The sequence below is a fragment of the Drosophila albomicans genome, chromosome 2R (genome assembly GCF_009650485.2).
Source record: "Drosophila albomicans strain 15112-1751.03 chromosome 2R, ASM965048v2, whole genome shotgun sequence".
Taxonomy (NCBI): Eukaryota; Metazoa; Arthropoda; class Insecta; order Diptera; family Drosophilidae; genus Drosophila; species Drosophila albomicans.
Window position 1 is genome coordinate 15,443,993 of NC_047631.2, and position 113,954 is coordinate 15,557,946.

The 113,954-nt window shown below is 40.0% G+C and overlaps 20 protein-coding genes and 1 long non-coding RNA gene across 27 annotated transcripts; 18 read left to right on the forward strand and 3 right to left on the reverse strand.

Moving 5' to 3' along the window:
• Positions 1–7,531: 7,531 nt before the first annotated feature.
• On the forward strand, positions 7,532–11,315 carry LOC117573446 (uncharacterized). Its single transcript, XM_034256667.2, has 2 exons — positions 7,532–8,242; positions 10,058–11,315. The coding sequence occupies exons 1-2, from the start codon at positions 7,756–7,758 to the stop codon at positions 10,486–10,488; spliced, it is 918 nt and encodes a 305-aa protein (XP_034112558.1). The 5' UTR covers positions 7,532–7,755; the 3' UTR covers positions 10,489–11,315.
• Positions 11,316–12,377: 1,062 nt separating this feature from the next.
• Positions 12,378–13,276, reverse strand: LOC117575182 (uncharacterized). Its single transcript, XM_034259291.2, has 2 exons — positions 13,165–13,276; positions 12,378–13,070 (listed from the first exon to the last, which is right to left on the reverse strand). Exons 1-2 carry the CDS (start codon positions 13,168–13,170, stop codon positions 12,459–12,461), a joined length of 618 nt encoding a protein of 205 aa, XP_034115182.2. The 5' UTR covers positions 13,171–13,276; the 3' UTR covers positions 12,378–12,458.
• A 2,085-nt stretch (positions 13,277–15,361) lies between these two features.
• On the forward strand, positions 15,362–17,201 carry LOC117573447 (uncharacterized). The gene is made up of 2 exons (XM_052006772.1): positions 15,362–16,547; positions 16,713–17,201. Exons 1-2 carry the CDS (start codon positions 15,761–15,763, stop codon positions 17,051–17,053), a joined length of 1,128 nt encoding a protein of 375 aa, XP_051862732.1. The 5' UTR covers positions 15,362–15,760; the 3' UTR covers positions 17,054–17,201.
• A 1,788-nt stretch (positions 17,202–18,989) lies between these two features.
• Positions 18,990–19,706, forward strand: LOC117573448 (uncharacterized). The gene is made up of 2 exons (XM_034256669.2): positions 18,990–19,248; positions 19,303–19,706. Exons 1-2 carry the CDS (start codon positions 18,990–18,992, stop codon positions 19,695–19,697), a joined length of 654 nt encoding a protein of 217 aa, XP_034112560.1. The 3' UTR covers positions 19,698–19,706.
• A 4,770-nt stretch (positions 19,707–24,476) lies between these two features.
• On the forward strand, positions 24,477–25,797 carry LOC117575263 (uncharacterized). The gene is made up of 3 exons (XM_034259399.2): positions 24,477–24,827; positions 24,958–25,163; positions 25,233–25,797. Exons 1-3 carry the CDS (start codon positions 24,586–24,588, stop codon positions 25,583–25,585), a joined length of 801 nt encoding a protein of 266 aa, XP_034115290.1. The 5' UTR covers positions 24,477–24,585; the 3' UTR covers positions 25,586–25,797.
• Positions 25,798–27,121: 1,324 nt separating this feature from the next.
• On the forward strand, positions 27,122–28,900 carry LOC117575776 (uncharacterized). The gene is made up of 3 exons (XM_034260143.2): positions 27,122–27,540; positions 27,976–28,128; positions 28,197–28,900. The coding sequence occupies exons 1-3, from the start codon at positions 27,222–27,224 to the stop codon at positions 28,367–28,369; spliced, it is 645 nt and encodes a 214-aa protein (XP_034116034.1). The 5' UTR covers positions 27,122–27,221; the 3' UTR covers positions 28,370–28,900.
• A 732-nt stretch (positions 28,901–29,632) lies between these two features.
• LOC117573449 (uncharacterized) lies at positions 29,633–30,594 on the forward strand. The gene is made up of 2 exons (XM_034256670.2): positions 29,633–30,019; positions 30,077–30,594. Exons 1-2 carry the CDS (start codon positions 29,701–29,703, stop codon positions 30,592–30,594), a joined length of 837 nt encoding a protein of 278 aa, XP_034112561.1. The 5' UTR covers positions 29,633–29,700.
• Positions 30,595–30,823: 229 nt separating this feature from the next.
• Positions 30,824–31,809, forward strand: LOC117574945 (uncharacterized). Its single transcript, XR_004572828.2, has 3 exons — positions 30,824–30,899; positions 30,951–31,307; positions 31,724–31,809. It is a non-coding gene; the product is annotated as an uncharacterized LOC117574945 (long non-coding RNA).
• Positions 31,810–31,995: 186 nt separating this feature from the next.
• Positions 31,996–32,577, forward strand: LOC117574944 (uncharacterized). Its single transcript, XM_052006849.1, has one exon. It carries the CDS (start codon positions 31,996–31,998, stop codon positions 32,575–32,577), a length of 582 nt encoding a protein of 193 aa, XP_051862809.1.
• A 9,652-nt stretch (positions 32,578–42,229) lies between these two features.
• Positions 42,230–52,941, forward strand: LOC117576062 (uncharacterized). Of its 2 annotated transcripts, XM_034260596.2 has the most exons (9): positions 42,230–43,984; positions 44,586–44,813; positions 44,966–45,222; positions 47,207–47,391; positions 47,573–47,905; positions 48,242–48,407; positions 49,443–49,553; positions 49,635–49,813; positions 52,301–52,941. In XM_034260596.2, the coding sequence occupies exons 1-9, from the start codon at positions 43,369–43,371 to the stop codon at positions 52,437–52,439; spliced, it is 2,214 nt and encodes a 737-aa protein (XP_034116487.2). In that variant the 5' UTR covers positions 42,230–43,368; the 3' UTR covers positions 52,440–52,941. The 2 variants fall into 2 exon arrangements, with proteins under 2 accessions (XP_034116487.2, XP_034116488.2); XM_034260597.2 differs by lacking the exon at positions 47,573–47,905 and having other exon boundaries at positions 42,239–43,984; positions 52,301–52,938.
• Positions 52,942–55,029: 2,088 nt separating this feature from the next.
• Positions 55,030–56,330, forward strand: LOC117573450 (uncharacterized). The gene is made up of 2 exons (XM_034256672.2): positions 55,030–55,547; positions 55,611–56,330. Exons 1-2 carry the CDS (start codon positions 55,109–55,111, stop codon positions 56,069–56,071), a joined length of 900 nt encoding a protein of 299 aa, XP_034112563.1. The 5' UTR covers positions 55,030–55,108; the 3' UTR covers positions 56,072–56,330.
• A 1,690-nt stretch (positions 56,331–58,020) lies between these two features.
• Positions 58,021–60,055, forward strand: LOC117575207 (uncharacterized). 3 transcript variants are annotated; one of them, XR_007955259.1, is made up of 5 exons: positions 58,021–58,779; positions 58,844–59,111; positions 59,183–59,331; positions 59,411–59,569; positions 59,742–59,857. XR_007955259.1 is itself a non-coding variant. In XM_034259331.2 (4 exons), the coding sequence occupies exons 1-4, from the start codon at positions 58,573–58,575 to the stop codon at positions 59,883–59,885; spliced, it is 801 nt and encodes a 266-aa protein (XP_034115222.1). In that variant the 5' UTR covers positions 58,021–58,572; the 3' UTR covers positions 59,886–60,055. The 3 variants fall into 3 exon arrangements, 2 of the variants coding, with proteins under 2 accessions (XP_034115222.1, XP_051862552.1); XM_034259331.2 differs by lacking the exon at positions 59,411–59,569 and having other exon boundaries at positions 59,183–59,364; positions 59,742–60,055; XM_052006592.1 differs by lacking the exon at positions 59,411–59,569 and having other exon boundaries at positions 58,844–59,084; positions 59,183–59,364; positions 59,742–60,055.
• Positions 60,056–63,149: 3,094 nt separating this feature from the next.
• LOC117575242 (uncharacterized) lies at positions 63,150–64,665 on the forward strand. Its single transcript, XM_034259375.2, has 2 exons — positions 63,150–63,834; positions 63,903–64,665. The coding sequence occupies exons 1-2, from the start codon at positions 63,432–63,434 to the stop codon at positions 64,334–64,336; spliced, it is 837 nt and encodes a 278-aa protein (XP_034115266.1). The 5' UTR covers positions 63,150–63,431; the 3' UTR covers positions 64,337–64,665.
• Positions 64,666–65,534: 869 nt separating this feature from the next.
• On the forward strand, positions 65,535–66,270 carry LOC117573366 (protein D2). Its single transcript, XM_034256495.2, has 2 exons — positions 65,535–65,711; positions 65,776–66,270. The coding sequence occupies exons 1-2, from the start codon at positions 65,562–65,564 to the stop codon at positions 66,262–66,264; spliced, it is 639 nt and encodes a 212-aa protein (XP_034112386.1). The 5' UTR covers positions 65,535–65,561; the 3' UTR covers positions 66,265–66,270.
• A 216-nt stretch (positions 66,271–66,486) lies between these two features.
• LOC117573368 (protein D2) lies at positions 66,487–67,265 on the forward strand. The gene is made up of 2 exons (XM_034256497.2): positions 66,487–66,625; positions 66,682–67,265. Exons 1-2 carry the CDS (start codon positions 66,545–66,547, stop codon positions 67,159–67,161), a joined length of 561 nt encoding a protein of 186 aa, XP_034112388.1. The 5' UTR covers positions 66,487–66,544; the 3' UTR covers positions 67,162–67,265.
• Positions 67,266–67,351: 86 nt separating this feature from the next.
• LOC117573367 (protein D2) lies at positions 67,352–68,177 on the forward strand. Its single transcript, XM_034256496.2, has 2 exons — positions 67,352–67,589; positions 67,649–68,177. The coding sequence occupies exons 1-2, from the start codon at positions 67,461–67,463 to the stop codon at positions 68,129–68,131; spliced, it is 612 nt and encodes a 203-aa protein (XP_034112387.1). The 5' UTR covers positions 67,352–67,460; the 3' UTR covers positions 68,132–68,177.
• Positions 68,146–68,807, reverse strand: LOC117573370 (probable small nuclear ribonucleoprotein Sm D2). Its single transcript, XM_034256498.2, has 2 exons — positions 68,650–68,807; positions 68,146–68,574 (listed from the first exon to the last, which is right to left on the reverse strand). Coding segments are annotated over exons 1-2 (360 nt in total). The 5' UTR covers positions 68,652–68,807; the 3' UTR covers positions 68,146–68,216.
• Positions 68,808–69,270: 463 nt separating this feature from the next.
• Positions 69,271–70,776, forward strand: LOC117573451 (tRNA:m(4)X modification enzyme TRM13 homolog). Its single transcript, XM_034256673.2, has one exon. The coding sequence runs from the start codon at positions 69,370–69,372 to the stop codon at positions 70,705–70,707; it is 1,338 nt and encodes a 445-aa protein (XP_034112564.1). The 5' UTR covers positions 69,271–69,369; the 3' UTR covers positions 70,708–70,776.
• A 483-nt stretch (positions 70,777–71,259) lies between these two features.
• On the forward strand, positions 71,260–74,471 carry LOC117573365 (vesicle-fusing ATPase 2-like). Of its 4 annotated transcripts, none has more exons than XM_052006419.1 (3): positions 73,252–73,458; positions 73,592–74,126; positions 74,256–74,393. In XM_052006419.1, exons 1-2 carry the CDS (start codon positions 73,349–73,351, stop codon positions 74,094–74,096), a joined length of 615 nt encoding a protein of 204 aa, XP_051862379.1. In that variant the 5' UTR covers positions 73,252–73,348; the 3' UTR covers positions 74,097–74,126; positions 74,256–74,393. The 4 variants fall into 4 exon arrangements, 3 of the variants coding, with proteins under 3 accessions (XP_051862378.1, XP_034112385.1, XP_051862379.1); XR_007955205.1 differs by having other exon boundaries at positions 73,253–73,458; positions 73,592–74,161; positions 74,256–74,351; XM_052006418.1 differs by lacking the exons at positions 73,252–73,458; positions 73,592–74,126; positions 74,256–74,393 and adding exons at positions 71,260–72,031; positions 72,291–72,475.
• A 151-nt stretch (positions 74,472–74,622) lies between these two features.
• Positions 74,623–78,075, forward strand: LOC117573364 (vesicle-fusing ATPase 2). The gene is made up of 2 exons (XM_034256492.2): positions 74,623–74,866; positions 75,000–78,075. Exons 1-2 carry the CDS (start codon positions 74,757–74,759, stop codon positions 77,140–77,142), a joined length of 2,253 nt encoding a protein of 750 aa, XP_034112383.1. The 5' UTR covers positions 74,623–74,756; the 3' UTR covers positions 77,143–78,075.
• A 19,924-nt stretch (positions 78,076–97,999) lies between these two features.
• Positions 98,000–99,823, reverse strand: LOC117575785 (peptide tarsal-less AA). The gene has a single exon (XM_034260159.2). It carries the CDS (start codon positions 98,833–98,835, stop codon positions 98,734–98,736), a length of 102 nt encoding a protein of 33 aa, XP_034116050.1. The 5' UTR covers positions 98,836–99,823; the 3' UTR covers positions 98,000–98,733.
• Between the last annotated feature and the right edge of the window lie 14,131 nt (positions 99,824–113,954).

The following is a 113,954-nucleotide window of genomic DNA, read 5'->3' on the forward strand; positions in this document are numbered from 1 at the left end:
ACCACTGCACTTGAAGTAATTTTTGCAGCTAGAATTGCTGATGGAAAATTGTCGCTTGCGATGGAAAAGTTAATGAAAGTGCAGCTGTGTCGCTTAACGGCATGTCATGACTATTTATTTTGTACATATTGTGTCCTGGAGTGTTGATTTTTACCTTTTTTTTTATATATTCTTTATTTATTTACAATCTATCTATCTAAAGATAATAAGTAAATTCTATGACGAAGAGAATGACAGAAAACTTTTAATTTTTTTACATGTAGAGGTTATTTACAAAAAATTGTATTTACTACCACTCTTTGGGTGGTCTAAAGGGGAGATCAAGGGGGTGGTGCCTTTTCAGCCGTCGGCGATGTTGGCTATTGTCAAGCAGGTTAATGGCCAGCAGGTTACAGTGTTGATCCAATCACTCCTGATACTTCAAAGCGTACCTTTTAACTTCTTCAGTTACACTCGGAATCTCAAGGTCCTTGTGGATAACCTGGTTTCTTACTTAGTAAGGTGCTTTGGCTAGTCTACGTTTTAGAATAAAATATTTCCCTTTCTTCTTCTATGAAGCATTATTTATTTACTTATGAGCTAAAGACTTATGTGTACGTCTTTAACAATTAAATAAATATAGCCAGTAAAACAATTAACAGACTTCACCAGAATGCGCATGCAAATATATACTGACGAATAAATTAAGACATGAAGTTCAAAAAATAAAAACAGTTTAATTTTCCGTTGAAATTACATAAACGAAATATTTTGCTAGCATACTTTTAGGCTGCTTATGAAATGCCGCAGCAGACAGCAATTGTCAGCGAACTCTGCTAAGCCAGCCAACGTTGAAATTTATCTTTTCAAGCTTTGAATTGTTTAATTGCATTTTTAGTTCAGCAACTAGCTTTATGATTGAATTTTTATTATTTTACATAAATTGATGCCTCATTAAGAGGGAAACTACTAAAAATTATTTGTGCGGTTAATGGGAAAGTGAAGAATTTCTATAAAGAGTTTTTTGAAAGGTCCATTCATTACTCATTCTACATTTTGGATAGGCAAACTAAACAGATGTGTGAAGCAGATGGGAAATTCAGCCGCATAATCCGCAAGCGATAATTTATGTTAATTTAGTTGAGCTCACACGCAATCGCTATGCAACTTTCGCATTGGAAGTCGCTGTTGCTCATCCACTGTTTTTCATCTAATCATAGATGCAGCAGTAGAAGCCAGTAACAGCAGCCACAGCAGCAGCAAAGTTGGCCAATTTGCTGTAATTGCCATTTGCGTTAACACAAAAGCAAACAAAACGCTTAGCAGCTTGTCGGACGATCAATGGCAATTGCAGCGCCAAGGAACAAAAGAGTTAAGCAACGAACTTACCAAGATCGGCACGAAACTTTTACCCAACTCAGTTGCCATTGATTTTATTTCGTTTCTGTGCCGACCAGAATACGTTTGTTCATTCGTTCGCTTGATCGTACATTATGTGGGCTTCCAGTCTGGGAACATTGGCATTCAGCATTCGACCGAGACAATTGCATAAAAGGAAAAGCCACGTTCGTCTGTTATTTATTTTTTGGGTTTTCGCTAACAAATTTTTCACTTTCACTTTGTGTTGACATCAGAGGAGCCCCCGCAAAAAAAAAAACGAAAACAAAGACTCTGCAACTTTGCTACTTTTGGCTACTCAATGCGGGTGTCGGGTATCGGGTGTCGAGCTTCGAGCTGCCGAGAGCTATTGCACAGGTTGGGGATCACAATGGTTTCAGGTGACCGCCGAGCTCTACAGTGCGGCTTTTGCTTAGCAGCTTGTCTGCAATGTTCAATCAAATTAAGCGCCGTTGGCCAATTACGTTTCACTTTGACCCTGGCGTTTGATGAACTGCACTCTGCGGCGTGGAAAGCCCGACCGTGACTGACTCACAGCCTGTGACTAACTTACTCCAGTGATGAATTTATTATATGGTTAGGCCACGCTGTCAACAAAAATTTCTCGCTTTGTTTGTTTTCACAAACAATTTTCTTTCAATTCAATTTAATGTAAATATTATGCTTAGATTTACATGTTGCCAGTGTAAGTACAACAAATCTGTCTGTGTATGTATTATTATTTTTTTTTAGAAGAAAATTCTGGCTCCACATTTAAATTTCACTTCCCAAGTTTTGCACCCTCGGTGCAGGGCTTAGCTTTTGGGTTTCACCGGAATAAATTGTGGCGCCCTGCTGTGGGCGTTTTTTTTTTTTTCGTTTTTTGATAGCTATTTCTGTCCTTGGCCAGAAGCAGATCCACCAACGTTATGCCACATTTGAACAATTTTTAAATCAGGCTCGCGCATTATTCAATTTAAGTGACTGATTGCGTTATACGTAAGCAGAGACTATTGAAGCGCGTTTAAATTTCGCCAAAAGTATTTGCGGAGAAATTCAACTGCCTGTGAGTAGACGCGCTGCTAAGACATGCAAAGTTCAATGTTAAATGTCAATCAATATGACCAAATGTGAAAGACCTGCCGTGTGGACCTGCTCATCAATCAGCGATGAGATGCCAGGCAGCCTATCCGCCGGGTATGGCAAGAGAAAATAGTTTTAAGGCAGCCCAAAACACATTGCTGCATTGCATGAAATTTTCACTGCAAACTGAATTTGATGTCTTTGACATAGACTGTGCTGCTCAACCTTTCTCTGTCTATTGCTCTGCAACGAAGGTTGGCAAATAATGTTTCATTTTATTGTGAGTATAATGCGCAAAGCTTATAGTTTCATATCCTCAGAATGTAGAACGGCAGCAGCAGCAGCAGCAACAGATGATGACAAAAGACATGGCCGCATTTTCACAATTGTTATGAACGAGTGTTTGCCCAGCCAAACAACCAAATCTCACTTGAGGAATTGTCGCAAATAAGTAACAATTTAAATATGATTTTGGGTTTTGGCCGCCTGTGTCTGGGGCATTAGAAGGGCTTATGAGTAGACTTGCTGTGGCGACCGACTGTTCGGTCACCTTGACAAATGATGCAGCTTTAACCCATTGTCGGCCCTAAATCTAACCCGTGATGCCTCTGGTTTTTGTTTTTTTTTTTTTGGTTATTTGTGTGCATGCCTTGAGTTCAATGGACGAACGGGCGAACAGCCACCCGTGGATGATAAATTGAAACACTGGCGAACGTGACAGTGGCCAAAAAAGTGAAAGCATCTGCAGAAAGAGTGAAACCGGCCGCCAAGGAAGAGCAGCCAGGCAACCAGGCAACGAGGCGGCTTCAACCTTTTGGCAATGCAGCCGTCATTGCCTTGGCCTCGACATTGCCTCGGCTTGTGGATAAGGCTTCAGCAGTACAGCCACAATAATTTTTTGACTTTTTGGAGAGTTCATTGCACAGTTTGTTGCATGTCAATATGCTGCCAAGGCTTGAGAGTTAAACATCCAAGCCAACAATTACAAGTGCCAAAGGCTTGCAATAGATTTTTGGTTTTCTTTCGTTTTGTTTTCATTTTCGTTTTCGTCTTTGGAGAAGAGTCTTTATCTTTGCGGTTAGCAAGTGGTTAATACTCGATGGAATCGTATTGTGGTAATGACTTTTCTAGTTGCTGAGTTACTACTTGTCTGTAGTAAACATTTGCCAAAGTCGATTGTCTGGTCTGCGTTTCCCAGCTTCACTAGTCCGGGTCAAGTGCCCAGGGGCACAATCTGCGCATGGATTTTAATTGTTACTTTCAGCATTTTAATTTAATCGCCTTAATTAGTGGGGCCAAGCGGAGCGTTGTGGCCCAAAGGTTGCTCGACCATTACGCACTTTCGTGCCGTAAATGCGACACTTGAGAATCTAATTACGATTCACGCACAAGTCAACGCATGCCTCATCTCTCTTGTATTTTGTCTCTCGCCACATGCCACAGATCACAGATCAGTGACCAACTATAAGATTTTCACCAAAAGAAAGCAAAAGCGACGCACTATAATTAATTGACGCAATAAGACAAATAAATTTACTTTGACACTTGGCGCCATTTAACTCTCACTATTCACGTTTTTCCAGCTGCAACTTTTTGAGTTTGTTTACGCGGATTTTTCTTTTTATTCTTTTGTCAAATCTGCAAATTGGCCAAATGCTTAAGCGAATCGTGAGCAGATTAAATGAAAAATGGCCGCATACCTCATCCACATCATCAGCATCAGCATCATCCCCATGTGTTGACACAATTTGTGACTGCCACATCCGGTGGAGCTGAAAGTTGGCAGCTTATCGTGCCTCAGCTTGCAGCTCATCTCTGCTGGTTTGCATATAAAAGCTAATTAGTGTGAGATTTGTGCGACTGTCTAGCGGCAAGCTTTGATTAGCTTAATGTGGCATCAAACCAGATGACAGGCAGTCAGGTAGACCAAATTTCCGATGATGCACTTATCACTAGTATATAGAGTTGTATCTAGGTGGAAAGTTAACCACGATCCCAATTGACTGATATATTTCAATGCCAACAATGTTATTAAGACCCTGAGAGCATCTAAATTAAACAGAAACAAAAGCAGCAACAGCAAAAAAATAAACACAAAGTTTCACTTTCTTTTGTTTCGTGAAAATTGCAATTTTTATTGCACTTGGGCTGCTTAACTGAACGCCCGCATGAAATAGAAAGTTATAAAATGTTTATACGTCTAACATAGAAGTATGTTTGTGTGTGTGTAGACACCAATACACCCATAAAAACGCTGTGTACAGGTTCTAAAAACTGAAAGTTAAGCGAGGGTTAAGCAGCCAAAGGTTTTTGCACTTGGCGGCCAACTGAAGTATTTAAAAAGAATTTAGAACAGTTTATTTACTTTCTCTGCTGGAAAATGAAAAACTTCACACACATAAAAGCCGCACTGCGGCTGCTAAAGTTGTTGTTGTTTTTAATGTTGTTATTGTCAATGTTGTTGCTGTTGTTGTTGATGTTGACGCCGTGGCTGTTGGTGTCTCAGTGTTTGCTGTTTATTAAATCGCAATGCTGGTTTATTTTTAACGTTACCACAATGAAATTGTTTGTATGGCTGTTACTGTTGCTGCGCTGCTTTATTTTGTTTTGGTCTCTACCACAAAATGGCACAGAAAAACTTTGAAAAATCTCTTGGCTCTCCGAAAGAAAAGTGCAAGGCGTGTCACCACCAGCTGCCAGATGGTTGCTGCCGTATGGAGGAATGTGGATAGCGGGTGGCGGCAATGGGGAACAGACAATGTTGACTCTCTGTAGAGCTGGCTGGAACCGCTGCTTGGCCTTGCCCATGGAAATAACAACGTCTACGCGACGCTGTTTGTGGCAGACACAATTGCAGTTGGTTCACAACGCGCAGCATTTTATCAGGCGATAGATATTGCCTTCGACATTCCCATGTACAAAATGCATTTATGAGCGTGTTAGGCAACGTCTTTGGTCCACGGATGCGGATATACAAGTAGTTAAACTCGACAGCTGCTGCACCCGCATAACAACGAGACATATCAATAGGGTCCCAGGGTCCTATTGTAAGCAATGCGAGCAAGAAGAAATGCGTGATGGACACTTTGACGGCTACAGCTGGTTGTATTATTATCTCCATGTGCAGCAAACAACAAATAAACAATGAGCTGCATAAATTGAACGGAAGGGCGAGCTTTTTTTCATCGTATACTCGTATTTTCATTAAACGTCAGACATGCAATAGTTTTGATCTGCTCTTTTGAGAATAATACATTTTTGATGCTTACGCCATGCTGTGAGAATTTCATATTTCAACCAAACAATAGAGTTTGAATAAAATTGTGATAGCGGCGAAGATAAAAAAAAACAGGCTAGACAACCAAATAAAACTATTTACAATTGTTAGATTCTTATTTCTGACAACAATTGTTAAATATTGAAATTTCTATTATGTCTTATTTATAGCCAAAAGTATATTTTAAAGTGTCAGGTCAACCCCTTAAGACAGAGATAATCAAAAGTAATGTGTTCGCCATTCACTTATATTGCCATAAAGATAATAAAAATGGATTGCAGCTCACAAATCGATGCAAATCGTAGGCTTTTAAGTCGTATGGCCTTATATTGATGCATTTGCGGCTATTTAGTGAAAGTGTAGAGAAAAATGAGGCGAACAATTTGAAAATCAGTAGCCCAGAAGGCGACAGAAAAATGATTTAGACAAGTGCCGACATTACATGGCTGTAGAGGCAAGGGCAATGCTGGATAACAAGTAGCCGACACGAAAGCCATTAGTCAGCGATCTGTGTAGCCGCAATGGGGTTTTAAGTTTGCAACTTTATTAGTTGAAAATGAGTTGGGCCACACACAAAAAAGTTGGCCTGAGCAAATCCCTTTTTTATGTAGCCGAAGACTCGGCACGACACCTGCCCCATAAAACAGCCATTGGCAACTGAGTGAGCGAAAGCACTAGGAAAGAATCCAGAAAATTTATTTATTTCCGCTGGTATTTTTTTGGGGGAAAAGTTTTTACAGCCATAGAGTAAAGCCACAGTTATGCGGCCTTTGCGGCAGCTTTCCTGCTTTCGCCTGCCTGCCTGAATGTCTGACTGTTCATTTGTGGCGTATGCACAGGCACGTTCTACCAGATACATGGTTAGATACGAATTCTGGTTCATGCATAAAACACAGCAGCAGAAGTTAAGGCAGCATCTACAGGCTTGGCAAAACCATTGAGGCAACCCAACGTGGGACGCCAGCAATTTACGTTTTGTGGCAGCAACACCAGCAACTGCAGCAGCAGCAAGTCATTGGCCTGGCCACTTGGTCTGGCTCTAATAGATGCATATCATAGTTTCTGCCTACTTGAAAAGCCCTTGATTGCAATGGCCATCAGACAGTCGATACTCTCTAATAGAAGTGAGTTTTCTTCTTTAGTATTGTCTGAAGTGTTGGCTGACGATGTTTTCTTGCTGTTGATGGTGATGGTTATATATGTTGATGTTGCCACCCCCATAAGTAAATTTGCATATTAAAATTGAGTTGCAAATTGGATGCTTAAGAGACCGATAAATACTTTCTTTATAGTTGAGTTGGGCTGCGGTAGAAATGCGAGGCGAAAATTGTTAAATACCAAAATTGAAACTAAAGTGTCGACAACGAGCAACTTCCAACGTGCATCGGTAATGGCAATGGCAATGGCAACTAAAACGGCAGCCAGTTTGGGAAAAATGGTCAAAAGCCTAACACCTACCCGAGCAACAAAGTCAGCAAATATATTTGGTCATAAACAACGAAAGCTGTGTGCAAAAAACAAACCAAAACAAAAACTAAAAACTTAAAACATGTTGCAGCCTATGTCTAATGCTGCTTGTCTCATTTCAGGCGGCTCAATGATCATTAAAGCAGTAACAGCAGCAAGCAAAACAGCAGCAGCAGCAACAGCAACAACATTAACAGACCTTGTGGAAATTGAGGCAACAACACGAAGCCGAAGCCGAACTCAACATCGGGTTACGACTCGCGGGCTCTGAGCACGAAGAAAATCAAATTGTGATTAAGTTGACGGGCCGAAAGAAAGGTCTATAAAAGAATAAAGCGCGCCAAGGCTAGACATCAGTTTGATTTAAACTTGCAGGCAGTGCAAGACGTGTGCCGCCATCATCAAGCCAACCAGATCACCAGAGCTCATCGCCAGTATCAAGGATTAGTCCGGACACCTGACGTGTGTGTGTATATGTGTGACGACGCGTGTGTGTTTATGATATTGTGAGTGTGTGTGTGCAAATCTAAGTGCGTTCAATACACCAAAAAAGGAAAAAATCGAAAAACAAAATGACATTGAAACAAAAGCATGTGCGAGCTCAAGCTGTGAGCCTGCTGTTCATCTTAACAACACTCTGTCTAGCCGGCAATGGCGATGCGGCCACCGAGCAGCTAAACAATGTGATGCCTGGCGGCAATCAAAATGCCGGCGCAAGGACCTTGCTGCGTGTCTACGACGAATGCAATCGGGCCGAGAGTGGTTTTACGCCATGTCTGAAAAAGAAGGCCATCTCGTTTATAGACCGCATTGCGCCCATCGATGCGATTAACGTGGCTGATGGCATTAAGCTGATGCGCCTAGAGTCTGCGCCACGCCCACCTGCCTATAGCGAGAACGAACTGGAATCGACGCTGGCACGCTCCTCGGGCACCGATCGCGATACAAAACTAACAAACATGCTAATTGAGCGCTTAAGCTATTTCTTCAACGGCCACTCGCTGCAAGTTAGCTTCCCGAAATTGACTTCCGACGAGATTGGACGCGGCCTAGAGGAAGGTAAGCAAGCATGCCACAAACACAAACACTTGTTGCAGGCAAAAGCGTTATAATTGCAGTTACGTTAGGTTGCAAGCAAGCACCGCTAAATGCATGCATTGCGCGTGACAGTGACATAATTTTGCCCCACTTGCCACGGGCTGTTTGTTGCCTGCTGTCTCAGATGCTGCTGGTGTTGCTGCTTGGTGTCTGTTACCTCGTAATTGGGGCACCATCCGCTAGTTATTAGAGCCAAGATATGTATGTACGTATTGCATAGTTCTGCCTCTTAATTGTGTAGCTGGCAATGACATTGGCAAGCTAGCAGCTTGAAGCCTGGCCCATTTCCTTGGCAATTGCTTGCTCTTGCAGTTTGGCATATCATCTTTGCATTGTGTGTGTGTATGTGTGCTTATAAGTGAGGGAAATTCTTTGCTTTGGGAAAATGTGCAATTGTTTTTGTGGCACACACACAAAACACACGAAACTTGTTCTCCAAGCTTACGATGACCTAAAAAATCTGAACAACAACAACTACGAAAAAAGAACAAAACCAAAACATGAAAAACACAACACGATGATGAAAAATTGTCATGCCAGAACTTCATGTTGGCCAGCATAAAAATGTTAAATTTATGCACCCAACTCAAGACGAATTTCAAATGCCCTTTGAGAAAACAGATCAGCAGGCGAAGTAGAAGTGTATTGAAAAGTGTATCTTTGACAATTTTGTATTTATTTAAATGTTTCAGCAATGTTGTAAAATGCTCGAGCCAAGAATTGCCTACTAAAATAATATTGTTTTTGCGTGAGTAAATATACATGAAGAGAACGCCGCATTCAGTGGCAAAAGGTACTTGTGAAAATGCCTTCATCCCCCCTTTTGTTAACTTAACTGCACGACAACATGACACGGAGTGAGGCTTTAAGATGTCGAGGCATGACCGTGTCGAACGCAATGAAAGTGTGGGCCACGTTTCTCTTGGCTCTCTTTGGCTGGTGGGCCATGTTAATGACTTCTTGGCTGTCAATGACTTGCTTGCATCAATTACAATTTTGACACGAGCACTTAAAGCACTTTTTTTGTAAATTGGCGACAAGCAACAACATTTTCTCGCAATGAAAAGTGAACTTACTTTCACAGCGCATGGTTTGTCTTTTACTTTCAAATCATTGATCAAGATTTTCAATTGATACTCGGACTCGTACTCGTGGTCGCGTATTTTTGTTTCGTTTGTTGGCCAACACTTTCCCAATTGCCTGACCATATTTAGCTAATTGCAATTGCCTGCTCCAAAGCTGGTTATGAATGTCTTATTGCATTTATTTCGGCTGCGACGACAGCAGCCTTGGCCTTGGCCTTACCACCTGCTCAATGAATTTCACCACCAAAATACTAACAAGACAAAATACTATAAAAAGAAAGGTATCCCTGATGGCAGCAAAATGAAAGCCACACACGCTGAAGCCAAATAAAATTCTCACACAGCCTTTGTAACTTGGCAAATAGTCTGGCAAACTTTCACCAGCCAACTTGCAGCTGGAAAATTGTCTAAAGAAAACATCTCCATTGATAGCACGTACTAGACTAAAGACACGCATTCTTCATAATCATAAAGGGACGATGATGAAAGCGTGTGAAAATGAGAAAAAAAATTAAATAAAAGTATGAGTATAGTTATGACTAAGGCTATAATTGTTATAGTTGCTCTTCACTCAATTCTCTGCAGGTTTATGACACAAATTGAAAGTACTTGCGCGCTTTCTGACATGGATTTACAAAGTGTTTTTTTTTTTTCATCCTCATTTTCACTCTGCATTTGACTTTTATTGCAGGTCGCGGCAAGATGAAGAAAATGGGCATGATGATGGCCATGATGGTGGCAACAAAACTTATGGGCATGCTGCCCATTGCCATGGGAGCACTCTACATATTGGCGGGCAAGGCGTTAATTATCTCCAAGATTGCATTGCTCTTGGCCGGCATAATTGGACTGAAGAAACTCATGGCCGGCAAGTCATCGGGCGGCAGTTCCGGTTGGTCATCTGGCGGCGGCGGCGGTGGAGGCGGCGGTTGGTCCTCGGGCGGAGGAGGCGGCGGCGGCGGCGGTGGCTGGGACAGACGTTCGTTGACCGAAGCACAGGAGATGGCCTATCGTGCGCACAGCAGGCAGCAAGCAGCACAGCAGCAGCAACAACAGCAGCAGCAACAACAGTATCAGCAGACATTGGCGGCGGGACTGCAGCAGACGCAGACAAAGTCATAAGTCAAAGCGCACCCATAAGATACAAAAATTCAAAGTTCATAGCCACGTAGTTGCATTTATCTTGTAGATAAATCACAAATCACAAGCAGACATGAGACAAAGAGACACAGAGACAGACACAAGGAGAAAGATAAGCAAATTGTAATTAGATTTTTCAAGATAATTATCGACGCACTTTTTGCGCTCGCTTTGAGTGACTCTTGATGCGTTTCCGAACGGTTAATTCTGACTCTGAGCAACAGTTGCACCTATGGATACATCGCTGGAAATGTATCTGTAACGTGCGTTCACACTGTGCGTTATTAATGATTAGGCACATATGCATTATATAATCGATTACACGAGTATGTGACGCAATCTGTTCCATTCTACCGTCTACCGTTTTACTGTTAACCAACTATCCAGCTATCGACTTTAACTCTGACTGAACTCTATACGCGCTCTTTGCTTTGCTCTCTATCTGTCTACTATAATTTACAACATTCATACACACTCACACAGCACACAGTTCCTGTTACTTTTCAATTATTCATCATTCTTTGTCTAGCAAAGACGCCATCCACGCTCTGCACTCATTTCCAGCTCGCCTTTTTTCATTTTTCATTTCTCTTCGTTTTCTCGCGCACGCACTTCATGCATTTTGATTAAATTTATAGTGAGCTAAGTTCGTCGTCTAACTGTAGTTTAGATTATAATAATTTATTAACATTATTTATTTGATAGTTATAAGCGAGATTCGCATGTAAGCAGCAAAGTTTTCAAGAAACAAAAAGTTACAAAAAAATTTACAAATAAAACATTTACGAATCCAAATGTGCACCTCAATTTATTAAACATTTCAAAGGTCATCTTAAAGCTACATATCCAACATTTACGGACTCACGTGCGATTCCGCACGGTACTAAAAATGGCAAACACACATACATACCCACATGTCTGTTTCCTGTATACATATACCAACGTCTATTTCCTTGCCAACGAATGCGCCAAATGCCTTGAGGCCCATATGTTGTCTCTGTCCTCCCACTTCCACATTCAGTTCCAGTTCCAACTCTCATATCTGCCCCATAAACTTCATGGCGTGCCTGCCCTTGGCAATCGTTGGTACTCGTATTTATGTATAAACACACACACAAATAACATATATGTACTATATGGCGTGTCTGTCTGTCTAACTTGATTGTGTGAGATTGAGATTCCCTTGATGCTTTCATATAAATATCACAGATTACTTCACTGACAAGAGTTTATTGTTCCTGTTAGCTTGTTGCAGTCCATAAGCTGGAAGGAACAAGTGATTGGCTTGTTAACTAAATCCAAATGTTACTCCACTTTATGCTGTAAACTAGCTTATTCTTAGCACAAGTCAAGTTTGACTCTTATAGCGTATAATTGCCAATTATTTGCATGTGTTGTGTATTCGATACAAATTGATTTATCAACATTTTGGAAATAACTGCAAAGCAAGTTTACCAATCAGGTTACTTAAGCCGAAGAACAAAGCCAGTATTCTTGGTCTGTTTCTTCTTTTGCGGGTTTATTGCAAAACAATGAAATGATCGTAAAATTGTTTTAAATTAAATTATTCAACAACCTAAAATGGTTGACTCATAAATACTCTATTATCTCAAGTTTGTTGTGGTTTTCACTATTATCCTAAAGTTGTGAAATACCACAACACTTAACATATGATTTTATGATTTGTCATTTTGATATATTGCCCCGGAATATGTTTAATTCTCTAACATTTACTGCTGATCAACGATGACAGCTTTTATTTTTTACAGTTTTAATTAACCCTTTTTAGTCATTTATTTTAAACTGGTTATATAATTTGTTGGAGGTTTAATTGGGTTTTCTTTCCTCAGAAATAAAACACGAAAACAAATTATATTTTTTTAAAGTTTATTTTAACCTTGAAATAGGAAGAACGGGTTTTATTTTACAATAACATAGAGTGGATTCACAGTTTATTTCTTCCACCAGCCAGACTTGCCGGTCGACCAGCCACCATGGCCATATCCGCCACCATAACCACCATAGCCGCCAACATTGCCGCCATAGTTGCCACCATAGTTGCCACTGTAGCCACCATAGTTGCCGCCATAACCGCCACCATATCCTCCGCTGGTCGAAGTGGTTGTGATGACCTTGTAGACATCGACACGACCGCCATGGCCGCCTCCATAGCTACCGCCATGACCACCGCCATAGCCACCGCCATAGCCGCCGCCGTATCCACCACTGTATCCACCTCCATATCCGGAGTTGTATCCACCCCCATATCCGCCTCCATATCCGCTATTGTATCCGCCTCCATATCCGCCGCCATAACCACCTCCGTGTCCAGCGTCGATTACTTTAATGACTTGAACTCCACCAGATCCACCGCCATATCCGCCTCCATAGCCGCCACCATAGCCGCCACCATAGCCGCCACCATAGCCGCCACCATTGGACCAGCCACCGCCGTAGTTGCTGCCACCTCCATAGCCACCACCGCCGCCGCCCTTGAGAAGTCCCAAGAGTCCTGCATTTGCGGTTGCCACAGTTGCGGCCAAAGCCAAGAGACACACGAACAACTGAGCGAGAAAAACAGATTTAAAGTGTTGTGTTCAGTTGGCCTGAAGGACATTAATCCTTTGGCAAAAAGGCATCGTCGGGTCTCAAACTCACTTTCATCTCGTACCGAACGCTGTCAAAGCAGACGTTTAACTAATTCAAATTACCCAAAACGCTTTCAATTTAAGAGCTGATGATACCCCAGCTGTCTTAGCGAATGAATCTGATTAAAAACAAAAGCAACAGCCACATCCCAGGAATAACTAATTTCAAGTCAAGCACATTGACAAAGTGACGCATAAGTTGCTGTTGCTTCTGCTGCAGCGATGTCTCGACGCTGGCAAAAAACAACTCGACATGCTGACTGGAACGGTCTGAATGTTGGTCAGTTTTAGCGTTGCCCCGAAATTGAATTTATTACTTGCATTAGCGTCGCCTTAGGAAGTGTGGGTATTAAACTAGTTCTAGCTGAATTCGTTAATATTGAATTAATTTCAAACATTTCAAATTCAGTTCGAAAGAAGTCAATCTAGTTGGGATCATTCAATAGTGCTCTGGATCCAGTCAGCACAATTGATGATGACCGCTTGTGAGCATCAACAACTCAAATAGACACGTTATTTGTTATTATATTCTCGATTTGATTGTTGCTGCTTAAGTTTGGGGATTTTTTATGTTCTCGAATCAAATTCATATGTATAAACACTTTAATTTATAGGCAACACATAAAGATAGTTGTTCGTTCGGTCAGTGAATTGGCAGAAACTACAAATTTGATTTGAAAAGTAGTCAGACAAAGGGGGTGTGACCACGTTTAAACACTTCAAACAAAGCGATTGCGCGAATGGTAATAAAAATATTTAAATAAACACATAAAATCCCCAAATGGAGATTCACCTTTGTGTTTGTGCTTTGATGCTCCTCATATTTGTGATCGTTGCGGTTTCTATTGCGGTTGCTGTTGACGTTCATCTGCAACAGGCGCTAATTGCAAACTTGGCAATGAAAGATATGCGAATATTAATTAATGTTACTGTTAATGTCGCGTTTTATCTAATACTGGAATACCTTGTATACTATTATAATAGCATATTTTAAATACTTTACTCCAAATTATGCACACTTACCATAAACATACTTCCCTTAACAACATAGTTAGTAAGCAATAACTGTTAAGTGGTTTTTCATTCACACCTCCTGAGCAGTAATTCACAAGTGCAACAACACCCCAACACTTGCAGTTTCATAAACGGCTAAGCAACCTGGCTTAAGCCAATACTTTCCAACTTTTATAAATTTTCTTGCACTTACTACTTGTCCTCGATTGTCTTCGTAAAAAACTTTGCAGATGCTGTTAATTCTGTGGCACGAACTCAATTTTCTTTCCCGTAAGCTGCAAACTCGTTCAGCTTAAAAGTAGGCAACAAAAAGTATATGAAAGTGTCATTTGTATTTCTCAAAGCGCTTTGAAGTATGCAGCGTTTTTTCTTGCCGTCAGCAAGGCGCCTGAAAGCGTATGGCAACACTTCCAACGTTGCCGTTTTTAGGCTTAGAGCGAAAAGCAGGCCCAAAAGAAACTTTGAAAATATTGCATGTGGACTTAAATTTATTGCTAGAATAACTCATAAAGTCAGCGAGCACGCGCAGCTTAAATTTATGCTGTGTTGCACTTGATATGCACAAGCAGATGAATACAACTTAAAAGTGCACTTGGCGAATAACTTGTGTTGTACTGCAAAACTGTTGTTGCAGTGGAAAATTTAGCAGCAACATCTGTGTGGCAAGCTCAGAGCACCAATTATCACGCACGTCGCCCAAAGTACTTCAATAATTTAAACAAGCTCCCAGTCTAATGATCATTGCCATTGGACACACTTTCCACACCAAATTGCCGACCTCAAACTCTGGCAAAGACTTGCTCACTTATATAGAATGATAATGTCAAGAGCAAGTTGCATTTTACTTTGTGGTGAGTCGACAATAGCAACGTCAACGAGCCTGCAACACGCATTGTGGCATAAAAAGTGAAACTGTCAGTAGTGGAAGTGCAAGTGTTGAACGCAGTCACCTGCAAAGAGCCTTTAGAGTTGCTCTACGGAACTATTTTGTGTCCGAATACAATCATTTACAAACATAATTACTAATTAAAGCAACTACGCTTCAATGGTTATCATCAATTTTGAACTATAACTTATAGATGTGCCTAATCGTGAAGTTTTCCCCTCAATGCAATTCGGAAAACCGCATTCTGGTCAAGTGAATATTGCTTAGAAGTCAATTGATAATTTCGAGAGAAATTAACACATAATAGATGGGTGGCAAGTGGCAAGTGGTTTTTCAATCAAGATACGCATGGCCGCATACCACATTTGTGTAATTGCCAATGTGAGACGTCCTAAAGAAGGTGGCATACGTCGCAGTAAAAGTTAACAACAACAACATTTCTAATCAGCACTCGACTATTTATTCGACTAGCTAGTGGCCACTTTCGGCGAAAGGCCGTAAAATCACTCAAGTGGATCGCCCATAAAAATGTCTAGAGCTGCGAAGAATTTGGTTCACCAAAATCTGTAAGGTTTGGCTCAGTTCAATTCTAAACGGCGAGTGGATTACGTGTGCGTATGCGTGTTTGTTTTTTGATTTGGATTTGGGATTCGGTGTGTGTATTTATCAGTGTGTCAAGTGTAAATTGAAAAGGACTTCCGTGAAGATGTGGTATCAACAAATGTTTGTATTCGCCATTTATATACTGATTGCACAGACCAAGGCCGGCAGCGACAGTCGCTTTAATGGAGGCACTTCCGGCCTGCTGGCAACACAGCAGCAACATGAACAACAGCAGCTGCAGGAGTTGAACAATGAACAGCAGCAGCAGCATCAGCAACTCCAAGTGAATCTCAATGCCTGGCAGCCATTGTCGGGCCACAACAATTGGCTTATCCTGCAGGCAACAGCAGCAACATCAATGCAACGACAACAGGAGCAGCAACATCGACTTCCTGTCAATTACTACGCCTACAACCATCGCTATAATCCAAGGTCGACCTCCACAAATGATGTTGCCACTGTTGCCAACGGAAATTACAAACAGGTGCGAGCAAATCTAAACGATAGTCCCAGCTACGTGCTAGCCATAAGCCAGACGATGCGTCGCGGTCTCGGGGTTGAGGAGGTGGCAAATTCGATTGAAAACAGACGACAATTGCCTCCAACAGTTATGAAGGATGTCCAGGAAGTGGATATGCGTGGCACCCCGGAAGTGCGCGATGGCAACAACTTTAAGGCTTTAACGAATGGTGTTGATGTTGTTGCTGATGGCAGCGAAAAGCCTGCGGCATCTGTACTTGATATTGACAACTATTTGGCGCCCTTTGAGCAAGCTGTGCTCAAGGTGCGAAACTTTTGCGATACTTTGCGAAGCCTCATCAGCGTCGATAGCGATGTGGAAAGTGAAAACACGGAGGACGAGGAGGACGAGGAGAATAAGGAAGAGCAAGGTGCGTGTGGCTGTCGTGATTCTTAAGAATATTGAATAAGTTCTTTTTCATTACCAATTTTTGCGAGAATACACCGCTTATTTGAATTTCTTCTTTTATGCGCTTCAACGCTCAAAGGTCTGGACATTTAATTAACCACAAGACTGCCAATGCTTTTCCTTGCAGATGCTTCTATAACTTCCAGCAAATTGGATGGCAGAGCGAGAGCATCAATTTCAGCAACATCAAAGGAAGTTCAGGGACGCAACAGTCGTCTGGCCGCTACCTATCAAGGTCGCAAACTTAAAAAGCTTAAAAAGAAAATACAGAAATTGCTGCTACCTCTGCTGTTTGCCTACAAACTGAAGTTTCTGACACTGATACCAGTACTGATTGGTGGTCTAACCCTCCTGGTTGGTACCACCGGCTTGGCTGGATTCTTCTTTGCCCTGTTTACGGCAGTGATGAGTCTGAAGACATCAACAGGTGGTCATGGCAGCAAAGCGATTGTATTAAAGAAAATTTGAAATCCAAACAGATGCCGACGTTTACTTTGAGATTTAGGAGGTAACATGGCTTTGATTGGCCCACTTTGGGTAATAAACGAGTGAATGGCGATTGTATTGATAAGAAGTCGAGCCACCCAGTGAAATTAAGTAATATCGACAAACAGACGACGACCAAAATTAAATTACTTGTCGAAGTTCAGCTACTCTTTAATTTATTTATTTATTAGTTTATAAGGTCTTTATTTAGTTACAAAACAATTGTTAAGTGCAATTAATACCCATAAGTGTATTTTGTAATATAAAGTAGATCTCTAAAGAAGTTCAAAGATTCGATGGGAAGTTCTCCTTTAGAATTACATATTAATTCAGCTTGCATTTATTTTTGAAACATTATATAAAAAAAAGTTTATACGATATACTCTCTACTCTGTAATAAACTACATGCTATAATGTTTAACAAAATAATTATACCAGATGTGTTGGTTAGAGTAATTGCAGCCACAACAACAACGACGACAACCGGATGCCAGAAACCACTTTGGCACCCAAGTGACGTTAAGGGCTTTTAAGTTACCAACGTCTGGTCATGATATCTAACGACAGCTATGTTGGCGTCGACTTTGGTGTTGACGATGCCGATGTCGATGACGTTGGCGTTGGCGTTGACTGCGATTAGAGGTTGAAGCCACGCGCGTTGATTTTAATATGCGTGGACACCCCTTGAAAACAGTTACATACTCGTACTATGATTACAAACTCAGAGATTTCGACAGGTGATTGAAATTATACGAGTATTGGATAAGTTTGTTGTAAGTTTTGCCCCGGATGCATTTTGTTTTCAGTCTTAAAATAGCCATTAACAAAAGCACTTTAAGCATTGTTAATTTTGTTGTTTTGAACAATGAGTTCGGTGGGTGTGTTTAATTCGATTAAACGTAAAATTAATATATGCCCACATAAATTAGTGCAATTTAAATGATTCCAACACAAAATTGGAATTTTTCTCATTTTAATAAATATGCTTAACAATTTGGTAATTGGGCGTAGGTGGTAATTGAATGCATATAATTTTGAAACTAATTGAACATCAGAAAAAAATAGATCCAAATAAATTTTCAATTATATTTTCACTAAAGCACTCAGCAACATTTTTGGCAACTAATTAAATTAAGTCGTGCGTCAACAAAATTTCGTTGTGGTTGAATATTGTGATTTCAAATTAAAAGAACAATAGAAATTATGCGAATACAAAGTTCATAATTTTGATGACCATATGAGGGGTGCATGGAAGCAGGTTTGTTTCAGTTTGTCATAAAGCAAAAGTTGCATTACAATATGAGAAATGGTTGAGCATTGCAATTGAAACATGTTTTTGGCATAATAAATGAAGCTCTCTTTGACCCTTGGAACGCCACACAAGGAAAATGAAAATTTCAACTGTGATGTCTGCGGTTGGCATTTCTCTACTAAAATGTATTCAGTTGAAATGACAAGTGAACCGCAACGCGCCATGCAAAGTGCTTACCGACGATAATGAAGAGTTTTTACTTGATGATGTCTAAGCCAAAACAGCCACCAACAGCAACAGCAACAACTGCAGTAATAACAATAGTAACAACAACAACAGTAACAGACAGACAGCAACTGTAAACCGTTTATTAAAGTAGGGAAACTTAATGTGTGTTCACGCTCAAGTAAAACCGAATCGAAAAGCAGAACCAAAGAAAGCAAAAAAAGCGAAAGAGTAGATAGAAATAAACTAAATAGAAAAATTATATGAACACATCATAATAGAACAAAATGCAGTAGTAGCAGCAATCGAGGTAAATGAAACGCATTCGAGTGCATCGATTTACTATGTTCGAGACTTAATCAGATTATTAGCTAGTTAGTTGGCGTGGGCCTGTTTACCGCTCTTCTCAGTTGATTTAGAAGTGCGCTACCGTGTAGAACAATGCTGTTGTCTCGTCTCGTCTTATGTGTGTCCTGTTGCATAGGCCTTGGTCAGGCCTATAGCCTGCCACCTGCAGTGCAACTGGGCGGTGTCGTTGTCGCTGCTGTTGAGCAACATGCGGCACAAGAGTTGGCTGTGGCAAGGCAGCGCCAAGAACGTGAGTGGCTGGAGCAGACAGCGCAGCAACTAAGCAAATTGCTGCAGAATAAATTGAGCGCTGAGCAAGTGGCCAGTTTCTTGGATACGTGGACAGCCGAAGGTTTGCAGACAACTTTCTAGCCAACAGTCTGTATCATCTTAATTCTCGCTACAGGTCGCGGAAAACATTCCAAGAAGTCGAAGAAGTTGCTGAAGTTGCTTTATCCATTGTTGGGTGCAGCTGTGTTGGCCAAGCTCATTTTGTTGCCCTTGATCTTGAAATGGCTAACGGCGCTGTCGGCTTCATCATTTGTTATGGGTAAAATAGCGTTAGCTACGTCGGGTTTGTTGGCATTCAAATCGATGCTATCGAATACGCATGCTCATGATCGCGTCGAGATCGTGCATTCATCGGCGCCAACACTCAAGAGTTATCATGGTGATCTATCGTCAAGTGGCAGTAGTTGGATACCAATGCGGCATCCTTACATACCGCTTGCCATCACAAAGGATGCGGCTTATCGGGTGCCACCATTGAGCACTAAGGAAGTGAATAAGCCATTCCTTTAGAGCCGAGTTGGCAATACAAATGTGTAGAGTGCTAGTGTTAATGTTAGACAATAAGCTAATAAAGCCGCCACATAACTTCAGCTTGAGCTGCGTCGTCAAAAGTTAATTAGCACATGCGAACGTAGTCAAATGATGTTACGTGGACCCAAAAGCCAAAACCGACAATGCGTCAGTGAGACAATGCCTCAATGCGTGCACAGAGCCGTTATGCATAAAACGGTTTATTGCGCATGCGCGACAACAGACGTCAGACATCAGACAACCGACAACCGACGACCGACTGACAGCGGCCAAGACGAACTTCCGCAAGTGCGTGTTGCAATAAAAGGGGGGCCAACAAAAAATGTACGGCTTATGTAAAGGCAAAGTCAATAAACAGGTCGTCACAAATCAATCAGCATGCAGCAGATGCAGTGCTCGGCAATCAGCTGCCAGCCATCAACAGCTTGGGTGGCCTCAGTGCACGAGGCAACACCCATTGAAGATTACGCCACACAAATTATGATTAACTCTAAGGGCCATTCTCAGTAATTTCTTGTTGTCTTCTAATTATTATTGCATATTGCAGCATTAAACAAAGAACTGGCAACTATCCAAGTTGTTCCCTTGTGACTTAAGCAAGGGCTTCCACTAAAGTGAAGCGACGAACATGAAGCCGGAGCTGTGGACGAAACTTGGCACGCAAGTGAAAGTTGTAGGGCGCACAGTTTATGGTAAAACACAACTACAATTGCAGGCAGGCAGGTTAACAAAAGCACAACAACAGAGAAACAAACAACAACTGCAGAGTGACAACGATGTCGCATGCTAGACGCGTATCTAACAAATCGATCAACAACAAGGCGTCGCTCTGTGTCTCTGAGTTTTCAAGTCTCGTGTCTCTTCTTTCTAGGTAAAATGTTGAAAGTGAAGCTGCAAGCGGGTGTTGTCATCATGTTGCCTCGCATCGCATCTCCCCATCTCTCCGTTGACAACATTCTCAGCCGTCGTCGCGATGACTGCGCAATGTTTGCGGCTCTCACGAGATTACTTAACCAGACCATTTAGCATAGGCACAACGATAGCAACGACAATAGCACAAAACTACAGCTAGAGCTACAACAACTTGTGGTGTTTGTTGTTTGAACATTTGTGTCATCAATTTCACTTTCTTTCAGGCCTGGGCAAACGGCTCAAACAACACGATAGTATTGTTAATGCTAACCCAAACCTAAACCCTATTCGCTTGGAAAGTGAGTGCACTCCCACAGGCGTACTTAATCGATTCGGTTGGGCCTCAAAAGCCAAGGAAAATGTGCTCAGCTAGATCTTATGGCTCATAAGTCAATAGCTCAGCCAAACATTTGGCCACAATGTCAATGGTATATCGCAACCAAGTGCCAAACGCGCTGGGCAAAGTGAATTGAATTTGCTTTGGGGTTGCCTTCATGTGCCCCGCAACTTATTGGCTTATGAATATTTTAACAACATATACGTAAACCCAAAAAAAAAAACCTAAAAACCCTAAAATTGCCTGCTGCACTTTCTCAGGTAACTTCTCGTCTCGTGTCGTTTCGTCTCATCTCATAACGACGAAGACTACGCACAATATTGACAATTCATATTTGCGCAAATGAAAAGAAAATCAATTTCACCTGTTGGTATTTATGCGTTTAACCCAAAAACGTTCAAAATACATTTTTTTGTTGCCATTCGTTGCCTTTTCATCATACATATTTATTTATGTTTTTACTATTTTCCCCATCTATTTTTAACTCTTGCTCACACTCAGAAGATATTAAGCGAATTCACTTACGAGCAGAACTCAACTAACTATGGTAGGTAAATACTTGCTGCAAATTCCGCATCATGTGACCTGATTACAATGCGGTATATACTTATATAATCTCGCATGCATGTACTATGAGAGATCTCAATACACAATTGACATGCGAAACTTTAAGTTAATGTAGCCAAATTCTTGCAAAAACGCAAATGGGTCAATAGAACGCACGCTGCGTAGTCAGACTCAGACTCGAGTTGGACTTCAAATTAAGCCTGGCTAATTTGAGAAGTAAACGTGCTTGGCAACGACAGCAAACACTGTGAGTGACCGTCAACAAAAATACCCTAAGTTATACCAATATATAATATATCTCTTAATGAAAATTCAAAACAAATTATTTATATATTTTTGAATACGCTTCGTATATTACAATTATAGGTTACAAACATATCAGACATTTAGGCTGATGTTATATAAATTATTAAATATAATAAACAAAAATATTTTTAAACATGTATTATAAAGTGTTAGAGTAGAGTATAAATATTTCGATAAACAGCCATCGACAGCAATGGCCACACCTTGAGTCTACTCAGAGCGTCTGACGACGTCGAAAGTATGCGGCCCAATTGGTTTATGGCCACTTGTTGCGGTTAATTGTGTGACGCCAGCCAGCAAATTTCACAAACACACACTCGCCAACTGAAGCTTATTGATTTCATATAGAAATGTAAAGCCAAACATCCATATAAACATCAACATTGATGTTTTGGCAAGGTTCGCCCGCGCCCTGGACTCGCTGCGGCTGTCAAAAACGCATTACAAGAAAGCAAAAGAAACATGAAAACGGAAAAGAAAAACAAAAACAAAAAGTATATGTTTAGTACTAAAGAAGAAAGGTTAGCAACATTGACAGCTGTCCAGTAAAAAAGAGAAATTATTTATGATTGGCATTTAGAAATTTGGTTTGATTTGACATTTAGCTTGGCAATTGATAACTGAATTACATTTGACTTTTTGTGTGTTGGTCTGTGTGCGGCAGCAACATGTTGCAGGAATGGGCGAAATCAGGTTCCGAATTCAGTTCCACTCCCATTGCGAATTGCGAAATTAACCAGAAAAAATTACATAACTTTCACTCATGACGATGACGCTAAACGCGTTGCGTCGTCAATGAATGAATGCGAAACTGGACCGCAAAAAGTTGTAAGTTGTGATCAAGAGACTGCTGGGGTAAAATAGGGTTACCAAAAGGCATGGTGAGTTATCATCAATGAATGCGTGAAGTCAAGTCAAGTCATGAGCTCTTCGAATGTGGCAACCAAATGAAATATTTAGCATGCCGCGAGCTGCAATAAAGCCGGCTACGCCTGGCTATGCTAATGAGCGCAACAAGTGAATCACTAGTCAAGATTGAGACCAGGTATTTGAGGTATGCCTATCGCACTTTCTTTTTCTTTCCATCTGCAGCTGTTGTTGTTGTTGTTGTTTTGCCGTTTTAGGCTGCTAAAACAATAACCGAAAATAACAGAAAATAAAGGCGCGTCACTCATACGCAGCGTGTTGCCAGCCGACACCCGTGGGTTCAGCTAAATCCACAGAGCAATAACAACCACACAAATGGGTACAACATTTAGTGTCGCATATCGTTGTAATATAAATGAAAGTGAGTGAATTGAGATTCGTTTTTTTTTTCTCTCTTTTTCTTTTTATTTTGGTACTTTGGTACTTTTGAATGGATTGTCTTTAATAAGCTGGGATAATAAAAAATACGAAAAAAAGCAATTTGTATTATTTCGATTATATGGTCGGCATTTGTATAAAACTTGGGTTTTATGTTGCACTGTGACAATAGAAATGTCATATTAATTGTGTAGAGGAAACGTGACTGGGAAATCTTTGATGACGAATCTATTACAGACGTTTTTGAGTTCACAGCATTAAAATGTATTTTAATTAGCGAAAAGAAAATCAAAAACTTTACTTCTAAATTCGATAACAAATTCCAATGCCAATGGATTTTTTTTTTTTGAGCGTGTCAATCAAATCTAACAGATTCCAATTGAAAATGATTAGCACTCTCTACCATCTACACTCTCCTCAACAAATTACACAACCCAAAAAAAAAAAACCGAGGCTCGATAATGATCGCAGAGGTGCTAAATAATATTTCACCATAGCACTGACCAAAAAGGGCAAACACAAGATGACCCATTTAAGGCAGCAATAATGGCAGGCTCGAAATATGCGGCAACCGGATTAATAAATTAGCAAATTGCCGGCTTCGATATTGCGATACAGTCGCGAGTCGGAATGAAAGTGGCTCAGACCGTGGGTAAATAACATGACAACTCAGCCGCTTGGGAGGGCGTGTGTATCGATGCGATCTTTTTCTTCTTTTTTTTTTGTGTTGGTCCATAATTACCTGAGCTTGAGCCCATGGGCCAGCCAATGATGCCAATTGTTTGCATTACGCGAGCCACATGCTCGCTCTACTGGCCAAGTCCAAGTACAAGTTTCTCTCCGCGCACACTCTGACGTCGACGTTGAAGCTGAAGCTGAAGTTGACGGATGACGACAACGCGAGCATCGACGCAACGTCGGCATCGGCATCGACATCGACGTTGGCGTCGCTGCCGAAATAAAAACTCACAGTCAGCGCGGAAGAAAGAAGAAAGAAATGAACATATTCACTTAACAAACAAGTTGACTTTATTTTTTGATGTTGTTGCTTGGCCCGTTTGGGTCGTTGTTATTGTTGTGTTGCTGTCGGTGTCGATTGTTGTTGTTCCCTAGATTTTATGCATGTGCTCAGTGCCTTTTTCGCGTCTTTTTTTTTTTTTGGTAGCTTCCGCAGTCAGCGACAGCGTCTGCGGCTGCGTCTTGGCGGCTTTTGTTTAATTTACTTTTAAATTGTTTTGTAATGCGTGCGGCGACTGCGACGTCTGCCGCCAACGGCAGCTGCGCAGCTGCAACAAAATCGCCCAATATAAAAGGCTAGACGTCGACTGACTTATACATCAAATTCATCTCAGCTCTCTCAAGCTCAGCAGAAGCAGCAGCAGCTCGTCAAGGATTAAAACGCGTCGCGTATTCTTAAAAAACAAACGAAATTAACCGAAAATGAAAGTGTTCGCCATTGCCTGTGTGAGCCTCTTGGTGGCCAGCTGCGCTTGGGCCGCTCCCAGCGTGCAAGATAACAAAATCGAAAGTGATAACACATTCGGTCGGGCCGCTCGCTACTTGGGCGCCTGCCTCGAGAGCGATGAAATGGCCACCTGTTTGGCCGTCAAAGGCATTACCGCATTGAATCGTGCTGCCAGGAGCAACAACATTGAGCTGGTCAATGGCGTAACCTTCCAGAGGTGTGTGTGTTTTATTTTGTGAAAGTGTTGAAAGTGAATTTCTTATGCAAAATGCACTAGAATGTTATGCAAAGTGAAAGCGAAACTATACAACAAGTTCTAAGTTGTGTTTGTTCCATGTTCGTTGCAGAGATCCAGCCAACCCTGTGCAGCGCAGCGGCAAATCCCTCAGCGAACAGGATATCTACGCTGAGTTGCCTCAAAACTCCGAGGAGCGTAATGGCCGTCTGGTTGATTTGGCCATCTCCAGTGTGAGCGACTTCCTGACCACCCACAACCTGGAATTCAAAATGCCCGCCGAGACCACCCAACAGGTTGCTCGTGCTCTCGATGAAGGTATGTTGTAATAAATAAAAGCTTACCATCTAGTTAACTAACTTCACCATCTGTTTACCAATTATTTAGGCCGTGCCAAGATCAAGAAAGTGATTGGCCCCGTCGCTTTGGCTATTGGTGCTAAGCTCTTCGCTGTCATTCCTCTGGTGCTTGGTTTCCTCGCTCTGTTGACCTTCAAGGCTGTGATCGTCGCCAAGCTTGCCTTCTTCCTGGCCATCCTGGTTGGCGGCTCTCGTCTGTTGGGCGGATTCGGCAACAAGTTCGGCGGCAACTCGTACAGCGGCTACAACGCTAACACCTACTCCGTGCCCGCCAGCGCCAGCTGGAGCTCGGGTGCCTCTTCTGGCTATCCCTATGCTCGTAGCATCGACACCGACGCCCAGCAGTTGGCCTATGCCGGACAGCAGCAGGAGCAGCAATAAGCACTTGACACTCGAATAGTGTGAAGCCTTTTGGGCTGAGAATGTGCCTTCAATTTGAAATATCTAGAGCTTAAGTAATTTATTCAAAGACGTTTGCTTACTTAATTTATTGTACTACATCTACATATTATTACGCACAATTCAAGACATCAGCAAAATAGTCAAGTTGAATGTTTGTCATCAAAATAAATGCGATTAATTCCATAAGATAACCTGTTACTACAATATTTGTTGATGGATGTTAAGGTTAATTTGCATAATTTTCGACCAGGTCACATACACAGCAATTAATTAAACTGTGGCATGACTTTCCCATAACTACTTTGCAACTGGTTGAACAAGTATGTGAACTTAACACGTGAAGCAACAAGTTTGCTCTCTCAATTAAAACTTTTGGCCAGGTTCTACAGAGTTTTGTCTTCTTCCCAGCCACATGTGGCAAACACACTCACAAATGGACGCCCTTGTCTTTGCCACAAAGTTAATTGATACGAGTGTGTGTGTGTGTGCTCGTAGTTTTGACAAAATGCCACGCCTTGTTATTGAGGTGTTTGCTTTTTTGTTGGGCCTGTTTTCGGCTGTTTGCCTTGGCATGTTAATTGTTGTTTACAGTCAGAAACTTTCTACTTATGCGCATAAAAATGTCACTTGACGCGATCGAAAAGATATATGCGAGCATGTGCTACAATTCAGCTTTCTTTTGCACAGATTTGTTAGAGATTTAGAAGCAATTGAAATAGAAAACGAACAAACGAACCTACCTACCTACGTACCTATCTGTCTGCCTAACAACGACACTTGACTAAAAGAGAATGAAATCGAAAGCGTTGAAAGCGGCTATCGATGCGTCTCTAACTGGGCCAAAATGAGCATTAAGTCACCACATCTGAGGCATACCAAATATGTAGAAGTACGTTCGACAGTTTTGGTAAGCATATGCATATAATAATCGCTTTAATGAAATTCAATGGTATGGCTAATATGAGAGACAAAAGACTCACTAAAGAATCTGGCACAAGCAATGTTCATAAGCAAATGAAGTCACGTCCCCAAACCAGAGAAGCTAACAGAGGCGTGGCTGTTGCATGCCAATTACGATCGCCTAACGGTGTGTCAGCCAACTTGTGGCCGAAGGAAATTGGGGCATTTACTTATATAAAAAAAAACACAGTAACAAATATATACAAAAATCATATTCAAGCCATTGAAGACATCAGGCACCCAAAGCACCCGATGCCCGACGATGAACGTCCGACACTTGGCGACTTCCCTTTCGTTTGGACGTGGGACGTGCGACGTGCATGGAAATATGGTCAAGAAATTGTTGGAGTAGCATACGCATAAAATTTGCATAAATTGTTTACAGTTGTTACTCTTACTGTTATTGTTGTTGCAGTACTACGTATTTTTCGTTGTTTTTTTTCTCTTGGCCAGCGCGATTTCTAGCCACTAAATTGGACACAGGCGCACGTCCAATTCGAAAAAGTATAAAACAGTGGCCCATTGCATTCAATTAATCACAAAGCAATTTCCATTCACAAAGCCAACAGCAGTGTGTGCGCTAAACATTGTGGATACCAAAGGACTATCATATCAATCAAATACCCAGAACTTTAAAACAAAAGTGCCTAACAAAATGTGCGCGAAATTCGTTTGTGTTGTGCTCGTGGCCAGCTTTGTGTGCGGCGCTTTGGCGTTGCCCTCGCAGGATAACAGCGAAAAGGATTTAGTCAACATGATCAACAAACTGGATAATGAAGATTCTGTCTCACTGTTCGGCGGTCTCCGCATCGATCGCACGGAAGCAGGTCGCAGCTTCGGCTCTTCCAAGGGCATTGAATCGTTTGAGGATCGTGCTGAACGTTATCTGGAGACACATGAACTGAATCTTTCGTTCTCAGGCGATGAACAAGATGAGAATGCTGAGAATGTGTACAGCGGACGTGCCATGGAGGGTGAGTAATCGCCAATCGGCCATCTACAATCGACAACACCGACCAACCGACAACAAAACTGACAAATTACTAGCAACGTCTCGTCCATATAAAGTGCCAACTTTCACTTCAACTGTAGTTTGTGCAACAACTACATCGAAATTTTTGCCAAGAGTGGCAGAAGCCTGCTGCTGCTGACAGCAGTCATTGTTGTTGCTAGCACTTGGTTATTTTCCACAAAATGTTGAGTGTTCGGCCTAAGCTGACTGCCGAGACAGACGCCGGAAATTACGCATACGCCGGGTGTACAAAAGTGTCACTTTGTTGGCGTCGCGTTGGTTTTCGTGTTGCATACTTTACAGCCATGGCTGAAAATACAATATCGACTTTATGACGATGGTCTACTTTTAGGCTGTTCACTAATCATTGTTTGCTTTGCAATTTGTTCGCTTACAGAATCACGCAGCAAGCGCATGAAGAAGATGCTGCTGCCACTGCTGTTGGCTTTGAAACTGAAGAAGGCTGTCGTCGTCAAGGTCATGTTCACCATCATCAAGTTCATCTCCCTGAAGGCTCTCGCCATCTCCTTCCTTGCCCTCATTCTGGCTGGTAAGTTATTCAGCAAACCAAGGCCATTTGATTTGTTTCGAAAATTAATCATGTCCTTGAATCGCCAGGTGCCACCTTCTTCAAGGATCTGTTGGCCAAGAAGAAGGACCACATCACCACTGCCTACATCACCGGCAGCCCATTGAACGCCGAGATTGTGCACTCCGACTGGAACCGCAACGGTCAGGCTAGCGCCGCCGATTTGGCCTACAACCATTATGGTCTGGCTCAGCCCTTCTAAGCTGAAACAACACACATGGAGTTCACTTCACTCTCTTGCACAATCTATCCATCTGTCTATCAAACATCATCTATATTTCCCAATACTTATCCCCACCTTTAACTCTGCTGCACTTTCCTTACCTTTCGAATTTCGCCACAAAGACTTCACATTCTCTCCATGGCTAAATTCGTTGTAGTGTTGTAGTCAATAATTATTTAGTTGTACTTAGTTAGTTAGCTGCGACATACCAAAAACAAAAAAAAAAACTAAAAAAAAAAAAATGAAAAACGATATCCGAACAAACATCCACGACTTGGCTAGAACAGGACAATGCACTCGGAACAATGAAACTTATTATGCTTGCGCCATATTTATTGCACAATCAATCATGCTCTCTATGCAGACATGTAGCTCAGGTTTATCACAAGCAAAAAAGAAAAGAAACAAAAATAACAATTACGACAAACAAACAAAAAATACTTATGTCTGCTAAAGAGTTTAATTACTAAGTATTTATTTACATAATTTATAGCAATTGAATAAAAATGATTCATGAAATGCAAATTTATTTTTCTTTTCTAAAGATGTAAACTGTCAACACAACCAAGAGATACACTATATAATACAGAGATAATCTCTTCCTCAAAAAATACAATTCATCCACTCAAGCTTAAAGAGTGTGAGCTACAGAGTGCAAAAGCAAGTTTATTTAAGCTCTCAGCCTCTTTAAGAAAGTAACGAAGATAAAGAAGGCAAAATTAAGAAATTAAGATGAAATAATCATTAACAATGAATAGTTAGTTTGTCCAAATTAGGTAAACAAGTCTCAGTCGACAACTCACTATGAATTTATTTGCAAATATTTATGTCCAAGGCACGCGACATTTAGCTGGCTTGTAATTATGCAGCGTGTCTGTGAATTTTCTTCTTTTCAGCTCAGAGAATTCATTAAAAGGGGGAACGGAGTCCCTTAGTGACAAAATTAGACTCCCGTTGCGCTACGGTGAACGCCGTGCCACAGAGGAAAGCGAAAGTGCCGCCCATTTGGCTGGCTGGGTGGCTTGTTGGCTGGTTGGTTAGCTGACTGTCTAGTTGGACGCAGCTGACCGAAGCTGGGAAGAATTTCGACCACAAATCGTGGGGTAATTAGAAAAAGTCAAGACAGCAGCAAGCAAAACCTAAACGCGGCAATGACTTTGGGCCGCTGTGCGTAGTGAAAGGGAAATGGGTATAAAAGGCAAAGCCATAAAAATGAGTTGTTGCATTCGGACAAGTGTTCCCCAGATCATTAGACGTACTTTGTTCAACACCAAATTTACGCTTTATTCACCATCATCAACATCATCAACATGTTGCTATTGAAAACCTTGGAATATTTGTTTTACCTCGCCTGGTTCTGTTTTCTATGCAAATACGCCCAGGCTGCCAGTCTTCAGCCTACGGAGCCGGCACCAGTGCAAATGGAGACTTTGCAACCACCTCAGAGGGCGCCATCAATGAATATGAATGAGTGTGAATCCTCAGTCTTCAGTTGGATGTGTCTCAAGATAGAATTTGTTAAGATTATGGAACGCTTAGCTGAGCAACAGGAGTTAAATGTGTTACCGGGCGTGAGTGTTGTTAAAGACGAAAATGCAACCGAGCTAAAGACTTCCGAACTGATGGCTGGTAAGATTATAATAAAGGATTATATTATAGATAACTTATGATATATGCATTTAACAGAGGTAGCGCGCAGTTATCCCAGTGACCCTAATACCAGACTCAATGGATATATTCTTGCCAAGATGCAGAATCTGCTAAAGACACGCTTCCTGCGCTTTCGCTTAATGGACGATTCCAAAATGGAAGAGGGTCGTAAGCACAAATTTGGTAAAAAGGGCGGTTTGGAGGCTCTGGTAGCAGCTGGAGTTATGATGAAGGGTATGCTGATGGCTCTCGGGCTTGGAGCCATTGCCATGATGGCAGGAAAAGCGCTAATGACTGCTCTGATGGCTCTAACACTTTCCGGCGTCCTTGGCCTGAAAGGCTTAGCCGGCGGCGGCAAGTCTACAACTTATGAGATTGTCGCCAAGCCCATTTACACTTCCAGCCATTCGCACTCCGTCAGCCATGAGGATGGTCATGGACACAGTGCACACTTTGCACCTGCCGGAGCCGGAGGCAGCGGCAGCGGTTATGGATATGGAGGCTATGCCCGCTCACTCAATTTGCCGAGTCCGAGCCAACTGCAAGCGTTGTAGAGCCTTTGGGATTAATCTTTATTATTTATTGTAATCTTAATATTTATATAATTTGTAAACCTATTTATTCTATTTGTCTGCGCTAAAAATACTTGGTAAACAAAAATTAAATAACTTTTATTTGTATGTGGTAGCGTTTCCAATCGATATATAATAGTAATTATCGTATTAAAAACATTTTCCAGATATACTATAAATATGAGTATATTAAGCTCTCGATATCAGTTACAAAATGTTCAAGCTCTTGATATTCGTTTGCTTGCAATTCTTGTTAATTTCTTTAGTAACAAAGGCTGAAGGTCAAAGTAAGTATATTCTGTCATGCAATTCATATTCTATTGAACCCCTTCTCTCAGGCTGCCACCTTATTGGAATATGTCAAAAAAGTTGTGAAGTGGAAATTGGCGCGACCAAACCCTGTCCATCAACTACAAAATGTTGTTTGGGATTGGGACAGAAATAAAATTGACGAAGTTTAATCGAATTTTTGGAAATATTTATAGCATGTCAAGTAACAGTGGATCAGTTAAAATATGTGACGACGTTGGAAAATGGAAGAGTACAAGACTAACGTCCTAATAAACAATTCTTTACGAATTACTACTACAGACAAAGTTAGCTAAAAAGTAAATTAATTGTAATGAATTTTAAATAAAATTTCAACAACAATTATTAAGTACATTGATAATCTTTTTAAAAATCTTTCTGAACAAGTAAGTATTATAATTTGTTGTCAATATTTAACTCAATACAGTATACATATGTGTGATTTGTGATATCTATGGTTTTCAATTTCAAACTATTTATTCTTAATTAACACAGTGTTAAGTTTTAAATGTATGTATACGTCACTTAATATTTAAAATTATTTATTGTTGATCAACTTCATTAATTATATAATTTTTTTTTTGTTTTTGAATAGAGCTAATCTATCATAATTATAAAACTGCGTTGCCAACACGTAAAAAATGTAGAATTGTCATTTAATATATTTTTATTCGTATTAACGAATTTTTATTAGCATGTTAAAATAGGTCAGTAGACTTTTGAATTTTGCACAGAAATCGTACCAGCGATTTTTCAATTAACAAATTAATCAATTTTTAGTTTCTCTTCTAACCCAATTTAGGTGTCGAATCATTTTTGTTTATAAAGGCAGACAGATGCACTAAAAATTCAGTAGTTCTATCACCACAATGAAAGCGACTTACACTGGTAATATAGAAATATATATTTTTACAACAGCTATGTAAGTTAGCTTCCTTTTTGCTTACAGTTATATGTCTGGTGCTCTGCACATCATGGATTTATTCGGCGGCAGCTTCGGCAATTCCAGTCGAAATAGGTATAGCAAATGATGAATACCAAACAACTGAAGCAGGATTGACTGATTCCATGGATATGGAATCAAATGTTACTGCCAACAAAACCGAAGAGGATGTGGAGCAGGCACTAGCACAGGAATCTGAAATCTCTAACGCTATTGAACCTGAAGTTCGTCCAACGAAGCGTCCAAAGCGTCCTAATTCTAACAAACGACCAGCAGCTGGCGATCACAAGCCCCATCATCACAATCCCATGGCACTACCAGCATCCTGGTCATACTATCCAATTCCATATCCAATGTCATATCCACCTTGTCCATATCCGCAGCCAATGTTTTACCCAATGCCTATGTATTCACCATACTTTTTCCCATCCCAAATGCATACTTCAGAGAAGAAAATCCCCGCTAATGCTATGCAATCAGATGTCGCCGATTCTGCAGAGTCTGGAGAAGAAATCAGTAATGAAGAGCTGCTCAGAAATGCCAATTTGTGGAAAAATCGCTTCGAAAACAAGTGGGCAAACAAGACAACCAACAGTAGTACAACCGTTAAGCCAACTAAGAGATTCATCATTAGAAATTGGGTAGCCAACAAACTCAATAAGAAAACGACAACTACAACCACTACAACCACAACAACTACTCCAGCCCAATAATAATGTCGTACTGTTAATATTTATTCATTATATCAGCTTAAATTAATTTATTTTTTATGGTATAAAAATAAAAGTAATTTATGAAATAAATAATTTTTGAAATAGATTTTCAATACAAATTATTAAAAATGAATTGGTTTTTACAAAACAGAATCGAAATTTAGCAAAGTATTTTAAATCTTTTTTACTCTAATAGCTATACTTGAAAAAAATATATATATTCATAAATACGAGTATCTATTCGTCGGTGTCTCGATAACACATTTTTTACCGCAAAATTTTTATTTCAGTCCTATCATTAGCAAGTTTAAAATCGCAACTGGAGGTGTTTTATTTATTTATTTTTAAAAAATTAGCAAATTGGCGAATTTATAAAATGTTACTATTTGTTTTATTAATAAAAACTGATACTATTTAAAGCATTAATATGAGAGAAATACTGTTTAGTATTCTTTGAGCCGACATGAAGCTGTTTCACAACAGTAAGCGACATTAAAGACATTTTAAACAAATAATATAAATTATAATTCATCTCTTTTTAACAGTTATAATCTTACTACTGTATTTTACAAATATTTGGACATTAAATCATTCATTATGGCAGGATTCATCTACACTTAAAAATGTTGTCAACGTTTTAGAACAAAACAATAATTTAGAATCACCAACGGAAAATCGTAGATTAATCCACCGAATTGAAGATCATCCCTTCAAATTTCTTTTCCGAAGAAAATGGGGCCATAAATGGAAAACAACAACTACAGCCCAGGCAATAGATCCTACTGATCCAACTGATCCTACAGAACCAACAAATCCAACAAAACCAACGCATCCTACAGATCCAACAAAACCAACAAAACCAACACATCCTACAGAGCCAACAAAACCAACGCATCCTACAGATCCAACAAAACCAACAAAACCAACACATCCTACAGAGCCAACAAAACCAACGCATCCTACAGAGCCAACAAATCCAACAAAACCAACGCATCCTACAGAGCCAACAAAACCAACGCATCCTACAGAGCCAACAAAACCAACGCATCCTACAATTCCAACAAAACCAACGCATCCTACAGATCCTACAATTCCAACAAAACCAACGCATCCTACAGAGCCAACAAAACCAACGCATCCTACAATTCCAACAAAACCAACGCATCCTACAGATCCTACAATTCCAACAAAACCAACGCATCCAACTGATCCAACAAAACCAACGCATCCTACAAAGCCAACTAAGTCTACAGTTGCAACAAAACCAACTCCTTCTTCAAAGCCAACAAAACCTTCTACAAAACCAACTAAATCTACGGTTCCAACAAAACCAACTCATTCTACAAGGCCAACAAAACCAACCCATTCCACAAAACCAACAGAGTCCACAGAACCAACACATTCAACAGAACCAACTCAGTCTACGGAACTAACACACTCCACAGAGCCTACTGAGTCTACGGTTCCAACAAAACCAACTCATTCGACGGCTCCAACAAAACCAACCCATTCTACGAAACCAACTCATTCTACAGAACCTACTGAGTCGACGGTTCCAACAAAGCCTACCCATTCTACGAAACCAACTCATTCTACAGAACCTACTGAGTCGACGGTTCCAACAAAACCAACTCATTCGACGGTTCCAACAAAACCAACCCATTCTACGAAACCAACTCATTCTACAGAACCTACTGAGTCTACGGAACCCTAACACATTCCACACAGAACCTACTGAGTCTACGGTTCCAACCAACTCATTCGACCCAACCCAACCCATTCTACGAAACCAACTCATTCTACAAAACCCATTCTACGAAACCAACTACTGAGTCTACGGAACCAACACATTCCACAGAAACTACTGAGTCTACGGTTCCAACAAAACCTACCCATTCTACGAAACCAACTCATTCTACAGAACCTACTGAGTCTACGGTTCCAACAAAGCCTACCCATTCTACGAAACCAACTCATTCTACAGAACCTACTGAGTCGACGGTTCCAACAAAGCCTACCCATTCTACGAAACCAACTCATTCTACAGAACCTACTGAGTCTACGGTTCCAACAAAACCAACCCATTCTACGAAACCAACCCATTCCACAGAACCAACTGAGTCTACGGAACCAATACATTCCACAGAACCTACTGAGTCTACGGTTCCAACAAAACCTACCCATTCTACGAAACCAACTCATTCTACAAAACCTACTGAGTCTACGGTTCCAACAAAGCCTACCCATTCTACGAAACCAACTCATTCTACAGAACCTACTGAGTCTACGGTTCCAACAAAACCAACCCATTCTACGAAACCAACCCATTCCACAGAACCAACTGAGTCTACGGAACCAACACATTCCACAGAACCTACTGAGTCTACGGTTCCAACAAAACCTACCCATTCTACGAAACCAACTCATTCTACAGAACCTACTGAGTCTACGGAACCAACACATTCCACAGAACCTACTGAGTCTACGGTTCCAACAAAACCTACCCATTCTACGAAACCAACTCATTCTACAGAACCTACTGAGTCTACGGTTCCAACAAAACCTACCCATTCTACGAAACCAACTCATTCTACAAAACCTACTGAGTCTACGGTTCCAACAAAACCAACTCATTCTACAGAACCTACTGAGTCTACGGAACCAACACATTCCACAGAACCTACTGAGTCTACGGTTCCAACAAAGCCAACTCATTCGACAGTTCCAACAAAACCAACCCATTCTACGAAACCAACTCATTCTACAGAACCTACTGAGTCTACGTTTCCAACAAAACCTACCCATTCTACGAAACCAACTCATTCTACAGAACCTACTGAGTCTACGGAACCAACACATTCCACAGAACCTACTGAGTCTACGTTTCCAACAAAACCTACCCATTCTACGAAACCAACTCATTCTACAGAACCTACTGAGTCTACGGAATCAACACATTCCACAGAACCTACTGAGTCTACGGTTCCAACAAAACCTACCCATTCTACGGAACCAACTCATTCTACAGAACCTACTGAGTCTACGGAACCAACACATTCCACAGAACCTACTGAGTCTACGGTTCCAACAAAACCTACCCATTCTACGAAACCAACTCATTCTACAGAACCTACTAAGTCTACGGAACCAACACATTCCACAGAAACTACTGAGTCTACGGTTCCAACAAAACCTACCCATTCTACGAAACCAACTCATTCTACAGAACCTACTGAGTCTACGGAACCAACACATTCCACAGAACCTACTAAGTCTACGGTTCCAACAAAACCTACCCATTCTACGAAACCAACTCATTCTACAGAACCTACTGAGTCTACGGAACCAACACATTCCACAGAACATACTGAGTCTACGGTTCCAACAAAACCAACTCATTTTACGGAACCAACTCATTCTACAGAACCAACTGAGTCTACGGTTCCAACAAAGCCAACTCATTCTACAGAACCAACCCATTCCACAAAACCAACTGAGTCTACGGTTCCAACAAAACCAACTCATTCTACAGAACCTACTGAGTCTACGGAACCAACACATTCCACAGAACCTACTGAGTCTACGGTTCCAACAAAACCTACCCATTCTACGAAACCAACTCATTCTACAGTACCAACTGAGTCTACGGTTCCAACAAAGGCAACTCATTCTACAGAACCAACCCATTCCACAAAACCAACTCATTCTACAGAACCTACCCATTCGACAGAACCAACTGAGTCTACGGAACCAACACAACACAACTCATTCGACGGTTCCAACAAAACCAACCCATTCTACGAAACAAACACATTCTACAGAACCTACTGAGGTGACGGTTCCAACAAAACCAATACATTCTACAGAACCTACGAAGTCTACGGTTACCACAAAACCAACTTATTCTACTGAAGCAGTTCCTTTTACAGAACCTTAGAGTTCACGGTTTTAACAAATCCAAATCATTCGACTCCTCCAAAGCAATTAACTTGCACGACCTTAATAGGCTCCACCGAGTCACAATAAAAATAAAATTAAATCTAAATTATGATATTCAATGTAAATGAGTAAACACTTCAATAAAAAAAAAAAATTTTAATATTGGCGAAAAATAAACACCAAGCAATCATTTAAAAAAAAAAAATTTTTAACCAAGAACTCATAAACTTATTGTATTGAGAGAATCAACGGCTTAAGTCACCGCATAGGTGACTTCACGTTGTTTGTTTGCTAATTAGCAAATTTACCACTATAAATTAAAAACAAAACTACTATGTTCACTTTATTAATGAAGTCGCAACCTTTTTAAAGACCCACACGAATCGCGAATATTTCAGTTATCGTAGATCCACCATGAAGTTTGTTTGCGGCAGTAAGAGGATACACGGTTTTTCGTTAAGAAGCTTAAAATTACCTCCGGTTTTTTGCAGTAACTATTGTTTTTCTTGGCGCGTATTTGTGAAGGAGTTGATGTATCAAATGAAGGCATAACAGAAGAATTTGAAGAAACGCATATGATTAGTACACTACAAATGGATGATTTAATTAAACGTAATGAAGGAATTACAAACATCGAAAATCAAAAGTTTACTGATGATGGTTTTAAGCAACCGCTTAGAAATTTATTTAAAAATAAACGAAAAACAATTGCGGGAACAACAACGGCCCTACCACAAACAGAAACAACAGATACGACCAGAACAGGCTCCTCCCCGATACCATAAAATAGATTAAATCATACCTTTATGTCAATGTAAATGGTTGAACATTTATGTAAAAAACTAATAATTGAAATAAACACTAAAGACAAAAAATAATAATTAAAATAAATACTACAGTAAAAATTTATAATTTAAACGACACCCAGAGAGTATTTTTTTAATAAACAACTTTAAGATAAGACATAGTAGCTTTAATACATTTTATAATATTTTTTCATACGAAAATCAGCATGGAATAATAAAATGAATCTCACAATACCCATTTAATGGTTTTATTTAGATTTGATCAGTAAAACTAACACTACCCTACTATTGTTGAATTCCCTTAAAGTTCAATTAAACTTTCCATGTTATACATCAATATAACGGTTATAATTTAGCAAGTTTGCAAAGGTGACTTCAGGTTGTTTTTTTTTCTAATTAACAAATTCACCACTATTTAAATAAAAACTGAACTACTAAGTTTGTGTTATTAATAAAGTAAAATATTTTTAAAGTCTAATGCAAATCGCGAATAATTTAGATACCGTTTCCTGCTGCAGTAAGAGGATACGCTATCCTTAGTTAACTTGCTAACAGTTAATCTTGATTTTTAGCAGGAGCTATTATTTTTCTGGGCTCTCTGCTTATTTGTGAAGGAGTAGGTATTAAGGAATTATTTGTCGATCCAAATAAAGGTAGCATATTAACTAAGCCCAATGAGGAATATACGAGCAACAAAAGTAAAAAGTTTACTGAGGATGCTCCAAATCAACCGCTTAGAAATTTATTGAAAATGAAATAGACATCAACAACAACAACAACTACAACTTCAACTACAACAACTCCTACTACCACAACAATAATAGTTCTACTATCAACATAGCCAACAGCTACCAACAACAGCTACAACAAAATAAATTATTTTATATGAGCATGTCTTTACGTCAATACAAATTATGAAATACTATAGTAAAAAAAATATAAATCAAACTACATATGTAGGTGATGCAAACGATGCAGAAGATCTTTTTGTGTTTAACGTAATGCAGTTGTACGTTAAAAAAATATAACAATTAATACATACAACAAAGATACTTTAATTGTTTTTGGTTTATTTTTTATACGAACTCAATCGACATCACAGTAATTGAAAAATTCCTTTTATTTGTAAACCCTGCAGTTTTATTATATATCTTTAGTCTGTAACATTTCAGTATATTTTCTGTTTAAATAAAAACAGAAATAAATTATGCCTTGCATACTTTTAGGCAGCAGTTAAAATCTCTCTTTGTATTTCTCATTGTGGATAAGTGAATCTCTGGCACCCAAAGTTGGTAATTTCTTGCAGTTGAAACCTGGTTGATTGCGACTTCTCGCCTCAGTCGGTGCTCAAGACTTGCCGACAAACGTTTGGCCGTCGTCGCGCTAGGGAGTATGTGACAACAACAAAAACAAACAATACTAAGACAACAGACAACAAAGATAAACAAGAAGCGCCAAAGTCATAAGCCAAACCCCACGCCAAAGCAAAAACCCGCAACTGTAAAAGTGAAAGACGGCAAAGAGACGTCGCGACGCGTCGTAACTTGACAAGATTAATTCTTAATATGAATTTCGTGAAATTTGTTGCTGTTTGCCGTGCAAACAAGCGAAAGTGAATGTGGCAAACAAACTGCAACTGAAACTACAGCTAATTAGACGTCACGCAACACCAAATTTTGTTGAGCGAGAATAATGCGTTAATTGTGATGAATGTGTGTGTGTATATATATATATATGTATTTATATATCCCTGTGTGTGTTTCGTATATGTAAGTCCATCAAAATTTATTAGTGCGATTTGCGAAAGTAAAAGTTAATCCAAAAAAGCAACGAATATGCAAAAATTTGACCCAGTTTCAAAATGCAGCCAGGCAACTTGCTGCATGACCAGCAAATCAACAGTTGCTGGACGACTCGACTGCGGGCCAAGGCTGCATCATTGTCATTGCCTACCACACAGTCTCTGACGACTGTGGCCTTTCCGCTTATCAACCAGCAAGCCAAAAAAAAAAAAAAAAAAAAAAAAAACACACAAACTCAGCAGAAAAAGAGAGACGAAAACCTGTTATCCGGTCTCTGGGTCTTTGGGTCTGTCTCTTTGGTTGCATTTCTCCTTTAGAAATTACGAGCATGTGCATGTAAAAGTGAAATTTGTATTGCCCCTTGTTGGATTGGATGTGGTATCACATGTTGTGGTTTATCTGAATAATGTTCTCAGTAGCCAAATTAGAATCTCAGTTTCTGCCCGCATGAGTTATTAGCGCATGCCAGATGAGTATCTTCATACGCTCTAATACCCAACAGCCGCTGTTTGCCTGCTCACTCTTACCTAATTCTTCCCTCAAGTTGGGTTATTAGCTAGGCTGACGTGCCGGTAATACAAGTTTGCATACAATCATACTACATATGTAAATGTTCTCTTTACCGTGTTAACCGCTGCAGCGACAAATGCAGAAACACTTTACATGGCGTGCCTAAAGTACATAGCGGTTAACACCAGTGCGAAGACTACAAATTTTTATGGAACTCATTTGCATAAATTCCACAGTTAATTGATTCAGAGAAATTACTGAATATATAAACAAAACAATTATACTAATACTTTCTTTGACTAGGTGAATTTAATAATATATTTAGAATGGGATTTCTTTAAAAATAAATACTTACTTTTACTGCAAAGCAACAAAGTGGCAAGACTTAAATGAATACCCATTAAAGCTTTCTTAATTTTAAAAGAAAGTAAAACAGATTGAGTGAGTTTAAGGTTAACAAAATGTTTGTAATCAGATAAGTCATCTCATATTACTGAGAGAAATATTTAAATAGAATTTTAAATCTAATTCTAATTTGCAAACGACCTTCATCTACGAGCCTAATGGCATCGTAAATGGCATTTTCAAATTGTTACAGATTGTTACTCGCATAACAAAAAGCAAATGCAAATCACGCAGCCAGTGTAAATATGCAAAATGTGACGATTTGGTTTTTATGGTCGCTTTATCAACACGTTTTTTTCAGTTAGGCTTCACTTATCGAACAAGTAAGAAAAAACATTGGGAATACTCGTAATAAGCCATTTTAACTCGCCTGCACATAAATGTGCTCGTAAAAATTAAGCCAATCTATTTGGGCTTAATAAGCCATTAGTAAGTCGGGTTGGTTAACCGCAACGAAAGTGAATTTGCGTTTGCCGTCTACTAGATTTCTCTCAACGCTTACAGCGAGCTCAAACCAGAGTACAAATAAAACGAAAATCAACAACAACAAAAACTAAAACATAATTTATAAAAAATAAATATTTGCACGCTAGACGCGATCAGCTTACAAATTGCCACAAGCAGATATAGATATATATATACAGACGGGTGGACTGACAGCAAGATACACGCATAAAGTGAAATTAGTAATCTAATAGATTCATTCACTAAACATGCGATTAACACTGAAACTGAAACTGAAAGTTGGCAAAAATGATTAAAGCCGCTCGATTCACAATATTTTTTTAATTTAAGGTTTTTACATAACAACCACAACAAAAAAACAAGTAATTGGATTCTGTATATACGAGTATAAGAAGAGACTGCTCGAAAAAATTGTCACATAAAAATGCAATAAAAATCTCACTGAAATGCCTGTCAGTAGCAGCTCAAAGCGAAAGCTTGTTACCAAATTAAATCTGGCCTGCAATCGCGACAGCCGGCAGTTGGCCATTTCAAGTGCCATTATGGCAGATTTAATGAAATCATTATGGCAGAGCTATCAGTAGTGTTTCAAGTGAAAGCCACTAACAAAAAATAAATCCAAAGCACAAGATAATACAGTACCTTATATAAGCGCACAAATCTTCTAATCATTAGATGAGCACACAAACTCACGCAATGTTCTAGTTTTGTGTTGTCATCTCAGCGGCTGACCTCTTGACCGCTCTGTTGGCTACCTCATCCGTTAGCTGCTGAACCCAAAAGTCAAGTCAAAACAAAGGAAAATCATGGCGCTTACTTAATAATCATAGAGCACCACAGGTACTCGCAACTCTCGTAACCAAATGCTGCAAGTACTCGCACTCGCATTCGTACTCGCACTTGTAATTTAAGTTCTGCTTGTCGGAAAGAAACTTGTTTCTTGACCATTATTTTGATGGCATTTGTTAAAGTGTTTTATGACTATTTCATGTTTGATTACATAAGTCAAAGCGGAGCGAAGCGGTAGTTTAAAGAATGCGTTTTTAATATGAAAAGACATAACAGTGTCATTCGTAACTTAAAACACATGTCGTTGATAACGTTACTCATACGCCTGGTGGTCGCGGCTCAACAAGCGAGCTCATTAAAAATAATAATCATAACTCAAATGCTGTGCGCATTTGTGTATGTCTTTATCTATGTGTTTGTGTGTGTGTATGTGTGTGGTGTGTGCCGTTGCCTGCAGCTGTGTGCGTAATTTAATGTAATTGATTTTGTTATACTAGACGTTATAAATGACTTTGCAGATTACATCAGCTGTCTGAGCAGCACATGTGCACTTAGCTCAAATCAAGTAAAAGGAATTAAGTATCCCTAATTGGGCCCAAATCTAGAGAGTGCGCCGCGGTATAAATCCATAAGCCGAACATTAAATCAATAAACTTACGAGCACTTTGTATACAAAGCAAGTCTCAGATTGGAATAAATTACCTTTACCTTTAATTATTTTCCCTTCTCTCGCTTTTCCGGTTATCATTGAAAATAGTTTGTTGACCTTATTATAGCTTTGTTCGGTCAAATATAATCTCTTAACTCCTTAAATATTCCCAATATGCGCAAAAACACTGCTGACCTAGTTTTCTTTGTGATTGCATGTAATTTAAAGAAACCTCATTTTAATTTTGGCATTACAGTAAAACTCGTTTAAGAAGTATTTTAAAGAGCCGCGAAAAGTGCAGACTACAGTAGTGTCCGCAGCGCCGCAACAAAAGAGCGCGTCAAAACGGGCAGACAAAACTGCACTCGAAACAATCACAACTAACTGGAAAATGTAAACAAACAAAGGCAACAGCGGCTAAACAACTTTCTGCGAACGCCAACGAAACAAGCTGAAAGAAACAACTGAAAGAGCCAACAACAACAGTTAGCACAGCGGAAGAATCTCGCTGGAGTTAGCCATCTACAATAATTCCGAACCGGGCGCTACGTGTGAACGAAGCCGAAGTCAAAGTCAAAGTCGAAGAGAAAGAGGAAGCCAGGAAAAAAACTGAACTGAACGATACATAAACTGTTTGCCGCTAACAACTTAACGAAAGCCGAGAGCGAGAGAGAGAGAGAGTGTGTGTGATATCAACCGGCAGCTTGGCCTGGCCCGGCCATGATCTTGGCCAGCACGGAACGCGACTCAGTCAGTTGTCGGTCAGACGCGCACGCATGCGCACGTTATTGAAGATTGGAGCGTGGCTACAAATACGAGTATCTCTAAGATACTAAGATACGAATTACGCGGCAACCGTTAGACTGTAGGTGTGTCTCGCGCGCATAGATGAAGTAATTGCAGGTGGCAGCTACATGTTGTTTTGAGCGTCTTGTTCAAAGTTTGAGTTTTGGTAAAGCAAATAGAAAATGTGCTAAATGCAGCAGATAGCGAAATTGCAAACACTCTCGCACAAAATAGACGACAAAAAGAAAGCAACGTTGTGCGTGCCACGCACCGCCAAAAAGAATTTGTGAAAATCAGCAACATTACAGTTGGCAAACAATAAAGAGCGTGCCACAACGGACAAGTTCAAATCAATGAAATTGTGTTTGCGTGTTAATCTGGTTTTGTGTGGAACATTTGTAAATTGATTGTGACCAACGAACGGCAGACAGACTGATTTCGCCCACTAAAAAAGCGACAATAGTTGGTTATTGTTTGAGGGCCATCACAGCTGCCCTGAGCCCAGAGCCCTGAGCACGTCGGCCCAGTTAGCATAATTCGCCAACGGCAGTCGAGCGCAACCAAATAGCCTCAACTTGGGACGATAATTTGTTCAATTACAGTCGGAAGGTGTGAATTTGCACAGCCGCAAATAAAACAAATGAAATTGAAAATGCGAATGCAAAACCTTTCAGTTGACACAAAAAACTGGACACTCTTTAATTGGCTGAGAAGTGAGAGTCATTGCACATCCTCAATTCAGAGTAAAAGAAATCGCATTGCCATGGCAAAAACTAACAACAACAACTCGCACAATTTGCTGCAGCTGACGTTATTGGCGATGTGCCTCTGCTTCCATCTCGCCAGCACTGTCAACGCGGATGAGCTGTCTGTGTCCACAACGCCACTAACGCCTGACTTCAGTACCGAGTCAGGAACTGAGACAATCACAAATACACCTGCAGAGGATTGGCAACCGATTGTAAATGTAACTCAGAAGCCGTCAACTAGGAAGCGGGTCAACGGAAGCGACTCGATACTGTTGCGTTTCGCGCGCAGTTTCTCCAGCGGCAACGAGCTCTGGGATGGCATCATACGCGACTGCTACAAGAGACCAGACATGTCCTGCTTTCAAAAGAATGTCTACAGCTATCTGGATGGGGCTCTGAGTATGAACGATGTCAATGTGACACAGCGTCTAAAGTTCTACAAAAATCAAGTGCAATACGAGCCGGATAATGAAATCGATGAGGAAATACCCAATGAAGGGCGATCTGGTAAGTCATACTTCTTAGTCTGAATTCAATCCCAATTATATCACATCGAATGCCGACTCAGACTTATGTAAGAAGACCGTGCTCAGCCCTTGGCTCATTTCGCTTTCATTTGGTATTTGATTTTGTGAGCAACATCACATGTGTAGGTAGACGCGACTCTTCGCTTTTTTGTGTGTGAGCTTTTGTGATCACTTTTCACATCTCGGTTGGCATTCGATTCTTTGCATTCGTTTTGTTTACATTTTTCTTGGCACGTTCACGCTGTAAACTTTCACTTGCTCAGTTTTGATTTGATTTTTACTCGAAAGAAAGAAATGAGCATTCGACTCTCATTCATATGAGTCACGGCACTTTGGCTCTTTGACGTTAGCAGCTGATTTCTTTTACTCGAATGCAACACAACAAAATAATAAAAAAAAAAAATAACAAGCTAAAATCAATAAAACTGACCAAGTGTTATGCAAGCTGTTTGCGTGTTCTGTATTAAAGTGTTCGGACAACTTTCATTAGCACAGAACTGTCAATTTCTTTTTCCACATTTTCGCAAAGTCATTTCACTCATAAATCTTTCTTTTTATGCATATCTATCTGTGCGATGCAGCCCCGGAAACCCCCATCGAGGAAGTGTCCAATGCGCTCTACGGGAAAACAATCAAATTCGCAATGACACACGATGTGGAAGTTCAATTGCCGGAGATTATGTTTAATGGTGCCACATTTCGCATCTCGCCTCGGTCCATCGAAGGCAATGGGGTCATTGCCAAACTGGAGCTGATACCCAAACAGATGGTGCAGGCTCGTCTTCTTGGCATGATCAAGAAGAAAATCGGTAAGTTGGCAAATACAAATACCACAAAACTTAATCCCCAACTGGTCAATCTAGATGGGATTGCAGAAAGTCCGCTTTCAATTTCTGGCAGCATTTCGAATTGCAGTTTCAATACTTTAACATAACTGACAAGCAAACTTTCGTTTCCTTAGACAAATTTCTACGCAACAAATTGCTGTTGTCATTTATTGCATTGGCGCTCATCATTAAGATCATCAAGATCAAGTTATTCTGGTTGCTTCCGATCGTCATTGGCGTTGGTGCGGCCAAAAAGTTGTTGCTGAAATTCCTACTATTCCTTTTCCCGGCATTATCGCATCTCTTCAAGCTCTGCTCGTACTATCAGCAGTCGTATCATGGAGGCACGAAGTACCATCACCATCATCATCTGATCAATCATCATCACACGGTATGTTTGCATTAGAGAGAGAAACAGTTTTTCTAGCTTCATCTTTTGCTGTATCATTTCTTTTTCTATTATATTGCCGCGCACGGATTTGATTTTTTTTTTGTGTTTTCGTTGAAATGTCAACGAGCAGCGTGAAGAATTTCATTAAAGACAAAACCGTAAGAGGCTGAATTTCTTTTTTTGCTGCCTGTCTATCTATGAGTTTGTCTGCCTGTCAGTCTACATGTCTTTCTATCTGTTTTGTATTTTGTTTGAGTGCGCTTCTTTTTCTTCATCTGTTTCTTTTTTTTTTGCTTATTTATGCGGCACACGCCCATCATTTGGTTAGATGTATTGTCACAGAGCCACTCATATCATAAAAGATAATTAAAAAAACAACATGGCGTATGTGTAATGCATAGAAACTGAAATTTTAGCTAATTGAATTTAACCACACACAAAAACGTGAACAAAAAGTGCCATCAGCTTTAAGATGTGCTGCGACCACACAGTGTCTTCGGCACATATTCCATTGGGATAACAAGTTGGCATTCCATCAAATTGAATCCCCAAATTCATTGCCCAAAATAAATGCTGTCGCTCACAAGGATTACAGATTAGACTCCCACTCATAAACAGACGACAGACACTCGAACCGACAATGCAATAAACATCCTTGCTGATATATTTATGAAATATTCACTTGCGAATATATGAACACACAACTTGAGTGGGATATGTGAGGTGGGGTCGTCGCACTGTCAATGACAACAGACTCGAGATAATTGCAGCTCATGGCGAGTATTCTCTGTGAGCTTGAGCTCTGCAGATAAACACTCGTATTTATAACGTGATAAAATTAAAGCCAGCGAGGGCTTGTCTTAGACTTAGTCAACAAGCAGCTGGAAATTCAACGCATTGATTAGTCAAGCAACCTCAATGGGAACATCTGCTTGGAAATTGAGGTGCGGGTCAATTTCTTTTTACTAAACCAGTTTGTACAAGTTCATAAATGTGTAAGACAATAAAATGTCTAACGGAATTTAAATAAAATATTCAGCATGAATCGGAAAACGAAATGGACTGAGCATCATAAACCTCAAATCCATATTGAACGACTTCCCAGTAGGATTTAACCCACAGTGATTGTTGGCTTTAAACTCAAAAGTCTATATACGAGTTAAGCTCCGCAATAAGCTAACTGTCAGTCATAAATTAAATTATGTCCCACATACGCGCAGACATACAAATATTATTACCCAGCAACGACACATATCTCACCATTTCCACTCACTTTGCCTGTCGAAATTTGAAACGCATGTCATCTGCTAGTGAAGTGCCAAAATTGTCGCCATTTCTTCTTTGGTTGCTTTGCCACTCGCAAAGAGATGTAAAAAGTTGGGTCCTTTAGCGCACACGTGAAGCAGATAAACAAATACAGACAAACAAGAAAGAAGTGAAAAGAAAAAAAGCGCAGCAGCACAGTCATAAATTAAACAGTAATAGTATTCTAGTTGAAAGAACTTGAACATCAGATACCTTTGAACAAAAAACTCAGAGTACTTTAACCTAAATGCTTTACAAAAAAAAAAGATTCAATGTAGTGCAGTCGTCTACGTCATGACCTTTTCCATCTTCATTTTCCCAAATAATTGGGTATTTATATTTATTATAGAGTACCCAAAATGTAGTTCTTCAATCGCATCAAAAGACATTGAACTGCGCAATGTCTGTTGTCACATACACAGATATCGCGTATTTATTATTTACGACTATTTAACAGTCATTGAACTGTGCCGAAATCAAGCTCAAAAACGCGTGCTAAAAATAGCTATAAGCACAAAGGGCACTCAAATCGTGACAGCAGAAAAAAAGAAAAGAAAAGCGGCCAAACAAAAAATTAATGTTGCTTTACTTTCAACAAAACGTAAGGGAATCATGAAAGCCTCTCTCTGCAACACTGTCTTTTACTCCACTTCTTTTTCTCTTTCTCCATCTCTTAAAGGTTGTGCCACCATGGCACAGCGGTGAGCATCATTCGGTGCCGGAAATCATCTACACGCATCCACCCAAAGGACATCCATCAGCATACCTACACGGCGCTCCTGTGCACGAGACATACGGTCCTGGGCCAGGACATGAGCACTTCGAGGGCGCTTGGGAGAACAGCGGACCTGGACTGGGCTCTGAGTAAGTTTGCAGCAGCAGCAACAGCAGCAGTTAACATACTTCATGTTCTTCTATGTTATTTGTCTGTCAATGTTTGTCTTTAACGCATGTCACACACTCACACTCTCACACACACACTTCACACACTTACTTCTTTACACACAAACAAAAACACCAACTATCTTCGTCACCCAAAATATAGATACATAGGCGATATTAATCGCGCTGCACACGTTGATGATAATGCGCATTATTTTAAACCTCACACAAACGATGCAAATGAGCTGCATACTTGGGGCTTGGGCACAACCCAAAGTTATGCAAAGCAGCAACAGCAGCAGCATCGTCAGCCGACTGTTTCCCAGTATCAGCATCAGCAACAGACGCAATCATGGCCAGGCACCCAACAACAAAGGCCACCCACACAGCCACAGCAACAACAACAGCACCAACACCAGCAACAACAATTGAGTTATCAAACACCGCATGCCTCTAGTCACAGTTTAAATAAATTACAGAGTCTGGACGAACAAAGGTATCAAGTGCCCAGAACCACAGCCTACACTCAACACAATAAAAACTCGCACACACACGCACACCAGCACCCAACTAACACACACACACACACACATCACGCTTTGCAAAATCAACTAAACTAGTATACAAAAATCCTAATTGCCTCAGATCCCATGCTGAGTTTATGCGACAAATTTAAATTTAAATGAAAACAAAACAACTGTGAATTATCAGGCATTCTTTTGTGTGTGTTCATGGGAAATTATAAATCTGTTTGCTTGCTAAACACTTTTCAATTTGCATAGAACTAACAGTTTTCATTTGCAACACCTCTCCACACACACACACTCTCCAGCTCTAGGCCAGCCTTTTCACAGCACAGTCCTGTCTATGCAGCAGGACCCCTGCGACAGAATGTCGGAACTGGGCTAACAGCTGCACAAATTGCCGCCCAATACGAGCCGCCAGCCCGCAGCAATCAGCCCCAGCAGCAGCCACAACAGCAGGAGCCTCAACTTTCGGTAAGTATTTTATATATAAGGAAAGGAGCTCGTCTTTGGCAAAGTGTGTCAACAAAAGTGCAATTGCGTTTCACAAAATTTACCGGATGCGCATCTGCTGGCAAATCAATAAATGCTAGCTTAGCGTGTAATCCATGGTTTCAATCAAATGGCAAACAGTAGAATTCATAAATCGATAATTACTGCAAAGGCTTTTTTTTGACAGCTGATAGCTGGCACCTTTGACCAAAGTCGCCACATGTAAAACAACGTAATCAGTCAACTGGCAAACAGCATTTCACTTTATGCCATCTCATCGTAAATATAGCTGTAGACTAGCTTATGAGGTGGTATTTATTGACAGCTTCGTTTTTTTGTTGGTCTCTCGTAAAGAGACTTAAAGAGTTTTCCTTAGTTATTACTGTTTATTTGTCCGAATGTTTAGTGTCTCTTTAACGGCGTCTTGCAAATTGCATCGTCGTGCCGTAGTAAAGTGCTATGCATATATTTTTTTTTCGTCTTCCCAGCACTGGGTCACGGACTGTTTTCACTTTCAAGTGCCCAAGTGTTAAGTGTACTCATGTGAACTAACACAACTACAACAAGTATAACAACAGCAGGCGAACCCTACCGAGTGTTAACTAAGCCATAATTAAAATGCACTTTGCCATGGCCAACGCACCGGCAACTAAAAATGGCAAAATCACTCGCTGTTGGGCTTAATTAAATGAGTTCATATTTCGAAATGACGCGGCGCCGCTTCACAAACTGGGACTTTGGTTGACACTGATGATGAAGGCGACAGTGCGTTGAGAAAGTATGCCAACGGCACTTGCACAGCTGGCAGACAACTTCGAGGGTTGTCCATGCAGTTGTGAAACCCATTCATTCAGCTAGACTTTAATCATATTAAATGCTTGCTAATTGAGCCATTTTAATTCCCCCTTAGCGAAATTGCTATGCAAATTGTACACCACGACATAACAGGCCAAGGCTAACATAATATGTATTATACTAATATTAACTATCTCTTACCGCCCTTCTTTACAACAACAGCCACAACTGGCAGCACAATTGAAGGAGGCCATTCGCATACAGGCTGAGCAACGACTGATCCAACAGCAACAACAGATTCTGGAGCACCAACCTTTCGTACAGGATGGACAGGTTCGAAAGTTGATCACAATGCATCAAAAAAGATTGTGTTTGCATTACTAATAAATTGATTTTCTTTTTATGCGTTTCTAGCCACTGTATCCACTGAACTACGATCCATTCTACAGCCCGATATTGCTGAAGATTGACAAAATCATCGAGCAGCTGGGCGTCAAGAATGATCTCTGCAAAGAGCGCATCGTGTGCAATATGTATAAGGATCCAGCGACCTACAGTCCGCACAGCAATTTCATATCCGCTGAGCTCAGTCGGTATGTACTATGTGGGACAAGTTTGTCTACTTTTGATTTTGACTTGGTTTAGTTGGGCAACGATGATGCCGCTTGAAATTAAGCGCAAAGTGTTAGAAATGCGTTGCAAGTCTTTGGGCTATTTTATGCTCTAATAGTTACACATAGAATTACAAATTGTAATGTCTGGCAGAGTCAAAAGCGTCAAAAATGTCACGGCATGTCAAGTTCTTTAGATCATTCAGTGCAAGCATATTTTCCCCCAGGTGAAAATAGAAACTGAATAAACGCAGCTGACAAGTCTTTTCAATAAATGGGCAAAAGCGTGAAGCGAGAATGAAGAAAGTGTGAGTAGTTAGACTCCAACTCGAAACTCATTTACTCGCTTATGCCCGTATGTAAGCCATTTGTCACAGCGCACAGTCTTTTCTTCTGAGTATCTCTAGCTATTGTCTGACTATTGAAGTGCATGTTGCAAACATGCACATATGGGCAGCCGAGTGGAATGAAACGGCTGTGTGGCGTCAAAGAGCGCGTCAACGGGCGCCACCCACTCAAAGTATTTTCATAATTGACTGACGCTCAGACAGTTCATCGCAGCTCAGCTGTCAACGGACATTGCCAACAGTGCAGTGCACTCATGCGACAGATACATTTATAATTTCAATACACTGCAATTAACAACGAATGCGAATAGCATAAGTATTTGTCAAATGACTTATTGTTGTCACTTTGAGTTTGAATTGAGTTCATCTCGAAGTAGTTTTGCACTCTTCAACAACTTAATTTCAATGTGCAATTCTTTGTCTGAAAAGTAATTTAATTACATGACTTATGCATTGTCTAGTGATTCAAAAGAGATGAATGTTGTGTCCCTTGTGGCACCGTGTTGACCGCCCTCGTCTAGGGCATTCTCATCTGTTATCTTTGCCTTTGTTTCTTCTCGCACTTGTTGTAGCATGTAGTTAGCATTGTTTTTTCTTGCGGCAGCACATGGCAGACAATGGTTGTAAAATTGCGAGACATCGTCACCATAATTTTGATAGGTTTGTTGACACTATGCTGTGAAGCACGAATATGAAAATTTGTGACTGACAGCAGAGACTGTTGATTGTTGCCTACTTTCGGGGTCGCTTGGTTTCGGTGGCGTATGCGTATTGTGTGATTTATGACAGTTTATGTTGAATGTTAATGACACATCATTAATTAAATGCCCCAGAAGTGCGCTCCATAATATTATCAGTCGGTTGCCCTCAAATATTTGTGCAGCACCCAGAGACTCAGGCCACCAAATATTTTAGCCAACGAAGAGGATCAAGCCCAGGCATAAAGCTAACACAATGGCCTCAACTTTGGCTTTAAACGGAAAATTAATTAATATGCGTGGTTGTTGATTAATAATTGGTGATAGCTCTCGAGACAGACAATGGAAATTGCTTATCTATTGAATGTGTAGACACCAAACGACAACAAAATACTCGCAATAAAACTTGAGAAAAGTTCACAACTTAATGCGAATTGCGTGCTCTGAAATTTTCATTATCTGCAATTTCTATCAAATTTTCAATTAGTCAGCTGTCAGTTGGAATGCAGATTTTAATGAAAGTCAACAATGCTTATAAGTGGCTATTTAGAAGTTCAAATTCTGAATGTTATTGTCCTCTTCTTGAATTGTGTAGTGCATCTCAACCGTATGCATGTTTCATTAAGTATGCTTAAGTCAGCATGGCAAATTGAGTTTATCTAAGATAATTTCACTTGCTGTTGTAGCAACATATGTCATAAGAAGTCTGTACATTTCCTGAAAATACATTAATTTCAGCAGTCAGACGAAGAAAACTTAATTATTCAATTAGGTCATTTAAATATTGTGGGAGATATGCAGCGCAATAAAATGGCAGTAAAAGGAGAATTTAATTCACCCCAAAAATATTGTTGATAGTTTTTTATTAACGAAATAAAGTGGAAATTGCGTTACAAACTGAGAGATGGTAATTTTACTACATCTACCATACAACTCAACTGTTCTGTCTAGCCTTTGGGGAGTAGAAAATCCATTAGGTCTTTTACAACCATGTCTGAAACTGTTGGCGGTTTTTGTTTAATGGGCCACCTACAAATTGGGGGTATCTGAACTGAGACGTTGCGACGTCAGACTCCAAAAGCCAAAATGAATATGCCCAAAGGCATTGGCAGTCAGCAGTCGGCAGTCGAGAAGAAGCGAAAGAAGGAGATAAAGATTTTTGTGAGTGGGGTTCCGAGGGGTTATCTGACTCGCACACAAAGAACACGCACCACGTAAGTGAAAGTTGTGCCTTATCAAGGATATACGAAAGTTTAGTTTTAATGCGGCAACGCTACGGTAATGGCAAAGTTAATTAACTGAGTTCCTGTCAGAGTTTTGCAAATGCTCGCTCCACTGACTCTTCAGTGGCTGGAAGTCAGCTGCTGCTCTTCAAATTAATTGAATAACACAATTGAATTTTGGATTTTTGGTCTATTTTGCAGAGATACAAACGAACTGGAGCCCGTAACGCATGCCAATGAGGCAGTGCGTCGCTTTTACCGTCTCATACAGGCAGCCCGTGATGGACAGGAGCAAAAGGATTGCCAAATCCTCTATCCACAGTGCAATATGCAGACATAATACAATAGTTGATAATGCAGCAGCTGCATTAACAATAAGTACGAACTATTTAATTTGAGTCAACATTTCCTTGTTAAATCGAACTGTGAATATGCGAATATCTTAAACATAATCTAATTGTTAATCTTTATTTATTTATTTATTTATTTTTACCATTTAACGAATTATACGATTAACGTGTTTTTTGTAGATTTAAGCATCGAGTTTAATGTAATCCGAGGGCCACACAATAGCCCAATTAATATTAATTCTGATTTTGTTGCAACTCTCACACTCTGAACATTTATTTATTGGCAATGTACACAGATTACACATTTACATACATATATATTTAACCATTTGCAATCTGCAAGTGAAAGCATCAAATGCACAACCAAATGCACATCAACAAAATAATGAAATCAGGATTTTTATTAATTGGCAGACTGTCAGTCATGGCTTAATATTCAATTAATTAGTCTATAGAAAAATTGTTGATTACATTTTGTAGCCCGCACAAAAATAAATATAAATTTACAAGAAACAATTGGGTTATTTTTATTTTACGAAACGCCGTTGCAACTAAAGAATTAATAAAGCTGTGAGCACTCAACAATCCGCTGTCTATGCGCATATTCAATTTGAATTGATTAAAATTCGATTATTTCCAATAAAATACATGTAACACATGTAACACTTGCGTTATTTTTGGGATTTATGAGGCTACCGACGAGGTTGGGTAATTGTATTTATTTTTGTCTTTTTATGAAATTAAACATGCTGTGAAATCACTCATACGCAGCGTATGCGTAATACGAATAACTGCCTTTGCATAAATCAAAACTTCAAGGGCAGCAAGAACAGCGAGTTGCCAATTGTCGTACGACGAACAGGAATTCATTTGCATAAATATAAGTATTTATTAGCAAACCTATTGACATTCCGCTGCGCAGGCTTTGATGTTTTTTAAAAAGGCAAACAAGTTGGAATGTGTGGGCGGCAGGGGGCAAATATATAAATTCTGAGCGCAATTAACACGCAGATGGCAGTGCTTTCACTTTAGTCCACATTTGCTAGGGGTCTCTATGAAAATTCGTATGGAAAACAAAAAAGAAATAATAATCAACGAAGGCGGAAACAAAAGCAAAACAACAACAACAGCAGCAGCAGCATATTTTAGCCGACACTGCAATGACATCAAAACACCAATTGCCAAATTGGCGGCTCATTAAATGCCACAGAAGTAAAAGTATTTGGATTCATTCCAGCTCATACACAAAACCCCGCCCTCAGCCTAAAACATTTGTCGCATTCCTCTGTGGGCTGTTTGTTGTGTGCTGTGGGCTTGGCTTACCCTCTGGCCCTACCATTATATTTCCGTTAGACGAATCAAACATATATCAAATTTATTGAAGAATTAAAGAAATCGTCAATGAGCAACAACGACAGTAACAACGTGAGCTAGAGGCGACATTTCCATACCCTATAAACACTCAAGGCAGAAGCGGTGCTTGAGACTGTGTGTAAAATTAGAATTAGATAAGAATTTCTGTATAAGCAATAGATAGATTTTCATAGCAATTTCATTAGTTCGAAAATTGATGCTTCAAGTGCTTGCGATGCGAGTAGAGAGAGAGAGAGAGAGAGCATTTTGCTATAGACACTTGGCAAGTTTTTGGAAATAAATGCTGAGCATTAATTTAATATGTAAATATGCAGAGTGGGCGTATGATGAATTGATTACACAACACGAGATTCCTGTCTGATAGTTAAGGGAATGAATTATGGAAAATGTGAATGAAAAAAAAAAGAGTTTTGTACAGCTTCCCTAAAATATGTTTTCGTCACGCTTCAAATGAGAGTTTAATGCCGGATTTAAATATTAAATATCAATCTGTCTTTTTTGCACATATTCAATGTACATATATATGTAAGCAATTTCTCAAAATGTAGCAACCCTTTTCAAAGGGCAAGCGAACTCCTTATTAAGCTGTAGTATTCCCATCAAAATGTTTTTATGTGGCACGCCTACAATGTGCATTTGGTTGGCTTTACAACAAGTGGCCAGCCATCTGGTAATGCATCGTGTCAGCGTTAAAGATACGGCTACAATCAAGTTGTCCACTCGTATAGTATTCTAATTGAGTTGCAAGGCACGCACATCGATTGGTAGCTCAGCTCCGTTCGTTTTACGACACCATCGAACCGTAGAAGCCATAAAATAACTTTCAATTATGTGCGGCATGATATATTGTGAGTATTATGCGCCCAGAAGCGCATGATTAAGCCACGGAAAAGACCGACACAACCATTCATAGGCGGAGTCGTGCCCATAAAGCCCACAGATGAACCCATAGACCCAATAAGGAATCCGTAGAACCCATTCGACGAGGCCAGTGTCAGACACAGGTGAAACTTGCAAGCAACTTGCGCTTTCCATGACTTTGACGTAAAAAGCGCAAAGCGCAATTGCCGCTAAATCAGGGAGCCAAAGCGAAACGAGCAATGAGACGCGCGTTCGCCGCATACGCAATTCAATTAACAAAGTACTGACGTATAAAAACCAAGCGTTGCCCGGCCGACATTTGCATAACCCATTGAGTCGCCAACGCTTGCGCACCGTGCACCAGCAACTGGGATTTAAATAAATCGACAATCGCCAAACACCTCACTCAGGAGAAAGTGCAAGGATGCAGTGCTACTTCTGGTTAACCGTCGCTCTGACGACGCTGGTCGCCGCTCATGGCGCACCCACCCAATCCCAGGTGGCCACTCAGTCGGCCACACAGCTGGCCTTGGACATGTACAATGGCTGCCTCAAGGATCTGAGCATCTCGTGTGTACGTCCCAAGGCGCTGCAATGGTTCAACGCCGCCATGCAGCAGCCCGAAGTGAAGCTCACAGAACGTTTGTCCATTGTGCGCACCTCGGAGACGGGCGCTTCTCGTTCCCTCAATGCCGAACAGCAGATGTTCGACAACATTGATAACTACTTAGGCAGCCATGCTCTGAGGATTCAGGCACCTGAATACTTCCGCAGCTCCGAGGCGCGCTCATTGGTGCCCGATTTCCTCATGGAGAATCCCCTCACTCAAGGAGGCATTGTGCCACTTGCCCCAGCCAACGAAGGTGAGTAATGAATAAAAGTGTATAATTTGATTACAAATATTAAACTGTTTACTTTAACTTTAGCTCGTGGCATGATCCGCAAGGCTGTGCTGCCTTTCCTGCTCGGTCTGAAGCTGAAGACCACCGTACTGATGCCATTGGCTCTTGGTTTGATCGCTCTCAAGACCTGGAAGGCAATGACTTTGGGTCTGCTCTCGCTGGTGCTCTCCGGTGCTCTGGTCATCTTCAAGATTGCCAAGCCCAAGATTGTCAACTACGAAGTGGTGCACTATCCCCATCATGTCGATCATGTGGTGCCACATCACATCGAGCATGTTGTGCCTCATCACATTGAACACATTGTGCCACATCACATTGACCACCATCTGGAGCATCATTTGGACCATCATGTCGATCTGCCCGTAGAGCATATCGAGCACTTGGAGCATCCAGCGCCAGCTTGGGATCCCCATGCCTGGGCTCGTTCCTCTCAGGAGCCACAAGACGCTCAGGACATCGCCTATGCGGGTCAGAAGAGACGTTAAGTCTATGGACCCTGAAAGATCCCTAATCCAAATTGCAAAATTGATGAACATGCTGCGACTTTATTTATTTTGTTCTATTTTATAAGTAGTTGGTACGCGTGCAGTGCGTGTTTGTTTTATGTATTTATTATTTATTTATTTATTTATGAGAATTGTACAAAACAGAAAACAGAAAAAAAAAAAACGTGAAAGCATAAGAAAAATGAAAGTATACCACAAATTTAAAAAAAAAAAGAAAAATGGCAATATGTGTATTGAAGACCAGCTGGACTTTTGTGTCGTTTCTGTAAATATTTATGCAATAAAAGTATGCTAAAGTCATTTGGTTAATTGAAGGTATTGAGAGCAAAGTTTTGGGCCAGAGAAATGGGGAAACGGAAAAAGGGAGAAGTCATTTGCAAATGTAACAAGCTCCTAATTAGGGTTCTTTGGCAACTTGCTAATGCACTGATTAGCCTTGACCTCACGCTCTCTTAAGGACCTCTGTGTTAAGTTGGCCATAAGAAGCTCTGAGTTGCAAACTGTAAATTACAGCAAGCTTGGGCTCCACGCACCCCAAACAGTCAGCCGGTTTTATGCAGGTTTTGTTTGCTTACGTACTTTGATGATAGCATAAAAAACTCTAGAGCGAGAGCTGAAATAAATTTCGAACATTTTATTAAATTAAAGAGTTCTTTAATTAATCTCAATTAATCTATAAAAGACCACAAAAGAGAAGTCTCCCAAAAATCAACCCGAAAACTCACAAACCACAACATTTCTGCACTGTGAAAGTGGCATGAAATCAATTTGATTGTTGAAAACCTTTTTGCGGCGTCTCTTGCGCTTTTTCAATATCAATGTCCATGGCAACTTTGTAGCCACCCCGTTCGGCCAATTGGGAAAGTTTCCACCGCTGACAACTGCCACGTGCAACAATGCAAAATGGCGCTGGCGCCAATAATAAAACTGGACAGTGACAACAATGACAGCAAGCATCGTGGCCAGCACTTCATTGATATTTAACGGCATGCACTTGGCATGATGCGATATCGATGCCGATGTCGGTGTCGATGTTGATACCGTTGGCGTTTCTACGCAACAATTTTAAAATGTTAAAAAACAAAAAAAAAAAATACGAAACTTTTCCAATTTCATTGGCAAAGCTGGTGTGGCAAATGCGGTTGAGGGCTTCAACAAACCCATCAAATGCGCCCGGAATCGCAAATGAAGCGCCAATGTGTGTGGAGAAACTTTGCTTTTATTCGTCTCAAAAAAAAGTGTTAACTAAAAATAACCACTCTGATATCAATTGAATTTTCGAGGCAAGCCAAAAGCGTAATCAATATACGAAATTCATAATTCACATGTTGCATGGCGGATATTTCGAAATTCAGCTCATGTTTTTGGCCACATCGAGCAGGGACAAGGTTGGAGGCGGTGGTTGGTGATGGTGGCCAAAGGGAAGCTTCCGTTTCACTTTCGCTTTCGGTGTAGAAGGAAAAAAACACTTTCTATACCATTTGCATGACAATGGCGTCGCGAATGTTGCTCAATTTGGCAGCTGTGCAATTTCGATTTATTTTCTTCTTATTTATTGATATCAATATTAATTATGATTTTGCAGTTTTCTTTACTAATTGCTTGTGCAACTTGACGTGTGATGGTTGTATAAAATTTTGCGTTGCGATTGCTTAATGACTAGTTGGCAGAAATCATTGAACGGATTATGAGCTGTAAAAGTGTTGCCTATATTTTGGGTTGCCTGCAACCTAAAAGCCGCTTACAAGGAACGCTAATTTAAATGTTTTGTACTCTCTCTTAGCATTTACACATCATTTTCTTTAAGAGGTACTCAAATGCTTATGTTTTCGAGGTAAAACATTGACTTAGATGTCGTTAGGGGCCAAATTCAAATGGGAATACATATATATAAGTAGCTTGGGGCTTTTGAAATTGTAGAAGGGAAATGCATTTGAGAGCTAAATAAGTTCCCTAATGAAACGCAACACACACAAACACATTACGGCAAATCAACTCGGATGGCCAGACGAAGACGGCACGCGTTTGAAATAAAACCGCATTAAGTATACGACACGTGGTAACTAGGCACGCACACGCGCTACGCCAAATGCCGCTAAGCGCCGTATGCCAAACAGCCAACAGCAAGAGCCACAAAAGCCAGTCAATAAGCAACAACAATGCATTCACTGCCAATGCTGAGCTGCCTCTTTATTTTTTCGTTGTCTGCTTCATTTATGTCTTCTTCCGCCATTTTTTACTTTATTTTCTTTTGGCATTTCTTTTGCGTCGCGTACGACACCCGAACCGAGGCCCGGCATGTAAGCCGAGCGGCAATCGCGGCACTCGCGACGCACTCGCGACTGCTGCAGACGCTAAAACATTGAGAAGTATAAAAATCGTGAACAATAGAAAAACGATTATTAAACTCAATTGTGCCAGCATTGAGGCGAGTTGTGTGCAGTCCAGTTCAAAGTAAAAACACAAGACACAAAACAAAAATGGCCAAACTGCTCCTTCTGGTTGTTGTGGGTGTTGCAGCCCTTGCATTGGCACATGGCGCCTCAACACCTCAGCAGCAACAGCAGCTTCAACGCTTGATTGCCGAGGAGCAGAACAAGTGCGCCAGCGGCCAAGATTCGATGGCGTGCATCAAAGAGCGTGCCATGCGCTTTGTGGACAATGTGCTGAGCAAAGATAGCTACACGGTAAGAGCTAATAGCAAAGCTATTCTAAATAGTTGATCTTATGATACTAACTGCTTTTTCATAGCTTTCCAACTTGGAGGTGCACTCAAATGGCCAGCAGGTTGCTCCCGTTAGCGAGGCACGCGCCAACAGCGCTGATGGTTTCCTCGATGCCATCGAGAACTACATGAAGGGACACGATGTTAGCGTTAACTTGCCCGTGGCCGATGCCAAGATCACCGTCTCGGCACGCAATCTGGCCAACGACGAGATGAGCTTGAATCTGCAATTGAACAATGACGATGGTGCCGAGACTGAAGCCAGGGGTAAGAAGGGCAACATCTTCAAGAAGGGTGGGTTTCTTGCAAGTCACTTCTATCACACACACATATAACTCAACATTTGCACCTCATAACAAAAACAGGCAAGAAGAACCGTCTCCGCAAGTTGGCCATGCCCATTCTGGTGCTCATTCTGCTGAAATCGATCACCGTCATCCCAATGGCCATCGGTATTCTGAAGATTAAGGCATTCAATGCTCTCGCTTTGGGCTTCTTCTCCTTCATTGTCTCGGTTGGTTTGGCCATTTTCCAATTGTGCAAAAAGGTAAGCACAATTTGATTATTAAAACGCATCTTTCTATTGTTTTTAGGCATTCGCGGGATGTGGTAATAGATAGGAGGGCGTTAGTGAGTTGCATGAGTTGAATGAGTTGAAATGAGGGCGACGGGTAAAAATAGAAACAAAATCAAATCAATTCCTTTTAATTACAAACACACGTATGTATTCAGTCCCAGAGGTCGGTCGCTGGGTAAGTCGAGTTAAAACCCTGCGTCCAACAAACAAATACTCTCCCAACAACACTCACCTCCCCGCCAACAACAACCACCACCAACCGCTGCCATTCAATTATATACTATATTCCACAGAAAAATAACATTCACAATTTAATCCTCTTCAACTTTTTCTTTCCCTGCCCACAGATTGCCCATGATCATCATCACACCGCACACATCACTGCCCATGGACCATGGGACGGTCGCAGCTTCGGCGCTGTTCCCGTTGTGCCCGTTGTGGAGCAACCCCAGCAATCGGCCCAGAACTTGGCCTATCAGGCCTACGCCTAAATGTCCTAGCAACAACAACATTCGAGAGCAAAGCACAAAATGATTTGTTAATTGTTAAAAGATTTTTGTGACTTTGTGCACCTTTTTTAATGGAGCATCCCAAATGGCGGACAACAATTGACAAACAAAACAACAAAAATGAAAATGAGAGCGAGGCTGTCCTGCATTCTTTTAGACCCTATTTATAATAACTTATTATTTATTATTTATTGAAAAAGAAAACAAAAAAAAAACACAATGCATAGAAAACAAAATCAAATAAAATGAAATGCAAAGAATACACAAATCAATTTGCATAATGAAAGCTTTTTAAATAATAATTAAGTCAATTAATTAATGTAATTCACCAGAATTCATTAATACTACTCCTATACTTGGACAACGTCGCTCTACACACCTGACTTTACGTGAGTCGATTTCCTGGCATACGCGTCGTATAATTAACTTTGCCTTATGAAAAAAAAACATGGCAGCCAGCAGCACAACAGCAACAACTTTGTACGGCAATTGGATGCCATTGGGTAGACTTACTTAATGGTGGGGAAGAGAGAACATTTTCACTAGGGCCTAAAATATTTATAAGCCATCACTTGGCCGTCCTAATTAGCCAAAATTTAAGCGCCTCAAATTCTTTAGCTGGCAATCTAATTAATTATTCCAGTCAAATGCGAAACAACCGAGTCTGGGCCCCACGCTTTGGCCACTCGATTAAAATGATGAACTGTGTACAATTTTAATTTTGAAGCTTCTGGTTTTCACTTGCGCGAAAGTTTCAACGATACGATACCCACGCGGTTGTCACAGCCCAGCCGGAGAGTGAAAGTCTTTAAGCATTCTTATCGAGGGCGTGAACTGCGAAATGAGGAGTTTATCTACTCAGCTTGCCAGTGACATGCACTGAACCTTAAGCAAAATGGCCAAGCACACAGTTTAAATAGCAAATCCCTAGATCCCTCCATACACAAACTTTAAATGCGCTCGAATACCTTAAATTCTGAGACGCATCTGACCGCATCTGAATTTCATTTAAAAGGCAATCAAACTGTGTCTTTAGACCATGGCCAGCAAGGCAGCCAGTCAGTCCCTCAGTAAGTAAATACTTACTTAAATATTTGCTGCAAACGCATTCCACTGGCCAATAAGACATCCATATTCCTTCTTCTCCACGTGCGGAAACAGCAACGTCTCCTAGAGAGTGAAGTGGGGGCAGGCGTATCAAACTCGTGGATGACTGACTCGCTTTCATAACAATTTGGCATTCAGGAGGACGATGCAGAGACACGCAGACACACACAAACACACACAAAAGCATCTGAAAATTTATTATATAGTATGTATGTACATACAACATATGTTGTCGGTTTCGTTTTACTTATTTTTATTTTTCTCGTTTGTGTGTTGTTACATGGCTGGTTTTTATATTCGACATTTTTATTTTGGCACGATTGGAGCAAAGTGTGGCGCTTGTGAAATAAACATGAAGACGTTGAAAATTTCTTTTATTGGGTGATAACAGATCGTGTGACGCCAACAACGACTACGCCGACGACACCTGTTGCATTATTCACAGTATCTGTATCCATATCAGTTAGGTAATCTACTCGGACTTGTTAACAATTATGCATTTGGCAACCATTTGTATGAAAATCACTTTATCCGTTTCGGCAACATGAAAAAGGATAGACACGTGTCATCGGATGACAATTAGTCCAATAATATAACATAACTACGATTGCACCTAATGAATTTAAAGGATTTTCATGTCACATTCAATATTTATTAAATTGTAGAATGGAGCATACTTCTTTAAAATGTTTAATTGTTGTTAAAAACAAAACAATATAAGAATAAAATGGTTTGCATCTTATAAATTTAAATGCAATTAGTATTTATGAAAGTATATTACGGAGACTAATAAAATGTTCTAGAACATTATAATATAATTACTTTTTCATATTTATTATATAGTGTGAACTAAACTAATTATATTCCATGATGTTTGATTATATGAGAATTTAATTGAGGTTATCTACTGAACATATTAAGTAATATTTTTAAAGATTTAAAATGAAAGTATATTTCAAAAAGAATTGTATTTGTACATATACTTAATTTTAAGAAATATATTTTCTTTAATTAATTTCGTAAATGAAATGTAGTATTGCAAAAATTTAAATTTTCTTTTAAACGGTAGCTCTAGCGTCGAGGACATCGTTAAAATCATTATTTGGTGAAGCTTGAATTTCAGAGAAATCCTTTTTATAACCAGGCAGACACAAAAATATTTGTGAAGGCAAAAAATGTTGCTGGTAGTATGGCTTCAGCATGCTGATTTATAGCTCAACGGCTTTCGGTCTTCAAAGTGGATGATATGTAGTACATTAACTCTGCGGTTATTTATTATTAATGAAGGCATTCGTAGCTTTCATTAAATAAAATTCAGAAATGGAAGAGATGCCCTTTTAATGTGTAATAATTACTGTAACTTTAATAAATTGATGTTCTTTTCCACTACCCTTGTTCGATCTTAAGAGAACGCTTTATAATTTACTTTAAAATATAACTTTCCCTTTTAGTTATTGTCCTCATTTGTAATATTAATAGTTCGTAGGTAACATATTTATATAATTGAATTCTCTCATTAGTTGACCTACTTAGGAAGTCGGCAAACTTCAGGCCTGGCATAACATTAGCAAAATCGTGTCGAACAAAATATATGTCACAAAATAACAGCAAAAATCTGTTTCGTAATCCAAATGAAACAAGGCAAATAATATTAAGTGAGTCCAGTGAGTGGAATTGAACCTAAGAGTTCCGCATACGAGTAGACAAAACAAATGGCCTAATCCAAAAGCAATGGCCAATACCAAAGCGTAGACAAGTTCCGTACTGATTTCTTGTATCGAAATTTGACACAATACGTTGAAAAATGTACGTGCCCTGGACCTGTTGTCTCTGTTGTCTTGGTGTGTGCTGAGGGCAGTCTTGGTTTGCTTTCTTGTGTTCGCGTAAGAGATGAGGGGCTGCATACTAATTGGAAACAAAAGTTAAAGTTATTTTCATTCGGACGTCGAAGTGTCGATAATGCAACTCGCAACTCGCAGCAAAAATCCAGGGACGGGGGTGCCGCCGATATGGAAAGCGAGAAAGCTTAAGCAGCGACAAGCGACAAAAGTTAGGGAGCCCGAGCAACCCAGATATCAAAACACCGACGCAAGACTTCGTTTTTATTTTGTTGGTGAAAAACTTTAGACACTCTTTTCGTCACTCAATTCGTAGCTGTCCAAAAACAAATACAAAAACAAAAGCAACAACAAAAATGTGTGTGCGCTCCAAAACTTGGAATGCATTGGTCAGTGCCGCGTGGTGTCTCTTGGGAGTCTTGCGAGGAGCGGCAGTATAAAATCGTCGGTACTCGCACAATTGAACAACATTGTCGTCGCATCGACATCGCAGTGAACAACACTACGCGCTCTGAGTAGTGTCATCAATCAAGTGGATAGATCACAAATCAATAGCAGTATCAATAGCAATATAAATATCAAAATGGCATTCCGTTTCACGTCCTTAATCGCGTTCGGTTGTTTGCTGCTGCTGTCAGCGTCGTCGGCTGTTCAGGGAGCTGCCATCGATAATGCGGTCACGCCCCGCATTCACAGCTCCGATGAGCTTATCTCAACCATTGTGGATAAGTGCTTCCATGCCAATGCCATGCATTGCCTCAAGGAGAAAGTGTTGACCTATCTGGACACCGTTGCCAATGTCGAGGAGGAGGTCAGCGGTCGTGCCTTCGATGATGATGTCATCGACAAGGTCATCGTCGATCGTCTCGCTCGTATTCTGCGCACCAACGAGGTGCGCGTCCAGCTGCCTGAGACATTCTTTGCCAGCTCCGTGATGACCTATCGGTCCGATCGCGGTTTCGACTTGGAGCTGCCCAAAGAGGAAGGTGTGTTCGCTAGTCACAAAAATATTATTGCACATGTTTAGCACATCAATCAAATCATTTATTTGCAGGCCGTGCTGAGAAGAAGAACAAGGACAAACTCTTCCTGCCTCTGCTGCTGCTCATGAAGCTCAAGCTGAAGGTTGTCATGCCCATTCTGCTCGCTCTCGTCAGTCTGAAGGCCACCAAGGCCCTGATATTGTCCAAGATTGCCATTAAGCTGGTGCTCGGCTTCCTCATCTACAACCTCATCCAGAAGTTGGGTGGCATGAAGATGAACATGGTCCCGATGCCAGCTCCCATGCCAGCTGCCGAATACGGTGTGCCCAGCACCACTGCTTCGTCGTACGATCCCAGCAGCTGGGAGCCAATGAGCGGTGGCCCATATGCCCGTTGGGACTCACAGAACTTGGCCTATAGCTCATACCACCCAAGCAGCTCATCCTCTTACACCTCCTCGTCCCCCTCGTCGAGCAGCTCGTCCAGCTACAGCTCCTCGTCTTAAGCCGGGGCAACCTTCAAAATGCCGTTGTTAACGTATGTAAATACCAAGGAACTGAGTGTCGCCAGTTGACACTCGGAGTAAGCAGACCAAAATGGAACCGGAACATGCCTAGGCCATATATTTAGTTGTTAAGTTTAAGCTGCGCGACTTTTAGCCATTCTTCCTTCTCTTTCCACTCTGAGCTATTCTCTAACGACTTTTCTGCCTTAGCCTTCAATCTATTCGCATTTCTCCAGCTAACGCCTTATTTTTCCTACAGAAATCGACCAAAAACAACACAAAAGCTATTTAATTGAATTTATTTATTTAATTTATTAAAAATTGCACAAAAAATTTAAATTAAATTGAAATTAATCACAGTGTTTTCATTGCTACTCGTGCTGAACGTTCTCCAGTCCACTTAATAATAGTGCTGTTACACTTGACATAATCACGGTCAAAAGCTAAAAAGAATGCAAAGTGTCAAGCACTTGACTAAATACTCTACTAATTACAACAGGTTTTATATTCCACTAATTATATATAAAGTATTTTACTAACCGTTGTTGCCTAAATTATCTTCATTAATTATTCAAAACAAAACTTTCTAGCCAAAGTTGCTTTGAAAGATTCTTTAATAATCTTTAGTTTAAACTTTCCACAACTTAACCCTTAACTAATTAATTTTTTTGTTGCATCTTATCATTATTATCGAGCTACTCAGCACATTACAAATCACAGTAAGTATTAATAAATTAAGTTGAGTGGGCGTGCTTTTGATTTGCATGTTGCCAACTAAGCGATAATTTCCTACACAATTTTTTATTTTACTTTGTTGTTTTTTTGTACCTAAACGAGCTACTAAGTGCCCGATGTCCGCCCCTAAGTCACGCAAAGTTCCGACGTACAAATTGAGCTGACACACGAAAAGTACTTTTTTACGGTATGCTAATTGAAATTAAAAAATAATAGTAATAAATGAGGGCTTAATGATGCAATGCTGCAGCGAGTGAAAGGGTAACAGCAGCAGTCTTCTAATCAACGCAAAACTTTTCAAGCCATGGCTTAAAAGCAACAGCCAACAGCTGTTTCGACAATGCAAACTGGCCACCAGACCTAGACCCAGACAGCCGGTTTTTCGTTTCTTTCTTTGTGGTCGAGTCTGGTTTGGTCTTGTCTGCGGAGAGCTGGGCTACTTAAGAGACTGTCAGAGCCAAGCGCTCGCCAGTTGGATGCTTAAATCGAAATGTGGATCAAGTGCATAAGTTTACTCGCCGTGTGTCTGTGCGTTGCAGCGCACTTGGATCATCAGGCGGAAACGGAAATATCCCGATTTCTTTCTCACTTGGATATTATTCCCGATGTCTTAGAGACTGGCCCTCAAGAGTTTCTAAACGTAAGCAGCAGCTCACGCGTTTTGTAACTCTCTCCTCTCATCTCGTGGATACCCTTCTTTTTAGGTCACCTACAATGGCAGCATTCCCGCCGATCGTGGCATCGAACTGCAGCCCATGCAAGTCCGAGATGTGCCGTCGGTCAAATGGACAGCCAACAAGGACACGTACTACACACTGCTAATGGTCGATCCCGATGTGCCCAGTCGTAAGGTGCCCAAGTTCAAGGAGTATCTGCACTGGCTGGTCGTCAATATACCTGGCAATCAGCTGCAGCTGGGAGATGAGCGAGCCGCCTATGTGGGTGCCATGCCTCTGCAGGACACTGGACTGCATCGCTATGTGCTGCTGTTATACAAACAGCCAGAGCTCACCAAATTCGATGTGGCCAAGTTGCCGCAACAGAACGACGAAGGTCGCATCAAGTTTAGCACCAAGGAGTTTGCAGAACGTTACAAGTTGGGCAATCCGTTGGCCGGCAATTTCTTTACAAGCGTCTGGAGCACAGATGTGCCAGCTCTGCACAAGACCAAGCTTCAGGGCCGTGTTAAATAATTGGCATTTTGGGCAATCGCGAAAGGTGAATGGGCCGGTTTTTTCTTTTTCGATTTTTTTGGCCCGTTGGATTGCCAAAGAAATGCATAAATTAAGCTACGATTCCGGCTTAATCGCCACACACAAAAAAAAAAGAAAAAACAAAGCTACACTGTAAGCAATTTTTGTATACTAAGTTAGCCTTTAGTTAAATGTCAAGCTTACTAAAAAAGTTTCATATCGATTTAAACAATTTGACCTTGCAATTAATAACTTAAGTTCAGACTTATAGCTTCTAATCATGGCTGATCCGTCTGATCTCTTTGCCAAGCACAAGATTGTGCCAGATATTTTGGATGCGGCACCAAAGTCGCTGCTCAAGGTAGGCCCATCTTTAGTCTTTAGCGGATTGCTCCTGATCTGCGTCTGCCTGTCTAGGTGACCTACTCTGGTGGCCAAGAGGTGAATGGAGGCAACGAGCTGACACCCACGCAGGTCAAGAATGTGCCACAACTTGAATGGGCAGCCGAGCAAGATGCGCTCTACACAATATTGCTAACGGATCCAGATGCGCCCAGTCGCAAGGAGCCAAAGTTTCGTGAGTGGCATCATTGGCTGGTCGTCAACGTGCCCGGCACCCAAATCGACAAGGGCGACGTGTTGAGTGCCTATGTGGGCTCCGGGCCACCGCAGGGAACTGGCCTCCATCGTTATGTGTTTCTGCTGTTCAAGCAGCCGCAAAAGTTGTCCTGCAACGAGCCGCGCATACCGAAGACGAGTGGGGATAAGCGTGGCAAGTTCAGCACCGCCAAGTTTGTGGCCAAATACAAGCTGGGCAACTGTGTGGCTGGGAACTTCTTCCAGGCGCAGTACGATGATTACGTGCCCAAATTGTATAAGCAGTTATCTGGCAAATAACAACATAATCTGGCCTAAAACATTTTGTATCAATTTCACGCTGTTCTTGTCGACAATTAAAAATGAAAAAAATCTCGTGCATTGGAAAAACGTTGCAGTTGCAGCAGCTGTTGCGCATTTTCCCCACAGTTTCGATAGCTGACGAAGCGTAGTCGGTGTTTTTTATAAAGCAAAGCGTCATGGCAAACTGGTTTCAGTTGTGAACAGACCTCGCTAGAGAAAAGGTCTCTTTGTTTATCTTTCAAGTTATACCGAGTTACGTCAGCATCGCCTTTTCTCCTCCAATACATTGCTTAACAATGTGGTTTCCTTTGTTATTGTTGGTCAGCATTGGGGCTGCTGTGCAGTCGGATTCAGTCGAGGATGTCTTCAAGGCACACAACGTGGTGCCCGATGTGATTCCTGTAGCACCAAACCAGTTACTCAAGGTGAAAGCAACATTAAAACTTTAAACTAAAAAAATAAATAAACAACTCTCGGCTCAAAGGTCACCTACAACAATGGACTTGTGGCTGAGAACGGTGTGGAGCTGACGCCCACCCAGGTCAAAGACCAACCTCTTGTTGAATGGTCAGCCGATCCCAATGACTTCTATACACTAGTCATGACCGATCCCGATGCACCCAGTCGAGCTGACCCCAAGTTCCGTGAGTTTAAGCACTGGGTGCTCGTCAATATTGCTGGCAATGATGTGTCTACTGGTGAAGCATTGGCCGAGTATATTGGTTCTGGTCCACCAAAGGACACAGGACTGCATCGTTACGTTTTCCTGCTCTACAAGCAACCCGGCAAGCTGCAATTCGATGGTGCTCGCGTTAGCAACAGATCCCGTCGTAACCGTCCCAAGTTCCATGTTGCCCGCTTTGCTGAGCATCACCAGCTAGGCAATCCCGTGGCTGGAACGTTCTATCAGGCGCAGTATGATGACTATGTGCCCAAATTGCATCAACAATTGGCCGAGGAGAACTAAAGCTACTATTTAAATATTTTCATGAATTATAAAAACTTACAATTTGGTTTTATTTTGTTTTGAATGTATTATTTGGGATTGTATTCTATTTGCCGGCTGCAGTCGCCAGCGGATTGCGCAGAACCAGGATAACGGAATCGCCGCGCAGAAACATTTTCGAGATAAAGCGATCCTTGTTGACAGGTTTCACCTTCTTCTTTCCTTTGCCAGTGCGTGGTAGCTCCGTCCACATCTCCTTCACATTCTCCAGCACCATGTTGCAATGGCGGTCGAAGGCTTTGACTCGTCCCAGCAGCTTTTTGTTGTTGCGGCAGTTAATCAAAACTTGTGTGTTGTTTTTCACCGACTGTGTGAGCACCGACAGCGGTCCAGTGTTGAACTCCTCCTCCTCCTGGCGCGCCAATTCCTCTGGTGTCAATTCGGATTTGGGTTTTACAAGAGCCCTAAAATACGATGGAGCGGCATTAAAAAATGGAGGGCTATAATTGCAGTTGGAGCACTTTTAAAGAACTACTTACATATTGCTGTCGTTATGTATACACTCTTCAATATAAATACAGGTATTATTTATATATAGGAAGGTTTTATTTATTATTTATTTATTTATTAGCCAAAAACGTTTGCGCCTCGCGGCTTTTTTCGCTTAGAGTTGTATTGGTTTGTTTGGAACGTGTTCACTTGAACCACTCCACTTATTGAACTGCATTTCACGAACTAGTTCAGTGCATTTTGAGCTGGACGTTTTACTTTATTAACTTATTAGTTTCTTAAATTTTTAAAAATTAAATTTCATTTTCTTTTTTAGTTAATTTTTTACACAATTTTAAACAGCATCATCACATATTTTTAAACAAAATTAAATAACTGTTTTTTGAACCAGTTGCAAACTATCGCTATAATCGTGACAAATATCGAACGCGAACGCAAATTTTGACTCGTTGCAGAAAGGCTGCGCAGTGTGACCATTAATGACAAACCGATATTTCATTCAACAGTCGATTTAAGTAAATTTACTTTCTTTTTAAGATTTAATTTGCAAATACTGATGCTTTAGAGAATAATTAGTTAGCTAATAAATAATTTATATAAATTACATGAAATTCGGGCACAATTTCAAATAAGGCCAATATCGATAGTGCCATCAATGTGTCAATCTCCCCATCTCTACCGCTTACCGCTTTGTGCACGAGATTTTGGGTTAAAGGAAAATAACAAAAATAAACAAACATCACGTGTGCATGGCTGATGCCAGTCCAGCCAAGAAACCCAAGATGACCACAGATGTCGAAGCTGCTGTGCCTCCGGCTGCAGCTGCATCTGAAAACTGTGCTCACTGGGTGCATCGCAAGAAACGCTACTGCAAAATGTCTCCAAACAAGGGCAGTTTGTTTTGTGGAGCACACGAGCCGCCCTCAGAGGAATCCCAGGAGAACTCGGATGCTGAACGCATTCCCTGCCCACTGGATCCCAAGCACACAGTCTTTAAGCGCAAACTCGCCAAACACTTGTCCATTTGCAATGCCAGAGATCAGGTTAGCACTGTTCCCTATATTGTGAAAAACATTAATGCTGGCGAGGCGTTGGAAGTAAGTAAGCAACAAGAACTGGACATCTACGAGAAGCTGAAGCTACATGAACTGGAGGATGCAGAATTCTATGGCGTGATAGAGAAAGTTAAGAAGCTGTTTGACAAACATATCGCCGACAAAATCGACGAAATTCATCTACAACATGCTTCACTTGAGGAGCCGCTTAGCCACGATGAGTATGGCCAGGAGACACGCAAGCATCTGGTGCAGACCTCCGCCTTGCTTGGAATACTTGAAAATCATCAACAACTTGTGAACAACACAAGCTTCATCGAATTCGGCGCTGGAAAGGGACAACTTGCCTTTTATCTGGCCACAGCTTTGGATTCGCAGCAGCTGCTAAACTCGCAGGTGGTGCTCGTGGATCGTCTGTCGCTGCGCCACAAGAAGGACAACAAGCTGACCAATAAGCAGCTGGTGCAACGCATTCGTGCTGACATCGCTGATCTTCGCATGTCGCAACTGCCGGAGTTGCAACGCACTCAGCGCAATGTTGCGCTATCTAAGCATCTGTGTGGCGCTGCAACAGATCTGACACTGCGCTGCATTCTCCAAGATGCTGCTTGCTCCACGGACTATATTCTGATTGCCTTGTGCTGCCATCATCGCTGCTCTTGGCGCTCCTACGTGGGCAAGTCGTGGCTGCTGGAGGCGGGCATCACGCCTCGTGAGTTTGTCATCATCACCAAGATGGTAAGCTGGGCTGTCTGTGGCTCTGGATTAAGTCGCGAGCGTCGCAAAGCCATGGCGGAGGCTGAGGCGGATCCCCACAAGGAAGCACTGCCGGAGGTGTCGCAAAGATTGAGCCGCGAGGAACGCGAATTAATTGGCTATCAGTGCAAACGTGTGCTTGACTTTGGGCGTCTGGAGCACCTGAAAGCCAATGGCTACGAGGCCTCACTAAAGTTCTATGTGCCACGCGATGTCACCTTAGAGAATGTGATTCTATTGGCACGACGCGCCAAGTGCAATAAAAATGACAGTTGATTTAATATTGAATATTTGAATTTGTATTTCGTTAATTTATTTCATATTTATTTAACCCGATCGATAACATCATTGGAAATACCAATATTATAAGATTCTTGGTGAAACCCCAAGATAACAGCTGACAAGCTGCATCAGTCGGGGGTTTGACTCTTAATTTACTCTTAGGTTTGTTTGGAGTTCTCTCTCTAACTAAGACAACACTTCAGCTGTAGCGAAAACATTCATTTGTGACCTATCTATGAAAAAATATCAATCGATTAGCTAGTGGCTAGTTATCTTTTATATTGACATTAACACTTATATATGTTTAACTTACTAAGTAGTCGATAAGAGTCGATAACGCGCGTTTAGCACGAAAAACTATAGAGCGAGACATTAATAGACTCCAAAATTCTAACGATGTATTCCTCCCTACCTCTACCCCTCATAACAATGACTTGCTCGTTCTCTTCCTCTTAATAATCGGGTCTAGCTGTTGACCAGGTATATATACAAAAGCTAAATGCGAGTGTGAACTTATGACGCAATCGAGTCAAAGAGCATTCGCAAGAGCGTGACGATGGAAGCGTTATCAGAAGAATAGCTCTTTAGATAATTATAGTCGATTACTCTTTCGCACGCACAAACTTTGTTTGCCCTTTTATGGAAGTTTGTTTGCCACTCTTCGTGCATTGCCGAAACAATATAAAAGCAACAACCGGTCTCTTGGCTGTAGTTAGTTTGTGCTTAACACTTGGAGATATTAAGAGTCGCTAAAATGGATCGTTGGCAGAATCGCGTTGCTGTTGTCACTGGTGCGAGTTCAGGCATTGGAGCAGCTTGTTGCAAAGATCTGGTGGTCAAGGGCATGATTGTGGTGGGTTTGGCACGACGCGAACAACGTCTGCAGCAACTCAAAGATTCACTGCCCGCGAATCAAGCAGCTAGCTTCCATTTCCGCGCCTGTGATGTGAGCGTGGAGCAGCAGGTCATCGATGCCTTCAAGTGGGTGGATCAGACGCTAGGTGGTGCCGATGTGCTCATCAACAATGCGGGTATTGTGCGACTGCCACACATCACGGATGCGGGCAACTCGGATGATCTGCGCGCCACGCTGGACACCAATGTGCTCGCCGTGTCGTGGTGCACTCGTGAGGCATTTCAATCGCTGCAGCGTCGCAAGGTTAACGATGGCCATGTGATCATTATCAACAGTGTGGTGGGTCACAAGGTGCCCATGTATGGCCTGAGCATGTATGCGCCGTCTAAGTATGCTGTTACCGCTTTGACGGACGTGCTGCGCTGGGAGTTCCTCAAGAAGGGCACGAAGACCAAGATTACGGTAGGTCAACAGTATATGAGATTATATAGTATCTGAATTAGTATAAATAGGCGAGAACATATCTTTCTATCTGTCCGCATGAGCACCAACACACATATTTAGCTTATACATGACATACACACATATGTATGCATATAAATGTAACTTAGCAGGCGTCTAAAGTATGTAATTTTATATGAATTAATACTATCAACCAAAAAGGTTGTATTTAATCGAAATGATTAGCATACATATTTCTCACATATCGCTTACCTTGCAGAGCATTAGTCCTGGTGGCGTTGATACGGAAATCCATGCGAACAATTCAATGGCTGGAGCGCCAATGCTGCGTGCTGAAGATTTGGCGGATGCGGTGACTTACTGCATCCAGACGCCGCCCCATGTACAAATTCATGAGCTCACTATCAAACCGGTGGGCGAGCAATTTTAAATAAACAATAAATACATACAATTAATAAAAAAAAATTGTGTTTACTTTTTCTCTCTTTGTTTTGATTACGTTCGCTCGCACCCCCTCTAGCACTCAATCACACTCGCTAACAGTGTTGCCAGCTTAGCTTATTATAAGCTAGTTCTAGCATATTTGAAAATGGAAAAGCTTGTAAAATATGCATCTAGCTTACAGCTTGAAATATAGCTTATTATGAAATTCATCTAGCATATTCTAATTTTTAATGTATTTACGACATAAACGGTTTGTTTTATAAGAAAAATATGCATGAAAATATAGGAACTTGTTCTTTTTTTTGCCGATGGTTATTTCTAATTAATAGTGTCATCGAAGATCGATAAGTTGGCTGAAGTGTTACCACTGCCAAAAGAGATATATGTACATATGTATGCATGTATAAACAAATTGTCCGCGGCATCGAAGAAGCAATAGGCAGTAATAAGACATTTAATAAGATTTTTGTTCACACATAAAAAACTATTATAAATCCATCACCTTTGAATTGGTGTTCTTTTTTTTTTTTTGGAAACTGTCGCAATGGAAATTTAACGACATAGTCATAAATATAGCCCCCAAAGATTTTTGCCACACATAAAAACATAATAAGGTTTGATGCTTAAAACCTGGCAACACTGCTCGCTAAACACTAAACATCTGATTGCGCTTCCAAGGCAACTGTTCCAATGTATACAATGAATATTGGTTTCCTGCCTCCCTCGAACAGGGCTGCGCAACCACTGCGAACAGCTGTTTGTCGATTGTGTGAGTCAGTGACACTGACTCAGTGTAGTTATAAAAACTTGAATTTCGCGTGATAAACATTTAGTTGCAATTCGTTTGTAAATACACAATTTGTGCTGCGCAAAATGGTAAGTGAAATGGTGCATCGAATGAGGGTCATCAAATGCCCATCGGACGAGCAATCGCTGACGAACAAGGCGATTGTTAACAGCGCTGATTTCACCGAGGAAGTCAAGTTAGTTTTCACTTTCCCTTCTCCCACAAATCTCTTTTTCGCTTGCTTCTGCGGGCGTCCCACAGTTATGAATAATGATTTTGAATTTCATCATCGTCCTACAATTATGACTAATTATTGTGATTTTCATCAGATATGTGGACATTTCACCAGGTCCCGGACAGCATTACAAATTCGCACTGGAGAAGATCTCGGATCTGCCACGTGGCCATGTGGGCTTTTCGCTGGTACAGCGCAAGTGGGCAATCCTATCCATCAACCAGGAGATCCATGTGCGACCCTACCGGTTCGATGCCAGCGCTGACATCATCACACTAGTCTCCTTCGAGACGGATTTCCTGCAAAAGAAAACCATCACCCAGGAGCCTTACGATTCTGATGAAATGGCCAAGGAATTCATCATGCAATTCTCGGGTATGGCCTTGACAGTTGGACAAACCCTCGTCTTCCATTTCAAGGACAAAAAGCTCCTGGGACTCGATGTCAAGACCCTGGAAGCTATCGATCCGCGTACTGTGGGCGATGGCAAAGAGGCAAAGACACGTAATGTGCGCTTTGGACGCATTCTGGGCAATACTGTGGTGCAGTTCGAGAAGGCCGAGAACTCGGTGCTGAATCTCCAGGGACGCTTCACTTGATAGCAACTATAGACATATATACATACAAATGTATGTATGTAAATGTAACTTAGCAGGCGTCTAAAGTACGGAATTTTATATGAATTAATACTGTCAGCCAAAAAGGTTGCATTTAAACGAAATGATTAGCACATATCTAACATATCGCTTACCTTGCAGAGCATCAGTCCTGGTGTCGTTGATACAGAAATCCATGCGAACAATTTAATGGCTGGAGCGCCAATGCTGCGTGCTGAGGATTTGGCGGATGCGGTGACTTACTGCATCCAGACGCCGCCCCATGTACAAATTCATGAGCTCACTATCAAACCGGTGGGCGAGCAATTTTAAATGCACAAAAAATAAATAAAAACCGACAACAATTTTGCAAAAAAAAAATTGAGTTTACTTTGGCTCTTTGTTTTGATTACGTTCGCTCGCACCCGCTCTAGCACTCACTCACACTTGCTAAACACTAAACAGCTGATTGCGCTTCCAAGACAACTGTTCCAGTGTATACACTGAATATTGGTTTCTTGCCTCCCTCGAACAGGGCTGCGCAACCACTGCGAACAGCTGTTTGTCGATTGTGTGAGTCAGTGTATTTAGAAAAACTTGAATTTTGCGTGATAAACATTTAATTGCAATTTGTTCGTAAATACACAATTTGTGCTGCATAAAATGGCAAGTGAAATGGCGCATCGAATGAAGGCCATCAAATGCCCAACGGACGAGCAATCGCTGACGAACAAGGCGATTGTTAACAGCGCTGATTTCACCGAGGAAGTCAAGTTAGTTTTCACTTTCCCTCCTCCCACAAATCTATTTTTCGCTTGTTTCTGCGGGCGTCCCACAATTATGACTAATTATTTTGAATTTCATCGTCTCCCCACAATTATGACTAATTATTGTGAATTTCATCAGATATGTGGACATTTCACCGGGTCCCGGACAGCACTACATATTCGCACTGGAGAAGATCTCGGATCTGCCACGTGGCCATGTAGGCTTTTCGCTGGTGCAGCGCAAGTGGGCAACCTTGTCCATCAACCAGGAGATCGATGTGCGACCCTACCGCTTCGATGCCAGCGCTGACATCATCACACTAGTCTCCTTCGAGACGGATTTCCTGCAAAAGAAAACCATCACCCAGGAGCCTTACGACTCTGATGAAATGGCCAAGGAATTCATCATGCAATTCTCGGGTATGGCCTTGACAGTTGGACAAACCCTCGTCTTCCATTTCAAGGACAAAAAACTCCTCGGACTCGCTGTCAAGACCCTGGAAGCTATCGATCCGCGTACTGTGGGCGATGGCAAAGAGGCAAAGACACGTAATGTGCGATTTGGACGCATTCTGGGCAATACTGTAGTGCAGTTCGAAAAGGCCGAAAACTCGGTACTGAATCTCCAGGGACGCTCCAAGGGCAAGATTGTTCGGCAATCCATCATCAATCCCGACTGGGACTTCGGAAAGATGGGTATTGGTGGCCTGGACAACGAGTTCAATGCCATCTTTCGACGTGCCTTTGCCTCACGTGTCTTTCCTCCTGAGCTCGTCGAGCAATTGGGCATTAAGCACGTGAAAGGTATACTGCTCTATGGACCTCCAGGAACTGGTAAAACTTTGATGGCGCGACAGATTGGCACGATGCTCAATGCACGAGAACCCAAGATTGTGAACGGTCCGCAGATTCTTGACAAATACGTTGGCGAATCGGAGGCCAATATCCGACGTCTATTCGCCGATGCGGAGGAGGAGGAAAAGCGACTGGGACCTAATAGTGGACTGCACATCATTATCTTCGATGAGATCGATGCCATTTGCAAGGCACGTGGCTCAGTTGCAGGAAATAGTGGTGTTCACGATACGGTCGTGAATCAACTGCTTGCCAAGATCGATGGCGTGGAGCAGCTGAACAATATTTTAGTGATTGGTATGACAAATCGTCGCGATATGATTGATGAGGCGCTGCTGCGTCCCGGTCGTCTTGAGGTGCAAATGGAGATCAGTCTGCCCAATGAGCAGGGACGTGTGCAGATCCTCAACATACACACGAAGCGCATGCGCGAGTTCAACAAGATTGCAGGCGATGTTGACAACACAGAGATTGCGGCGCGCACGAAGAATTTCAGCGGCGCTGAGCTTGAGGGTTTGGTGCGCGCCGCTCAATCGACGGCCATGAATCGTTTGATCAAGGCCGACGCCAAAGTGCATGTGGATTCCGAGGCCATGGAGAAGCTAAAAGTGACACGTTCCGATTTCATGCATGCGCTGGAGAACGACATCAAGCCCGCTTTTGGTGCGGCGCAAGAGATGCTGGAGAATATGCTGGCACGAGGCGTGATTAACTGGGGTCAACCCGTGACCAGTTTGCTGGAGGATGGTATGTTGTATGTGCAGCAAGCAAAGGCGTCGGAGAGCTCGGGACTCGTCTCTGTGCTCATCGAAGGTGCTCCCAATTCAGGCAAATCGGCGCTGGCCGCCAATCTGGCCAAGATGAGCGACTTTCCCTTTGTCAAGGTCTGTTCGCCCGAAGACATGGTCGGCTTCACCGAATCCGCCAAGTGTCTGCACATACGCAAGATCTTCGATGACGCGTATCGGTCGACGCTTAGCTGCATCGTCGTAGACAATGTGGAGCGACTACTCGACTATGGACCCATTGGACCGCGCTACTCCAACCTCACCTTGCAAGCGTTGCTGGTGCTGCTCAAGAAACAGCCACCTAAGGGTCGCAAGCTGCTTATCTTGTGCACTTCGAGTCGACGCGAGGTCCTCGATGAAATGGAAATGCTTTCGGCCTTTACATCCGTCCTCCATGTGTCCAATTTATCAAGTCCTGAGCATGTGCTGACCGTACTGGAGGATTCGAAGCTCTTTGCGCCCGAGGAGCTTCAGAATATTGCCAGAAATATGGCAGGGAAGCGTGTGTGCATTGGCATTAAGAAGCTATTGGCGCTCATCGATATGGCTCGGCAATCGGAGCCGAATTATCGTGTCGTCAAGTTCCTCACGAAGATGGAGGAGGAAGGCGGCTTAGATATGGTGGCGAGAACACAGTAGCTACCGCCCGTTCTGGAACTGCGAATGTCAGTTGTGGAGCTTAACGATGCTTTCTGAATGATGCAGAAAACCAAGCAGCAGGTCCAAAAGTGAAATGCACCATTGAATTAGCTCAAAAAGAAAAAGAACATAGAGATATATAACTATATATAAATAATATACAAATGTTTAACCGACCAATTGAATCACGTTTATATAGACACACTTACATTCCACACGAATCCCAGCGACGTCGACACCTCCTGAGCCTTGTCGAATGATTGTCAAAAGTGTTCTTGACATATATTCGTAACTATATTAGATAGAGACAAATAGTTACCACCTACATATAGATTTATATATCTATGTATAACCTTGTAGTTGTATTGATTTATCCGAAATGCCACTTACAATTTATATTCATGTGTATTTTTGTTGTGTATTAAATGTGTTCGAATTTGTAAGCACAAAACGCAAACGCAATTGTAACTGATTGTATTCAGTATCTATGGATATATAAATACCTCGCTTTTCAGTCAAATTGTGACGAAATTTTATAATTGTCTACTACTACAAAATATGCTAATGTTTTATATAGATGTTAAGTGTCTATTTTGACTACGATTTTCCGATTTGTATTTTTCCCCCACTGAAAGATCTTTTTTGATAAAGCGCTGAAGTTCACACTAGCGCCATTTTGCATAGTTGCGGCTCATGTCGCAAACTAAATATGTCGCCGCACAAAAGTAGACTATAACAAAAGTAGAAACAACGCACAAAGGCGCAAGAAAGAGGCGTGGCAAGTTCGAATTGTACTTTTCGAGCTCGCAATTGTTAAAACAAATTTTAAATGAACAAAACATGTAATTGATGTGCATTTGATAAATGTTTACAAGTATTGAGTGAAAACAAAAAAAATTGCATACTTTTATGGGCAACGAATAGAAAAGAAAAGTGAAAGAAAATTAGTCAACGCATTTTTCTTTGAAATAAATAAAAGCAACTCAGAGTTTCAGAAAATTTAAATTTAAGGAAAAAAACACTTTCCGTTTAAAGAATTATTTTTTGGAAAAATTAAATATTCAAGATTATGCAAATTAAATGTTTATAGAAATTTACAATATGTGGGCATATTATGTATGTTAAATGTTACACAAACAAAACTAATCAATTGAATACGATGACTATGCATTTTATGTATTGTATGTAACAAGAATATGTACATCAATAAATATGAATGAATAGAAACGCAGTTCTTTACCTAAACTACTTTGTTACAGTTTAATGGGCTGGCGCCAATGGAGATCAGCAATGTGATCAGTCGTGGTATTCCCTATAATCAGAGCTCGACTTCGATCAGCTGTTGGAGACGCCGCGCCGTCATGGGGCGACAAGCAGACCCGCCAACTTGGCCACACACTGGACATATTCGAAATCCAGTTGGCAATCAGAGCAACCAGAGCCAGAGTTTAATAATATTGTAATTTGAATAAATGATTTATAATGTAAACACTTTAACGTTAACGGCTCGCGCGCGTCTCACAATTCAACGTAACATGCATATAGTATATATAGTAGAGTAGTAGATATTTATGTGGTGTAATTGATATATGGCGCTAATTGCGTCCGACACTCGACTACTACATATATATATATGTATGATATGTATATAGTATAGTGTAGTATAGTAACGTTTGTAGTCTTTGGAATCCTCCAGCTGCAAATCGAATGTCGTTTATTATTAACTAATTAAAACTGCATATTTCTTCAGATGCAAAATTGATTCGAGAGCAAAAGTTGAGCTTAAGCAACTGTATCATATCTTTAATTAGTAGCAGCTGCCCTCTAATCACTGGCGTCAGTCTTCGACACACACACACACACACTCACACCCAAAAAACGTATTTGAGGCACCCAACAAGTGGCAGGTCGCGTCATCGAAGCACCTCATGCCGTATGCAAATTTTCATGACGAAAGTCCACACAGTCGGACAAAAGTTCAGTGACCGGCTGCCCAAAAAAAATTTAAAAAAAATGTTAAAAAAGGTGTTGTGGAACGCAATGCGAGAAACGAGACCCAAAATGAAATTTTCATTCAGTCGCCTCTTTAAAAATAAAATGCGAAACTTTTACAAAAGTTAAAGTTGTGTGCATTTCTGCTGTTGTTAATCCCATGGTCAAGGCAGAGAAAGGGGTGGGAGGGTATGTAGTATATTGTTGTTGTTGTTGTTGCTGCTGCTTCGTGGTCGCACTTGTCAGCAGCAGCAATAGCAGCAGCTAAAGGCAAAGGCAACAAACGACAACAGCAAAGCCAAAACCAAAGCCAAAAGCCGTCCCACTCGCAGTCGCGCCCCTCGCAATGCTTTGAAACCGGCTGCGTTTATTGCTGTTTTTGTTGTTGTTGTTGTTTGTAACTTAGTGTTGTTGTTGTTGCTGCTGTTACTCTTGTTGTTGCTGCTGCTGCTGCTGCTGTTGTTGTAGTCAAAAGCGCAAACGCCGGCAGCAAAGGTTCGATTTCACTTTCGCACGCTGTCGCTGACGTCGAACGTTGCTGGCGCTCCAAAGGGGGTTGCTTGGGTGGGGGACGGAGGAGCAACAGGGGAGCAACTGTCATGTGTTCAGGTTTGTGATGCTGTTGTTGCTGTGGCTGTCTTTTTTGTTGCTCTTTCTCTCTCTCTCTCTCTGCTTTCTTCCACATGATCTTTGGCTCTCTCACCGGATCTACATCAAGAGTTTCCTCAGCTTAGCTTGAGCTTGGCTTTTCCACAACAAATCAGGAGAAATTTTGCACGCATTCTTGGGTTATAAATAACTATTTTTTTTTTTAATTTATTTAAACTTAACTGACATATTGCAATTAAATATATATTCGTTAATTTTTGTTTATTTAAAACTTAGAAAATAATCTTTATGTGGCTTGCATTTCTGAATTTTTAAATTGAATAGTTTAAAGCATCAATAAATTATAAATTATTAATTAAAATTAAGGAATATTTGTATTTTTTTATTATTTAATATTAGTTATAGTATGAATATTAATGTAAAGTATATTCAAAAGGATATGTGTAAATATATATTTCTTTTAATTTTGTATTATATATTGAAAAAGCGGAGTTTAAGAATTAATTTCATTTATTTTCTTTACTTTTCATAGATAATTTTAAAGAGTACTTCTTTATAGTGTCGATTTATATTATAGCATTAACTTATATGTAAATTTTTAACTTATATATGTATGTTTGATTAAACTAGCTTGAATTTATTATATTTAAAATTTATCTATTTCAGATAGATTTGTAAAATGTCGCGATAAAAACTTTTTGAGCAAAGCTAGCGATATTCAGATTTTCGTGATGAAATTTCGTTAGCTGCTTACATACATGCAGTATTATTATGGTATATGAATTAATGTAAATGTATGTACATATGTGACCATATGTATGTATTCGAATGTATGTAGGTATTAAGTACACAGCAAAGCAGACATCATGCAAAATCTTCCTGCATTACACAAACGCGGAAGATTTGTGTGCTTTAATACTTGTACTCGCACATTTCATGGATTTTCCAGTGCTGACTGCATTTTCATTTTCATGGCATTTTCATTGAGGTTTGCATGTGTTCAAATGTATATATGTTTGCGCGCGTGTGTGTGTGTGTGTGTGTGGCATGCATGTGAAACTAACAGTTAAATTAGCAGTTTTTGTTTCATATGGCGCTTCACGGCACTGACTCTACAATTTTACTCTGTAGCTGAAACTTTTGGGTTTTTTTTTTGTTGTCAAATGCCCTTTGCTCGAGAGGGTATTTTCGTTTTGTAATTAAGTATGTGACATATAACAAAACAAGTAAGAACGCTACAGTTGAGTCTGCTCGACTGTGAGATATCCGCTTCCCATTTGGAATGAAAGCTAAACACTGCAGTATTAATTTTAAAATATACAAACTAAATATACCGCAAATTACTCTAATATACCAAATATATATACTATTATATACTTATATTATGCTATATTGATGTGCTACATTCAAAATATACTATTGAGTGCAAAATATACCAGATTGTCAGACAATGCAACAAAGACCCGAAGTAAGTAGGTGTTTTTTATAGAAAAAATTTCCTAAATACATTCTACAATTCTTATCTGATCGCAACCAAATTTTGAGGAATCTTTTAAATTACGTTTGTTTTTCGTTATTTTTTCGTGGCAAGATTATAACAAATGGTCTCGAAAAAAATTGTAACTCTATCTCTTATAGTCTTTGAGATCTAGATGTTCATACGGACGGACAGACAGACTGACGGACAAACTATTTTGTCTCAGCTGTTCAAAAATACTTTAGAGGGTAGGTAAAAGTTATAATATAGTAATAGTTATGATTAAAATCATCGCTTATTGATGAAATTCAATTTTGTAACCATTTTAATTTCATATTCTGTAGCCTATTTGATGAATTTCATTTTAAGGGTATTCAATTTTCGTCTACCCAAGTTCGACTGTTCTTTCGTGTTATTTTTTGCAATTTATAATTAAGTTGCAATTTGGCATGCGGGCCAAGAAGCTGATGGCGCTCGATGCCTGGGCCCCAAAACTATTCGTGGTATGTCTGCAATTTTCTTGGAACTTGCATGCGTATTAGTCATCAGATTGTTATGGGAAAAGGCACAAATTAAATTTATGATTGCAATACGTTCAATTAAACTGCTTATAGAAAAAACATTATTAATAGATTAACCCTCACATTTGCATGGCGATAACAAAAAATAAATAAAAACGAAACAAATTTATTTTCACTTATTATTATTATTCATTTATTAAATTCAATTTTATTATCGCTTTTAATATTGTGCAAATATTAAAAATTGTTAAACGTGGGTTAAACATATTGCGGAACGACGTTAAAGATTACAAAAAAAATATTTAAGCTCAAGATTCTTACTTGGCCAAGACGAAAAAAAAAGCGGTGCGGCATCTGCAATCCGTAGAAATGTTTGCCGCACGCGATCGAGACATTCGCATTCATATTCGTTCGTATTCGCATTCGCATTTCGATTCATTGATACACTCGGCACATAAACGAATCAAAACACAAAAACACAAAAAAAAAAATCCTGGGCACAGTGCCAAATTAAATAATACGCGTTCCCCCCTGCTGCCTGCTTCTGTTCCTTGTTATTATCATATTGTATTCCACCCTTTTTTTGTGTGTAGTTTTTTGCGTGATGTGCGTCGCTTTTTGTGTGTGTTTGTGCCATATTCTTAGGAATTCCTTTGGCACAAGATCCAATCCAGTCGCAAGATCAATCAATGTGCCATCAGTTCTCTCTCCCTCTCTATTATTCCGTCTCGCTCTGTCGCCAATTAACTTATGGCCTCGTGTCGCGTAGTTCACTTTCATTTTGAATCCTCGACAGCTGTTTGGACAGAGGCACGTGCCTAGAGCTCAGGCTTTCTTCACTTTCCTGCGCTGTCGCTTCTCGAGTTACCTTGCTGTTACCCCTTTCTGAAAAGGGGCAACCACGCCTACAAGTCATTAGGGCGCACACTTGAACAAGGCGGATATTGATTTCGATTGCGCAGATCTGTCAGCGCGCAATTTGTCGTCACCGGATTCGATTTTCCTGGTGATGACTCCTGGACAACAACATCTGCGTTTCACTTTTCATCAAACTTATTAATTTGTTCGAACGTAATTAAAGCGAATTTGATATTTCCGGCTGCCTGTTATACATACAATATATAAATACATATATATTTATTTCTTTTGTTGGTCAACCATTTGGTTCAATGAACCTATCACAGAATCCTTGAACTTTGCGTCGCAGACGAAATAAATATTTGATACATATGTATCTCTTCTTCATATTTGGCAATAATCTATTTCAAACACAAAGACCAACGATGCGATCCAATGCGCCTGCCCTTTTTGGCGGCACCCTCACAAAATTATTGACCAGCGTTCCATCCAGCCAAAAGAAATGAAAGGCCAACAAAAATACTATAAGCAAAAACAAAAATAAAAGAAATATGTATAAAGAAAAAAATAAAACAGCAGTCAGTCCGATTTGAAGTTGTCTGTCTCCTTAAATGCTACCTAAATATTTCTGTTAGAAAGAAAAAGGACTTTTTGATGTTGTTGTTGTTGCTTTTTTTTTTGGTGGCTTCTGCTGCTGCTGATGATGTTCCCCATCATCCACATAACATATTTCATTCTAATCAACGTGCTGCAAAACATATAATTCCATTTGATATTTTTGCCTGAACGCTTCGTTTTGCCCAGAAAATTGCATTTAAACGCTTATTATGCGCTTTTTATTTGCAACCCATACTTTTCTGCCCCAATGCTCATTCCCTCGCTCTCTCTCCAGTCAGTCATGCAAAAATAGGTATATCATAAAATAAGTATATCATAATGATTATGTACACACATACATATGTATGTCTACTGCCTCCATCATGTGTGTTGTGGATGAGTCATCATTTGGTCTATGGCTTCCTGCTTTAAATGCTTTAATTAAATTAAATCGTAATATCGTTAGCAAATAAAATAAATTGTTTTCAATTACATAAATGACACGACAAGGCGCTGGTGGTTGACCTCTTTCAATGTGACATTCTTGCGGCTGACGCTGATTCTGTTGAACTTCAACGACAACAACGAAGACGACGTCGACGACAACAGCAAAAGGGCAACACAACAACAACACAGCAACAGTTGCCCAGATAATGGGACTTACATCGGTATAAGTTTATACATATATATATCAACTTATACCGGCTATGCGCCCGTTGCACTTAATCAAAAAATACGACAAAATCAAAAGTAAACAAAACTGCAACGCACAACTGACTTAATCGCAACAACAACACCTACAACAACAACAACAAGCAGAACATCGAGTGCAATGAACACATGAGCAGAAAACAAAACAGAATTGTAAATCCGATGCGTATATATGTATGTATATAAAGTACATACTTATTTATCATATAAGCAATGCACTGCAAAATAGTTGCCAACAGCTGTAAATGTTTTTAAAATAAAACAGCATTAAGAAACAAGAGAAAAGAATGGGTTTTTCGTATACTCTACTTTTTGAAATATATGACATATATTTTTTAATAATTTAAATTGTTTTTAAAGTAGGTCATCGGTAGTATAATTAATTACCAATCACTATAGATATAAATAAAAATAAAATTACTTGTTAAATTATGTTTTATTTAAATTAAAACTATTTAAAGGTGAATTCTAATCAGATTTGAATAAAGTAAATTTGAAACAAGCGTGCTCTTTAAATATTCTGCTGTTTCTAATATATAATTTAATTTTTTAATAATTTAAACCATCTTTAAAATTCATCATTGATAGAAAATTAATAACTTTTCAGCATAGATTTTAATAAAGAAGCATTAAAAAACAAGGTTCTCTGTAAATACCTTTTTGGTTTAATTATATAATTTATAAATTATTTAAATTTAAACCATTTTTTAAGTAGGTCATTTGAAGTCAAATTTATAACAGTTAATTATCGATTTATGAGCTAACAAGTTATTTATTTTATGCACTATCTAAAACTGAAACAAGCTTTTTTAAGTCGAAATTCTTTAATTGATAGCATAGTTTATCGATAAATTGGAAGGCTTTCCGCTGGGCTTTAAAATGTCCATCGTATTGTATTAGCGTACACAGTTTTCTACGTAAAAATATTATTGCCTCTAATAATTCTTTAGAAATCGCAAAAGTAGTATTAGCATTAAGAATGCGGTTTCCAACTAAGATATGCATTTGATTGTGTTAAATCAAATATCTAAAAATAAATCTAATAATTTTCAAATTAACAATTCCATTAATATTGAACGCTTTCTCCCCGAATCTCTGGCTATATAGAACTCTTTTAAGGGGAGGAGATCTGGGTGCTTCGTTCTGTCTGAGCTTATGAGTTCTGAGTATTTATTAGGCAGATGCACAAACAACGCATTAGCATCATAAAATTTTAATTTTAAAACCAAATTAAGAATTAAATAATCGTCTGAAGCAGCAGCAGCGGCCCACAAAAATATCGACCGCCTGTTGTCACTGACTTTTTTCTTATTTTTCTTTTAAATATTTTTTTTTTTTTTGTTAACTCGACTCATCTAATGCGAGTGGTTGACCTTGATGTATTGTTTAAAGTTTATTGTCCTTTCAATAGAACACGCTAAATACACACAGAGATACATTTAGCGCGCAAGTACATATTCGCACATATGCATATATGCATACGATACTATACTATACTATATAGTATACATATCTCTCTCTACCATAAGCGTGCATATTTAATTTTATTTTTTTTTTTATTTACTGCACTAAATATTGTGTGGCTGCGAACTAGTTTCGCCACAGATTCCCGAAGTCGAAACAAAGTGCATATAAAAAAATAAGTGTTTATATAGACTATTATATAGATCTGTATATACAGCTGATGCTGTGCTCCCAACTGCTGTTATCCCAGCATCTGCGTCAGCTGACGACAATTTCGTGTTGCTTCTGGAGCTGCTGCTTTTGGTTGCTGTTGTTGCTGTTGTTGCTGACGTTGATTCGATTCGATCTGCATCTTTTGGGTGGTTTGCGCAGCTGTGTTGCTGCTGCTGCTGATGCTGTTGCTGCTGCTGTGGTTGCTGCTGTTGTGGTTGTTACTGCTGCTGCTGTGGCGGGGGTGTTCGAGGAGGGGGCATTATGCAAATTAAACAAGTTCGCGTTGCCAAAATAATAGCCGACGCAAAAAACACCGAATGCCCGCAGAATGCTGCTTTGATTATTTTTTGTTTTGTTTTTGCTTTTAATTATTTATTTGCAGCTATCTCCAATAATTTATTAATTACATAGATTTCGCTGTAGTTCGCCATTGTCTCAATACACTACTGCAAACATGTTTTATGTTTTCACAATAGCGAAGCGAAGCGAAATGTTAAAAATGAGGGAGGGAGAGAGTTTTGTTTAGGCTGCCAGCTTTGATTAGCTAAATTGTTGTTAATTTGTTTGACTTTGAACTTGATTTAGAGCTTGTTTGGGTTCTACTAAAACGGCAATGCATAGTCGGCACCCATAAATCTAAGGAATGACTTCTATATAGCCAGTCTAGTACTACTAAAAGCCAAAACAAATTGTATAAACTCCAAAAGTATGTGTGCTTCCCTCCCCAAAAAACTTAAACTTAAGTAATATATCATAATAAACAATAACCTTGAGTACTCCAATGGAAATGATTGATTGGAGCTGAGGATGCTGAGAGTCAATAACTAAATATTTCTTTTCATTTTTAGTATATATATTATTATCACTCTCTGTCTGTGTTTCTGTCTGTGTCTGTGACTGTGACTGGCACAGTCTATCCCCCATTGATAGCTCGAAGTGGCCCCTAAATAGAGCACTTCATGATCATGACTAAGGTCAGATTCATAAAAACCGCATAAACTAGACCCAATTTAGCTGGAAAAAAAAGTGCTACGAGTCAAATTGGTGCACGGGCAAATTTCGTAATTCGTTGAATGAAATTCGCCAAAAGAAATGATGAAATGGAAATGGAATCATTTGTCGCAACGTGTGTAACAACGAGGCCGTCTCTATGTGGTTTTGGGTGTCCAACGATCATTGTTGCAGTTGCAGTGGCAGCTGCAGTTGCAGTTGCAGTTGCTGTTTGCCTCGATGACAATTCGAGTGCAAGGCGCTTCCATTTTCAAGGGTTTGCCTTGTCTGGCGTCTCGCATTTGCAGTTTCGCATTGAACTTGAGCAGCTCGGGCGGGGCTGGAGTTAAGAATGGTGATGGGAAGAGGGAGCGGGAGCGGGAGCGGGTGAGGAGGGCGCGTGCAATCAGGTGCAGCCAATTGTTGCCGGATCTGTAGTAAATCAAGCGATGACAATGATATCACGTGTTTATAATTAGAACGATGCATTTTCACTTTTCACCTGATCTATTTATCGAAGCTAAGATCCCAAACAACATCCGTCTAGCTCTCCGGTTGACAGCTGAAAATCGTGATATTTCGATGTTTATACTCAAGTAGAGTATCTTTTTTCTTGTTTTGTTTTGTTTTGTTTTTTTTTGCAATAGCATTGGGGAATGGCGAGAGCCATCATGCTGCTATTGGTCTTTGGAACGCCCGTAAAGTGTCGTTGATTATGACCAACATTGTTTACATTGTAATCGCTGGCGACTCTTTAAAATATGCACCGATCGAAACTGTCCGAGCACTTCAATCGCAAGCAATCTAACATACATATAGTATGTGTATATATAGAGAGAGACACATATTTACACTTTGTGGACTTCAATTTGTGCACTGACCACGGCGCAGCTTTAGCAGGTTGACCATGAGAACATGTTATTAAATTACTATAATAATGTATTAAGTATGTAAGAATGTTACAAATGTTAATATGTAGTAATAATTGTAATAGGTTCTTTGCTTTTGCAAACACTTTGTTGCTGCTACATAAATTACTCGGCCACTACTTAAAATCACTCGATTCGATCTCAACATCAATCTGTAATCTTAACTTCCGCTCAGATTCATTACGCACTAAATAGTGAATGAGTAATATATATAGTAAAATATGTAACAAAGCTCACCATTTGACATTTTGCAGTGCACAAATTCAACGGAAAAAGTGTGCGATGATTAACGTACTAAGCAACATGTACGTCATGTTAAAGCGATATCAATTGTAACTCTCGAAATAATATTCACTTCAACTGAACCGAGATTACTTAGCAAGTAGCCTCAGGGGAGGGAGTTCCACTTACGTCAGTCTCTGGGGCTTGGCCTGCTACTAATTTACTTAAGAACAGGTCTCGCAGTCTCCCTCCCAAAATTAATAAGTGTGCCGAATTAACTTCGAATGTACGTACTGAGACACTGATCCAAGTACTTAATCCGTTGAAAGACAAAGTGAGTAAAAGTTTATTTTAAATATGCATTTATTTATAGCAATACAACAATTTAGCACAATTAAAGTCTCTTTCTTGTGCAACACTTTACGATATATTCGAAATCTGTTGACATCCTTTTATGGCAAGTACCAAAACAAAATAAAAATCAAAATAAAACAAATCGATATGATAATTATTATTTGATAATAATTTTATTTATTATATTTTTTGTTGCCTACATACATATATACAATCGATGTGTTATGCAATAAGCTCGTTAATTTAAACAAATGCTTAGTTAATATGCTTTGTTATTCACTTGCACACAAACCGAGATGATTCCAGTTTTTTTCCCCGCATCTTCTTGATCGTCATTGTGACTACGTAGAAATATTCCCCAAAAAAAATTCATATTCGTACTTATTTGAGGCATTCGCAACAAGTTAAACATGTAAATAAAATGTTATCATCAAGTTCACTCTATAAATTATACAATTTTTTTATAATTAATTGCTAGCCATTGGTTTTTGACATTAAGTATTTCAATTTATAGCCAGACAGGCCACAGACTTTAAGTTGCCGAATCAACGCCTCTTACATTCGCGTTGAGTACTTTGACTTTGATACACGTATCTAAATTAGCATTTGGCTTTTGTGGCTGATCTCTTGTTTATTTGCTTGCACAAATGTTTTACAAAAAGCAGCCAGCGAGAGTGCAGCCTATGAAGATACTCTTTACTTTTAATAATTTATGAAAATTCTTTTATAGTAGAAAAGAAAAGTATTCAGTAGAGTATATTAGAAATTGTGTATCAAATTTATTCTTTTCAGATTAATTTTTAAGTTTTAAAAAAAAAACTTGAAAGAAATATGCTAACATACAAATTTTAATATTCAATTTAAATATAAATGGGTAGAGTTTATTAGAAATTTTGTATTAAATTAATTCTTTTTATATTAATTATTAAGCTTAAAAAATGCACTTGTAAGAAATAATATTTGTATAAAATTGGTACACACATTTATTATCAAATCAACTTAAATATGTTCTACTCTGCATCAATTTATTAATTTATTTTGCAATCATAAAGAATACTTTTAATTTTCTACGGAAATATGTAATATTAAATTTAGCACTTAGGCGATCTAATAAAAAAATGCATTCAACGAATGATCATACAACATTCCTGAATAAAAGATTAAAGTAAAACATTAATATTATTCTTACATCTAAAATATCCATATTATCATTCAATTAATTCATTTTTAAATTATATTATTGCATGATGAAATCTGTTGACTGGTTTTTGGGTCACCTGAGCATTGAAATCACTTAAAATCATTCGTATGAAATCATACTTTCTTTTAAATTTGATCTAGAAATTAAGCATTAAACTAGTATTACGTATACGTCACTATTAGATGACTTTTTACTTTACCTTTGAATTAACTATTATGGTAATTATATTATTAGCCAAACGTCAAGAATGCATTTTAAATTGTTCAAACGAAAGAAATCGTATTTAAATAAATACTTACTTTTAATGAAGAGTTCATATAACACAATTATCTATGGCAATCACGTATCACATCTACATGGCTGGAGGTTTAATATACCCGCTAATGGAGTGTGAAGGGGGTATGGTAATGTACATATGCTAACTACACATGTCTACGCTGTCAGAGGCGTTGTTTAATTTGCGTCAAGACTTTGGATATTTTCATTAAACATTTATAGGCAAATTATGTCAATTTAAAGGTAAACACAAACCCAAGTCGGATTCATTTAGAGCCAAGCGTGTCGGTGTCGTACGTCGTACGAGTGCGAATCATTTTTTTTACTGTTAACTCGTCAGTTCCGAACCAAAGAATTTCTAGTATGAAAACCTATGGCATATGGAGGGTAGTCTATATAAATTATAAGCGGAACAATGAAAGTAGTTTGTACAACTATTTAGCAACAAAATATTTATTGTTCTGAGAATAGTTTTTCTAAAAATACAAATTAGAATACTGGATTTGTAGACGTCATTAGCAAATTTCAAAATTCTATTCGAACTGCAGTTGCGCGTGCATTTCTTAATTATTGATTGCGTTACAATTATAATATTCAGCTAAGGAAGCTGTTAGCACTAATCGTAAATATTTATTATGCTGTTTGTGGCCTCAGCATGAGATCGACACAAGTTGGCCAAAAGGGCGTGTTAGCCACAGACTGCCAAAGTTATAAGCAATTTTTTTTTTTTTTTTTTGATTTATTGCAATGACGCGTTAATCTTCGTAATGCTTCCTGTTCTTTTTACTGTGCGAATGTGTGTGTGACAAGCCCCAGTTGATCTCATTCATTTGATATTGAACTTGGTTCTGGGCCAAGTTCTGGGCCTGGCTGTGGCAACTCGCTCTTAAGTATTACATATTATGTGTACTTGTATTCTAATTGAACGATTATTTATTCATTTATTTATGTTGTCAGCGTGTTTCCAAGTTGTGGGCGTTTTGCGAGAGAGACATTGGCGCGCATTTTGTGCATTAAACGTGTTTTTAGCAATTTGTATGCAATATTTTTAGTAGTAGTAATAATCCAATAAAAAAGAATATATCTTATCTCTAAATGTGAAGCATGAGCTAATGCCGTGGTTTGTTATTATGCGAATAGAAAGTCATGGTCAAATGTCTTCTTTCTTCTTTTGTTTATTCGTGTTTTTTTTTGTTTTTTAGTTTATATTTAAACCAACCAATTATGATGGCGTTTCAAGTCTTTAATGCGCTGCAATTGCCGAGTAATATATATTGGCTTATTGGCGTCGAAAAGACTTGTTTATATCTTAAAATACGATAATGAAATTCATTTCGTTCTACTCGTAATCCATGCAACAAAGGAACACCTCTGTGAGTGGCAGCTTTGCCAGAAGACGTCGCGGAGTTCGGAGCGAAGAGCGTGACTTAAAGTGAGAAGAAAACAAAAAAAAACGCAACACCAAAAATAAAACAAAAACAACAACAGCAACAACAATGTGTGTGTATATCAATTTAAATAAAAAAGAATTGATTAAATGCATTTCTGTTTAGCAACAAGCAGCAGGCGAGTTTAGTCGACTTTTGTTTTGACGTACATGCAAAAATGTTTATTTTGTTTGAAGACGGGCAGGTTTGCTTTTGCCTGTGTTGTTGGGGATAATTTCAATAATAAAATCGTATCATCTGCCAAATATTTAATTGAATTTCGCCTGCGTTAGTGTGCAAGTGTGCGTGTGTGTGTGTGTGCATAAACTTGATTGTGTTTGTGTGTGGATTTATCACTTGCTAATCTCAAGGTCGCTTCAGCTTCGTTGTGTGTCTTATTGTAATTGAAACGATCGTCTAGACAGGTTTAAACAGCAGATTTATTTCGGGGCTGTTAGTACACGTGGAATACTCTGGGACACACTTAAAAGCATGTATGCATATTAATTCAGAAATGCATTCTTTTCGGAATTTTGTCTACGCTAATGACTTGCATATTTTTAAAAGCCAAATGATCGAAGCTTTCTATAAAAACTCATAGAATTGGTGTCATAGAATTGGACTCTATCAATTTTAATTTCATGATAAAAGTTTACCATTACACACACAGCAAACGTTAAAAAGAAGAACCCCGAAAAAAAAACCTCGGCGAACACATGACACCTCAAAACCTTTTGAAGAAGTAGCTATGTGGAAATGTTTGTCTATGTCTGCACATACATTAAGTATATATATACTATCCCATATGGTTTATGTATACTATGATATATACATATATGTGCCTGGGCTATGATACCATAATCCACGAATAAAACTAAAGAAACCACAGCAAACACAAAATACAACACACCAAAAAAAAAAAGCTCACAAATAGTAGTTCAATGAACTGTTTTTTTTTTTTTTTTTTGTGTGTCTTCATATATGTTGCTATGCTGTTCGCTCTCTTCCTCTCTCTGTCCCTCTCTCTAGTACTCTGACACTCTCAGTGGCTCTCTTTTACTCCCTTCGCACAATGTATATCACTCTCTGTCTGTCTCCCATCGCTCTCCGTTGTTGTTTCTATTTATGTTTATTTATTTTTTTTTTTTTGTATTTGAATTCATTTTTGGTAGCTGCTTAGTTTGAGGTTTATTAATTTGAAATGCATCGAAAGCTTCGATTTCAGAGAAGACTTTGGGCCTAAAAATAGTAGTTTATGGATCGCTTGACTCTTCAAAATATCTTCGTATCTGTATCTACAAACTCTTAATCTGTTTTATTTATTTTGGTTTTTTGTCGGATTTTTATTTCTGTGTTGCCGTTGGGTTTGGTTTTAGATTTTGTCACGTAGCCAGAAGAGCCAGCGAAGACTCTGAGTAGTTTTGAATGAATTTTGATAGCAGACTTGCAACTCATCTTCTTCACTCTGGAAGCTTTTTTTACTTTTCAGTTTTCACATGCCTCCAATCAAGTGTGAATAATGCCAATTTTGGGGGCAGCAATAACCCAGGCATTTAGGCTTAATTGTTATGCTGATAGAGGCGCTAGATGGATTGGTTTCAGAGCTTCAGACCATAGTCTCACCTGGCAGGTGTACAAACACACACACACACACACACTGAGCTGACTCTGACACTCTGTGTGAGTGTGTTTGCGTGTGTGTGAGTGCCGGCTCACGTTTCATGCTTTTGTCTGGGGGTCTCCAAACTTTAGCGCTCTTTTTGGTTAAGTATTTTGGTTTATTACAAGCTGAGAAATGATAACTATAAAACTTCGAAGTTTCTACACACTGCATTTTTGTTCTTCTTTTATTATTATTATTATTATTATTATTATTATTATTATTATTATTATTATTATTATTATTATTATTATTATTATTATTATTATTATTATTATTATTATTATTATTATTATTATTATTATTATTATTATTATTATTATTATTATTATTATTATTATTATTATTATTATTATTATTATTATTATTATTATTATTATTATTATTATTATTATTTTTTTTTTTTTTTATATTTTACATTTTTTATATATTTCTTCTTTTCTATTTCTTCTATTCTTTCTATCTTGTTGTGTTCTACATTAAATTTTAAATTTAAATTTTTGCTTCGTAAGTGATATTCTTAAGTCGTATTGTATTTATTTTTAATTTTTTATCATATGCATAATATACATTTTCTTATTTTCATAATTATTTTGAATCTTGTATTTTCCACACATAACAAACCCGTTCACAATTCTTGGAACCTCTTTTCGCTTTAGAGTATTACAATTATAATAATAATGTAGTAATAGTTTTTTAATTGAATTGTTGCAAAAAATAAAAATATGTGAGCATTGTTTGTTATTTTTGTGCTTGTTTGGCTCGTTGTCATTGTGGGCGTGTGTATAATTGATTGGTATTACACAATAATAATAATAATAATAATAAAAATATACATATCTATGAGTCGATATCTCGAATACTCCAGGTACGAATTGAGGCTGCTCTGCTTACGCAACGCGATCAGCAGAAAAATATTGACAGGTGCCAAGCTCTTGAAGGTATTTTTCTGTAACTCTAATTTGGCTAAAAGGCGTTTGCCACTGACGTCACTGATAGTGGCTACAATCTCTTTGGATGCCATACTCGTATTTGTATTTGGCCAACGAACATGGACTGGGTGCAATTTGTTCACTTGGACTTGGCCAACAAGCTTAAAGTCAGTGCCAAGTAATGAAAATTGCAACGTGTTTTGGCATTAGACGTGAAAGTGCGAGTTACACTCGAGACTCAAGACTCAAGACTGGAGACGTGGGCGAAAAAGACTGTAAAGCCAACTCGAGAGGGGGCGGAGGGGGAGTGAATTCGAACTTCGAAGCCCACATAAAACGAACGTCAGTCACTTGGCTTTTTATGGCACGTAATTTGCAATTGCCAAGCCACAAGTGACCACCACAAATGTCCACTAGACCAAGAGACACAAACAACAGACGGTGACAGCGACTGCGATTGCCTTTTTGCTGGCAACTTTTCACTTTTCATTTTGCGCTTTTCCATCGCACAAAACTTCGATTGTTGTTGTTATTGCCTCGTTGCATATTTTGGCCTGTTGGCCTATTAAGTCTTCTGTGGTTCTAATGTCTTGGCAATTGGCCAAATTGAGGGGGGAAAAACCCAAACACTTTGCAACGACCCATTTAAGCTGCATATTGCGCATACGCCCTGTTGTGATTCAATGCGAGACGAGAAGACATTCCATCCAATAACTCTATTATGACTAATTCAGAGTTCGGCGGAATTGTAACGTACGTCACGTGAGTTTTGCCACAAAACTATGCGAATACAATAAAAGAAAAAAAAATAAGCAGCTGTCAAAAATGTAAGCAAATTTCTTGTTTATTTGCAAATTAGGAGAAACTTTTTTGTGGGGTGGAGAATATGAAGATGGAACTTCAACTTCAACTGAAACCGAAACTGAAACCCGAAGAGACTGTGCGAGAGTGAAACATACTACAAAAGGCACTTGTCTGGGTGAAATTTTCACTAGATATTCAAATGAACAACAAAAGCGCCAAAGACCAAAAAAAAACTTGGCTGCTGATGGCTGAACAAATAAAATAGTCGATACACAAAAAACGGAAACCGTTAAACTCAAATAACAACAACTGTCGGTGGCAGGCGACGGCGGCAACAGCAGCAACAACAGCAGCAGCAACAACAAACGTTAGTTTTCAAATCGCTTTCAAATTGTACAAGTTGTTGCCTGCCTGCTTCTTGTTGTTGTTGTTGTTGCTGCTCCTCGTCCCGCCGCCTTTGTTAATGAGGCGTGCTCCGTTGTTTTTCGTTTTTAGTTTTTTTTTACTTTGCCCCCCACTCGAAAGCGAAGATCAATGCGGCTATCGTTGGATTTTTGCTGCCCAGCCAAACTCGAGACCAACTTGTTGTTAGTGTTGTTGTTGTTGTTGTTGTTGTCTACCACTTTCGTTGTTACTGTTGTTGATTTTTGTAGCCACGCTCAAAAAGCTTTGAGCGATTTTTCATTGGAATAGAAAGTGAATTGAATTTGTTTTCAATGGAGCGCCAGTTGTTGTTGATGTTGTTGTTTCATTGCTCTTGAGTCGCAGTCGTCTTCATTGCTGTTTGTTTGTTGTTGCTGTTAACAATGAAAACAACTTTAGTCGAAAATTGGACCATGTCATTGACCTTTCTCTGCCCCAGAGCAGTGAGAGTGTTGTTTCTTTCTCAGTATGTCTGTCTGTCTGTCTGTTTTTGTTTATTTTTGGTTATTTTCCTTTTGAGGGGAAAAGCGAATTAGAGAAGCTTTCGTGCTTTGTCGCTTTGCAACGAATAATGGATTTTTCTCGAATACTGCAAGTGAAAATAAATGACAAATGTGTGACAAAGTGTTCGCAGTAAAAATAAATATTTTATTATTTTTTTTTTTAATTTTTTGTAGACACATTGAAAGATATGAAAATAAATAACAGAAAAATCGTAGTATAAGGAAAGTCATTAATTTATTAAAAATAAGTTAAACTTTTTATTTCAAAATATATAAAAATTCCACAAAATTACGATAATATTTATTTTTAACATTTTTCTAAACACTTAACTAAAAAATTGTATAAATTTGTCAAGTGAAGTGAATTATTTAATTAACTAGAAATCGTGCTTTAAAAAATTCAAATCGAATCCATTAAACAAGTTGCTTTATTTAATTAAAAAAAAAACTCAGAAAACCCCCCCCCCCCCCCAAAAAAAAAAAGTAAAAATCAATACATTCTCGACGATCTCTTGCAGTAATCACATAATCCTAAAGTTCACTTGCTCTTCATTATTTTCCATAAATATTAAATACTCGATCTGTTTCTGGATAATACCAGCATATTTTAGAAGATGTACTCGAATTTGCATTTCTTTCCAGTTGGTTAATTGGACCAACAGTCGCTCGACTTGACTCGATTTCTTTTACAAAATGTGTAAATTAAAACTTCCCACCAGCTCGTGCCAAAAAATAAAAAAAGAGTAACAACAATAACTACAATAACTTCCAGTTAGTCGTGTTGAGTTTGTTCACCTTTCGCCTAATTATCAAAATACATAAACGAAACGTACCAGCAGCAACAACAACAACAATAACAACAACAACAGTAGCAACAAAATCGAAGAGAAACAAAAACAACATTGAGCTACAAGACGCGTGCAAAGGCAACGTTGACTGCGACGTCGCTGCGACGCAGACTCAGAGTCGACAACTTCAATGAAATCAATTTTACGATAATAATTTTTTGAAAGCACAGCAACAACAACAACTACAACTACGGCTTCGCATACGCACACACACACATACATACGTATGTACTGTGAAGCCCTGCCGTTTCATACACATTGAATCAGCGCCAGGCCCCAGTTCGGTACCGTTGGAAATGTCTTGCTTTTTCTTTTCTCAAAGTATATACTCACTCAGTCACACACACACACAGACTCACACAAACACACGCACGTGTATATGAAATGTTGTATTTGTATTTTTTATTTTCGTTGTTATTGTCTTGCAAAAATGTAGGTCAAGTTATATGGTGAGTATCTCTCTTTCTCTCTCTCTCTCTTTCTCTCTGTGTGTGAGTGTGGGACGTTGGAAGTTGGTACACAACAAAGTTCCAGAGTCGGTCAGACAGTCAAGTCAGTTAGTCAGTTAGCCAGTTAGTCATTTAGTCAGTTGCAGCGCAGACTTTTCTAGTCGCTTCATCCCAGGCCAGGCCAACTTTCACTTAGAAAGTTCTGCTTGCGGTTATGCCAGTTGTTTATGTTGATTTTTTTTTTCGGTTTCTGTTTTTTTTTCGTTTTTTGCTTTGAGGGTGCCATAAATGACGAGTTAATATCACAAGTCAGTGGTTGTGTTTCAGCTTAACTGGGTCAATACGTGGGCCTGGGAAATGTTTTTCTGCCCGATCGCATCAGATAAACAAGTGATCAAACGCTCTAGCAAGCGATCAAGCAATCAACCGATCAAGCGATCAAACTCATCAAGTAATCACAATATGCATGTACTTCATGTGCTCGTATTAATTGCATTTTCAATGTAAAACGCGAGAGCTTTCCGTTAGACGGCGGGCGGCATCGCAGCCAACCTTGGCAAAACAGCTGCTTTTGCCACTTGCGCTCTCTTTCTCTCTCTCGCGCTCTCTCTGGCTGTCTGTCGATCACTCTCTTGGTTGTGGGGGGACGCTCTCAGTAGATTTCCCTGAACTTCATACAGAAAAGCTAACGCGTCTATTTATAGCGCTAGCTGCACGACACATCCGCGTCGTCGTCGTCGTCGTCATATTGCGCTTGAGCATGTGTGTGCATGTGTTTGTGTGTGAACTTCCTGTTACTGCAGCTTGATGAGAGCTTGCGGTGAGTGAGCTTTTGAACTGATGTTGTGCTCTCGCTCGCTCTGCTCTCAGAATGCAATTCTCAGTTGTTGTTATTGCGTTTGCGTTTGCTTTTGCTCTTGTTGTTCGTGTTGGTTGTTGTTGTTGTTGTTATTATTGACCTAATCACTTGTGGAGCACAAACGAACATTGAACTTTTACTTCCGCATGCAATTTAATGCACTCGTGTTGTTGTTGCTGCTCGTGTTCATATTCTATTGATCATTTTTTTGCCATTTTCGCCGGCAGCAGCAGCGGCGACCGCCCAGTGACATTAATTAATGCACACAGATTCATCAAATATGCGCTGCCCGTTTGAAAATTCATATTTTATGGCCCCAGCGGCAATTTGTCTGCGACGAGCCCTAGGACAACCTGTAACTCACTGAGCCAGCACATCTCTGTCTCTCTCTCACTCTCTCTTTCTCTGTCTCTCGCACTATGTGTGCGTGCTGCGACGTGCCTGGAAAATTGTGTAATTAAATGCGACAATTTCATGCGCCTCAGGGCGGCCAAGAAAAGAAAAAAGCATCTTGAGGATTATGTTTTTTTTTTAAATATGTTTTTCTTTTAATATTATATTTGATGTGGTTGTTTTTTGTGTGGGTTTTGTAATATTTGTCATATATAAATAGCGTAATATACTTAAGTGCTACAAAATGTTTGTTTTTTGTTTTTTCTTTTGTTTATGTAATAATTATTCGTTCTCATTCTCTCACAAATTAACATATATATAATAATAATAAAAAAAAGCAAAACGATAAACACGTTGCGAAAAATTGAATTACATGTGTAAATGTTTAAAATTTTCGAAAGAAAGTTCTCAACAAAAAAAGGAAGTTTTGCTTTTGTTTGTTTCAAAAAAATGATTGGCGCATAAATATGACACTAAATTTAATACTTTTCAAAACCGATATAAAAATATATATGTTGTATATAGTAAATAGATAGGATATCGCTGAACGGTTTCAATCTTGTGAACAATAATTCTTGAATTCAATTAATCATAATAGGTAATAATGATAGTAATAATAATAATAATAAATAATTTATGTATAGTCATAGGTTTTTAGGCATAGTAAAAAAACACTAAATACAAAAGCTTCAATCACGACAGTCAGCTGATTGATGGATTGAGGCCGCTCACTCTACTTTCTTCGACGCCGGCAGCTGGAAGTCTCCTCACGGCCACGCAGGCGCAACCAACGCGCGCCCCCAATCATGTCCAGAATTTATTTGGATAAGGCAAAGGCGGTGTGTTGTGTTGGTTGATGGTTTTTTTTTTTTTTTTTACCTAGTACTGTCCGGTAGGATCCAGTGCCAGCCTCTGCTTGTCGCGTGTGTCACGCGTGTCCCGTGGACGACGATAGGTGCCCGTTGGATCGAGATCGAGCATGTTGATATATTTTTTGTTTTTGTGTTGTTGCTTCTTGAATTTGGCTGCCTTTGTTGGCTGCTGTTGACTTTTGCTATACACTTGGTGGGTGGTGCCTTAGTAGGTGCCAGTGGGATCCAAAGCGAGTGACATTTTGAGACTTTTCTTGTTTCGAAGTATGACAAATTTATGAATCTTGATGAATAGAGCAACGTTTGCTTGCTTAGTATTGGCCAGTGGGGTCCAGATAGGCTGCCATTGTGTGGTAATTAATTAAATGTGCTTAGACTCCGGAGAAATGTTAAAACGTTGGGGTCTTTGGGTCTTTAGTATTGGCCAGTGGGATCCAGGTAGGCTGCCATTTGTATGCCGTGTAATTAGCCAAAAATACTTGAATGATTTCAGCACGATTTCAGCTGCTCCTTTGTTTTGTTTTAAATCAACTTTACGTTGTCATATATACTCTGTATAATATGTTGAACTTTATACTGGTTCTCTCTTGTCGGTGACGATGTCGAGTCGGTGTTGTTGCTGTTGTTGTAAGTTCTTTTATTATCACCAGTTGTTATTGACTGATTATACAGCAGGGCGCGTGTGTTTGTATGTTTATATTTAGCTTTTTTTTGAGTGTGTAGTTGCTGCTGCTTCTTGCTGCCGATGTTGCTTGTGGTTGTCAATAGTTTTTTTTTTCTTTTGGAAGTTTTTCGAGTCACTGACACTTAAATTCCATTAAATACTTTTGTTGTACAAAACTTTATTGTTTATTAATTTAAGCGGCTGCTTGTCGGCCTGTCTATTGTTCTTAGTTTTGTTTGCGTTTTGCTTATGAGAAACCGAGCAAAATGAGATATTTTCTTCACGACGGCAAAAAAAACTAAAAAGTTCACAAGTTTTTTTTTGTGTTTCTTCTTTTACATCAAAATTTTTGTGTTTAGCGTTGAGAGTTCGCTGATATTTGTATTATTTTTTGACTTTGATCTGCACTGTGATCTTTACTCGTCGAACGTTGTCGATCTTATGATTCAAGACATTGCCCATACGGCGTTATTTATATGGATCTGAATGTGCACAGAGGCGAGCGAGAGCGAGAGAGCGTCAAGAGAGCGACGCGCACATCGGAAGCTTGAGCTGCTGAGAGTGCATGGCTAGCGTGTGTGAGTGTGTTGGTGCAAAAGAGAACGATAGATGGCAGGTGTGTGTGTTGCTCTTAACAGTGTTGCTCTTGAAAATGGGAGAGCGAATGCGAGAGCTTCAGTATTTTCATTCATGTGAACAGCGTTGGCTCTCGCTCGCTCTCTTTTCTGCTGGCTGGCCTAAAGGTGTGAGGGCATACACGCACACACACACGAGCGCAGGCCCAAACACATACACACACACACGAAGACACACGCACACATGTCCGCCTCCACCTGGGTTTCATTCAAGAAACAGCTGTTTTTGTCAAACTGCGACACGATCGAGTGCCCTCGTTATGCCGCTGTCGCTGTCGGTAAGTGTGTGAGAGTGTGTGTGTGCGAGTGTGTTGTATGTGTGTGTGAGTGTGCGTATCCCAGGTCTCTAGTCAGGTAGAACCGTTCGCCTATTGGTGCATTGCGTTCTGATCCTGCGGCGAGGCTCCACCTACATTTTGTAAGCCGCAGCTAATTTTGATCTTTATCACTCGGCCTCGAATGACTTGGCTAAAAATTAATGCGTTTTGGTTTTGGTTTTGGTCAAGAACAAGTAGTCAAAGACAAATACGCAAATACACATGTTAAGCGTTTTTGTCGCCAATGCTAAACATAATGTCTTCATGTGGCATAAGTCCCAAATTAATGATCTTTTAGCTGACATCGCCCACTTTGCGTGACATTTGCAGTGGCCTAATCCGTCGCCAAAGACCGACAGAAGGAAGGCTTAAGCCAGACATCTCGTAAAAAGGATAAACACACATTTGCCATGAGTCAGCAGCAAAATTATCGACGGGTGCTTCCGCGAAATGCGATACACCAGCAGCCCAGCGATACACCAGCAGCCAGCAACCAAAATGACAAAAAAAAAGAGTCGGCAAAAAAAATAACAAAGATATTGCAGAATTCTCATTTTATTTTCGACTGTTTCAACCCAAAAAAAGAAAAGATAAAAAAGGATAAGTCAGCTGGCGCACAAGATTACAAGATATGCAATTTACGGCACAATAGGAAATATAAATCCTTTCGTTTTATTACAACGAAGTTGGAGTTGTCACCGTCGAGATCATAAAGGGACTTCCGGCGACATCGGAGATCGGAGCTCGGAGCTCGCGTTGGAGCGGCACGAGCTGGCAATCTGCAACCCTTTGGCACGAGTGCTCAACACACACCCTTTTGGTTGGCACGAGTTGGTTGCAGTCACCTTAAACTTAAGATGCGTGGATCTTTAAGGAGGCGTTGCCCCATCGACAGCCTGCAAGCTGTTAGATCGACGTTGGCTAATCGAATATCGGTGTGATCCGCAGCCTCCTGCAGTCCGTTATTGTGTTTGTCCAGTGCCCCATTTGGATCTTCAGCTGATGTTGCCCCGGATATGTGGCAGCCGCGTTGCATTTGTGGCGCTTCCGTTTTGAATGCATTTCACTTTTCAAATGCCTTTCCTTTTTCTCTCGTTTTGTTTTTTAGCTATCAAATTCGTTATGCATCATTTCGGTTTTCCTTTTCGTTTTGCACCTTTTGTGGCCACGTGCCACAGGCAAACCAAAGGCAAAGGTAAAAAAAATATATCTGAAAATGAATGTTGGCACAACTGCTGTCTATCAATTCCCCCCCTCCCTGACGCATTTGTATTGTAATTCGATCGAATTTGCTTTTGGGGTCCCCGCGAGCAGATTCACTTTTAACGGCGGCTGTATTTCGGAACTCTCTTATGCAATCTTTGCACAATTCCAGCAAACACCTTAAAAAAAAAAAAACAAGAAGACGAAGAAGAAACCTACTGAAGTGATCTTGAGATTTTGGGTTTGAGCGACATTTCTCAGGGCAATTTGCAGAATGTGGGTCAATGTTTTGTTTTTAATTCTATTTCTGCATGCATAACAGTATTTTGTTTTTTTTTTTCTCGGTTTGTTTGTTTGTCGTAGTCGACTTTTTGCTTATGGCCAAGTTTAGTTGCTCTTGGACTTGGCCATGCAAATGCTGCAGTTTATCTTCAAGATTTTTAACAGTTAGCTCTTTTTTTCTAAATGCAGAAACTTGTTGGAGATAAAACGTTAATGCAGCGTTGACAATTTAAGCGCTCATGCATTTGGCTTTTAACCAAGTTGCAAAGCGACTCTTTAACTATCTTCACAATCAAAGTTGCCGCATTTAACTGTAAGTAAATGACCCAATTATGAGAAACTTGCTTTGGTGCATCGCACAAGAGTTGTAAATTCTGTTGGAAATTCTTTTACTTAAATCTAATTCTCAACCGTTCATATCAGTCAATGCCTTTCTTTTGAAAGTTTAATAATCTACAACAAGAAAAGAAATTTCAAAGAAATTTTAAGTTCCATTTTCTTAGAATTTGATTAATGTTCATTTGACATGCTGGTATGCAAACGACTGCAATTAAGAATTCATTATAAATAACTTTTATTGGGTCAAAGCAAATTTATAAATGGAAATTATACCAAAGATTTACCCTAAAAAAACCCCAATTGTTGTTTCAAAACAGATGTGAAACGATAATTTCCATGCCTACACAGGGAGAAATAGATTGCAAATTTTAATTTAAGTACTTTTCGATCTTAAAAAAATCTTGAAAGAAAACTTTTAGGTAGAAAAAATGTTGAAGCAAGACTTCGTACTTCAATCCTCAATTTAAGATTAAGAAACCTTGTTTTAAGATAGAAAAGTTCTCAAATTCAATAAATATGTTCTTGATTCTTAAAATTTCTGTTGTGAAATGTTTCTAGGTTCAAAATTGGTTCGTACAATATATATCATAAATTTTAACCGGGATTTTTTCGATTTTTATGAAATTTGACTCAGTATTTCAATAGAGTGGATTTTAGAACGACCATTGCAAATGTATTTCGATAAATTTATTTGTGAATTGAATAAAGATCAATCTAAAATAAGTTGTTAGTTTTCGCACTTATTTTGATATTTCAGTTTAATGCTTTACAAAGAAAATAAACCGTAAGTAGATAAAATTCTAACTAAAACAGTTTTTCTGAATTTTAAATTCTACCATAGAATTATTATTTATAATAATTATTATATATTTTCTTTTTCATAACCTTATTTACATAGTTGCAACTAATGTATAATTTGAATACATTCTTCATACTTATAATAAAACGAATGACTTAAAATCACTTTATATTGTATATTGTAATCAGAGAATATTTCTAATTGCTAAGTAATTTTTGTTTAAAAGAAAATCTAGATATTGTTACAAACTAGCAATAAGCGTAAAATAAATTCAAATAAAGTAAAGTGAATAATTGATAATGCAAATAAGTCAAGATCACAAATATCAAATGCTCGTAAGTAGATATATAATTTTTAGTAAAAAGAAAAACTGTAAAACTTTTCAAACATAATATTTTTCTAAACTATCAAAAGACAGCTTAAAATGAAATGAAGTTGCCTAAAGAGCATACGAATGAGTCAAGGCAACAAACAAAAGATAAACCTCATATCTTGATTCTTGGTAAATGTTTCTGAGTTGTGCGGGTCTGACTAACGATCAGCAGATGGCGTTGGCGATCTGAGTGGTCGATGTGAGTTTGGCGATACACGTGCACGCTAATTTCCCAAAGCCAAGTATAAATTACATTGTGAACTTTTACTCTAGATTTGCGAGTTAAAGAATTAAATCAAATAAAACGTGATAGCGCGCCTTGTTGTTGATGATGGAACTTTTCCTCGATTTCCACACCATAACATCAACTATCAAAAAAAGCGGCAGAAACTATCAGCAATCAGCAGCAATGGGACAGTGTCAGTCTGAGAGCTGTGTGTAATGACAGCAGGCTGGCAAATATGTTAAATGACCGACAATTGAATATGCTAAATCTATCAAAATCTCGAATTCCCTTCGTAACAGGCGCAACGCAAAGTTGACGCAAAATGCAAATCGGAGGAGGTAAGAAAAAAACAATTTTGATGCCGTTTTGTTTGTCACGCTTAGCGGCAATTGCCGAAAACTCAATGAAAGGAAATTAGATAAGCAGCGAATGCTTTGTGGGTGGACATAACTTGGCTGCCAAGAAATCTAGATGCCGTTAATGACATCAATATGAAGCGCTTTGAATTGCGCGTAACAACAAACAAAATCTGCATATGGCCAAAGTACGAGATACGAGATACGAAGTCAGTCAATGATTGCGAATCCACCAGAGAGATCATTACACAGCGGTCAAACGGTCATTGGCCTGCTTCTGCCTCAGCCTCAGCTTCAGCCTCAGCTTCAGCTTGCGCATCGCGTCAAGCGTCTTTCAGTCATCACGTCGCGCGTATCTTTCAGCTACATGTAAGTGTAAGTATCTGTATCTGTCGAGCTGTATTTGTATCTGTTGCGAATGCTGCTTTTGCTGCTGCTGCTGCTGCTCTGACTGTTGCTCACTGACTGGCACGTAAGCAGCAGCGGGCAGCAGCAACAGCAGCAGCAACAACAGCAGCAGCCTCGGCATCTTTGAGCATGTGTTGGCGCAGCTTACGCAAAATTATTTATGAAAACAGCAACGACTTTGATTCTGCTATCAATCAAGTCTATGGAAATCGTTTTGGATGCCACCGTCGTCGTCGTCGACGACGTCGTGAAAATTCCGCATCCATTTGCATATGCGACAAAGCAGTTTCGCCTCACTCCTCCTCCTCCTCCGCCTCCTCCTCCTCATCTAATTATTTGTGCAGAGGAGCGAAATAGAACAGCAAAAAAATGGAGTTAGTGGAAGTCGTTGTTGCTGTTGCATTGCAAACTATGAACCTTGTCGACGAACTATTACAGCTTTTGTTATTGATTTCATCATTTGCCCAGTCAATGGCCATTAGATGAATGCAATGCATAAAAGAGAAAGATACGCACACGCTTGCATAGAATCTAATGCATAACAAACGCGCCGCGTCGCATTTTGCATAAACTCGAGTTGCATGGCGATCATGGCAAATTGCTAACAAATGACAAATCAATCTGTTGGCAATCAAAAACTGACTTCCCTGTGGAGCTAGCTCTCTTTGCAGCAGCAGCAGCAGCAACAGCAGCGGCGATTTTCACCCAATAAGGAAGCAAAACAACCAACAGCAACAACAACAACCAGAAACTGCAGCCAAGCAAAACAGAAAGAAAAAAAAAAGCCAGCAAAGTGAGACGAAGATTGAGACTAAGTAAGATTGCCACTGAGACTAAGTCAGCGACTGCGATTTAAAGAGTCAAGCGACTAGAGAACAGAGATTCAGAGACAAGCGACAAGAGACCACAGAAGACTGAGCTCTCTTTTGGTGTGGACTCTTCGGCTGCTGGCCCAGACCAGACCGGGCCAGACCAGTCAGTCAGCTAGCCAGCGAACTAGTTGGTGCTCAGTGGAGGAGAAGCGGCAGGAGGAGGAGGTGGAGAGAGGGGCAAAAAACATTTCTTGCTTTGGAAGTAAAAATAACCTCAGCTAAGTTCACTGGGGCGAGGTTGAATGAACTCCAACGAGCAATGTGTTTGTTGTTTGTTTGTTGGAGGGGGAAAATGCTAAAAAAAAGAGGAGAAAAAAATTGTAACATTTTGTTTGCCGTGTGTCGCGCTGGTTGCAACTTGTTGCAGCTCGTGGGCAGAGCGGATATATCAATGAAGTGCCCTTTACTAATTCAATTCAGTGCGGACTGCAAGTTTCCATTTCCATTTCCACATTTCGCCTCAATTAAAAGACATGCGCAAAAAATTGTCGTGGCAGACGTTGCAACGTTGCGCGTTGAAACAAACAATTAACTTATCGCGAAAAAACTGTTTCCGGAAACTGTGCTGCCCACACACAAGATTTTGCTTACAGCGGGCGAGGGGGAGGGAGAGGGGGAAAGGCGTGAAGAGGGGCAGGCATATAATATGTTTGTTGACATCCAATTAGAGCGATTTCCTTCCTCATTAACAACGACAGACAGCAGACGAGACTCGCAGACGTTTTGAAATTTAACTCAAGCGTCAACAAAATTATAGGAAACACACTCACATACACATACACTTGCACACACACACATACAGTGCAAAATCTGAGCTGCACGACAAACAATTAAAGCTGAGCTGTTGCTGTGGACATTGTTTGTGATGGATGCATTTTCATAGACTTAGAGAGACATCATGCCATCATTTGAGTTAAAGCTTGGCGCACTAGACGCCAGCTCATACACACACACACACACTCTCTTTCTCTGTACACTCTTTTACAATTAGAGTACAATAAACTCAGTTGGCAACACAATAAATATAATCGCAGCGAGGCAGTCGTGGGGTTTTTGAACTTAGGGTCTTTGCCACGCTTGCCGCTTGTCTTTGACTTTGATTGTGCCACAGTCGAGACATTTAGCGCAACGTTTAGCAGCAGCAGAAGCAGCAGCAGCCAAATGGCTTCATTCAGTGCAGAAAAGTGAAAGTTGCCTGTTCTAAAGGCAACACTCATGCTCTGGTTTTTTGTGGCAAGTGGCAAGTGCACCTGCTGGGCGCCTCAACGATGTTTATGTAATCACACATTGTATAGCAATAGCTGGTGTTTAGTATATAAGTGGCCAGCGATTAGTGTGCCGAGTATCATCGTGCTGCTGCTGCTGTTGCTGCTGCTGTTGCTTGTGGCACATAATGTCAAATCTAAACATATGTATTACTTGCCACATATACACACTAGCAGCAAGAGCGAGAAGGAGAACGAGTGTCGACTCTCGACTCTCGACTCTCGAGTGCCGAGTGAATACCCCTGACTGTCTGTGGGGATTGTCCACAAAACGAAAAAAAATATAAAAAATATAGCAAGTAGAATATAGGCGAAGCGAAGGGGGCAGCTAGACACATGTTGGGGCACATGCCACACATACAGATACAGATATAAATACAGATACAGATACAGCTACAGACAGCAGGCTCGTTTGGCACGTAGAACAATGTTACACAACAACAACAACAACCCCCAGCTAATCCCCCAGACTTACCCCCTGTGCAGAATGGGGCACAGAGTGTGTGTTGCTGTTGCTGTTGCCACACTGATGATGATGTTGATAATACGTGTAGGACATATAAAAGCTCTGCGACTTGCGCGCATATCCTGTGAACCTATTCGCATTTCATATACTTACATCATTGCGCTGGTGTTTGTTAGCTGCCCCTCATATGCTGCATGCTACCGCTGTGCTCGTGTGTGTGTGTATGTGTGTGTTGGGGGCAAGTGAGCGAGAGCGAGTGAGGCGACGGCACAAAAGAATTACATTTAAATACATTAAATTGTGTAAATAATATGCTACACATGTTGCCAGTTCATTAAATACATGCCACACATACACTCGCAGCGATACATGCCACACCCCTTGGCCAAGTGTATGTGCCATACACATATATGTGTATTTATTTGCCGTGTTTACATGTGCAACAACAACCTTGGTCCGCTCCTGTGGCGCTGTTCATTTGACCAGCGATTTATTTATAGTATTTGCCTGCTTCTTTTTTTTTTTTTGTTTCGTTTGTTTCTCTTTTTTTTTTGTTGTCCACTTTTTTGTCGTAAGTGCTTAGCCGGAGATTTGCTGCCACTCGTCTGCTGTTCGCCTGCTGGCGTATCCTTTAAATACAACTTGTGCGACATTTTTGTGTGGACACCCAGCAAGGATATGTGGCTCCGGGCGCCTTTGATCCTCTTAAGCTAATTAATTGGCAACGTTGAGACGCAGCGCAAACTCAACATCAAAGCCCCACTTAAGTGAGTTTATAATCTTCAAAGCTCCAGAAATTCATATGTACCAGGATCTCAGCCAGCTGCAGCAGCACGTTGCATACTTTTAGAGTGCTGAGGTGTCCTGTTTTGTTTTTTTTTTTTTTTTTGGTTTTCATGTTTTTTCATAAATAGAATTTAGTTTTGTTTCGCCCGCTTGAATTTCATTTAACGTTCGGGTCACAGAATCTGACGATTGGTCGCACATCAAGTCACCCCCAAAACGCATTATATTTGGTGTATGTGTGTGTGTGTTTGTGTGTGTGTTATGCTTATGGGTGTCATGCGCATAGCTGAGCTGCCAGCGAGCACTGTGCTAATGCATACCAGAGCTTGCTCTGGCATTATGTTCGCCTGCTAACTTCTAATATTCAAATTCTCGGCACGCGCAAAATGATTAGAAATTTCTAACACGTGTGCTGAAAGAGAGTGTCTGTGTGTGTGTGTGGCAAGGTATTAGAATATTTTAGGTGTGCTTTACCTTTTTGTGTGACAGGTGAAAAAACCTGCGGGAATTTGAGGCCACAAAAGCGCGCTATGCTTTTTGCTGCTTGCCGGTTGAGCACAGGTAAATTATGCAATCCTTGCCATGTAGCACGGCAATGCCAACAGCGACAGGTGAGGCAATACCGTAAATACCTTTGAGAGAGAGAGCGCAAAGAGTGAGACAGACAGCCAGACAGACAGATGACTTAACTTGGCGCTCATAATAATGGATTTTTCATATATTACAACAAGGCGCACAGCATTTGTGTTGTTGCCCAACTAACTTTTCCCATCCCCCACAGCAGTGTAATATTTATGAGGTTTTTATTTGCTATTATGGCGCCTAGTTTAACTACCCCCCACACACAACCATCGCACACATGTGTGTGTGTGTTTACTGTTATAACTAAAACTATGAAACTATAGTGTTTCAAAACTAACAGTATTACCATACCAGCCTAACAGGTGCCCAGCTTGTGAGTAGAGCACGACAAACTATCTCTCTAGCTGCCAGGCAGACACACAAAATAGTTACGCTCTCTCTCTCCACATATGAAAAGGAAAGTGTCCTGCGCGCTTGGCACACAAAAACTACACATGTGAGGCAACTAAGATGCCCCAAGAAGTTGCAATAGAGAGAGAGAGAGAGAGAGAGAGAGAGAGAGAGAAACAGCTGCAAAGATGCTTCCAGCTGTCTAAGCAAAACTTCCACCCACACAAAAAATGTCAATACTTTTTTTCTATAGCATACTTTTGTGCGAAAAAACTACCCCCCAAGCTGGAGTCGCATTTCTGTGAGTGTGTGTGTGTGTGCGAGTGAAAGTAACCCTCGGCGTGTCAGAGAGTTGGGCGCATAGAATGTATCAATAGGCAACACAGCGTCAACACACATATTTTTGTGGCCAAAGAATTTTTGGAGCCAGCAGCGAAATACCGTCATTAGGCCAGCAGCCGAATGCAGACAGCCAACGCCGCATTCCGATGTGATGACGTGTTTGCTGGGACACACAAAAAAAGGCACAGACGATCCATTACGGCAAACCAAAAAAAAGCAACTAAATAAATACAGGAAACCTGGGAAACTGGAGCCCAATGGCGCTCGACCCCATGGCAACATTCGCCAAGGCGAAAGTTTAGAACGCGCAAGGCATAGGCAAACAGTGGCTGCAGCAACACTTCGCACACATTTCGTTCGCTATGGCAAACGTGTCCGGAAGTGAGCAAAGGAATTTACTTCCGGTTAAGCGGTTGCTGCCGCAGCTGATCGCCTGGTAAGTGAAAATGCAGCAGTTCCGCATGTGCGGCAAGTTTTTGGCGACACATTTCGAGTCAGCGCGCGATTGTGATTGAAGTTAACGGGCGTGGCCCGCCAACTATTGATCCGTTGCATGTGCGTCACGCGGCCAGCAGCAAATCATGCAACAGACGCAGTAGCACAACATGGCAGCAGCAAAAAAAAAACGAAAAAAAATGCGCATACGCAGCGCATCGCATCTTAAACTGTGGAGTTAACGCAAAATTTTCAAAATGGCGCTTCTTAAAGTGCCAACTTGTGGCTTTAATCGAACAGGCTGCCAGCATCGCCCAGCCAACATTTATGTTTTATAGGTATAACAAGCAACAACAAAAAAATAAATAAAAAATTCGAGATATAGGGGGTAAACAATGCAAGGTGCTTGGCCACAGTGTCGCCATACATATGACACTTTTGTTAAGTGATACTAAAAAAATACTTTCGAGCTGCTTCGAGCAGGCCAACAGCTTTGTTCGCAAGCAAAAGAAATCACACATGAAAGCGAAAAAAAAAATGATATGAAAAAGTAAAGAAAAGAAAAGAAAAAGATAATAGCACATAGCAATAAAAAGTTTTGTCGAAAATGTGGCAATTGTCAGTGACTTTTATGGGCACATTTAGCACATCATTAAAACGTCAAGTCATCAATCTTCTTACACATTCGAACAGGCTCGCAGGGAAAGCGGCTCATGGGCGGCGGGCCGAAAAAACTGTTCCCACTAAAGGAAATACTTGCCGCCTTTGGCCTCAAAGCACGAACACATGCACACATTCATTCTGGGAGCAGGCCAGAAGGCAAAATGCTGCCGGCTTTTGGCCTAAACAGCCATTAGAAAATTTCCATTTTCGTCACACGGTGTCAGGGAAACAGGCGATGCAAAAAGTTCATGCGGCAACCATTTCAGTTTCAGTTTGGCCGCCGCATTCCAATCTCAGTCTGTGGCATGCTTGGCGCCTGTGCCGCAGATATTTGCATTTGAAATGTTAGAAAAAGGAAATGCTCGCATTCGAGTGCGATGCTTAGAAATTGCTTAGAAATCGCCTCTCGCCTGTCGCCTCTCTCGCTGTCATTGACGTGGGCCATAAATTTCAGAATTTAATGCGAAAACAGTCAACTTAGCGACGTCGATTCGCAGCAGGCGAACAGCAATCGACAGGCCAGCGACAGGACTCGGAGAAAGGACATGCGCAATGCAAACTTTGTTGCGTTGGCGTTGCCAACATTAACTCGACACCCACGCTGAACATTCTCCTGCATTACTCGGGCCATTTGTCTTGACTGTCGGACCCGACTTACTGCCCAACTTTGGGTGCCTATTACCCCTACGATAATGATAAGAAATATTTCGATTCGCTCACGTGGCGCACACAACTACAATAGCACAAAGAGCATTAGATACATATACATACTTCTATTTGTAGCACATTTCCACTATGTGTATAAATTATCAATGTGAAGTTTGCGTAGCATTTTGCCGCCAAAAATTTTCAGTGCATCTCGGTTGCGTGGGCGTTGCGTGTCAACGTAGAAAAAGAAATGTTGTAGATTCTGCTACCAGGCGAACAGAAATCGTTAGTAAAGTGTCCTGTGAGATGGAAATTTACATATGTATATACAAGGACTCCATCTGCGCAGCTGCAAAGAGAGATAGAGGGAAAGCCCTAGCTTTCTCTCAGCTGCACAAAGCGCAAACAGTGAGGCAAGAGTTGCTAAAAAAATACAGAACAAAAATTATAATTTTGAAACAGATATTCGTATAATTTTCATTGTAAGTTGCTAAGTTGGCATTTTTCATTTATTTATAATACAATAGTCCTCGATTACTGCTTTATAATAAATAAAAAATTGTAATTTAAAAGTTTCAATATTTCTTTCTATTTTTCGGTACAATTTCGTTAATTTTGACTTAAAACCTTGCTTGGTATGCATTTCATATAAATATTCATAATTTGATAGTCTTTTACAACTGCATGTATTCTTTTTTAGTCCTGTCAAGTTTATAAAATATTTTATTACATGAGGCACCTATTTAAAAAGTCAGCCTCCTAGCTCTTACATTTTTAACTGCATGTAGTTTTGCCTTCATTCCATTATGTCAAATTCTTAAAGCTAATTATTTCATAATTAAGTTTTTTGTTTAGAAATGTCAGCCTCCTAGCTTATACCGCTTAGACTATGGTTTAATAGTTCAGTCAATTTTTATATTTTTTCATCATAATATTTTTCAGTAATATGATTTTCACAAAATGTGTTGCCTGCTCCCACTTCTTGCACCACTGTGCAGTCAATGTTGTTTGGTGGTAGTAAATAGCTTATTCCAGGAGCGACCCTCAGGCTGAGCTCCAACTTTGTAAAGCGTCGTCGCGTCGCGTCGCCTGTAATCTCGCTACACATTGTTGCACTGACTTTGCGTCCCTGCAAGCCTAATACCTTTTACAGGAATTTGTGCTACGAATACACCAAAGTTTACATGCCACGCACACATTCGGCTGGGGGTCGCAACCCTTACAACAGCACCCCAACGTGCTTAGCTAATATATGTTCATATATCTATGTATGTCTGGGTGTATAAGTGTTGCATGTAAGTTGTAAGCACGTGCTCGCCTCGTATGTGGTGCACATTGTGCGCGTAATTGCTTTGACGCTGAGGAATGTGGCAGAGAAGCCACATGGCTTCCACGGTTCGCTGTGTGCCTAGTACAAGTTTGCATATTTCTAAATTCTAAGCGCATCTGTTGAGCAGTGAGCCACCTTCCAAGGGGTGCGAGCTAAAAACGAGAGTAAAAGACGCTGCAGACGACGCACCCTCAACATTTACGATGTTTAGCATAAGGGCAGAGAGAGCGCGATTGCAATGTGCGACTACATAATACCCTGTAGTGGAAAATCTTACACAATATTTAAATGTTCTTCGCTGCGCAGAACAAAACTACCCCACAGTAGAAATAAACTCGCTGTTCTCTTGTTGCCGTGGCTCAAACCAATCATAAAAAACGCAGCACAAAATCATTTCCTCACAATCTCATCTTAGACAACCGGCACCCCGAAAAGGATCTTTTCACTTTTTTTTTCCTTCATTCTTTCTTCTATTTTTTATTCGCGGCTGCCACACTTCCTGGCCACAAGATGCTGCAATTTGAGGGTGCCCCTTACCATCTTTCACTTTCAATGAGAGACGCACAACAAAGGCAAAAAAAACCACAACAAAAAACACAATGAAATTGTTGAAAAAAATGTCTATAGAAAATGAATAAAAAAAACCTGAGAGGCTCATATTTTTTTTTTTGTGTGTTGTATGCAAAAGACACGAGAGGAGACGACAGCAACGTCGTCATCTGAGGGCGCCATGTGGCAAGAGCATTTGTTTTTTGTATTTTTTATGCCAAACGGATATGCGATATAGGCTTGGGCGTAACGAGGCAGCAATCTTTCGTTTCGTTTTATTTTCATTTCTTTTTTTTCTATTCCATATCAAGTCAATGGCTTTTGTGGTCTACGCTTAGCACGCGTCCTAGACGCTGTGGCAGCTGTTGGCCAGCCGCATGCCCCGTGCCCCTTTTTGCATACACTCGTAGTGTGTGTTGCAGCTGCCAGGATGGATTTATCTGTGGCCCACCTCCAACTGCAATAGCAGCAGCAGCTTCTGGCCAGGACAGAATTCAATCAGTTGTCCACTTGAATCGCAATTGATTGTCCACCAGGTCAGTTGCCTACCTGCTTTTCACCTTTCGCACACACACCTTTATAGCACAATTGAAATGTTAATTGTTGTCAACGCATTCGTCACACTTTTGCCTCGCTCGCTGGACAATGGCCAGGACATGGTCCGAGCAGGATCTGCCTGCCTGTGGCTGCGTTAATAATGCGATTTGCATTTCCCTTTCCCTTTCCCTTGTCCTTGGCCTGTGTCCTTGTTTAGCCTGCTGTTTGATTGAGCTGTGTCCATTATTCAGCTTAATCTGCACCTTTCCTTTGAGGTGAAAGGCATTTGCTGTGCCGGCTTAGTTCAATTTGCTGTGCATCTTCTTTTGATTGACAGCCAAATGCCTTTGCAGGACAGAGGCCAGATTCTGGACAACTGCAAAGAATTGCTATCAAATGGCAGCCTTGCAGATAAATAACTAAAGAGTTTATTTATTTTCTTAATTATACGAATTTTAATTAAGCATAAGCAGCATGATGGCCTTTGCACTTTTTAGACCAAAACTTTTAGTACACTGGAGCAATACAAAAATAACATTCATATATATTTGTTTTTAATAGCAGGAACAATTGAAAGTTAAACTTATATTCCTTCAAAATGAATAGAAAACAGAAAACTTAAAATACCTTCACATTATTATTCTTTTAATTAAAACCGAAACAATTAGAAAACACATTATTTTGTTGATTTATTAACTTTTTATACTTAATTAGTAGGCAAATACAAAGAACACCAAGAACTAGATTTTTCTAACATTAAA

Excerpts from the sequence above, each read along its gene's own strand:
- LOC117573446 (XM_034256667.2), top strand. The coding sequence starts at position 7,756 with ATGACATTGAAACAAAAGCATGTGCGAGCTCAAGCTGTGAGCCTGCTG. Across the intron at positions 8,243-10,057 it reads TGGACGCGGCCTAGAGGAAG|GTCGCGGCAAGATGAAGAAA; the intron begins GTAAGCAAGCAT and ends CTTTTATTGCAG.
- LOC117573447 (XM_052006772.1), top strand. The coding sequence starts at position 15,761 with ATGTGGTATCAACAAATGTTTGTATTCGCCATTTATATACTGATTGCA. Across the intron at positions 16,548-16,712 it reads GGAGAATAAGGAAGAGCAAG|ATGCTTCTATAACTTCCAGC; the intron begins GTGCGTGTGGCT and ends TTTTCCTTGCAG.
- LOC117573448 (XM_034256669.2), top strand. The coding sequence starts at position 18,990 with ATGCTGTTGTCTCGTCTCGTCTTATGTGTGTCCTGTTGCATAGGCCTT. Across the intron at positions 19,249-19,302 it reads GGATACGTGGACAGCCGAAG|GTCGCGGAAAACATTCCAAG; the intron begins GTTTGCAGACAA and ends TTCTCGCTACAG.
- LOC117575263 (XM_034259399.2), top strand. The coding sequence starts at position 24,586 with ATGAAAGTGTTCGCCATTGCCTGTGTGAGCCTCTTGGTGGCCAGCTGC. Across the intron at positions 24,828-24,957 it reads AATGGCGTAACCTTCCAGAG|AGATCCAGCCAACCCTGTGC; the intron begins GTGTGTGTGTTT and ends TGTTCGTTGCAG. Across the intron at positions 25,164-25,232 it reads TGCTCGTGCTCTCGATGAAG|GCCGTGCCAAGATCAAGAAA; the intron begins GTATGTTGTAAT and ends CCAATTATTTAG.
- LOC117575776 (XM_034260143.2), top strand. The coding sequence starts at position 27,222 with ATGTGCGCGAAATTCGTTTGTGTTGTGCTCGTGGCCAGCTTTGTGTGC. Across the intron at positions 27,541-27,975 it reads CAGCGGACGTGCCATGGAGG|AATCACGCAGCAAGCGCATG; the intron begins GTGAGTAATCGC and ends GTTCGCTTACAG. Across the intron at positions 28,129-28,196 it reads CCTTGCCCTCATTCTGGCTG|GTGCCACCTTCTTCAAGGAT; the intron begins GTAAGTTATTCA and ends TTGAATCGCCAG.
- LOC117573449 (XM_034256670.2), top strand. The coding sequence starts at position 29,701 with ATGTTGCTATTGAAAACCTTGGAATATTTGTTTTACCTCGCCTGGTTC. Across the intron at positions 30,020-30,076 it reads GACTTCCGAACTGATGGCTG|AGGTAGCGCGCAGTTATCCC; the intron begins GTAAGATTATAA and ends TGCATTTAACAG.
- LOC117574944 (XM_052006849.1), top strand. The coding sequence starts at position 31,996 with ATGGAATCAAATGTTACTGCCAACAAAACCGAAGAGGATGTGGAGCAG.
- LOC117576062 (XM_034260596.2), top strand. The coding sequence starts at position 43,369 with ATGAAATTGAAAATGCGAATGCAAAACCTTTCAGTTGACACAAAAAAC. Across the intron at positions 45,223-47,206 it reads TGATCAATCATCATCACACG|GTTGTGCCACCATGGCACAG; the intron begins GTATGTTTGCAT and ends CATCTCTTAAAG. Across the intron at positions 47,906-48,241 it reads CAGAGTCTGGACGAACAAAG|CTCTAGGCCAGCCTTTTCAC; the intron begins GTATCAAGTGCC and ends CACACTCTCCAG.
- LOC117573450 (XM_034256672.2), top strand. The coding sequence starts at position 55,109 with ATGCAGTGCTACTTCTGGTTAACCGTCGCTCTGACGACGCTGGTCGCC. Across the intron at positions 55,548-55,610 it reads ACTTGCCCCAGCCAACGAAG|CTCGTGGCATGATCCGCAAG; the intron begins GTGAGTAATGAA and ends CTTTAACTTTAG.
- LOC117575207 (XM_034259331.2), top strand. The coding sequence starts at position 58,573 with ATGGCCAAACTGCTCCTTCTGGTTGTTGTGGGTGTTGCAGCCCTTGCA. Across the intron at positions 58,780-58,843 it reads TGAGCAAAGATAGCTACACG|CTTTCCAACTTGGAGGTGCA; the intron begins GTAAGAGCTAAT and ends GCTTTTTCATAG. Across the intron at positions 59,365-59,741 it reads TTTTCCAATTGTGCAAAAAG|ATTGCCCATGATCATCATCA; the intron begins GTAAGCACAATT and ends CCCTGCCCACAG.
- LOC117575242 (XM_034259375.2), top strand. The coding sequence starts at position 63,432 with ATGGCATTCCGTTTCACGTCCTTAATCGCGTTCGGTTGTTTGCTGCTG. Across the intron at positions 63,835-63,902 it reads GGAGCTGCCCAAAGAGGAAG|GCCGTGCTGAGAAGAAGAAC; the intron begins GTGTGTTCGCTA and ends ATTTATTTGCAG.
- LOC117573366 (XM_034256495.2), top strand. The coding sequence starts at position 65,562 with ATGTGGATCAAGTGCATAAGTTTACTCGCCGTGTGTCTGTGCGTTGCA. Across the intron at positions 65,712-65,775 it reads GCCCTCAAGAGTTTCTAAAC|GTCACCTACAATGGCAGCAT; the intron begins GTAAGCAGCAGC and ends CCTTCTTTTTAG.
- LOC117573368 (XM_034256497.2), top strand. The coding sequence starts at position 66,545 with ATGGCTGATCCGTCTGATCTCTTTGCCAAGCACAAGATTGTGCCAGAT. Across the intron at positions 66,626-66,681 it reads CACCAAAGTCGCTGCTCAAG|GTGACCTACTCTGGTGGCCA; the intron begins GTAGGCCCATCT and ends CTGCCTGTCTAG.
- LOC117573367 (XM_034256496.2), top strand. The coding sequence starts at position 67,461 with ATGTGGTTTCCTTTGTTATTGTTGGTCAGCATTGGGGCTGCTGTGCAG. Across the intron at positions 67,590-67,648 it reads CACCAAACCAGTTACTCAAG|GTCACCTACAACAATGGACT; the intron begins GTGAAAGCAACA and ends CTCGGCTCAAAG.
- LOC117573451 (XM_034256673.2), top strand. The coding sequence starts at position 69,370 with ATGGCTGATGCCAGTCCAGCCAAGAAACCCAAGATGACCACAGATGTC.
- LOC117573365 (XM_052006418.1), top strand. The coding sequence starts at position 71,468 with ATGGATCGTTGGCAGAATCGCGTTGCTGTTGTCACTGGTGCGAGTTCA. Across the intron at positions 72,032-72,290 it reads GCACGAAGACCAAGATTACG|AGCATTAGTCCTGGTGGCGT; the intron begins GTAGGTCAACAG and ends CTTACCTTGCAG.
- LOC117573364 (XM_034256492.2), top strand. The coding sequence starts at position 74,757 with ATGGCAAGTGAAATGGCGCATCGAATGAAGGCCATCAAATGCCCAACG. Across the intron at positions 74,867-74,999 it reads GATTTCACCGAGGAAGTCAA|ATATGTGGACATTTCACCGG; the intron begins GTTAGTTTTCAC and ends GAATTTCATCAG.
- LOC117575785 (XM_034260159.2), bottom strand. The coding sequence starts at position 98,835 with ATGCTCGATCTCGATCCAACGGGCACCTATCGTCGTCCACGGGACACG.